At 43.4% G+C, this 103,090-nt stretch overlaps 1 protein-coding gene across 3 annotated transcripts; it reads left to right on the top strand.

Annotated features, from left to right (window-relative positions):
* Positions 1–1,955: 1,955 nt before the first annotated feature.
* Positions 1,956–72,654, top strand: Alg14 (ALG14 UDP-N-acetylglucosaminyltransferase subunit). 3 transcript variants are annotated; one of them, XM_060392813.1, is made up of 4 exons: positions 1,956–2,220; positions 7,865–8,032; positions 29,189–29,317; positions 46,534–46,936. In XM_060392813.1, the coding sequence occupies exons 1-4, from the start codon at positions 2,085–2,087 to the stop codon at positions 46,623–46,625; spliced, it is 525 nt and encodes a 174-aa protein (XP_060248796.1). In that variant the 5' UTR covers positions 1,956–2,084; the 3' UTR covers positions 46,626–46,936. The 3 variants fall into 3 exon arrangements, with proteins under 3 accessions (XP_060248796.1, XP_060248797.1, XP_021500121.1); XM_021644446.2 differs by lacking the exon at positions 46,534–46,936 and adding an exon at positions 72,219–72,654 and having other exon boundaries at positions 1,964–2,220; positions 7,865–8,016; XM_060392814.1 differs by lacking the exons at positions 29,189–29,317; positions 46,534–46,936 and adding an exon at positions 72,219–72,654 and having other exon boundaries at positions 1,960–2,220; positions 7,865–8,016.
* Positions 72,655–103,090: the final 30,436 nt, after the last annotated feature.

Raw genomic sequence — 103,090 nt, 5'->3', positions numbered from 1 at the left:
CCATCTTCTGCACATGTGTCAGCTTACAAACACATATCTTCACAGCCATCCAAACAGCACAACTGCCTATGAAAACAACCCCCTCTCCTTTAGCTTCTCTCTGTACCTACCCTCCATACAATGACCACATACCTGTATCAGAATTTTATGTCTCCCTCCATTCCTGTCTCCACCGGCTTAAGGATCTGTTTCCTTTTGTGTACGGGTGATATAAATGCAGCTTAAGTGAGTGAAAGAAAGTCTCCCATGAGGGATTTGGAAAAGATGTGTTTCCCTTGACACAGACCTGAGGACAACATAACTGAGGTATACAACTCCATGTCTTCCCACTCATATCCTCTTTTAAGCATGAAGCCATTTTGAAGAATGGCAGAGAAGGCGGTGGAAGAAAACAACACCTTGAAACACTCCTGAGCCACTCTTTTCATTTGTGGGTATTCACGTGTGTATGTAATCAGGAGTGCACATGTGAGCATGTGAGGAGGTCAGAGGTCAACATTGTCTTCAATTGCTTCTCTGCCTTTTATTTTTAAGGGTTTGTTTTGTTTTTATGAGCATTTTGCCTGAATTATTCCTGGGCACCACGTGTGTGCCTGCAGAGGTTGGAAGGAGGGTATCAGATCCCCTAGAACCGGAGTGGCAGGGGGTTGTAAGCTACCACGTGGGTGCTAGGAGTTGAAGCTGGGACCTCTGGAACCAGCACCTGAGCCATTTGATATAAGTCTAAATCTATGGCATTCTTATTGCATCCAAAGTTGACAGACACTGACCTCTAAGTTGACAATGATGGGTTTTCATCACAGAGGTAACCATAGGCAAATTAACTTTTGTGTGATCTATTTCTCTATTTGTAATGCAAAGAATAACATCTATTTAGGACCCGATTGTAAAGAATGAGGTTAAAAGGGATTGATGAAAGAGCCCACAGGCAAAGTGTTGTGACCTTGACAAGATAAAGATACAGTCAGGAAATCTCCCAAGCCTGCCTGCTGACTCAGGAAACAACATACCTGGTTTTATAAGATCATAGGGAGCCTTCCTGAAACTTCTGATTCACTTCCAAAAGCATCCTAGACTCCAGGTAAATATGATAATCAATCAAAATTTAATTTAACAAAGGAATATATGCTGTAGCATTCTTAGGCAGCAGGAATTAGGATTTCTGGTTTTTAATTCTAGACCTGACACTATTTCAAGCTTTCTGGACTTGCCTACTGACCTATCTAACCTGAAGGAAAATAAAATATGGTGTCAAGAGGTTTTATTTTGCTGTAACTTCCTTAAGCTAGGTAAACACAACGCATGCACAACTAGGGTTGGAGAGGGCATTAGCAGCCCATCATTTCAGTGGACAGCGGGAAGAGTAACCAGGAATACTTTATATAAACTTAACTATTAGCTGCAGGACTATGACTTCCTCTCTTGCTACCTGAAGCCAAGGAGCTTCCGCCTCTTTCAGGAATATGACATAGTTTTAAGGATCTGGTCATAGTTTAAGAGCTGTGAAATTATCTAGAAAAGTAAAAACATGAAATGTTGGGAAAGGGCTAATTTGAATGGTTTTCCTTTAAGGGCATGCTTCTGACTGGTTGAAGAAAATTCAGTTCTGTGTGTTTTGTAGGAGGAAAAAAGGAAGTGATCCCTTGAGCCTCAATCAAAAGCTTGCAGGGCTGGGGCAGTTACTAATGCGGGGCTTCACCGTGTACATAGCCTGACCTCGTCACTGGCGGAAATCAAACTTCTCCAGCACTTAACTTTCCAATTTCAGTTTAGGCCAACACAACTGCGGCACAAAACCTGGTAAGGACAGTCATAACCTTTCCACGCCGCCAGGCTTCAGGCAACTGCAACTAGCTCCGCCCACCACAAACAAGCTCCGCCCACCGAGACACTGAGACACGTCGCTTTGCGTTTCCCAATCGGAGCCACACTTTTGAACTTTGACCGCCCAATTCCAAGCTCCGCCCAGCGCAGACAAGCTCCTCCCACAGAGAGGGGCAAGCCTTCGCGTTTGCTGTTTAGCTGCCAGCTCGTAAACTTTGACCGCTGGCTCCGGAAATACTACGCATGCACCGCCCCTTTGAATGGTGAGCATTCTGATTCTAGCTGCGGCGGCGGTATCCGTGGCGATATTGCTGGTGGTACGACTATGGCAAGTGCTTCGACCCCTTCACGTCACTCCCCGAGAGTCTCTCAGAGTCTTGATAGTTGCCGGATCCGGTAAGTATTCGGACGGAGGCCGACGGGCTGTGTCCGGGACTGCAAACCCCAGAGTGCACCGCGACTCTCTGTGGCTTTCTTAGCGCCTTTAGGAGCGGTGCACGCTGAGATTTGTAGTTTCCCTGCGTTTCCGGAACTGGTCACCCCAGCCAGGGAAAAATGCTGGTTAGCTGACGCCACCCAGCCGCCTGTCATAAAGACAAGTTAAGTCCTTACTACTTGTCTGTAATTAAGCCTCTCTGTAGTGTACAGCTTTCTAACAAATAATTAGCGACGGAGTACGCTGAAGCCTTTTGATGTCGATATACAGTTGCCCTCTTTGCTGCCGTGCGTTATTAATCTAGGCCTTTTGTGTTTAAGAAACGTGAACGAGACAGAGCTGTTGCACTTATAAATCTGTGAAGTCCTTGAAGATAAAAAGAAGTGGACACTCTGTAGAACAGTCCCTTCAGAGTGACGGGGTGCGAGCAGTAAACTGTCTAACTAGCTGTGTAAAAAGTAGAACTTAAAATTTTAAATGAACAGTTTTAACCAGTGTATAGTCAAGCACTACTCGACTTTACTTACACAACCAAGGTGACAGCCGATCCTATACATCAGTGCTATCTGGAATACCTATGGTATAGCCTGTTGCTCCAGGGGCAGAAAAACAAAAATAAATCAAACCTAACAGGACGTGATGCAGCCAAGAGACACAGTAAATTCTTTTAAGGCTGCCTCTGCAACAGGACAGACAGTTTTACAGTAAACTTTTAAAAATAGAACACGCTAATAAAAAATACATAAACCAGTAATGTAGTTGTATATTATCATTATCAGGTGTTATGTACTGTATATAATAGTGTATGTTGTACTTTTCTATAAGATAGGCAGCACAATAAATTTGTTTAGAAAGCGCTACAAACAGAATACCTTGGGCTATGTTATGATGGTAGTCGTGTCACTAGACAATAAGGATTGTTCAGTTCCCATTTAATCTCTTGTCACCAGTCAAGTATACTATCATTGACTAAAATATTATGTGAAATGACTATATACACACACACACAAATAATATTTATGATATAAGCAAAAATGCCAAACTTACATGCAATTATAATTCCTCCCTTCCTTCCTTCCTTATATTTTGAAAGGCCGGACACTACCTTGAGCTCTGGAACAAACAGAAACTGAAAATAGAAAAAAACAAAACAAGTATCACTTGCCACAGAAGCACTAGGAAAAGGGCAGAGATACTGTGGTTCACGAAATAGGAAAGCTAACAGGAGATGAAACAAATGAGTAGTTGCCACACAGAGAAGGACTAAAATCTCATATTAATTATAGAAGAAGTACCAAGTTTTTTTCAAGTGTGATGCAAAGTCACTGGGGACTTTTTGAACAGAAGTAAAATATTTATCAGTTATTTTTAGAAGGAACACACTGGATGTAGCGTTGAAAATAGCTTCAAGAAGAAAAGGGAGAGGAAGTGGGGATGTGATCTATATAAAGCTGTATTCATAATTGATGTGAGAGAGTGGCTTGGAGCAAGATGGCAGGAGAGAAGTGATTGGATGGCAGGAGAGATAGCTCAGCATTGAATAGTCTTTGTTCTTGCAGAGGACCAGGGTTTGCGTTCCAGCACCCATATGGTGGTTCACAGGTGTCTATAATTCCCAGGGATCCTGTAGGGACTGAGTGGAGTCCTGAGTGGATGAATATTGTCCATACAGTCATGCCCTGAAAAAGACTGCTCCCCTCCAGAGACTGCTCCTACAGAGCTAAGCTTGCCTCCTTGTCCAACTGTATATAACAACCCTGTTTCCTTGTGATATCCCTGCTTTCCTGTTCAGCCGTATAGAGTAAACACTCTGAGCTTCTAGGGTCCTGCGGTTTCTTCATCAGAGAGCCCAGACCACCCAATCCCAGCCATTCTGTATATGTGTCTGCATGTCTGTCTTTTCTTTATTCCCTCACTACCCAGTTAGGTCAGGAGCTGTGCAGAGCATGGCAGGATCCTCCATCCTCTTCTAAGTTCTTGGTCTCCAGGCACACAAATGGTACACAGGTATAAATGCAAACAAAACCTTCATACACAATAAATACACATTTAAACATTAAAAAAAAATAAAGAAGTTATTGGATGCCGGCGTGTTTTAAGGTCTATGGAATTGTATTTTATCAGTTAATAATGATCTCCAGTATGTTTCTCTTTTAAAGATTTGTTTTTTATTTGAGTATATCTGCATGTTCGTATAGATACCCATCTACTAAAATGACTTTATCCCTCTTATTTTAAAAAAGATATTTTTTTATTTATGTACACGTGTGTTTGAGTGATATATATGTGCATGCGTGCATGTGTGCCTACAGAGGCCAGAAAAGGTAATCAGATTCCCTGGAACTTCAGTTACATGTAGTTTTGAGTAGCTTAATGTAGGTACTGGGAATGAAACTGAGGTTCTCTGGAGGAGCAGTTAAGTGCTCCTTACCACTGCCCTCCCCTAAGATAATAAAAGAGTGAAATGGAACCTCAGGGACAGAGTCCATCATTTAATGACTTTATTTAGTTACCGGGTAAATCATTTTAGTGACTTTACTTAGTAGCCAGGTTAAATTTTCAGTGAGTGTGTTCAGTGAGTGTTCCCTTTAAAAAATGGAAGGGAGGCTGGGCATGGTGGGCCTTTAATCCCAGCACTTTAGGGAGGCAGAGGCAGGGGGATCTCTGTGAGTTTGAGGCCAGCCTGGTATACAAAACAAGTCCATGACAGCCAAGGCTACACCGAGAAACCATTAAAAACCAACCAACCAAACAAACAAAACACAAGAACTATTACAGCAAGTTTTGTGAAGCTCCCATTTCATTGTGGATACTAGGTTTTATCATTAATTGTTCCATTTGTGGGGACAGGGGTGGGAAACTACTTGGTCCAATACTTTTTCAAGGCCCAAGACAAAAATACTAAAACGAGTATAAAGCAGATGCATCAATCAGGTGCCCCAGGCAAGAAGAAGGGTTGCAAGTTATAAAGTAAACATTTGATTCTACTTCCTGAAGTTCACTCTGCAGCTACGCCCCCATCCTCCCTAATTCACTCTGGAACCTGGGAAAACAGTCTTTCTCTCATTAGAATATCTGATGAGGAAAACCCCACATACTTTGTATAATTGTCTTTCTGTGTGTTCATGTGTGAGTAAAACCACATTTTTGGAACAAAAGGAGATGGTCTGAAGGAGCTTTCTAGGTAAGAAAGGCAGCATAACCAGAGGCAAGGAGGATGTAACAAACAGGACGACTGAAGCAGACAGTGAAGGGATTGGCCTGGCTGACCCCAGGAGCTTGTGAAATAAAATGGAAACACAACTGATAAGGAGTTTGGTTGAGTAGCTCAGATGTTAGGGGTAGATAGTCTTTCCTTGTAGTCATGATCGTTCTCCTGAAAGAAACTACAGGGGAGGGGCAGTTGGCCTCTTTCCTAGAAGTGGGTTTTGCATCTTCAGATCCAAAACACTTGAGAAAGAATGCATTTGTAATGAAGATACACAGATTTTTCAACACTATAGTACTCCTTCAATACTATGGTATACTAATTGTTTAACTAGCATTTATAGTATATTAAATAAGCAAGAAAATGTGTAGGAGGAAATGTGTAGGTTATTTATAGAAATGACACCATTTATTTGTAAAGAACTTGAGCACTTGGAGATTTTGGATTCAGTGGGGAACCCAGAACCCTGTATCCCACAGGTACTAAAGGGATAACTGTAATTGACTTTTTGTTTTGTTTTGTTTTGTTTTGTTTTGTTTTGTTTTGAGACAGGGTTTCTCTGGGTAGCTTTGGCTTTCCTGGACTCACTTTGTAGATTAGGCTGGCCTCGAACTCAGAGATCCGCCTGCCTCTGCCTGCCTCTGCCTCCCGGAGTGCTGGGATTAAAGGTGTGCACCACCATGCCCAGCTGTAATTGATTTTTAAATAATAGATTTCTTTTTCTTTCTTTTTATTAATGTGTATGTGTGTGTGGAGGGTGGCGTGGGAGGTTACAAGAGGTGTCATATCTCCTGGAGTTGTAGGCCGTTGTGAGTTACCCCATGTTAATGCTGGGAGCTGAACTCCAGTCCTCTGCAAGAGCAGGGAGAACTCTCAACTGCTGAACCATCATCTCTCCAGCCCCGACGTAATTGTTTTGTTTTTTTTTGAGACTGGGTTTCTCTGTGTAGCCCTGGCTGTCCTGGAATTCACTCTGTAGACCAGGCTGGCCTCGAATTTGCAGAGATTCACCTACGTTTGCCTCCTGAGTGCTGATTAAAGGCATGTGCCACCACACCTGGCTGTAATTGCTTTTTAAAGTCATGATTTTGAGAAGAAAGCGTTAACGTTGTTTTTTGTTTTTTTGTTTTTTTTTTTTTTTGATTGCAAAATTTAAGAAACTGAACATAGACTCCGTTGGTAGAACTGGTAGCAGTTGAAGACCTCTTGTGTTGAGACCTCTGTTAGAACCTGAGGCAGTAGCTAACACTTTTCCTTCAGCAAGCTCACACCCTAATGTCAGAGCTCATTAAATGGCTTCTCCACACAGAAAGCGCCTTGTCTGGTCTTCGTCCTGCTTGCCTGACCTCACTTCACCCAGTGTTTCCTTTGCCCCACGAAAACAACCCGCATCTCACTGTCCCATGCTCTTAATGATCCTGCCTCTGACTAAAGGTCTTCTCAGCTGTTATTTTTATATTTCGTCTTCTTAGCTTTTCTAGGGTCATTCTTATTTTGAGGGCATTGCTTTTTCATAGCCCTTTGTCATCCCATTTTAGTGGCTTTCCCCCTCCCCGGACTTGCATTCTCTTTATAAGTGTGTGTGTATCTTGCCCTTTCCTCTCCAGCTTTCTTGATTTCCTAAAATCAAAGTGTCTTATACGTCCATGTACCATCTCATTTTTTTAGTGATAATGCTGTTTTTAATGCATTTATTATCATCTATATAAAAGCAGTACTTATATAAAGGAATAGGTTGTGTGTTTTGTGTCTTTGTTTGTTTGTTATTTATATATTTATTTGTGGGGTTTTTTTTGTTTTTTTTGTTTTTTTTTTTTTTTCCTGAGACAGGTTCTCTGTGTAACCTTGGCTGTCCTAGAACTCTCTTTGTAGACCTGGCTGGCCTCAAACTCAGAAATCTGCCTGTCTCTACCTTCCGAGTGCTGGGGATTGAGGGTATGTGCCACCATCACCCAGCTAATATTTTGATTTTAGTTATGTTTATAGTGTGTGGGGGGAGTGTTAGCATGTGTGTGCCAGTGACCGTAGAAGCATCAGATTTCCTGAAGCTGAGTTGCCCAGTGCAGGTGCCAAGGACTGAATTTGGGTCCTCTACACGAGAAGTACACCATCTTTAGGCATTGAGCCATCTTTCCAGTCCTCATTGCGTTTCCTCTCCCTTCTTTTCTTAGATTTTTTTATGTGTATGAGTGACTTGCTTGTGTGTATGTATGTGTACCACGTGGATGCCTGCTGTCTGTGGAGGGCAAAAGAAAGGTCAGGTTCCCTAGAACTGGGGTAACTGAAAATGGGTGTGAGACACAAGAACAGGAAGAGCCCTTGGCCACTAAGCTTCCTCTCCAATGGCTCCTCCCCATTGCGTTATTAATCCCTGGCCATATTGTGTTTGTTTCTAGGTGGACATACCACTGAGATCTTGAGGCTGGTTGGAAGCTTGTCCCGTGCTTACTCACCCAGGTATTATGTCATTGCTGAGTCTGATGAGATGAGTGCCAAGAAAATTCATTCTTTTGAACGTGCTCGGGCCGAGAGAGACTCTACTAACGAGGTGTGTGATCATTTCTGTAAGTTGCAAGTTGTACATCAAATATATCATCTCTGAAAATAATTCCATGGTATTTCAGTACCCTGCCCACAATAGGCAATAAAATGTATACCGGAAGAGAAATAAGTATCCTTTACCAGCAGAAGACAAGAATTTCTTTAAAATAAATCTTCAAATTAGAAGTGGCTCTATTCTCATATTATTGTTTTAGAGAAAACAATTTTTCATTGAATTTCAATTGTGAAAATTGTTTTGATTTGTAGTTACATATTTAAAACATTCAGTAATATACTTCTTGGATCTCCATTGAGGTTCTCTATTAATGTGTTATATTTAACTTATTCATAATCTGTTATCACTTCTTCAAATCACATTTGTATTCACCTTTATAATTATTTCTGTATCTGCCATTTATGACTTTATTTTAGCTTTTTGTAGTTTTTTTTCCTTTTTCTTTTTGAGACAGGTTTTCTCTGTGTAGCCCTGGCCTGGAATTCACTCTGTAGATCAGGCTGGCCTCAAACTCAGAGATCTACCTGTCTCTGTTTCCTAAGTGCTGGGATCAAAGGCTTGTGCCACTACGGCCTAGCCTATTTTAGCATTTTAAGCAAAATTTAGTGATGTGAAAAAGATGAAGTCACTTCTTTATGGAAGAAGAGTTGCTCCTTGTGTGACCTTCCATCTTTTTCTGTGGAAATTATCCAGCCATAGGGCTGTATCAGGGAGCTCAACAGAGGAGAACAGATAAAATTCAGGCCATCAGAGTTTGGGATTTTTGCACTTGTAGACCCAGAGAATAAAATCCATCTCTTTTTGGGGCAAGCTCTCTGCACAGGAGAAAATTGGGGGAGCCAGTGGCTTGTCTTCTCAATAGTTGATAAAAGTCACTTTTTAGTCAAAAGACTATCAAACAGTAGTAAAATGAGTAAGTAGGTAGTGAGTGTGGTCTTCGTGGCTCTGGGACGCCGCTGTATCCTGTTGGCTCAGGTTGGGTGGGTCTTCTCTTGGTTGGAAATTAGGATCCAGTAATGGAGCTCTTCCCCTACCCCCTTGAGTCTCTACCTCCACCACAGACTCCCACATACACTAGCTTTTTAAAAAGGTTGTTGTACCTTATAACCACGCCCCCAAGCTAAGATGCTGTTAAAGTGTACTCTTGCAAAATCTACCTCAGATGAGACCAGGATATGAATCTGTACGCTTTCATTCAGCCATAGGACAAAGTGTGGTACTTTTCCTGTGTGTGAGAACAGCTGCCGCGGCCATTTCTGTTTTAGGGAGCAATACTGTGCTCACTGACTTTCCAGAACTGCTATCACAGTAGTTAGTAAGGCGCCGTAAACCAGGCAGCACGAACTCAAGGATTTTCTCACAGTTCCAGAAGTCTGAAGTCAAAGTGTCACAGCATCATGTCTCCTCAGAAGCCTCTAGGAAAGGTGCCCTTCTTGCGGGTTCCTGGCTTCCGGTGTTTGCCAGCAGCCCTAACCCCTTACCCACGGCGGGCGTTGGTTGAAGCTGCATCTCTCCAGTCTCTGCTGCTGTAGCCACATGGCCTTTCTGTCTTTATCTGCCTGTCCTATGAGGACACCAGTTGTTGAATTTTGAGCTGTTTTTAAATGCCCTTATCATTTTAGCCATCAAAGTGGACCACAGCAAGGAACAAGTATATCTACTTGACACCTTTGTCACTTAATTTCCTGCTGGGGCACTGCAACCACTGTTAGGAACAATGATGTCTCATTCTGAGAGAATCTCTACTCTTGAATCCAGGGCGGGAAAAAGATGCAGGAAAGAGTTGCCCTTTGTGGGTTGGTCCTGGGTACCATTCTCTTGCATACCTCCCCGACCCTCCATCTCTCCTTATGTCTGTGTGCTGGTGCCTGTAGGGCAATGTAGAGGGTGAGAGAGCCAAGTACAGACAGATACCTTCCTATCAAGGCTTGCTGAAGGGAAGTTTCAACCCACTGGCCTTATCCCACACTACAGTTTAGGCGTTACTACACAGCTGTCTCCCCAACAGCCATCTTTTTTTCTCTCCCTTGGAGCTCAATAGACAGGAGAAGGAAGGATCTGGCTAAAGAGTGCGGTGGCGACCACACATTTGCTGCAAGAGCCCATCATGAACACAGAAGAATCAGAACTAGACTGTACAGTACAGTAGCCATCTGCCACATGTGGCTTTTCATATCTCTGTTTAAATTGATTAAAAGAAATGGAATTGTCAAGTTGGTCCTGCAGTTGCACTAGCCACATTTCTTTTTTTGTTTGTTTGTTTGTTTTGTTTTTGTTTTTGTTTTTGTTTGAGACAGGGTTTCTCTGTGTAGCCTTGGTTGTCCTGAACTTACTTCGTAGACCAAGCTGGCCTCAAACACACAGGGATCCACCTGCCTCTGCCCCCCCTGAGTGCTGGGATTATGGGAGTGCACCACCAAGTCTAGCCACATTTCTGATACTCATTAGGTACCTGAGGCTGGCAGCCCAGGAGAAAAGAGAACATATCCCTTGTCGCAGAAAGTCATTACATGATGCCAATTTAGACTTCTGGTTATAATTATAAGCTGAAAATGAGACATGGTCAGACATTATGAACAGAATCATAATTCAAAGCAGAGACTTCTACCAAAAGTTAATATAAAAGGACAGCATGGTTTTTTTACTTCACGTTATCATTAAAATTTAGGGGAAAGTCTGTTAATTAAACAGGGATAGTTTGCTTTGCAAAAGAAGCAATCTCAAAACAACAAAGATTTTCTGGAAGAGTTAACCAAAAGATTACAACAATTAAACTCTCCAAGTTAATACTTATTAAGTTAATATCACTGAAAACGCTCATGGATAAGTAGTTGAACTTAATGGAATCCTCTGGGGAAAGTACAAACAGCTAGGGGGAGATTTATGAAATGTTGAATATGGGAAGAAAGGAAGAAAAAAAGAGTCCACAGTAGATCTTCCAGGGCGAGCACTCTGTATATCTAATGACCTTTGTTTTAATGTAACTAAACCTCACAGTGAGCTGGGAATCTAGGTGAGCGATGGAGTGCCTCACACGCTCAGGTCCTTGTGTTCAGTCCTCAGTGCTGGAGGAGAAAAAGCGGCCCTCGATAGCAGCAGCTGTGTACATCTGGCCCACTGCTGTACCTCGTATACTGCCCTTCGCTCTGGTCCAGGTATTTCCATCAGTGTGTGTTTTAGGAAGGGTAATGTACCCTCAGGGTCTTTCCAAGTCTGAGAATCTCTGTTGTGACATTATACTCCAAGTGTTCTTTGGCTTGGCATATAATTCTAATTCTTTTGTCACTTTTTCTCACAGAAGTCTGTAAATACAATTTTACTCTCTTCAAGAAGTTAGAATTCCAGAAAATAGGTTTCATGTCCATTTGATTTTGTTCCATAAGATTTCTAAATTTAACTAGTTAGTTATTATATGCCTGTTTTCTTTGTTTTTTTTTTTAATTCATTTATTTATTTATTTATTTTTATTTAGTGAACTCTTAATCATCTTTCTTTGGTGTAAGTCTATTTTCTTGTAATTTATTTTCATTTAGCTGTTGTTGTTGCTTAGTTGGTTGGTTGGTTGTTAGTTTAGAGTCAGGGTTTCTGTATTCCAGGCTGGCCTTGAACTGGTCATATAGCTGAAGATGACCTTGAACTTCTGATCCTCCTTGCCTATATCTTCCCAGTGCTAGAAATACAATTGCAAACCACCATGTCCAGTTTTATAGAATTCTGGGGATCAAACAGTTGAGGCAGGCACTCTGTCAACTGGAGTACATTCCCAGCCAACATTTTCCCATTGTGAATGAAATCTTTTTTCATATATCATACATATATAGGTGCATATATGTAAATAAAAAAGATTCTAAGTCTGTTTCTTTCTGCTTATTCTTTACCTGTTTTATGATGGACAAAAGGTTTAGATTTTAATGTTTATGTTTTTTTCCCTCCAAGATTATAGTTTTCCATAGGATTTAGTCAGAGTTGTACTCAAATGATATTTTCTTTAGTTCATTGTTTCGTTTTTACTCCATTTTTCGTAGTTTGAATGAGAATGGTCCCCAAAAGCTCATATGTTTGAATGATTGGTTCCCAGTTAGTGGAACTGTTTGTAAAGGATTAGGAGGTGTGTCCTTGTTAGAGGAGGTGTGTCCCTGAAACCGGCTTCAAGGCTTTCAAAAGCCTAGACCAGGCCCAGGGATATCTTTGTGAGTTCAAGGCCAGCCTGGTTTATATAGTGAATTCCAGGACAGCCAGAGCTACATCAACGAGACACCATGTCTCAAACAAAGCAAAGCAAAACAAAACTATAAAGTATGGCTTATAGCTCTCTATTTACCGATTCGTTTGTTCTAAGCCAGTACTAAATCCCGTTAGTTATTTTTTTTTCAGAACTGTTGAGTTTTTCTTCCTTTCTTACATATCATCATCATCAACATCATCATCATCATCATCCTCTTTGACATGATTATCAAGCCTGTGTTGGCAATTTTATTTGAATTAAATTACATGTATCAGTTTAAGACGTATTTGACATGGTTGGATTGGTGAGTGTGATCTGGAGTGTAAATTTCGGAGTCATCTTTGTATAGACTACTGCAGTGACAACAAGAAACTGCACTTGATTATCCAGAGAGGACTCAGAACTGGGCCCCAGGTCCTGTATGTATGGGGGCTCATTGTGGAAGTGGCGGCCGTCAGTTTACTGGTCCTCTGCCAGCATCTCTGCCAGGACCTTTGGTGTGCTGCAGCCCCTGCTCTAGGCTCCTGGTGTGCCTGTGCCTTCCCCAAACCTTAGCATCATAGATTCCTTTTCTTTCCTTCTTGTTGGGAGCAAGGAGATACCCCTTTTTCTTCCTCCTCAGTTAGAGTATATTATTATTGTTGTTGTTGGCCTTCCTGGTACTTGGGTGGAAGGATATCCTGAGAAGGGTAACCCGCAACTCTGAGACCTGGGAAGGTATCCCAGCTCTGAGGTGGGACAGTGTCCCATAGGAAGAGCATGCTGAGAAACGGGAGCTCAGGAACCACACAGCTCTGAGAGGAGGCTTCCTCAGGGGAGACATTGCAGCTCCCAGAGGATTACCCCAACCCCTGAGGAGCTGAGGAGTTTAGGAGCCCAAGTTTATTCCTTCTTTGCTTCTTCTTTCTTCCCTTTGTTGCTTCTTCTGATGAGAGAGTCACACCAGGCAGTAAATCTCTTAAAAGTGGTTTATTGGAGGGATGAATCCAGGAGAGGAGAAACAAGTCCAGGAGTAGCTTCCTCTGTTCCCAGGAGAAGACAGCAGGGAACTGAGCAGACACAGCCTTTGTATAGGATTTATTAGGGAGTGGAGCTTTCTAGAGTATGTTTTCCTGTTCAGGGATTGATGGGTTTTAGTGGGAAGCTCAGGGATTGGTTAGTTCTGCTCAGAGAGATTGGTGGGGTTTTGTCCAGATTTTTCACCTCAAATTGGCATAATCTGGGATGAGTCCTACTGGGGGGCTGGAGATTACAGAGGTCTGGGGAGGAGCTGGGCTGCTGGAGCATCCACAGATGGGTCTGGCCACTTTTATGCCTTGAGAGATTATAAAGTTTACAAACTTCACAAAGCGTTTATGGCAGGAAAGCCTTTCCATGCAGGATGAATAGCTGACAGACTAAAGAGAAGGCCCTGCCATTGTGGGCAGCTCCTGTGAAGGCAGTAGGCTGAGGCAGGAGAGGTTGTCATCATCATGGACAGCTCTCCTGGAGGCAGTAGGCATTCTGAGGCAGTAACTGCCCTGTGTGACTGTGCTGTCTTACTCCTTCCTCTGCAAGCACTTCAGTGATGGTAATCAATGTGCATTCACAGTTGGTGCTGGTGAGAAGTCCAAACCCACATCTATCATGCAGGCTTGCTCTTGCAAAAGTCAAGAATTTCCCAGAGACCCAAAGACGCAACACCCATTTTAATTCCTTAGAGTAAACAGAGTTACATGGGAATGTTCTCTTTGGTTATGACTTATTCTTGTACAGAATTTTTATGGTGCCTGACATGGTGGGTCATATCTGTAATCCTATCACTTGGGAAACTGAGGCAGGTGAATTGCCGTGAGTTCAAGGGTAGCCTGGTCTGTGTAGAGAGTTCAAGCCAACATGGATCTAACTCAAAACAGGAGAACAAGAAGAAGAAGAAAAAGAGGAAGAAGAAAAAAAACAAAATAAATAAAATTTTAGCAAAATTCAATGGATTTTTAAATGTTTTTACCACTTTGTAGAAAAGTATCTTTGCCAACCTATTTATGATAGATGCAACATATTTTGAGTTTTAAAATTTGAAAATATAACTTTATTATTTAAGTAATAGAGGAAACCTTCTTCCAACTTCTTTATTTCTTTTATTTAGATTGTAAGAAATAATTACTTTGTGTGTGTGTGTGTGTGTGTGTGTGTGTGTGTGTGTGTGTGTGAATGGGCATGTGTATGTGCTATAGTTGTTCAGTGCTGGGGACTGAATCTGGCTCTGGACGAGCAGAAAGACCGCTTAACCATCTCTTCAGCCCTAGAAATTTTTCTTTTCTTTTTTTTTTTTTTAGTATTAAGTTTTAGATGCTTAGTTCGCTGTGTTTATAACACAGAAGCAAAGAGAGATGAGTATTATCAGTTTATTATCTGACTCTGTATTAGTCAACTTCTGCTTCTTTGATTCATTTCACTACCTTTATGAGAAACGCCCCTTGACAGTAGCCTAGACTACAGAACTGAGAAGCAGTGAGCTTAGACCCCCTCCTCACCCCCAAGTAAGGACCATTTACTTGTGAAATCGAGTGTGTGAAATATCCTGAAAATTCTAAAGAACAAGTAGTCTCCGTTGGGATTAGTTCTAAATGAAGAGGAATGGAAGAGATGCCTTCAGCCACCATGCTTAGTGACCATTCTGGGAAGCCCATTCCTAGAGCTGCATGGAGCTGAACAGTGATTCCCACCAGAGCTTTCTCCTGGAAACCAGCTTTCAGAGGTGGGCTTCAGCAAGGCAGCTGACCCCCCTACACACACACTACCCTCCCTACCCTGCCACCCCTAACCCCAGCCAGCCCTGGAAGGAAAGAAGGCCCAGGGCTTTGCACTCTGGGATTTGGTTCATCCTTTTATTTACTTCTGAATGGGAGCCTTTGTTTTCCTAAGAGCCTCCCTTGACAACCAGCGTTACTCCTAGTAACTTCTGTCAGATCATGAGTTGGTCCCTTCGGATCATATGACTAAAGGGCTAAAGGAAAGGCACTGTGACACTGGAACAAATTCTTTCTAAACTGCATTTCAAGTCGTAGAATGAGAAATTCACACATAAAACAGTCAAAGTCCTTGAAAACAGATTTGAAAGGTTAAAAAGTGGCTCCAACCTTTATTTCTTTGAGTTTTCCCACGGTCTGTAACTGGCCTTTGGGGTTCTCCCTGAAAGGGTGATTGTTGATTCATTTTGAAAACTTGAGTGTTGATTCTAGACAAAATACTGTGATAAGGATCCTCAAAGCGATTTTTCGTTGCATAGACTCCAGAACCAACTCCAACACTGGTTAGTTTTCTTTCTTTCCTTTCTTCTGTTCTTTGCACCTTTTATTCCCTTTTGTTTGTTTCTTAGGAAAGTTTAAACAGTACAGATTAAGCGTAAATCCATGGGCATCTGTCATCACAATCCCCGCCTACCGCCTGCAGGTAACTGCAGGGATTGGCTGGAGTGGGGTCCCGCCAGTGCTGGTTTCTTCCTGTCCATGTGTGCGTATGTACGACCAAGGGTATAAATGCTGTAGTATAACTGGCTTGCAGGCAGTTATGCTGGCCTTCCCTCAGGTTCCTAGCAGTTGTTCATGTCATCACTTGCTGTCACAGACAGGTGTGACAGGTGTGTGCAGCCAGATAGAAGAACTGCCTGCTGCCCCCAATCTCTCTGTTCCTGTGGTTCCTCTCTCCAATCCCCTACTTTCCTCTCTTCCCCTCCTCCCCCCATCTCCTCTCCCTCTCTGTTCCTATTTCTCTGCCCTCATGGCTCACTCACTGTCACTACCCCTTCTTCAGGTCCTTACTCCTCTGTTTTTCCCCCCACAAACCTCCTTATATCAGATCTGTTGCATGACGTAATTTCTCAGAGAGCACACCTTGGCATGAGCCTGCCCTCTCCCCAGTTATATTTCCTAACAATAAATATGTGGGGCAGAGACCAAGGTAGCGGATATCCCAAACTCATATTGATCTGTTCTTCGTGAAACCCAGGCCTCTGTTCATGACTGTAGATAAGTCTGCTTAAGCCAAGACTCAGAGAAAACTTTCTTCTTCCTTCCTTCCTTCCCTCCCTCCCTCCCTCCCTCCCTCCCTCCCTCCCTCCCTCCTTCCTTCCTTCCTTCCTTCCTTCCTTCCTTCCTTATGTTTGTTTAACTTCATTTATGTAGTGTATGAGTTCTCTGTCTGTATGTACACCTGCATGCCAGAAGAGGGCATCAGATCCCTTTATAGAGGTCATGAGCCACCACCATGTAGTTACTGGGAATTGAACTCAGGACCTTTGTAAGAGCAACCAGCCAGTGCTCTTAACCGCTGAGCCATCTCAAAAACTTAGGTGCAAATCCCACACTTGCTGGACTCTAGTCAGCTTTGTATCACATTCATGTCCATATTTAGCTTCCTAAAACTCTTCATTGCCCCAATTATTCAATATCCTAATGCTTTCAGTGATTTCCTTAATATAAAAAAGTATAGTTGAAACCAAAAGCCAATGTCCATTAGAGGCACTGTTTAAAAGCAAAAGCAGAATAAAAATATCTGCCATTAATCATACCACTATTTGTTTTTATTCTTTTATCTAAAATGAAATAATAAGTATAAATACTGAGACAGGACAAATCAAACCTTGTATTATATTATGTAAGTAATTATATCTAGCAACAACAACAAAAAAATGCTGAAAGCTTCATCAAGTAGTGCAAGTTTTAGGCACAATCTGGGTAATATAAGGCCTCTTTGGCTGTTTCCCATGCTAGCATTAACTTGGAGAAAATAACTAGGCACCGTATTAAACACTGGTGATGGACTTTAAGAAGAAGAAATAATGTGGGCATAAGAGTGAAATCTTACCAAGAGATATTAAATGCGATATAAATAAATGTTAAGGTATATGCTTGCTGTTTAAATTGATATATTTACATACACAACACACCCATTTAACATAATAGCAATCAAAATTCTTTTGGGTTTTTTTTGTTTGTTTTGAGACAGGCTCTCTTTATTATGTAACTCTGGCTGTCCTAGATTTCCCTGTGTAGACCAGGCTAACCTTGAACTCACAGAGGTCCACCTTCCTCTGCCTCCTTAAATTAAAGGCAAGCACTGCCACAGCACTTGGCAAAACTCTTGTATTTTAGAATACTTTATTCAGTTATAAACATTCGCTCCTTTTGACACATGTTGCTACGGTTAGTTTAGATCCATTAGTTAACTGAATCAACCCAAGCCCTCTCCTGCTGTCATGGACCATGCTCAACTGCCATTGAGAAGACACTAACTAATACAGGACACAGTGGCTGAGATGACTGGGAAGCTCGTCAAAAGTTAGGTCTCCATGGAGATTACATGGGGATGAGCAGGAAAACGAACTCAATTGCTCCCTGGGCCTGGAGAAGATGAGAACACTGAGAGGGGTGTTTCAGGTACAAGGCACATCACAAAAGCCACAGTGTGATATTCCTAGATGGTGGTGGAGTGGGCAGAGTCCAGCTCCCGGGAACAGAGCGAGGGGAAGATGGGTAAGAATCAGGCATGACTTGGGAGCTTCTAATCTGGGCAGTTAGGTGGGGTGCCACACACCTGTAATCCCAGCACTTGGGGAGGCAGTGGCAGGCGGATCTCTGTAGGTTCAAGGCCAGCCTGATCTACAAAGCGAGTCCAGGACAGCCAAGGCTACACAGGGAAACCTTGTCCTTAAAAAAAAAAAACAAAAAACAAGACAAACAAAAAAGAATACTGTTGCTAGCCTGGACAGATGGCTCAGTGGCTAAGAGCACTTGCTGCTCTTGCAGAGGACTCAGGTTCAGTTCCCAGTATCCACTTGGTGTCTTATAACTGTAACTCCCAATTTCAGAGGCTAGAACCCTGGCTTCTGAACCCATAGGCACCAAGTGTGAACATGGCTCACACTCACACCACAGAACACTGATACACATAAAACAAAGTAAGTTTTTAAGAAGAAGAAAAAAACCGTGTATGTGTGTGCATGCGTGTGTGTAAAGAATACTGTCGCTTTGCCGTCACACTCTGGGGAGTCTGGGAGAGGAACAGGAACATTTCTGTCTCTAAGTGTTGTTACAGTGTCTCATATCACCCAGACCTAGCCAGCAGTCTCCACCATTTGATGGTGAAGCTTGTCCTTAGATCTACCCCCCACCCCCACATACACACACACACAAGCACACACACACGATAACAAGAGCACCACTGAACAGTGTTAGTGACTAAAAGACAGCACAGGCATCGGTTGTCTCTGTCGCATGTGCTGCTGGTGTTTTGCGGATGCTTCTTGCATTCAGGCAAAGCTTTCCTGAGCCCTACCCATTCACTTGCTCTCTCCTTACTCCCCTGGCCACTGCTCATCTTTTAAATCCTTTGTTCTCTTCCATCAACCCATTCATTCCTTTTGTTTTCCTCCCTGAAAAGGACCCACAGGCTTGGAAAATGTTCCCAGGGAGTCCCTCCAGTGTGTTGGTGAAGAATTTCTATTGTACTTTCCTCTGCACTCTAGACAGCCACGTTTGGTGCCATTTCCTCATCCTGCCACCAGGTGGAAGCACACTACAGAACATTGAGCTGTTGACTCTACGCTAACTCGAGACTTTCAGAATGGCCCATGGTTACTAGTGTGTATTACAGACTGATCTTGCCAGAGCTAGACAGGAGACTCTCCACTTCCTGATCCTCCTTTTCCTCTTCCTCCTCTTGGTCCTCTTTGTCCTCCTCTTCTTTCTTTCTGATTAACATCGTGCATCTCTGTTAGGTATTGCCTTTTCTTCTTTTTAAAATTGCCCTTTCTTGAGTTAGGAAACCCTTTCCATAGCTCCGGAGTCACCTCTCCACCTGCAGGAAGTTTGTATTCTGCACGTTCTTCACAGGGCTGGGAGCATTCGTAGTTTAGTGGCACAAGGACTTACATTCGGGCCCCAGCATGACAGAAAAACAAGTCTTTCACGCAGGCCACTTGCTGCAGTGCCATTATATTTATGTCAGTTTATTTCTGATTTTTTTTTTTTTGAGGTAGTAGAGCAGGTCTACTTGAAGCTTTGCCTTCTCCCACTCAAATCTCTCTTGTGTGTGTCTAGGGGATGTGCATGCGAGTTCCAGGCTAGCAGCCAGCAAGCCCAAGCTATCCCCGTCTCCACCCTGCCCCCAGTACCATTGGGAGGCAGGTACATGTGAGGTCACAACCAGCAGCTGCTAATTGAGAAGTTTCGCATTCAAATTTGTCGCTGACTTTTGTGAGGAATATAAGGAAATACAAGCTCTGCCTCGAGGAGCTTTTCATTCAGCTGGAGAGGAAAGCATGATAATAGAAACCTTAAGAGGCAGCTGATGATGATGATGATGTGTGTGTGTGTGTGTGTGTGTGTGTGTGTGCGCGCACGCGCGTGTGTAAAGTGCCTGCTTTGTAAGCGTAAGGACCTGAGTTTGGATCCCCAGCACCCACATAAAAAGCTGGGCAGTGCAGCACACGCCTGTGATCTGTGCTGGCTGTGCAGAGATGAGTGGCTCCTTAGAGCTCACTGGTCAGCCAGCCAGGTTCAGTGAGAGGCCCTGTCTCAGTGATAAGGTAGAATATTTGAGGAAGACACCCCATGTTGTCCTTAGATCTACACACACACACACACGATAACAAGAGCACCACTGAACAGACAGTGTTAGTAACTAAAGGACAGCATAGGCATCAGTTGTGTCTGACGCCTGTGCTTCCCCACAGCCGGGTGAAGCCTTCATAGGGAGCAGCTGTGCTCTCAGACTCTCCGCTTTAGACAGGTAGAAGAGCAGAGCTGTAACCCCTGAGGTGTGATGGTGAAATAGTCCCTAGAAAATGGGCTTCAGAAGAACAGATCCCTTCCCTGTCCCCTAATCTGTACCATGCTGCTCTTCTTTCCACATCGCTTCCTTGAATGCCCTGTTTATATCTTCCAGGCACGGAGTCAAAGATTAATTTTGAAGACAGTAGTTTGCCTAACAGAACAAAACTACAGTACCTAACACATAGGTCCTGTTTGTTTTTTTACCCTTCATTACCTTCATACCCTACCACTTCATTCATGAACATGAACTAGGCATGTCCTGGCTGTTGACATAGGGGCCTCATAAATCTTTGCCATGGGAGAATGTTCTGTGTATTACATAGTGCTTAGCAGCCACCCTGGTCCTTTCCACCAGATGCCAACGAATGATACCTCCCACCCGTGCACACCCACCAGCCATGAGAGCACTGAGTGGCTCTAGTCCTTGCTGAGTGGTCCAGTGGTCAAGGGGGGAGACTTCCCTCTCCTCTGCTTGAAAATCACTGGTTTGAGCTGATAGCCACTGACTGTCAGACCCACAAGGAATGCCTGTCACATAATAACCCAAACCAGCAATCAGCAAAAGGAATTTTGAAGAAAAGGGAGGGGTTCGGGAAGTTTAAAAGAAAACAGTTATTTTCAGAGAAATGAGGCTATCACGTCCTCAGGAAGAAGATGTGATTTTTTTTTTTTTTAAAAACTCTGAGGTTTTTTTTTTTTTTTTCATCGTTATTAATTTTTTTTATTGCAAGGATGAAAAAAATCCACAGAACACTGGACAGTCATGCTGAATATTCTGCTATAAACTATTTAAAAAATTGAAGAACAGAGGAATCACATTAGGTAATCAAACTGCAGATTGAAGGGTAACCCAGAAAAGGCACAGAAACAGGAGAAAAGTTCCACACAAAAGGATGGCCTAGAAAAAAAATCCCCAGACCTAGAAGGACATGACCTTCAAAGTAAAAGGACTGTAACCAGTCCAGTCATACTGTAGCCACAACAAGGTAAGCCATCTAAGGTTTCAAATTTAATGACAAAGAGAAGATACCAAAAACTTCCAGAAAAACAAAACAAGACCAAACAGGAAGAAAGCCAGCACAGATCCAGACAGTGTTCGGGACAGAGAAGTGCCAACGGAAGTAACTACTCATTCCCATGGAGTATTTATTTACTAAAATAATGCAAACTGTAACATACTTAGTGACATTTTAAAGAGAGAGAGGAGGGGGAGAGAGAGGGAGAACAAAGAAGTTTGGGTATTCTTGCTGTTTTGTTTTTCTTTGAAATTTTTGGCTTGACTAGAAGTTTGATGGTTCTAAGATACATCAAACGGCTCCTCTAAAACAAACACCACACACACACACACACCTTTTCACAAGGTGGGTTGCTATCTTCATAAATAACTAAGACTGCTCATCTTCCTGAGACTTTGACTTTAATGCATTTGGTGTCTACTGTCAACAGTATCCAAGCAGTTCTAGAAAAGAAGGCTGTAAACAACATGAATGCATATGGGGTTTCACTTCAGTGTAAACTTTACCTTACTACTGGTGGTTTATTGCAGTTCTGTTATGTTTGTTTGTTTTCTTGGGTTTTTTTGAGACAGCCCTGGCTCTTCCTGGAACTTGCTTTATACTGGCCTTGAACTCATTAAGATCCACTTTCCTCTGCCTCCAAAGTGCTAGGTCCAAAGGTATGCGCCACCAAGCCCAGCTGCAGTTCTGTTCTTATAGTGTAAGTAATGTGTGTGTGTGTGTGTGCACTTCTCATTCTAATAAACATTAATTACATCCAGCTCCATATAAAAATAAAATATTTCAACCCAGAAAAACTCAAATACCTCAATTCAGAATGAAGTCAGATGAAATGAGCAACCTATCTGGGCTAGAAAAATTTGTATTTATTATCAAATATTATTTACCACCATACCCAGCCTTACAATTTCTTTTTTTTTTTTTTTTCTTTTTTGCTATAAATCAATGTGCAGCTTACTGGGGGACTTCCTCTCTCCTTCCTTTGAACACTTAGATGCTCTTTCCATAGCTATTAGGCCCAGGAAGTACTTCTGAAGCCTGGTAGTCATAGTCACACGAGGGATTGCATAATTCTCATATCTCCAAGTAGCAAGGCTCCGAGGTTATTCACTTCTGGTTTAGGCAGGAAGGGCTGGGGATTGGTATACGTCTGCCGGGAAGTGAACAGGAAACAGCAAGCACAGAGAGTGTTCACACATCCTGCAGGTGCCTTCATGCTAGCTGACTGAGGGAGGAGAGCTACTCATTTCAGATTGGGTCCTGCTGATGACGAGTTCTGTCTTCTTGGGCAAATCAACCTCTCTAGGCCTCTGTCTTCTTCATGAAGCGAGGAGGTCTGGCTAGGGTCAGGGATCCTCAGCTAGTCAAAATCGCACAGCTGCCTCTAGGCTGACGCATCAGCAATAAGTGAGGCTGCCTCTCTGGGCCGTGCCGCTCCAAGGTGGCCAGTGTGTGTGCCCAGAGCCCAGGTTCTGAATCTTGGCTTCCAGCATCACCAGTGCTTGGTATACCCACCTGCTAGGTCAGCCGTTGCCCTTGTTCCAGAAACAGAGCCTCGTCCTGCTCCATTTCCACCTGAGAAGTGTGTGCTTCTATATTTATTTTGTTTTGTGGGTGTATAGATATGTGAATGGACACGTGTGTAGAGGTCAGAGGACAACTTGCAGGAAATGTGTGGGTCCTGGGGATTGAGCTTGACATACAGTGCCTTTACCATCCCATTTTATCCTCCGAGCCATCTTGGCAACCCCCAAAATAGATGTTTTCTAACACTGACAGAATTTGTATCTGGAGAATTTCACTGATTCACAGAATCAAAACCACACTGCAGCTGGTCCTCATGGCAAGGGCCTATAATCCCAGCTACCTGGGAAGCTGAGGTAGGACAAGCTATCTGCACTGTGGAGCAAGTTCAAGGCCATCCTGAGTTGCCCTTGAGATCCTGTCTCCAAAAAAAGCAAAAACGGCTGAGAAGATTGCTCAGTGGGCAAGGGTTCTTGCTCTATGGTCATAGGACCTGAGCTCAAATCCCCAGCACCTGTGTGAAAAGCTGCCATGCCTCTGCATGCTTGTAATGCCAGCACTGGGGAGCAAAGGCAGGTAGATCCTGAAAGCTCGCTGTCCAACCAGCCTAGTGAAAACTGTGAGCATCTGACTCAGTGAGAGACTGTTTTAGGCAATAACACGGAGAGTGGTAGGTGAAGACACCATCCTACTCTGGCTTCAGAGTATGCACATGTACACACATACACACACACTTTAGGAAAGTGCTGAAGATAAAACTTAATGGTGGGGTCTTTGCCTGGCATTCCTGAAGCTTTCCACAATGACTACAATAAAGTACTACTGTAAACAAACAAACAAACAAACAGGTAGACCACAGTGAGTACAGGATATGCCCTCAACTTCTTTTCCCTTTCTGCATTCTCTTCTTAGGGTATGGCAATACCATTGCTCCAGCTGAGAACTGGAAAGCTCCCTACCACTAAGCCCCTCCTCCCATAGTTTACTCTCTTCATTCCTCCACCTTAACTGACAGCATCATTACCCAGAGATATGCATGCATCCCAGCTTTCCCTCCTCTTGTCCTTCCCACATCTGCTTTTCCTCCTGCTTGTCAGCTTGGTATTTCCTGAATGCAGATCTGATCACAGATACCCTTTTAACAGCAGTCAGTATCTCATTCCTTTAGATTCAAGTATGTAGCCTTTAGCCTGCCTTTAAAACGTCTTCTCTCTGGCCCCAAGTCTCCTGCTTTCTGTCTTGTTACCTCTGTGTCAAAATATAGCTCCCCACATACTCCCTGTTCTCTTAGACCTCTGATGTGAGCGTGTCACCTCCTCTGCCTCAGGACCCTTCATAAATTTTATTTCCATCGTGAGCCAGATCATACATTCCCTGCAGAAAACCTGAGTTATGAAGATATAGTTAATTGTTTATTACTTGCTGACTAACATGATAATTATATCTCATACTGTACTTGTCTTTTGATTTGCAATTGTTTCCATGAATTTCCCTTCAGGACTATAGTAAGTTCCCTCTCAGTGTCTTTTCCATCCTCAGTTCTTGCCCTCTGTTAAGTACTTATTACTCGTTTGATGGATGATGAGTGAATGAATCTACACTCCTAATAATAAGTACAGGTCATAAACAGTTGTTTATACAACAAAGAGAATAAGAGAAACTTGGCAACTTAAAAAAGAGGGGAAAAAATCTTGCTTCTGGCAAGACTCACTGCAGCTGCCCGGGGAAATCACTGTGATGGACAGTGAAGTCTCCTGGCTCTGTCTTCTGCAGTTGCATGTGACTCCTCACAGCGCTGCTGGAAGTCTTGCTGTTAAGGGAGCAAACACGAGCTTCAGAGTTTGTACTGATTGTTTGAGGAGAGGGTAAGTCTCTTACAGTTTATGGATAGAGACAGGAAGCCTCAGTTTCCCAAAAGCCATAGCAAACATCTGCCTCAGGGCCTCCTGTTGAGTTACATTCTCATCTCTTGTAGCCCACCATGGGAGCCAGGAGTGGCCACTTTTTTATATGAGGAAATTATGGTCATTTTGGTTTCAGAATGAGTGGTTAAACCATCCAACATATATTAGAAATAAATACTCTGTGTGGTTGAGGATAATTGAGATTGGATATTGTCAAAAGAAGGAGCCAAAAAGTTGCAGGGTTGACAGCCGCTCACCATAGAAGGCTTCAGAGTCATAATTCAATAACTGTTTCTGAAAGAACAAACAAAAATACTTTCTTTTCCTAGGCAAGAAGGAGCTTCTCAAGGAAAGATGGACTCCTAACTAGTCAGGCTGGAGAAGCTGGGTATGGGGGAGCCCATGAGTCCAGTGCTTGGGACACTTAGACAGGAAAGTCACCTCAAGTTCAAGGCTCTCTTTGGCTGCACAGCAAGTGCCAGGCCAGCCAGGACTGCACCTGGTAGGGAGGTCGTGGAACCCGGCTGAAGAGCTGAGACAGTTTCAGTGTGCATTAGAGAAAGGCTCCAGCTGCTTTGCTAGAGGTGGCTGCTAGGTGGCAGCAGGCGCGCTCCACCACAGCTCTCTCATTCACACCACTCCACGACACCTCGGTTCCCACGAGATAAACATCTACCAAGCATTTGAAGAACAAGTATGTGGAAATTGTTTTCCGACAAATTGTGATTATCTTAACTTTAAAATAATTGGTTCAACCATCTTGTATATTTATATATACATTCATTTATATACATGAAGAGAGAGGACATTATGTCTAAAAATTATGAAAGAAAGCTGGAAGCATGCTTAGTTGAATGGAATTTGGACATTTCAGCAATCATCTTGTTTCTAGGGTTTTGCAATAGTGTGGCATCCATTAAATAGCAAGCGTGTTGTACATTTCAGTGTGTGGTAACATGAAGAAATGACTTCATAGCCGCTCGGTCTGCTCTGATGTGGTTTATGATGCCATCTGGATTCTTTGGTGGAATTATTTTCCATCTAAATCACTGTAAACTTCTAGTTAGCTTTCACAAATCTGAAGCCAGATCTGTTTGTGGTTTTTGGCAGTGATGTAATTCTGGAACATACTGTGACTGTTAAAAGTAGTCATATACCATTAGTATATAACTCTGTGTTTCCCATCATTTCAGACAAACTAGAAGCCTGAAAAAAATCCATTCTCCACTTGAAGATTTTACCCTTCAGCGTTTCCTGTCTGCCTTGCCACTCACATTTGATCATATGGTAGTTGAGATGGGTGGAGAGCAATGTGAGGCTCCGGAGAGTGCTGCCCCTTGGTTAGGAGGCTCGGGTACAATGTTTTGTTGACGTATACTTTGTTCCTGTACAGTAGAGAAAGAGAACAAGCCTCACTTCCTTGGCTGACAGTGTAGAAGTGAGTGGATTATATTTCAAAGCATATCCATATTTGGGATGTACACAGCCAACTGCATGGAAAGAAATGAAACAACTAAGTTCTTCCTCTCTCAGATCCCTATAGCCCAGCTGTCCACCAGCCTAGAGCAATACCAAAATTGCAGCACTTTCTTGAAGAAACTGGGAACCTGAAAGTCAACAAAGTCTGAAGATTTTTCAAGGTCCTTTGTTCTTTTGGTGGTGGTGGTGGTGGTGGTGGTTTTTATTCAAGACAGGGTTTCTCTGTGTAGCCTTGACTGTCTGAGGCTAGCTTTGTAGACCAGGCTGTCCTCAAACTCACAGACTCACAGAGATTACCAGCCTCTGCCTCCCCAAGTGCTGGGATTACAGGTGTGTGTCACAGCACCTAGTGGTCCTGGGTTCTTATCCTTCATCCCTCTCCCCCCGCCCAAGCCTTAGAGGTCTGAGGGTGGGACATGTCACTGGTAAACTCAACCTACAGTGTAGAACTGACACAGAGGACAGAGAAGGAATGTAGTTCTCACAGAGCCAGAGAGAGCAGGACTCGTGGGCTTTTGGCCATCAGTATATAAACATAAAGTGAGTTGAAAAACAAACGGTGCACACCTTTAGTCCCAGGACTCAGTAGGCTGAGGCAAGTGGATCTCTGAGTTTGAGTTTGAGGCCAGCCTGGTCTACATAGTCAGGACAGCGAGGCCTATTACACAAAGGAACCCTGTCTCAAAAACCAAAAAAAGAAAAAAAAAAAAAAAATAAGAGGAGTCAGAGGAGGAAAAATTTAAAACACACACACATAAACAAAAAGAAACTGGTCAGGCTGTACGCTGCTGGATCAAGAGGCAAAGAGTAACCTCCCTATGAAGGTGTCATAGTTTCTAAAGTATTAAGAAGGTGTTTTTTACGTCTCTTCAGCAAGGCACAGGGATCCGAGAAACACCCATACAAAGGGCTACTCCACATGTATAAGAACATGTGGAGAGCCTGGGTCTAGGCTCTGACACTGTCACCTTGAGAGAGTGTACATTCCTCAAATGTGAAGGGAGTTTTGATATGTTGGTCTCTCCAGCCCTGAGATCATGAAGAGCCAACATCATCAGCCTCATCATCTTAAGCATAGACCACAGACTGAACATCTAGAAACTATAATGATAGTTTTTCTGTGGGCACGGTAGAACGCTGTCCTCTGGACACAACATGGCCATTGTCCTCTTGAACTCTCAGCAGCTGTAATTATCCACAGGAGACCTGCACAAGATAGGGGCTATTAACGTTAGGTCTTAGAGGGGAGGAAAGGGCTCTTGAGGCAGCACACACTAGAAGTATGAGGCTCCCCCTCCTCTAAGGACATAGAAGAAGGTGGAGAGATTTTTCTTCAGATATGTTGCCCAGTGCTACTGTAGATAGCCTCTCACCTGGACTACTATAAGTGCCTCAGTTAAACTCATCAGTTCTCCAAACTAAACTTGGGTGGGATAATTTCTTCTATCTGTCATTGGCATTCTATCTGAGTTAGATGGTGTGTGTTTATGTTTCCCTAGAAAAAGGTCCTGCAATAACATGGCAAATGTTTGCCGAGATTAAAATATGAAAGACCCCAGACTGGCCCCTGGTATTACAGCGATGGAAAAATAAAATTCTCTGAAGTTGCATTCTGGCAAGAGAGGCAGAAAATCAAATACCTAACTCAACAAGTTCAGTTGGTACTGATAATTGCAAAGCAGAGCATTGGCGGAGGGACGCCGTCTGACCTCTAAACAGATAATGTTCAGTTGAGGACTGATCTGAAGGACAAAGCTGACTGGGAGACTGGGACAGGGCTGACAGGGTGAGATGGAGCAGAGGAGGTTGAGCTAGCAAGCAGGAATTAGAGACAGACTGGTACCAGATAATTTGGGAGCAACTACAAGGAGCTTGGACTTCATCCCATGTGCAGGAAAGTCTGTGGATGGTTTCAAGCAGGGAAACGAAAGGATCTGCTTTACATTATCAAAAAGATGAGTCTTGGTGATTCTATAAAGAATAAATTATAGCAGGATAAAAGAAGGGAAGAAAACAGTTAAGAGGCCGTTAGTAGCAGCAGCCAAGGTGAAAGATGGTGATGACTTGAGCCACGGAGTATCAGAGACATTTGGAATGAAGGAATTGCTATGGGAATATGGAATGAGGTTTCTAGAAAGACACAGGGGGGCTGCCCCGCCCTCCATGCGTTTCTGCCAGTTCTAACATAAATCTTCATTTCCATGCAGCAAACTCCTGATAGGTCCTACTGTTCATGCCTTTTGTTTCTGTCCAAGAGAAGGGATTTTGGCTCTGTTATTGCTAGACTTACTGTTTTTTTTTTTGTTTTTTTTTTTCCAGTTCAAAATTTCTGTGAGTGAGGCAAGTGTACAAGTTTACTTCTTAGTTCCTTGGTTACTGCTCCCTGTGCATGGGTTCTGCCTTCTGTGAGTGAGGACGCTCTTTCAGAACTGGGCACTCCTGGATTACACACCTCTGGCCTGCATTGTCACTGTTTAATACTGCAGCTTCACCCAACAGGCCCAACGACAGCTTAAGACATTACATTTTGATTTTAGTTTAGAGGTGTGTGTGTGCGCACTTGTACATGCAACGGTCAGAGGACAACTTTGCAGACAACTTTGTCTCTCTTATCTTTACATGAGTTCTGGGATTGGATTTAGATCCCCAGGCTCCATTAACCACTGTCCACTGCCCAAAAGCTGTACCTTGTGTATGCATACAGAGAATGTATGTATCTACTTCCCTATGTCCTGAGCAACACTGGCTGTCTGTAACTATGGTTCATTCAACACATGCTTGAAGAATTACTGTCTTTTCCTGTGCTTCATTGTTAACTAGCTCATGTTTGTTGGCTCTTTGTATTTCTTCTATTTGAAATTTTCTGTCCATCTTCTCTGACTATCTAGATGTAAGGTTGCTTTATATATTGATTTATTAGATCTCTTTGTATGTTATCAGCGTGTTTCACTCAGCCTGTAATATATTTTATGGAAAATGTCTTCCAACTTATTGCCAAAATGGACTTTGTTTTTAAAATTGCATTTAGGACCCTCTTCACCATAATCCAATGATGTAAGGTTACATGAAGTATGAAATAAGCTTTGCGACTCTTACTTTTAAAGTAGTTAAGATGCAAATTAAAAATGAATAAGAACACAGACATTAACTGTCTAAATTATTAGCTATTAGTTTATTTGCGTCTCTGCTGTTTCCTTCTAGTACCCACCCCACCTTTACCGAATTCCAAGAAGTCGGGAGGTCCATCAGTCCTGGCTTTCCTCAATCTTCACCACCTTGCAGTCCATGTGGTTCTCCTTCCCCCTGATTTACCGAAAAAGGCCGGATTTGGTATGTAAGCCTGTCTCTTAGGACCGGGAAAGTGACTTTCTTATGGCTGGTCCACTGATAATCAGTTCTGTTGTTTTAGTCAGTAGCTGCCATTCCTCAGTGAGCCAGGGCTTTTTAGAGGTTAGCTAAAATGTATAGCTTATATGGACATTGCTGAAAGAGGTGAGAAATTTGCCTTCCTAGCTATAGTTTGAACTCAGAGTTTGTTCTAGTCCTTTCTTAGAGTGATAAATACCAACAGTGTCTTTAACTAATGCTTGTGGCTGTTCATTGTGGTCCCTAACCAACACCATGTGGGAGTCAGCCAGCAAATAGTTGATTCTTTTTCAGTAGTCTTTTTGGTATTTGCTAAGACGTTTTACCAAATATGGTATGTGGCAGTCAGAATTTCATATATATTCAAGTTTTCATAGGAAAGGAGTACAGAAAATAGGAAGACAAATGCTAAATCCATGCTTGTATCACTACATTCTCCATGTCTGTAAAAGTCTTGCACTGTCCTGCTGTCTTTGTGGTAAAATTGCAATGTAAGTTGCAAATGTGCAGATCAGTGGCAGTATCACGGCGCTGTACCTGGCTCGTAAATTATGCCTCTTCCTGTAGACAGAATCCGCTAACCGCTATAGCCTGAAAGGAAACTCTTCACTTGATTCCTAGATATAGGACTCCTGGCAGGGTCTGTCTTATTATCATGAATAGTTGAGCCAAATGTGTTTAGCTACAGTGGTTTAGAAAGTTCTCTATTAGTTGCCCTTCATCAACTAGATTTTAGGTCAAACCCTCATTTTGGAGGGCAGTTTAAAACCCTTTGTTTTTTATGTGAATAGTTCTCTATGAGTTTTTTAAAATAGTGTTTACATACCATAAAATGTACAACTCTTAATTGTATAATTTGACCACATCCCTAATAAGACAGAGAAACTTTCCTTGATGTCAGTGTTTTCTCTGGCCTCTTCCAGTCACCCCAAAGTCCCCCAAGAAGTCACTATTGTTTTCTGATTTATACCACCATAGATTAATTTTATACATATTTCTGTTCCAGAAAATTTTATTTTGATTTTATGTGTATGGGTGTTTTGCCCATGTGTGTATCTGTATACCATGTACATGTCTGGTGCCACATACGCCAGAAGATATGTCGGATCCCCTGGGACTGAAGTTACAGAGGGTCATTAGCTACCATGTGGATGCTGGGAACTGATCAGATCCTCTGCAAGAGCAGCCAGTGCCCTTAACCACTGAGCCATCTCCCCAACCCACTCAAATTTTGTCAAAATAAGTCTTACAAATGATCAACAACTACATTGTTTAGGATGTAGTAGTCAAATATGTTTCTAAAAGATTACTGTTGGATTTTAATACTTAGTTTATTTTAAATTCATATGACAAGTGGAAGGGGAAAAGGATCATTTTATTTTATTTATTTTGAGTATTACTTACTTGACATTATACCTAAGCCACACTGCAGTGCTTTTTAGTAGGTTAGAAGCAACATCATTAGGTAACAGGGAACCCTGATTCAACTGGCTTGGTCAAGAACAGTCTAGACACCTGCTTCCTTGTCTTTAACCATTGCCTACAACAGGCTGATGCGTAGAATTGAGTCTTGCTTTGTTCTGACAATGAAGAGGATTTTTTTCCCAGCATGAAAACATACTCAAAAACCAATTACGGAAATCTAAGTGTAAAGCCATTCTTTACTGGAGCTGGAGAGATGGTTCAGTGGTTAGAGCTCTTACTGCTTTCCAGAGAACCTGAGGTTGATTCCCTGCACGCACATAGTGGCTCACACCACCTGAACTCCAGATCCAGGGGATCTGATGCGCTCTTTGGGCCTCTTCGGACACCAGGCATGCACAGGGTGCACAGACATAGGTGCAGGCAAAACACCCATACACAGAAAAGTAAGTTGAGTTTAATTGAAAGAACACCATTCTTTAGTAGATTTCAGGTGTCATTCCTCATCTTTGTGAAAAATTGGCAATGCTGATTAAGTCCAATCATATCTTCTGAAAAAATAATTAATCAATGAATTTCTGTGTGTGGGTGTTTTGTCTGCACACCAGAAGAGGGCATCAGGCGGTTGTGAGCCCCCATGTGGATCCTGGAAACTGGACTCAGAACATCTCCAAGGGCAGCTGGGCTTTTACCTTAAAAGGGAGAAACAGTGATAAGGTTTACTAAACTGAAATTGCTGTTTAAAAAGAAAAAAAGTGCTGGGCTGGGCACAGTAGAGCACATCTTCAGATTCCAGCACTTAGAAAGCAGAGGCAGGAGGGTCTCCGGGAGTCCAAGGCAAGCTGGCCTACATATCAAGTTCCAGGACAGCCAGACATCGTGAAAGACCCTGTCTCAAACAACAAACAAACAAAAGGTCAGATTCACTTTACTATAATCTAATTTTTATTTAAATCAGGACTGATTGGCCAGCAAGAATTTTCTGTTACCTTTCATACTCTAGATTCCGGTTCAAGAGTTAAATCCTGGTACATATTAAAAGCCACAAGGAATTTGCACTAATAAACAGAACATTGCTGTTACTGCTGAGCAGCCTTTCTTAGCCCTAGCAAAGATGATTTTTGTTCCACAGATGTCCTTTTCTGGATTCTCCAAGTATGTCATTGTACCCTCCCTCCAAGTGATGCCTGTGTTGTTATTGCCATTTGTGTGAGAGACTTCTGATGTGTCTGTCTTTCTCCCAAACAGGTCTCCATGATTTGCTCTAGTCTTTTGCTTGCCACCATTTTCACAGTGTGGCATTGAGTGCACTTTGGAACAAAAATCTCTCTGCTCTTCTCAGCATTACCCATGTATAATTCACTCTTCTATTACTCAGCCAGCTTGAGTGCAGCAGCTTCAGAACTCAGAAGGAAATGATAAAGTGATGGGTAATGTCTGTTGTGGATGCAAAAGAGCCTAGGGACTCCCTGGCCTGGGCTTTGTTTGCTATTGCAGTGCTGGGGATTGAGCCCAGCTCCTCAGGAATGCTAGGCATTTGTTGTGTGATTTAGCTCCAAGTTTCTGATGCTCTGGTGGTATGCCTTGTGGGTGGTGGGACACTTGGTCCCAGGCTCAATTTGCCTCTTACTTTATTTCATTCAGTTCCCTTCCAGGCCTTATTCACCTTAAAACAGAAAGGATTGTGTTAGCTAGCCTCTCCATTTCCTTCTTAATTACTCCAAAGTTTCATAAATGCTACAAAATTGCTTGTAAAAAGCTGGCTTATAGGAAAATCTTAATTTTATGTTATTTAATACCTGTAATTTGCAAGTTTTTCGATATAATGTGGTGCCAGACTCTAAAGTTAACTGCAAAGCAGATGATCTTTTCTTGCTTGGTGTAGGAATCAGAATTCACTCCTATACTATGTGTACGCAATGCTGATGAACTGGACGTTTTTACAAATGGAGAAATAAACATATATGCCATTTCATGGCTGATTTCACTTTATCCTTTGGATTTGACTTTTTAAATTATAACAAAGATAATATGTTTGCTGCTATAATTTAAGAACTTCATTTAAAATCAGATTTGGAAGATTCCTAGATAAATGTTTTGGAATAGTCTGAACAGCAGCCAGGTGGTCACCAAGTAAACAGGATGGCTTAACAGGTTGGAGAGACAGCTCGGCAGGTGAGAGAGAGCATTGGTTTCTCTTCCTGAGGCTCCGTTCCCAGCGCCCACATGATGGTGGGTGCTCTCTACTTATTTTTTTTCTTTGAGATAGTGTCTTTCCTTGGCCTATAGCTCACTAAATAGGCGAGTCCAGCTGCTAGTGACTGGCAGAGACCTCCTAGCTCTGCCCCTCCAGGACTAGAATTATTGACGCACCCCGATTTCTAAAAAAAGGGTTCTGAGAATCAGACATGCCTCCTGCTTGTGGTGTGGGCACTGTACTGACTGAGCTGTCTCTCCAGCTCGGTAAGTTACTTTCCGTTTAAACGTCCCACCTCTCCAAAATAAATAGAGTGAGCCATCTCATCTTATGTTATAACCCAGGTAAGTGTCTGCTTTCAAAGTAGAGTTAACTTTGCCCCAATGAAATAATAGTACAGAATTTGAAATTAGCTGTCAGATATATTTGTTAAAATATAAGTTTAAGAATGGACATAAATTGAAAAGCTTAAGGAGCCAGGCACAGTAACACATACTGCCTCGCTCCTCAGGAGACCGAGGTGGGAGGACCACTTGACTCCAGTTCAGGGCTAGTCCAGGCAATGTGAGAAAGTAAAATAAATCTCAATAAAATAAAACAGATCATTAATGGGGGTGGGTGGGAAGACAGCTTAATCAGTAAACGGCTTGTTCCACGATCATTAAGACCGCAGTTCAGATCCCTGCGCCCATGTAAAAGCCAGGGATGGTGGCATGTGTCTGTAAGCCCACATGGTGCTGAGACAGAAAGGGGCAGACCCCTAGAGCTCATTGGCTAGCCAGTTTTGCAGTATCAGGGAGCTTCTGGTTCCGCTTCATCAAAACTAAGATGATGGGGCTAGGAAAGGGCCTGCTGCACCAGGGTGAGAACCTGAGTTTGGAGTCCCAGCACTCACAGAAGAGCCAGGTACACATGTCTAAACTCCAGCACTGCACCAGGGGTAGGTGGGGAGGCAGAGTGCGGCAGGTTGCATTGACCTGTGACCTCCACATATATACACTCAAATGCATGCACACACACACACACGAAAGAATTTTTAAGGAAGGATAGTTAGAGAATTTTACAAATTGTCTTGGAAAATTAAACAAGTTGAAAATTTCCAGTTTGTAATGACAAAAACAGTTCTGAGATGTATGTTCCAGTTCTCTTCTTTAGAAAACATTTTTGCATTAACTTACAAAGTAACGAGTTTCGCTGTTACATCTGCATCACGTCTGTATTAGTCTTCCCTGTTCACAATCCTTTGCTATTCTCACGCAACCTTCCTCCCCATCGTGATCCGCTTTGTTCGTTCATGTTGTATGTGTGTTTTTAAATTCTGCATGAGAGTTTTTCCCCATTTTTTTTTCTCCCCTCCCACTCCCTTTAGGCCCTTTCGCTCCTCCCGCAGTATCCCTTCTACTTTCATGCCATACATGTATACACACGCATCTGTATGCACGTAAGGATTTAATATATAGTCCACATACTTGCAGTATTTGTCTTTCTGTAGTGCTTATTTTGCTTAGCATGATAATGACAATTTCTCTCCTTTTCTTGAAAATGACATAACTTTTTTTTTTTCCTAAGATGAGTTGTAAGATGGACTGTAGCACAGGCCAGCCTCAAACCTTCTATGTAGTGGAAAATGACCTTGAACTTCTGATCCTCCTGCTTCTGCCTCCTAAATATTGACATGACAGGCATGCCCCTCTGTGCCTCGATTTAATTCACCACAGAATAAAACTCAATTGTGTCTCTATCTATTACATTTTCTTTATCCATTTATCTGGTGAAGTATACAATTGTCTATCATGTGAATCATGCAGCAATGAACACAATGTGCGTGTATTTCTATGGCATCCTGACATACATTCCTTCGCATAGATCCCCGGGATGATCTGGATCTTGCAGTAGATCTATTTTAGTATTTGAGAACCCTCCATATTGACTTTTATAGTATCTGTTTCATTGTACATCATTTTTGCCATGATCTTTCTGCCTGCTGTCCTTCTGATGTCTAGCTCCACTCCATCATGGTCAGGGAATTGCTCTGTTTTTAAATTTTTAAGGTTTGCTATAGGATATAAAATAGAATTGCATGGCTAGTCCATGGATTCTTGAAAAGGACATGTGTTCTGTCCTGTTGATATATGGAATTGCTGTGTTGGCTGGCGACACCATTGAGTTGTTCTGTGTTTGCTGGTTTTCTAATGGTTCTGTGCTGAAAGGAGCACCCATACTTTATGACCCTTTTAAACATCCCTGTAGAGCCTACTTAGCCTTTTCTAATCACCTCTGTTCTCTTCTCCTAGTGTGATGTACATATTGATCCCATATTAAAATCCCCGTGAGTTCACCGTTTTGTATCTCAAAGCCCAAATATTCCTTTCATTATTTCATCTTTAGTTTTTCCTAAAAGTAGGAACATTTGAGTCATATTCTCTGGGAAATAATACTCTCAAAGAGAATTGGTTTGTTTCAAACACAGGAGTGGAAAAGTTCAATGCTCAAGGTTGCTGGTCATTAAAAGACTGCTTGTGTTAGAGAGGGGCCAGGATCTGTGCAGTTCTTGAGGGAAAAGGGCAAGTGCACTTGAGTTTCCCATGGTCTCTTCCTAGCAAAATGCTTTCATACTTGTGGGGTGACTTCAGATGAATGAAGGTTGGATGATGTGAGTCAGACCCAAAACAAAGACACCCGCTCCCGCTGGTGCGTCTCAGGCCTGCCATGGCTGGCTGTGTTTGAGGACTGGCTGGCTTCACTCCAGCCTGGCCACTGTCAAATGAAGGCCTCAAGGAAAGAATTTTACATACAAATATAAAACATAATTTCACTTTTAATCAAGTGAGAAACGTTTTACGTTTTCAGTATATGACAAATTGGAAAGAAATAGATCATCTGAGCCTAATGTTCTACTTCTTTGCCTGGGATTTGATTTACTATGACAAACTTAGATGCATTGATTACCCGACATTCATGTTTTAAATGAAAGAAGGCCATTATTTCACTTAGACATTCAAATCTAAATCTGTGGCCATAACAAGTTGCTGACGTGCACAGAGGGTTATTGTGCACAAGAAGAACGCTATGATTTTTTTTTTTTTTAATTAGGTGTTTTCTGGGAAGAGCTACAAGCTCAGGGGCACCAAGATTATCACTGTTTGGGTAGCATATAAAAATATTATTGCCCTACTAATTAACATGTGTTTAAAACATTCTGAGGAATCAACTTTTTGTCAAGATGCCAGAACTCATGGGCAAGCATTGCTTCTCGCCTGGTTGATATGATTCTACTTGTTTAATGACCTTCATCTTTTATTATGTTTTAGTGATCAAAAACCCCTTAACATATTCAAAGGAATCTTACTAGACCAGAAAAAGGTCAGCTTTCTCAGTGTTAGCAGTGGTCAGCATGTAGACACACTATCTCTGGGTTCTTGGCCTCTTATCCAAAGAATCAAAAATGAGGAAAACTTTATTCAGAAGCAAATCAGTAAAACAGATTAGAATGGAGCTAACTATCACAATTGGCAGGGCCTGCTGAGTGAAGGTACTCAAGGGCCCCAGGAACTGCTGGAGGCTTTCTCTTCAAAAGAAGTAGGAGTTTGCTTGCTAAGGGGAGAATGAGAATGGTTCTCTCTTCTGATTGGCAGATTAGGTCTTATCATCTTCTCTTCTCATAATGCATCTGATTTTAAGCATTTGTACACCCAATTAGGCATAAGCATAAAATGGCAAATAGGGGAGTCCCCTTAAAAGTCACGTGAGGATGCAGTTATGCCTTGCTGTTCATGCACCTGCAACCTGTTTGAACTGGGTAGACTTTCCATTCTTTTGTACTGGATGCACTGGAAATATATTTGAATGGAAACTAATCACTGTTAGCGAAGGAAGTTATCTCATTGGCCAAAGAGGAGCATGTGGGTATCCTGATGGAGGTGGGTGTCGTGGTTTGCAAGGTGCCTTGTTTAGACAGGAGTATGTGTGCGTAGTATGTTCAGGTAAAGGTTATAGAGTGCATCATTAGAAGGAGGGTGTTCTTAACCAAAACAAAGTAGAGTCCAAATTACTTAGCTCCTCCCCTCTGAGTGTCTGCCTTAGCCGGTTGTCTGTCTAGAATGAAGCTAACTAAGAAGATTTGGGGGCTGGAGAGATGGCTCAGAGGTTAAAAGTACTGGCTGTTCTTCCAAAGGAGCCAAGTTCAATTCCCAGCACCCACACGGCAGCTCACAACTGTGTGTAACTCCAGTTCCAGGGAGTTCCAGTTCCAACACCCTCATACAGACATACATGCAGGCAAAACACCAATGTACATGAAAATAAAAATAAATAAAAATCTTTAAAAAGAGTACAATTTTCCAAGCCAATCCAAACAGAAACAATTCAATCACGCTGTCTACTGCTTTGTGTACAAGATGAATGAGATCATATTTGAGAACTGTTTGTTTAGTTTTCTTTAGTTCCTTTTCCTCTTCTGCCCAGTCCTCTGTAATGCATTAAGATGACAACAGGATTTCTCTCTCCCTGCTTGCTCTCCCTCACATATGCAGCCTAAGTTCCACAACCTTCCTACAGACACTCATATGTTTCTAACAAGAGTCCACTGAGAGAAGTGATTGGGGATGTAGATCCTTTCAAATATATGGATCCTTAGAACTAACAGATCCATATGCATCACCGGTTATGCAACTGGCACACTGGCCGGGTGACAGTCTGTAACTGCTTCTACCCATACATGAAGTATTTAATTTAAACATACAGCTTCTGTCTCACATTGTGAGAGGGCTCAGAACAAAATCTGGGTCCAAGTTAGGTGCCCATTAGAGATTGCTCTGGACTTCTCATACTCTCCCTATTCAAGAACTGTGAAGTTTGAAAATAATTTTTCTTTCCAAGTTGATCTTTTTCCCCTTGGCAAGCACTGCATCTTTCCTCTGCAGAATCCAGCATGCTATCTACCATTTTTGCTCCCTCTGGCTTTTCCTGCATCACTTTCTGAGCTCTTGCTCTTCTAGCCCACCAGGCACATATTAGAGGTGGGCCGGGCAGTGTGGGCCGGGCAGTGCCTCTTACTTTTAAGGGGAAAGCTAGTGTATTTTCTTATGGGTGGTGGGATGGCTATAGTAGAAATGCAAAGTCAAAGTGAAAGAAAAATAAACCTAGGTAAAAGGATAAGACAAAGGGAAGTGTAAGGCTGGAGAGACGGCTGCTTTTCCGGAGGGCCTGGCTTGGGTTCCCAGTGCCCTTATCAGACAGCTCACAACCACCTGAAACTGCTCTTCCATGGGATTTGTCTTAGAGTTTCATTGCTATGACGATATACCACAATGGCAACTCGTATAAAGGAAAACATTTAATTGGGGCTGGCTTACAGTTTCAGAGGTTTAGTCCGTTACCATCACGGCAGGAAGCATGGCAGAGTGCAGGCAGACGTGGTGCTGGAGAAGTAGCTAAGAGTTCTACATCTTGACCGCAAGCAGCGGAAGGAGACTGTGTGCCTCGCTGGGCACAGCTTGAGCGCAGGAGACCTCAAAGCCCACAGTGATACACTTTCTCCCACATGGCATCACCACCTAATAGTGCTACTCTCTATGGCCACGGCCTCAAACACATAAGTCTAAGGGGCCATTCCTATTCCAATCACCATAGGATCTGACGCCCTCTTCTGGCCTCCAGCACCTGCTTACACAGAGTCACATAAACTCCAGCTGGTGTTGGTGTAGCAGTGCACGTACACACAAATTTTAAAACATTAAAAAGAAAGTGTGGTGGAGGTGAAACTGCTTTCAAAGAAGGAACCGATGTGTGCTCAGAGACAGGAGCTTGGGAGAGAACTGGCCTTGTGGACAGGGAGGGAAGTACTAGTGGCTACTTGAGAGCAGAGTGTGGTAAAGAGGAAGTTTATGGCCTCAAATGCACAAGTGTTTGTTAGAAGCAGTTCATCTTTGCAGCTTCTCACCTGAAAGGTCCCTGTGAGCCATCAGCTCTGTTTATATGTAGTTTAAATTCAGGAAAGTCATTCTTTTCCTAGAAGTTTAAGCATCTTCCTTTGCTCGTAGTTAAAGAGAAAGGAGAGAGCAGGAGTGCATAACTGTGGCAGATGCAGCGGAGCTTCTGGAGTGTGTGTGTTCGTGTGTGGTGGTGTTTGTGTGGGTGTGCACGTGTGCTGTTGCCAGAGCCACTATGGAAACAGGGGGGAACTTGTTCAAATCTGAGTGTAGACCATGTAAGGAAAGGTAAAGCCAGCAGGTATCTGACCTGAGAAGCCATTGCAGTGCTCAGAGCATGTTGGAGCTCAGCTAGTGCCAGAGGTGAGTCTTTGGCTAGAAGGGGGCTAGGGAGGAGAAATCACGTGTATCTGCTGCAGCTGAGTAGTGGTGTACACAGCTAGGGGGGTAAAACAGACGAAATAGTGGGGGTACATAACCGCAAGCTTCTGCTCCCTCAAAATTAGTCCCTGGAGTTCCTCTAAAGATTCCTTCCTTCCTTCCTTCCTTCCTTCCTTCCTTCCTTCCTTCCTTCCTTCCCTCCCTCTTCCTTCCTTTCCTTCTTTCTTTCCCTTTTTTTTTTTTTTTAATAATAATTTCTGATGTGTTGGATATTCTGTCAGAGCAATTTAAAGAAAAAGACAAGCTAAGTGTTGTGGCACTCAACTTTTTATACTGATCATGCTAGAGACTGAAGCAGGAAGGTCATGAATTCTGGGCCAGCCTAGGCTACATAGTAAAGTTCCGTCTTAAAAAAATTTTTAAAAAAGATTGAAAATCAGACAGTGTTTTCCAACAGCCTCTGGGTATCAAAGACCCTTTTCTTCTCAGCCTTTGTAATTTCCTGTCTCACTGAGTAGAAGAATGGTTCTCATCTGAAAGGTCCATTGAGCATTAGCTCTGTTCATATGTGCTTAAAATCAAAAAAAGTTGAAGATGAAAGCAGTTGGAAGAAAACCCTTTTTAGATTAGCATCCACAGCTTGATAGCTTGCTATTTGGTGATTCTCTCTCTCTTTCTTTTTTTTTTTTTTTTTTTTTTTTTTTTTTTTTTTTGGTTTTTCGAGATGAGTGTCTCTATGTGGCCTTGGCTATCCTGGACTTGATTTGTAGATTTGTAGACCAGGCTGGCCTTGAACTCACAGAGGTCCGCTTGCCTTTGCCTCCCTGAGTGCTGGGATTACAGGTGTGTGCTACTGTGCCCATCTTGGCTTCTCTCTCTCTTTTTCTGTCTCTTTCTGGACTTTCAATGTGATTTGTGTCATTTGTAGTGTGAATACAGTGGTGTCTCATGGTGATGGATATATATATATGTTATAGTTATATTATTATGTATATAGTATATTTTATAAAGCATATATGTGCTATAAAACATGTGAAATTCAATCAGTTGTGAAAGCTTACCGCTCTCAGTTTGGATGCAGTTTGAGACTCTACTTGCACCAGGACAGCATTTTATTGGAGTTGTGAGGCGAGTTGTTTCTTCTTTTTGTTATTATTTGGTTTTAGGTTTATTTTATGTATATGGATGTACACCTCACAAGTGTCTGGGAGTTTCGGATGGTTGTGAGCTACCAAAGGTGCCAAGGAATTGAACCCTCTGCAAGAACAAGTATTTTTAACCACTGGGCAAGCTCTCCAGCCCTGCCAAGCTGTTTCTTACTTCTGTGTTGACTTTCCTACATGGTCCAAGGAATAATTTGCTGTTCCCTAAGACACATGGCCATTAATTACAGCACATCTCTTCGCTGGGTCTTGCAGTTAGAACTGAGGAATGTGTGCTTACCATAGCTTTGCTCAGAGGGTTAGGTACTCTCATGCCTGAAACATCCTGGCTCATATAGAAAGATGTGTAAGCCATTATTGGTTAAGGTGTTGAGAGTTCAGTGAGGACAGTGTCAGTGGACTGTAGCTGAGTTTGCACAGCTTGGTAACAGAAAAAAATGCTCCCTGGGGATAGAATCTTTGAATTGTGTAAGAACATATTCTGGCTGATCACTTTTTGAGAAATGTGAGCATACATGATTTATAAGCTTCATATGTTTAGAGTGTCAGCATTTCCATATTCTGTCATGAAAAATGAAGTCCTGCGGTGGAATTGTCTGTAAATTGTAAAGAACAACAAGTTTCATTTGTTAACACATGACCATTCTTGCCTCCTTGGTCTTCCTAAAATTTACATTTAAGCCATTTACACAAGTCTTTGACACAAGCAGTTCTTTAAAATATGTTTCCAGCTTATAGTTGTGAGAAGAGGTTTAGTTTTGCTTTTGTGGGCTAAATAATCACTTTTCTGTAAGGACAGGTGGCTATGTCGTGCTTTAATCAGTTTTGTACACACATTCAAAGCTCCAGGTGCTGTTTTCACCAAAATTGCTTACACTATGCAGTGTTTTATACGAAGCTTGGGGCAGGAGAGCAGGTGAGGGGTTAGGGCTAGCGGGAGCCTGGTCTGTTGCTGCTGATGGGGTGGTATTTCCCGCTCCATGGGGAACCAAGGGGGATTTATGTGAGACAGACCTCCAGACCTAGAATTCCTTTTCATAGGTTTCATTGATGATTCTCCCTTACCTTTTCCTTTTAAGTCAGTCTTCCTTCCTCTAGTTTGTACTCATTAGAGGTGGAAAATGCCATCCTAAGGCTGAGGAGGTTTGTTGGGAATTATTATGTAGGAACTCGGGGCTGTCTGACCTTTGTTTGTTTGTTCTTGTTTTTGGGGCACAGGGTTTCTCTGTGTAGTTCTGGCTGTCCTGAAACTCACTCTGTACACTGGCTGGCTCTGCCTGCCTCTGCCTCCCCAGTGCTAGGGTTAAAGATGTGTGCCACCATCTCTGACCTGCTCTAACCTTAGCTTTTCCTCAGATGGAAACAGGTTACAAAAGGAGCACAGATGGCAGATGCACTTGCTTTGAAGCCACCTCACTCCTGCCAAAGTGACTCACTGTTCCTCACAGCTCTTCTACCTCCTCATTGCTTAGACATTGTAGATAACAAAAAAGATTTGCTTAAATGATGGCTAGGCTCATTCTGGGCTTCTTCCCACTTTGCTCAAAGAGCACGCTTGAAGACATGATTGTTTTCCTGCCCTGCTCTACACGTTCTTGGTGGGCCTCTCTGCTGTCTCTTCATATTGTACTATATTAATTGTCTCCTCGTGTCTTCCATTTCCTTCCCGTATCATCTTCTTCTTTCCTCACTTACACCTTCCCCTCGGAATGCATGTTGCAGCGCCCATGTTCATCCTCTCCCATCTTGTTTCTTTATAAAGACCCTGTGCTCTGGGCTGTTTGTATCTATTGCTTTTCATCTGCGTCTATTACAGGAACTCTTTTTTTTTCCCCCCACTTAGGACTTCTGGGAAGTCAACTTTTTTCTTTCTTTCTTCCTTTTTTTCCACAACCACCCCTTTTCTTAATTTAAGACAGGGCCCTGCTATATAGTCCTGGCAGGCCTGAAACTTGTTATTTTAGACTGCTGTAGTCTCAAGCTCACAGAGATCCACCTGCCTCTGCTGGGCTTAAAGGTGTGCACCATCAAGCATGGGTTAACTTTAATTCTCATCAGTTCTCTTCCTTTTTGCCCTTCCTAACACACCAGATCTTTCTGAGTTTTGTTTTGTTTTTATTATTTTCTTCTCCATCAGATCCTCAGGTTCATAATATTGGATAACAATGTTCTAAGGCTTTCTAGCTATTGACTGGGGGAAGCATATAGATGCTGATTTTAAAATAAAACTGTCCATGTCATAGGTATTAGATAAGAGCCTGGTTCATTATGAGGTAGACAGTGCCATTGTTTGTTACAGCAAGTCCCTTTTCATTTCCAAAACCAGCGCTCATTCAAGGCTTCTTTCTCTTTTCTCAGCCACAGGGCACAGGCATCTTCTCTCTGTTTCGTATAGTTAATGCCTGAACTCTAGGTACTTCTCACCAGGAATGAGCCCCTATTTCTGGCTCCCACTGACAAATTTGAGGAACTAAAAACTGCAGGACACAGATCAGCCAGAGTAGCTGAGTACCTGCGATAGTCTAATATTCCTTCCTTCCCTCCCTCCCTGGCAACTACCCTCCCTCCCTGGCTTCCATCCATCCCTCCCTGGCATTATTTTCCTGGTGTGTTTTACCTCGGGTTGTCTCACTTTGTTGATTCCCTTGCTGAAATGGGGCAGAATCCATTCCTGAAGCCCCTTTGTGAAGGCCTTAAAGACAATACCAATACAGAGGAGTGCTTGGGAGCCTGGTAGATGTTAGAGGGGACTAAATGCCAATTAGTAAAGCCTGGGGGCTTATTATGCAGTTGCCAGACAGACCTTTCATCACAGAACCCTTCTTAAAAGGCTTATGGCTGTTACTGCCGTTGGGAAGAATTAATATACATTGGGTTGCTTATATCTTGTTCAGTTTCTAGATATGAAACTCGGCATGTGTCCTCATATTTCCATTCAGTCATAAGTTAATCCCTATGTGGAATCCACTTGTACAGCTGGACTCATAAACATGTACAAATGGCACCTTAGTGGTACTCTAAACCCATCCTTTTCTTAACCAGTAAATAGGAGGTGCCTTGCCCAGAGTCTTAGAGCTAAAAGCAAATCAGAGATTAAAAATCAGTTATCTCTCCAGCTGCAGGCTCAGCCCTAGACCTCATCCGAATGAGTGATTGTTGGTCTCTGCCCTCTGCAAGGGCATATATCAAATATATGTTCTCTATATGGAATAGAGAGGAAATGGGCTGGGGCCATATGCATACTAAGGTTCAAACTGTAGGTACGTCCACCATTCTAATATTTAAACAACCTTAGGTGAGCTAGTTCATATCCACAGACTTATTTTCTCTTGTTGATAGAATAGGAACCATAATTCCATTTTCTAGTCTTTTATGATTATAACTATACATTGATTAGAAGCCTCTGTGGTAGTTCCTGGGTCCCCTTCTACCTTTTGGTCTTTGTCATTAGTTAGAAATCAAATAAATATTTCTAAATTCTTACCAAGGAATGTGTGCACAGTGCCCAGAAGTGATTTTCATGGTACAGTGAGCCCCTTAGGCATGATAACAAACAAGAATTATTTGCTTCTCTTCTTTCTTTCTGGGCCTTCTGGTTGTGTTTTCATCACAGATTCCAACCCTTCCAAACACATTGGGTCAGGATTTACCCATGAACCTCAGCTCTCTCCTCCTGGGCAACCATTCAAGACTGGCCTTCCACACCTGCTCTTCTCGGACTCATCAGCCTGTGCTTAACCCACAGACTTTTAGATCCCATCTAGGTTCTTGTTTTCTTGCTTTTTCTGAAATGTGACATCCCAGCTTTTCCTTTTGTGAGCACTTGACCTTACAGCTTTGTAGTTAATTGTTCTCTGACTCCGCTATGTGGGCATGCTGTGGTACTTTGGATTTACTGTTCTCCCTTTCCCCTCCCCCCACTATCATGGAGGTCAACACTGCACTGGGCACTTAGAGAGTTCTTTCACTGTGAGCATTTTCTTGGCTGAATCTCTTGTCTTCTGCCCAAATGGAAATTCTAGATAGACAAGGAAAAAGTCTTTAGTGCTGGTCTGTGGCTCTCATTTTCCTCAGTGCTTGGTCAGAGGCAGCAGCAGGTGGGAGCAACATCTCATGGTGCTCTCTAGTGTTACGATATTCTCGGGCCTCCATTATCAGAGCCATTAGCATCTTGAGTGTCCAGTTCAGTGTGGTCCTAGGAAATAGTTTTGAGCCTTTAATAGCACTAAGTGTTACAGCTCTTGGCTCACGGTCTGAGACCCTTGGCTTTGAAGATGCTGACAGCTCTCTAACTCTTCCAGTAACTGGGACCTTCGTTTCTCTTCTCTGACTTTTTTATGGTCTTCTATCTTTCTTCAATCTCAGATCTTCACATTCTCTTGCTGTCTCCTCACATTCGACACTCATCTTCCTTCACCAGCCACATTTTGAACTGTCCAGCTGCTTTTTCAGACAGCTGATTTGTAAAAGTACACTTTATTCACCAGGTATAGTTGTTGTCTTGGAGGCTGAATATCTCACCCTTCCTACCTCTTTCTGAACTCTGCCTGGCTGGTTCAACTTAGCTGTTCTGACTCAAACTCCTCTCCAAGCTGGCTGATTCAATCTGGCTTCTCTCTGTTTCTCACCGAATTGCTCTGCTTGGCCTCAAACTTATTCTGGCAATTTGTTTTAATCTTTTGGCTCCTTCTCATTCTCTGGCTTCAACTGCCTCTGCTGACCTACACTGCATGAGCTCAGTTGAACTCATGAGCTCAACTGAACTCAACTGCACTGCACCAACTATACTAACTGAACTGATTCAACTCTCCCTCCTCTCCTCTCTCTACCCATCCATCCATCCATCCATCCATCTACCTACCTGCCTTCCTAGTTACTGAAATACCCAGATCACGAGTCCCCAAATGACCCACAGGCTTTGAGTCTGATGTAAAACACATGAAGGTTCTTTATTACAAACTCAAGCTGGGTGTCTGCCCTTACAAGAACAAAGGGGCAAGCGACCCCCAACTCCGGGGGAACAGGGTTTTTAAGGGGTCAAAACGCAAGCAGGGAAGTGTAGGTCTTGGCATTGCAGGATTGGGTGAAAGGGTCTCTAGGGGAGCTGACCTTTTAAATGATTGGTTTGTTTTTAGGTGCCAAAACTGCAAACGGTCAGGTCTGGCTACCTGGGGGACACCCGACCACCCCACCCCACCCCCCCGTACGTGCAGGTTAGGCTGTAGCAAGGGGGTGGGGGAGTTAACACATTCCATGGGCTTTCCTAGGGCCTACATGACCCTAGTCACACTCTAAGGTTAATCTGGGTAGGGGACTGCTGCTGGACCTCTGCTCTGAAAGGACTGTGATTTTGCCCCAGTCCCAGGAATTAACTCTAAGTTTTCAAACCTCTCCACTACCAGTCTACCTATTTTGTTAAAAAAAAAAAAAAAAAAACAAAAAAAAAAAACAGGGTTTCTCTGTGTAACAGCCCTGGCTGTCCTGGACTTGCTTTGTAGACCAGACTGACCTCGAACTCAGAGATCCACCTGCCTCTGCGTCCTTGAGTGCTGGGATTACAGGCATTCGCCACGGTGCCCACCCTGTGCTACACTTACTCTGTTTTAAGTCACCTCTCTTTCTGTTCTCTTGAGAGTTGGGCATATCCTATTCTGTCAAATCTTTCTATGATTCATCACTTTGCCTCTCATTTAGACATCACTTTCAAACATCCAACTCCCTTTTATCAACTAGCCTTACTTTCATTGTTTGGGAGTAAAGGTGTATACTAAAAGTATGTTTGCATTCCAGCCAGAGCGATTAAAGGTGTGCTGGATTCAAATTCCTCTACCCTAGTTGCCGTGTTCCACAGTTCCACCTGTTGACACCAAACTTCAAACGACAAAAAATTAAGGGGCTGGAGAGATGGCTTAGAGGTTAAGAGCACTGGCTGTTCTTCCCAAGGGCCTGAGTTTAATTCCCAGCAACAACATGGTGGCTCACAGCCATCTCTGAGCTCTGGTGCCCTCTTCTGGTGTGCGGGCAGACTGCTGTATAAATAATAAATAAAATTGTATTTCAAAACAAACTTCTTTTGTTTGTCCACAGCCTCTACTGTCATCTACTGCCTTTCCTTTCTCCCTACCAGCTATGGTGGTTTGAATGAAAATGGTCCCCATAGGCTCATAGAGAGTAAGTAGCATTATTGGAGGTATGGCCTTGTTGGAGTAGGTGTTGCCTTCTTGGAGGAAGCACACCAAGTGGCTCATTGGATCCAGACATAGAACTCTCAGCTACTTCTTCAGCAGCACCTCATTAGCCTGCATAAGGCCATGCTTTCTGCCGTGATGATCATGGACTAAACCTCTGAACCGTAAGCCAGCCCCCGTGAAATGTTTTCCTTTATAAGTGTTGCAATGATCTGGATGTGAGAGTGGTCCAGCTACGACATCTGTCACCTCACTGATTGCAGGCCTGATTCCGCTGATCTGCTTGACTCGGTGAGTGTCCCCACCACTCCATGTGCGTCCCTCCCCAAGCTGCACACTCAGTTGAAGAGGTTGACCTTCCTGGAGTGGAGGAGGACCCACCTTCAGTCAAGGGTGCAAGAGGAGCTGCACTTCCTGCTAGGGCCTCCAAACAAGCGCTCAAGAGTTGCCGTGATCATGGTGTCTCTTCACTGCAGTAGAAACCCTAACTGAGACCCCAGCCCTGCCTGCACTCTTAAAGTGGTTCGGCAGGGAGCACTGGCCTCTTTTATTGGGACTGATGGCGCAGCACTAGCAGGAGCAGCACGGGAGGGTGTGTCCCAGTTGGCTCACTAAGTAATCTTGTGCAGCCCAAGAAACAGCCCAAGAAAGAGGTGTTTGGTCCAGTCGTAAGCATTTATTCAAGCCAGTCACTGTCTTGCCTCTTAGTACCAGTCACAGGCATTGAGGCTTGTCAGAGCAAAAAGCCAGCTACGAACCGTTTCCACGAACCGTTTCCACGAACCGTTTCCAACAGCCCCGGCTGAGGCCCTGCAATCAGGAGCTGAAATGCTCAGCTGTGGTTGTCATGGAGTTTCCCCAGGGTATCCTAGCGTATAGCAGGTGACTGGGGCCTGCATAAGGACAGTCCAGTCAGCTATTTGATTGGCAGCTCTTTTTCTTGAAGTGGCAGGGCAGCAAGAGAGTCCCACAGCAGACAGCTAAGAAATCTCTAGCTTCTTCATTCCCCATCATAATCTGTTCATGGCCTTAGTTGCTCTTTCCGGAGCTGTGATAAAACACCCTGACAAAAGCAGCTTGAAAAGGAAGGGTGAATTTGGCTCACAGTTGGAGGTACGGGGATGGTCTATTATGGTGGTGCAAGACAGCAGGAGGCATCTGTAGTCAGGAGGAAGAGTGGAAAACAGAGTTCTGTGATGTAGATATGCCTTTTACTGCTCATTTTACATAGAGGTACACCAAGGTTTAGAATAATTGAGAATCTTAAATCTCACACCTTTAGTCAAATTGAGGCAAGTGTCCCCATGCTGCCCACACCTTTGCTGTAGGCAGGAACTGTCAGAATCTAAGCTCACTTTCTCTTTTTTTTACTTCAGTTCAGTGTACAGTCCAAGGAGTGGTGATTCCTACCCATGGTGGGTGTCAGCGATTAACCTAGGAAGATCTTTCCCAGGTCACCTCTCGCAGATGACTTTAGATCTTAGATAACAATTGAGATGAAGCATCATACCTGTTTACAGGACAGTGAATGTCAGAAGGACCTAAAGAATTCATCCTGACACAGTTGAGATTTAACAGTGCATTGAGGAGGAGCTGCTTAGTGTCCTGGGAGGAGATGGGCCCCTTCTCATCTGGCTTAGAACCAGACTCCTCAGTGACTGGTAACCAAGCGCCCACCCGCCTCACCCCGTCCCTCCTGGCTCACAAGAGGCTTTCAGGGGACCTGTGGTCTGCTTCCTGGATGGTTTCCTCTGTTCCCACTAGATCAGCAATTCTCAACCTGTGGGTCACAACCCCATTTGTGAAACCAAATGACCCTTTCACAAGGGTCACATATCAGATATCCTGCATATCATATATTTATAGTACACCTCATAACAGCAAAATTACAGCTACAAAGTAGCAACAGAAATAATTTTATGATTGGGGATTGCCACAGCATGAGGAACTGTAGTTAAGGGTAGCCAAATTAGGAAGGTTGAGAACCACTTCTCTAGATGGATGTGCATGGCCTTGTTAGCCAGGCGCTCATGGCTCTACTCAGTGTCACGCAAACTTAAAACCATGTGATGCACTCTTCAGATTGAAGAGAACTAGGAAGTATAGTCAAGCCTTCAGTCTCCCTGTGCCACCAGAATGCCTGCTTAATTGTAAAATGCTAGCCATTGAATCATTTCCACTTCTTCAGATATCCTGAAACTATCAAGTGGAATTGCTTTCTAATCATAAAACCTATATATTAGAACTATCTTTTTTTTCCTTCATTTTTTTTATTATTTTTTCTTACACTTTATTCACTTTGTATCCCCCCATAAGCCCATCCTTCCTCCCCTCCCGATCCCACCCTCCTTCCCCCAAGTCCACTGATAGGGGAGGTTCTCCTCTCCTTTCTGATCTTAGTCCATCAGTTCACATCAAAAGTGGCTGCATTGTCCTCTACTATGGCCTGGTAAGGCTGCTCTCCCCTCAGGGGGAGGTGATCAAAGAGCAGACCTATCAGATTGTGTCAGAGGCAGTCCCTCTTCCCATTACTTATGTAACTCACTTAGACACTAAACTGCCATGGATTACTATCTTTTAAAGTTATTTATTTCTAAATTATTTGTAAATTTAAGCACATCACAAAAAATAAATGATTTTCAAATTCGTTTTTATTTTGTATTGAGTAACTGCTGTGAGCTTATGTAAAGCTGGCTACTGTGAAAGATGGAGATAACGTACAGTTAGATTAAGAAGCATTTGTAATCTAGCATGCAGGCGTGAACCCAAGTCTAAAGCTCAGAAAGAGGAGTAATTTGGGTTGAAAATGGGCTGTACTGCTCTGAAGTATCAGTGTGATTCTTTGGTGTGCTTTCAGGCTCAGCTCCTAGAGGTGAGAGCGAGTTAATGGGCTGCCATCCCATCATCCCAGGCTGAAGGAGTTAGGCTGTAAATACTATGACTGAAACTTCAGAATGTTGGATAGAATAGTCCCGAAGACACGGGGAGCAAATGCACTTTGAAGCCCTGAAACAAATAGCTCTTTAGGTCACTTTAGAAACAGCCCAGGAACCAGAAGAGGAAGCCTGTTTCATAGCCAAGCAATGGACAGACAGACCTCCCAAATACCTGCAGTCGCTGGGGGAATAATTAGAACTTGTTCCACAATCATCTGCTTTGTATTTCTGAGAACGATCTGACTACAGAACAGTAAAGGTAAACTGAAGACCCTTTCGTCAGAATGAAGCGCCGAAAGTCCAGTGAGAATTGTAAATTTGGAAATTTTGGAAAGGAAGTGATTTAAAGACAGTGCTAATAAAATAAAAATAACCCATAACTAAAAATACATGCTAAAACATTTCATCTCACTGGAAACCTGAGAACAGTAAAATATCTGAGTTGGAGTCTCCTTTTTACCAGACCAATAAATCAGCTTGGGGACTCTGAAATCATAATTGGCTTCCTTTGTCTTCAGAGCCAGGGCAGATGCCGGGTGTTGTTTTAGTTGCTGGCAAAACACTATAAATATCCAGATTCTGGCAATTTTATTTTGAATACCAGGTAATTTTTTTTAATGGAGGCTTGGGATAAATTGTGGATAAACAATAGCTTTTGGTTGGGTTTAAATATGGCTTGTTATCTAACTGTCATGGAAAATCAAGACAGTTCTATGTTTAGACATATATAGTAATTCTAATATTTTTAAAAAACAAGAACATTCTTGTGGATTTCTTTTTTTCCTTAGTAACAGAGTAAATACAAGCAAGGCAATCCAACCTTTGATCTTTAAGGCCCTTTCAAACTTTACAAGTATTTGGTGTACTGATTCCAAAGTAATACACTAGAAAATTCTACCGAAGGAGGGTTATTTAGAGCAGACCCCTTTGATCCTGGGGCATGCATGTTCTCAGGATAAGGCTCCCAAATATGAAAACAGAGTATGAGACTGTTGTAGAGTTTTATTACTGTAAAGAGACACCATGACCAAACAACTCTTATTTCACTGAAGCTCGCTTACAGTTTCAGAGATATGTTATCATCATGGCAAGAAGCATGGCAGTGTCCAGGCAGACGTGGTGCTAGAGGAGGAGTTGTGAATTCTCTGTCTTGATCCAAAGGCAGCAGGAGATTGTGTGTGTCACACTAGGCTTAGCCAGCCTCCATAGTGACATACTTCCTCCAACAAAGCCACACCTCCTGATAGTGCCACCCCCCAAGGGCCAAGCATTCAAACACATGAGTCTATGGGGTCATTCCTATTCAAACCACCACAGTGACTAACCTCAGTGTTGCCTGATTAAGGCCTACAGCCAAACCTGTCTTAATGCTGACTCGGTCTTTGTGCCTATCAAAAGAGGCATTTTTATTTCTGAGGAACAAATATGAAAAACTAATTGGTACTTAATAAGCAACAAAAGTCTTGCTAGTTCCACTATAATACCACTGTAGTAGTAAAATAAAATGACTATAAGGGAATTCTAGAAAGTTAGTTCCCAACTCTATTTCTGACAGCTGGATGCTATAATTTTCCCAAATGAGACTTCAGGTTACTGTGACATTCATCCCAAGATCCAAATTAAAGTTCATGTGTTTTTGTTTTGTGATGATGGGGACCAAACCTAGGGCCTTATTAATGACTAGACAAGTGGCCTGGTGAATATTAAAATACCAACAAATTTAGTTAATGATATAAGAAATAAGAAGGACCTTAATCCCATTTTATATGGAAAGGCCTATGTCTCTTCAGGCTACTCTAGGAAATGTCATAAACTGGCTGCTTAACAAAAGAAATGTGTTCCCCAAAGCTCTAGAGGCTAGGAGGCCCAAAGTCACAGCCACGGCCAGCTTGCTGTCTGTTGCTACTTCCTTCTTAGAGACAGTTCTGTCTTAGAGTGGAAGGAGAGTTGGGCATTTCTGGGACCTCTTTCATACAGGCATTAGCCTTATTGGGGAGAGTGCTGCCCTGGATGAAGTCACTCCCTGAAGGCTCTGACATGGGGGACTTGAGCTGGTGGAATCTGTCCACTGCAGGTTTCCTTACTAAGCTACTCTGTCCCTCACTCTCTTTTCTCACTGCAGTGTGACTAGGTCAGCACACTTGATAGAGTCATGGTCGGGACAGTTCCTTCTGTCCTTATTCAGGCGCTTGTTTACATAGGGAGGAGCTTTGGTTGATTATTTCTGCTAGGCACTGTTGGAATTCAATATTTGGCTTCCAAATTTCTGAAACTTTTTACTAAATATGGAGTGATATTCTGATACATTTTTGTCTTTCCAGTCAAGAATTCTCTCTCTTTTTGTAGAATTTAAGAATGACAAAAAGAATTAAGTCATTCCTGTGGTATTTTCCATAATCACAAGCAGCAATCACATAGCTAATAGGAAGACCAGATACAGTAGCTTCTTCTCTTTAAGTCATGTAAAAAGGACTTTTAGCCATTGTAGATGCCCTGAATTCACTAGTAGACAATTCCTATAATCTCTTTTTTTGCATTTTTGAGCCAAAATGCAGCTTTATCATGATTATCATTTGGTGTCTGTGACTCAGTAATAAAGGTAACTAAACTTCAGCTTTACACCATAGAGAGGTTGTGAAATTCATGCCAAGATTCTGCAAGGTGATTAAGTTCCAGTCTGAGCTGAGTTCTGGGCCTGACTTGAACAAAGAGTCTAGGAGGCTGTCCCTGGATGGGTGGTGTCTCTCTATCAGTTAGACTGACATAGAACTTGGTCAGGACAGAGTCTATGAAGAGAAAAACATTTCAGTGGGAAATTGACATCAGATACTAGCAGGTAAATGCTATCAGAAAATAACAGGAGTGGTGAGAGAACTCTGGGTAAAAGTACTCGTTGCACATCCCAGTGAAGCCTGATGGCCTAAGTTCAGTTCCCAGAACTGTGATGGGAGAGAACCAACTCCTGCAGGTTGTTCTGTGACCGCCACACTGTAGAGTCATGGCAGGCAGGCACACCCAACACAGAAACAGGAATGAATGAATGAATGAGGAAAAATTGTTATTTTTTAGCCAGACCAACCCTTAAAACAAAAATAAGGGAAAAGATTCTTTGAGATCAGCCATCTAGTCCTAAGTATTAGGAATTAAAATGGAGGGCCTGAAAAACAGCTCTGCAGGTTAAGGCATTTGCCACCAAGCCTGACAACCTGACTTCAGTGTCCAGGAAAGAAAGAGCTAGGTCCTGCAGGTTGTCCTTTGACCACCGTATGTACACTGCAGCCTATGCCCACACCACTCACCCCCAACACACACCGCACAAACACACTAAATAAATAAATGTAATTAAAATTTTAACTCAGCTAGGTGATGGTGGTGTGCACAACTTTGGTTCCAGCACTTGGGAGGCAAAGCCAGGTGGATCTCTGAGTTAGAGGCCAGCCAGGCTTACAGATTTCTGGGACAGCCAGGGCTATCCAAAGAAACCCTGTCTCCAAAAAATAAAACAAAACAAAATTCAAATTCAAGTGGGATTTTTTTTTTTTAATAAAAAGAAATCTTTCAATACTGAGATGCAGTGATTAAATAGCTTTTCCCTTCCTTCGCCTCCTTTCCCTTTTCCTCCTCTCCCTCCTCCCTCTCCTCTTTCATCCTGCCCCATGGAGGAGGAACATTTTGCTCCTCGGAGCACTAGGAAATACAGTTATGTATTTCTGCTCTGGAAACCACATTTGGTTCTGGCACCACACTTTTAAAGGACCATTGACAAAGTGGAACTTGTTCAGTAAATGACCCAGATGGTGAAGGAATATGAAGCCAAGTTATATGAAAAACAGTTGGAGGAAGTAAGGAGATTTAGCCCGAAGAGAGAAGACTGACTAAACACCTCCAGCTGGGGTGAATCATGTTCTGTCCTTTGGGGTCCCCTGAACAAGGGCTATGGCGAGGGAAATGCCAAGATGACCCTCGTGCTAAGCTGTGGTCTGGAGTTAGCTGACAGAGGCCATCAGTTGGCTCCTGCTCTTGGCATATTTCCATGGGCCTTCCAAGCTCTCCCATGACCACTAACCTTTCTTCCTGATTAGCCTTCTTAAGGTTTATGACATTCGCTTTACATTGATGCAAAAGAAATTGTGATTTTGGACTGTGGATTTCAGATTATTGTAAATAAGATCAAACATATCTTTATAACATAGGAACCATTATAATCAACTCCCTCTACCCACTTTTTTGGAAGGCAGGGTCTTTCTGTGTAGCCTTGGCTGGCCAGGAATGGTCATGATGTAGACCAGGCTGGCCTCAAACTTGCAGAGCTATCTATCAGCCTCTGCCTACTAAGAAGGTATGCCCCACCATGCCCAGCCTCACAGTTTTTATTCTCAGCAGATGTAGATTTGCCGACCTCACCACGTCTACCAGGTCACCAGACCACCTCATTTATGCTTAGGAACCCTCCCTGATTCTGGCCTCATTTCCCTGCCATTTCACCTTCACTGGGCTGGCTTTGCGTCCATATAGCTCAGTTTCCAGTCTGTTTCTTACGCACAGCAAATGTTGACCGTTCAGGGATGTGGCAAACACTCAATGATACACACAGTTTCCCGTGACTGGGGAAATGAAGTGCTGCCTTCTCACACCAGAGAGACTCCCCTCTGTCATCAAGACTCACTGAGGCCCGCCTGGACCTGAGTTAGTCAGTGTATCTGCTCATGTCCTTGTCTGGGCACTTCGTTTCTTCATTTGCCTGTGATCTCAGTTAGACTTTGAATTTCTGAACTAAGGGTTAACCACTAGGGCTCTGGAGTCAGTGGCTGGAGCTTGGATCCCACTTGATTTAAGACCCACCAGTCCTGTGGTCTTAGGTAAAGTCTTTAATCTCCTCTGGAGCCCCAGCCTTCTTATCTGCAAAATGGGAATAATATTAACCAGCTCATAAAGATATTGAGGATTAAATACAAAACTTCAAAGGTTTTAAAGCAATGGCTTGAAACGTTATCCAGGGTCAGTAGCTGAGTATGTGCCCATGCCCACAGCAAGCAAAATAGACGCGGTGCTTACTGGATGCTTAGGAACCAAGGGCTGACTGCTGATACTGTCTGGTTTTGAGATATTCTCTCTCTTTCTCTCTTTCCCTACCCCCAACACAAAATGGATGTTATATTTAGAAACTCTAACCACTTATGTCATAAGTAAATACATCCATGGGAAAAATATGCTTGAGGGACAGTGGCGATCCATTTTTCTTCTCTAACTTTGGTTGGACATTAAAAAGTACTCATTCTAAAAGAATAATAAAAAACAAACAAACAAAGACCGTTGAAGTTCATGCCCAGTATGGAAAATTCTGTGCCTTGAAGCATCTGTGTTTTGGGTGTTGACTGACACCTTGCTAAGTGTACAGGGTGGGGAAAGTCACCTCCTCCAGTTGTGATGGTAAAGGACCGAGGACACCACCCGTGTCACTGGTGCACTTGAGGAACAATGAGGAACAATCTATATGTCCCCACCCGTGTCACTGGTGCACTTGAGGAACAATGAGGAACAATCTATATGTCCCTCCCGACTCTGGGTCAGTTACTTCCCTGCTTTTAAAGTCTTTCTTTTTGGTTTCTGAAGTGCTGTTTACAATAGAAAACTGAATCCTCCATTTTTTTAAAAAACTTCCATAGTTAATGCTCAGCTAAACATTGAAATCCTGACATTTAATCTCCGTGAACTGGACCGCTCTGATTTCACTGTTTTCAGCTAGTAAATGTCACTCCCAACATTGTTGCTTTCACTCACACTTAAGCGCTTTCATCTGCGGTGGGTGCAGTATGTCAGAGAATTCTTTGTTCACCACTTGGGGTTGGGGGAAGGCAGGCAGCTGAGCTGGGCCTTTAAACGGGGCAGAAAAACTGCTTGTAAGGCAAAGACAACCCTGTTTTTACATAATATTTGTGAATACACAGTCCTGAGTTCTACCAGCTAGTCTTTCAAAGAAACTGCATTAGCTCAGTGAGTTTGAGTCCTGCTGAGTTCACAGCCAAACAGGCCCTTCTCTGCAGGCCAGGCAGGGTGCTAGTGGAGGAGGTACCTTCAATGCTCTAACTTACAGTTTTGCCTGTGAAAAGAATCTTGCCTGTTGCCTCCTCTGTTTTCAACTGGTATGTTGTTATCCAGCCCATCTAGAACTCTTCATCTTTTTGTGTATTTGTTTAGTTTTAGTTTTCCTTTGCTTTGCTTTTTGAGACAAGATCCCCCTGTGTAGCCCAGGCTAGTCTAGAACTTAATGATGCCTCTGCTCAGCCTCCTGAATGCTGGGATTCCAAACCACAACATCTGACACATTTTTGGGTTGAGGAGAAAGGTCACTGTCATCACTTTGACATGAAAGAGACAATCGTTTTGTGGCTATTTTCCTTGCAAGCAGTTGACTACTATTCTTGTATCTGGTTGTGTGTGTGTGTGTGTGTGTGTGTGTGTGTGTGTGTGTGTGTGCGCGCGCGCGCTCCCTCTTTTGCCTTTTGTCTTCGTCTTCTAGGATTTTTATGTTTCTTCTTCCTTCTGTTGCCTCCTCCTCACACCCCCACCCTCCTGGGCCTCTGCCTCCCCTCTAGTGCTCAGTCCCTCGCCTCACCCGTTTTGCTCATCTGTCTTCATGCTCTGCTGCATGCCTTTCTTCTCACATACTGCTGCTGGGTCATTTAACTGCTTATTCACAGCTTCTGGTACCACTTGTGTTCGTGCAGAGGGAAGGCTGTGTTGGCACAAAGTTGCCAACAGCAAAGAGACATGTTGACCTCATCCTTCTCCACTGTCATGGGTATAGATCAGCAGCAAAGGTCTTCCGCACGTGCATGTTTTCAAGGTAGTTAATGCCTGGGTCCACCAGTGTTTCCAGTTTCCTGGCAGCCAATTTGAAGCCCAGAAATAGAACTCATACAAAAACCACTGAAGTGGAATTTTAGAAAATCAGGAACTTTTCCATCACACATGGATTCAAGTCCCTACATTTGTTACTTATTAACCACGTGACCTTGGACAAGTTTATTTTTTCATTTAACAAATACTTAGTGAATATGTATATTTGCGTCTTGCACTTAGCTCTCTAAGGAGGCTGTTAGCCCTCTGACTTCCGCCCCTGTGTTCACAGTGAATTCAGAAATAAGATAAAAGAGTGGAAATGCTGCTCAAGTAGTAGGGAGCATACATGACACACGCAAGGTCCTGGGCTTGATCACCAGCACTGGGGGGGAAAAGAATTACAGAAATAGGATGCAGAAATCCAATTATTAGCTGTATCAGCTGACACATAGAGCCAGAATGGAGGATACAGCTTTCATGTATAGCTAGCTACTGCAGGCCCATTCCTAAATTAGATGGTAGAGCTATCTGTTCTCTCTTCACACTCTGGTCAAGGGTAGAGGGTGGATGTGTGTTAAAGACAGACAGACAAGCTCAATGTAAAATAAGTAAATAAAAATTAGCCAGGTACGATGGTGCAAACCTGTAATCCCAGCACTCACGGAGGCAGAGGCAGGCGGATCTCTGTCAGTTCGAGGCCAGCCTGGTCTATAAATCGAGCCCAGGACAGCCAAGGCTACCCAGAGAAACCCTGTATTGAAAAACAGTAATAATAATAATAGAAATAAGATGAACACACTCTATGGGCTGGCTAACCTGAGCAGCCTCAGTGTGCTCTAAACTCACTCATCAGGGCGGCTCCCCCATCCGCCCACCCCAGTGTGGGCAAGACTAAGAAGTGGTGCTGTTCATACCGTCCCCTCCTTAGATCTGGGAACCCTTTTTGCTCTACTGAAACAGGGGCTGAGCTTTGTACTTGACACTGGTTGCCATAGTCAACAATTCCAGCCCCTTCACCTGGGAAATACAGTGCACAGCCCTCCAACAATCAAAGTGAGGTACTGTTATAAAGAGCACTTCTTACAGTGTTGGAGAGGTGTCCTTGGTTCGGAAACCATCTGAGCTAGAATTGCCACTCACTAGGCATAGTGTATATCTTTACTCTTTCCTCCTCGGTTTCTAATTTGGTCGCTTTTCTCCTTCTCCTGTTTTTGTTTTGTTTCTTTAATCTGGGAGTCCTGGAACTAAAGCTTTTGATTTCCAATATGTACAGCTTGAATTAACTCATCCTGGCTAAATTGTTGCTAATCCAGTCTGTGTGCTTCAGACTCACTACTTTGGACAAAGAAGGCACTGGGAGATACTGTCGAATTATGAAACTGGTTGTGCCTGAGTAGCGAGTAGTTACCATCTATCTGAGTGCCCACAAGCAGGCTTCACTTACAGCGGCATGGATCTGTTTATTTCTCACATTTAGCATCATTACATTACCTGGAACAAAACTTGTGTGGTTTCTCTATTAAGAGAAAATAATCCAGGTGAGCCTTGAAACTGCAGCCATGTAGAGCAGTAGGGTACATGAGTTTTAGGAAAGGACTTTTCATCCAGGTCATTTGGACAGCCAGAAGCCACTGAACATAAATGATGACATGAGCATATTTGCATTTGAGAGAAATGAAAAATGAACATGATGGAGAGATGGGAAGATGGTGGGAGGCCTGTTTGAATTGGGTGAGAGGAGAGACAAGCTGAGCCATATTAGGCTGGGCCATTAGAAATCAGGAGCGACGCCAGATTGGACAGACTTTCAGAGTAGAATCAGGAGGGTTTGGGTGTAAAAGGGAAAGGAAAAAATGATTTTAGGTAGGACAGCTATTAACATATGACTTCAAATGACTTGGCTGCCAGGGCCCCTGTTCTCGCAGGCTTAGTGTCACCACCGCAGAGGGTCCAACCCAGGAGGGACTATTGCAGCTGAGGAGAGGGGCCTGGCCAGAAGACAAACCACAGAGACTCCTGGGCAGGGTGAAGCTGCCCACATGCCCCACATCCATTTGCCAGTGGAGAAGCAGAAGGGGGGGGATATAATTAAAACAAGTCAGTGGGGGGACACTTGGGAGCCACATGCTTTCAAGAATACCAGCATATAACAAACTGCTGTTTCCTTCATAATTATAGCTAAATATTCAAGTAAAGTACTTGAAGTCTCATTTTACTTTAAAAAAAAAATTGTAACAAAACCACATACCTCATCGGATGCTAAGCCAAACATGTTTTATTTTGTGAACTGATGTCGATTTTGCTTGTTCTGTTTTAACTGTCTTCTTTTGCTTTAAAAGTTGCCTAGGATGGAAGGAATTGAGTCTCTGGGATGGGTTGTCTTGTGGTTTAATTTGATAGGATGTTATTAGAAAAAGCAGTGATCAAGGAAAGGATAGTGGGTGCTGTTTCCTAGGGCATAAAAAGGGGTCAGCTGATTTTGTGGCTTTAGAAGGGTCAGTACCATTTCTCTAAGCTCTTTCCTGTCTCCGTGCTTAAAAGATCGGTATTGCTCATTCCTCTTAAATCCTTCCTTCTAGTGTTTAAAAGGGTTTCTGTTCCAGGCCTGGCCTGTGGGCTCCAGCGAGCCTCTCCTCTCCGACCCCCATTCCCAATGCTAAATTGCAGGTATGCACTGCTGCACATAGTGGTTACTGTGGGTCCTGAGGAAACTAATTCAGGTCCTCAAGCTCGTGAGGCAAGCACTTCACCAACTGAGCCATCTCCCCAGCCCCCATTTCACAGTTTTTAAACACTGTCAGGAATGGGGCATAGACTGGTTAGCTAATGGCTTGTTACAGAAGCTTTCTGTTCACATTCGTGAAGACGCTCACTATACAAAGCCTTTGCTTTTGCTGAGGTCTTGTGATGTAAGGCCAGTACCTCCAGAGTGAGCTGTTTCTCCACAACATCCCTTGAAACTTTGGTGACCTATTTTGTGCAAAGAAGCACGTGTCTAGGTTGAGTTCCCTGAGGGCTGACTCACCATCCCAGGCCCTAGTGCCAATAAACCTGCCAGATACCACTATGATACTGAACACATTTTAATTCATGCAGTCTTCACCACAATTCCACGAGCTACTTTCCTGCCATTCTTAACCCCGTCTTATAAATAAGAAAGGTGTAGCATGGAAAGAAACTTAACTTAGCCCAAAGTTTGATGGCTAGGTAGTAGAGACAAAATACAAACTCAAGTAGTCCAGTGGTTCAGCCATGCTGACCTTCTGCTCCTGCAAAAATTCCATAACAAGATGTAGAAGTGAAACAGTGAAAGTGATGGGCTGGTGATAGTTCGAGTTACAGTGTTTAACACACTGACTAGAGTTAACGTTGAATTTAACGTTTGTGTCTGTTGCACATCTGAGTGCCTCGCTTCTGTTCCCTTTCACGCCTTCCCACTGCCGTCGCTTCCTGCACTCAGAGGGAGCCTGTTTCTGTTTCCAGACCCAGCTCTCAGTTTCAAAACCTCACACCATGGTGGGCTGCCAGGAAGGCTGAATGGGGTTGGACAGCAGTGGAGGCTGGAGTCTTGAAAAACAATGGGTAAATGGACCGAAGGCTGCATGGCACTGACTCTCCCTGGAAACACTCTGTCACACTCAGAAAGTGTGATTTAATCCTGGTTAAGATCATTCCATTTTACACCCTAGTGGGCTGTCTAAAACTCATAGTGGACTTTTGAGTCCTACCCCGAGAAGCCTTACCAGTAAGTAGCAGGGTGTACATTAGTGGCCCTCTTAGCTGAACCACACAAAACAGGGGTTCTTTTTTCATTATCATTATCTCCACCTCCTTTTTTCCTTACAAGCTGCTTAAAGAGAACCTGAGAAGCCACTGCCCAGCGGAAGACGCCTGGACTGCGGCCCAGCAGTGCCCTCGGCTGGCCTGCAGGGAGGAGGGAACATTCATTCAATCAAAAAAGGCACTGTAGAGCTGGAGAGAGCAGCTGTGTGCAGGCTTCTCTTCCACAGGATTGCAGGCCCATCTTTTGGTAGCTGTGAGGCAGCTGCAAACAAAGCAACTAATGGCACAGACTGTGTGCGTGGGACTGGCAGCCTTGAAAGCTTTCAGGCTTTTCCCAGTTCATCTTCACAGTGTCCCAACAAGAGAGGCGCTGCTTGACTCAACATCTTACATGTGAGAGAGCAGGTAGAGAGAAGTGAAATAACTGCCCCACACCACACAGGTGGGAAGTGGCCGAGCCAGGCACAAGGCATTTGGCTCCAATGTGTTCCCACCCCTTTGTTCCCTAGCATCTCAACACTCTAGATGCACACCAAGCAGAAATGTTTCAAGAGACGCTGTATTTGAATTAGGAACCCTAGAGGTTTCTCACAGTGCCTGGGAATCCCTTTTTAAAGAAACTTTGGCTTTTGGTCAGGCAAATTCTTTCCCAAATTGCTTGTTTGATTCATTTAAATCTGCTGCCCATACCCTTAAAATCTGTTCCGACAGGGCCTCGTTCTGTTCTCCTGATAGACTGAGTGCCCCGACTCAGTGAGGCCCTGCCCACATAGCCATCACATCCCCAAAGTCCAGGGCTGTGGTGCCAAGCGTGGGCAGCAAACCACTCCCTCATGCTGTTAGAAGAGATGGACACCAGGAACTATGCTGAGCTGTTTGGGGAGGCTTAGGGGGTGTTGCTTTGCAAGAGTAAATATGTCCTTGGAGGCAGGTTTTGAGTCCTTACAGACTTAGGTCATTTGAGTTAGCTCTTCTGCTTCCCATTTGTGGCTCAGGATGTAAGCACTCAGCTGTTTCTACTACCATATCTGCCACCTGCTGCCATGATTGCCTGCCATGATGGACTCTACCCTCTGGGTAAACCCTTTCTTCTGTAAGTTGCCTTGGTCACAGCAATAGGAAAGTGATTAACTCACCACCTTTCCTTCTCTTGTTACTTTCCCTTTAGCACACACAGACCCTCTTACAAAAGTGAATGTAGGCTTCAGTGCCACACCTGACACAACTGCCTACCTGCAGTGTCTCTTGTAGTAGAGTAGAAATTTCCAAGTGCTAATGTACACCAAATCCATCTCAGAGTTGGCTGAACACGCGTATTCCTGGCCTCAGACTCGGGGCTTCCAATTTAGAGAGAGTCCACATTTTAAATTAGACTCAGGGATTATAATTTAGAGAGACACTACATTTAAATAAGAATCCCTGGATTAGTATAGTTTGGAGACCTCAGAACCACTCGCAGCATAGAATTCCATTTGTTTGTTTATTTGTTTGTTTCTCTAGGTAGCCCTGGCTGTCCTGGAACTCACTCTGTAGACCAGACTGGCCTTGAACTCAGAGATCTGCTTGCTTCTGCCTCCCCAGTGCTGGGATCAAAGGTCTGTGCCACGACCACCCAGCTAGATTTGTTTTTCTATTTGGTGGTTTCAGTGGAGTAGGGCAGAGATCAACTCATTGAGTCCCTCCTAATTTAAATCTGCAGCAGGAAGAAGTCATTAGTGTGGCTGGGCAAACAGCATCATTCAGATAAGTGTGAAGTCAGTAACAAAGAGAAACTGCTAAGCTCTTGTTGCATCAGTGCACCATGGCTTGGGTGCTGGAAAATTCATGGGCAACTTGAGAAGAAAGCAGTTTGGAGAACATGAACACACAGAGAGTAAAGCACATGTTCTTTACAAGATTGTAGCAATTCAGTCAAGATGAAATCTAAACTTTGCTCCAAAGTTCTGGGTGGTAGAGGCAGGTGGATCTCTGAGTTCAAGGCCAGTCTGGTCCACAGAGTGAATTCCAGGACAGCCAGGGCTACATAGAGAAACAAAGTTGTCTGAGTCAGAACAGCACAGCTACTGATGTAGCTCAATCTGTCAAATTCCATTTTGTCTGTTTCTTCATCTTCAACTATCTCTCTTTCTCTCACTCGCTCTCTCAAACAGAGTGTCACTGGTTTTCTTATGTATCCTTTTGTCTTAGAATTAAGGAATCTGATATTCATCTATAAAAATTCTCAAGCTTATTTTTAAGTACAGAATTAGTTTTCACATAAAATATTTAAAGAAAACCGTAGGCTGATTTTTCATCCCATCAAGATTTAAATTTAATGCATAGGAATTAAAGAAAAATAGAGCAAGCATCATGGGGAAGAGATCATGTACCCGCTTCTAAAAGGACCTCAACAGAAGCCAGGAGTTGTATAATCATTTTGAATTCAAGCCAGTTATTCTTGTTGAGAAAGGTTATTCCCTTTTCTTTTTAAAAAATGGTAACCATTCGGGGATGGAGAGATGGCTCAGCTGTTAAGAGCACTGAATGTTCTTCTAGGGGACCTGGGTTCAATTCCCAATACCTACATGGCAGCTCACAACTATCTGTAACTCCTTCACACAGACATATATATGTGAAGCAAGCAAAACACGAATGCATGTACAAATGTTAACCGTTTCGTTATTCTATCTGCAGAAGGCTTTACTGCTTGTTGTGGTTGATTTGACTGTCTGCTGGCTTGGATTGGGAGATACCCGGGGGCCTGCCAGTGTATACCTCTGTATTTGTCTGTGAGAGGAGTGTCTGCTCCAACCCCTACTTGTTCCCTTTTTCTCTGCTGCTAGGCAGTGCTCTACTTTGGAATATCTTTCCTGCCTGATGGAGTGGATCCTTTGGAACCCTGAGGAAAATAAATCCTTCCTCCCTTCAGTTGTTGTGCAAGTAGTTTGTTACAACTGTGTGAAAGTAGCCAGTCAACCAGTCCATCTCACTCCGGTAGTGTTTTCCAGTCTACCACCCATTTCCCTAGCCAAACTCTAACACTTTCCTAACAGTTGTGAGATTTTCACCTTTAGTTAAACCTTTGTTCCTAGCTAACTTGGGATTTCATTGACAGGCCTAAGGCAGGCCACTGTGAGGGGGAGACAAGCCCAGACCTCACCTCCATGTCTTGGTTGTGAGTCTTGCCTAACTCACCGAAAAGCTGTGTGGTTGTGTACTTGTCCTTGAATTTCTCAGTCAACATGAAAATAACCTCACAGAGCATGGTAAGATTTAAATGAGATTCAGTAGCACCCCTTCATCCAAGGTCTTACTTTTTGCAGTTTCAATTGCTCACGGTAAGCTGCAGTCTGAAAATATTAAATGGAAAATTCTCAAAGTACAGGATTTGTCTGGTCTTTTCTTCTCTGTCCTCCTAGGACATGAATCTTTCCCTTGTCCAGCATACATACCCACTCTATGGATCCTGCACCTACATTAGTCACCAGAAGCCTTCTTTGCTATCAGAGTGACAGTTACAGGGTCACTGTGCGCGTGTTTATGTGACCCTTATTTTATTCAAGAGTGAATGACCTTAAAGCTCAAGAGTAGCAATGTTGGCAATTGGAATATGCCAAAGAAACACCATGAAGTTCTTCCTGTAAGTGAAAGGGTAAACGTTCTTGATTTAAAGAAGGGAAAAAAATAATATGCTGAGGTTGCTAAAATCTGCAGTATTTCTTTATAGTTTTTTTATTAATGTATTTATTTTTTGTTCACTCTGCATCCTGGTTGTAGCTCCATCCCTCCTCCCCTCCCAGTCCCACCCTCTCTCCTTTCCCACTCCTCCCTTGCCTGTCCCTCAGAAAAGGCGAGCTCCCTTTCCTATCTGTCTTTATAGTTATTCTATTTTATCATTGGTTACTGGTAATCCCATATTATGCCTTGCTTATAAATTAAGCTTCCTCATGGATATGTACAGGAAAACATAGTCTCTGTAAGGTTTGGTATACTCATGGCATGAAATATCAGCTCAGGATAGATCATATTCCACAGGTAAAGAAGAACTACTATTATTTTGCAAGATGCATAATTATATTAGAATGCATAATTATGTTAGGCTCTACCTAGCAGAGTGGGTGCTCTGTATGGCCACCTCCAGCTCTGGCTGGCTATGCATCAAAAAGTCCTACCTAATACAAAGTGTGAGGGAAACGTAGGGGCAAACACTGGCTCCATAGGTTTTAAAGAACTTGTTGAAAATGTTTCAGTGTGTTGAAAGTGCAATGAAAACTAAGAAGACTGAGAAGGAAGGAAGCTGTCCCTTTGGTTGGTCCATTTGTGCAGAAAATAGGAAAACAACAAGATTGTGTTTCCTTAACTGATAGCAGAAGCAGGAAGCCCAGAGGCTGTGCTCATCACCGGCTGATGGTGTAGCTCGGCATGTTTATTCTAAGTCCATTTCATTCTTGTACTTGGCTCAGCAATTGCAGGAAATTAAAAACTAACTTAGTGTGGGCACTGACAGGCTCTCAGCTCCTTTGCCTACTTTGAACTTACAGGTGAAAAAACAGCCTTCAGCAAGTATGAGATGTCCAAACAGGATAGCCTTAGATCTAGTGATGTTGTCATCATGCTTATGACCTTCGTCCCACGTGTGTATCTTTTTACTTCTTGTCTACCTGTGAGAACAGGACTTTGGTTCACTGACATGCGCATCCTGAATACCAGGGAACCTGTCGTGTTGCCTTTGCTTAGTAAACTATCACTTGAATGGGAGAATCTGTCAATGGAGAAATCGAGACACGGGATAGGTAAAGATATTGTCCCAGGTCACATTGCCATTCAGCAGCCAGTCCAGCTCAGCGTAATTGCAAACCCTAGCCTTGTAAGCATGATATTATTCAACATCCTCTTGAAACAATTAGATATATGATATTTTTACTCCTTCACATAGTATAACATTGTAACTTGATATACAGTGTGTAATGACTATTATAATTATCGTATGCTGGAAAATGAGAAATCATACTCTCCTGTAGTTATTTTGAAGTATATAATTGTTATCGCCTGTTGTTATTCTTTTGTGCTGTTTTCCCTCAGAACGGCCTTCCCCCATAAAGCTGTGTTTTGTTACACATTGCCCACTCTCTGCCTGCTCTCTCCCAGTCCCTAGTGACCTCCGCTTCCATGTGATCAACTTTCTTAGCTTCCACACCTGACTGAGAATATGCAGTATTTGTCTTTCTGTACCTGGTTTATATCATTTATCATAACATCCTCCAGTTCCATCCATGTTGCCACAAATTAGAGGATTTCCTCCTTTTTTATGGCTGTCATTCAGCCCCTTAATGGACTAAGTGAATACACAGTGAGTAGGGAATTCTCTCTGAGCAGGAGTAATCAGCGATGGGTTATCAGTTTTAGAACGTAACAATTGGACAAGATCCCACAGGCCTGACGTTTCTTGTTTTTCCCAGTAACCTGGTAAAATTGTGAACGGTGCTTTTGAATTTCCTATTAAAACATGCATGTGATCAGCTGAGGAGCCAATACCTTCGAAGCATTGGTACAGCCCCTTAGATAAAGTTTGTGACTTGCTTCCCTTTTGACATGGTTTAAAAGGACGTAGATATTATGTCTGTGTGAAGAGAAATAGAAAATTGACCAAGAGGCAACAGTTAGGACATTTGGTTGGCTTTAACTTAAAACCACTGCTTCCTTTCTCCTTTGTCGGTTCAATTCCACTTTTAGAGATCAACAAATATGAATTACAAAACAGAAATAAAAGTAGTCGGATGGGCTGCAGTGGAGCAACAGATGTCAAGTGCAGAAGCAGGTGGGGAGATTACTTCTGCACAGATAGAGAGTTTAGTGAACACAGTGACGATGGACAGTCTGTTAGCAGCAAACCTGGAAGAGACGTTGAGGTTAATAAACTGATTCAAGTATTTAGGATTCATTTGGTTATTTCACATTGGTCCTGATATTTAGGTATTTCTGTCTAACTGTTATCACTCAGGTGACTAAATGTAAAAGAGAGGAAATACAACCTACCATAATGTAAGCCAAATCCATATGTCACCCCGTCTGCTACACATCCCTTTCCTGCCTGCTTGTCTGTATCACTGATGGTGCATACTCAGCTACCCTTCCAGTCTCCTCCCCAGCCTTCCCGGCCGCTCACTTGTCCAGACCTGCTGCCCTACAGCGATATCTTTTTTCCTCCCTGACTGTACAAAAAGAATTTCGGGAAATGCTACTGAGAACTCTAAAACTGTCAGGAACTTAGTGAAATAGCCACAGAAAACAGAGGGGTGAAGCTGGAGCTGAGCAGGTAGGGCCATGCCCCAAGCCCCATGGTCACTGGGCTGCTTGCTGAGGACACTTCCTGCCACTGCTGCTGGACAGTAGATGCTATGGCTGGTACCACTGACAATGAGTGCTGGCCTCTGCCAGTGGCACCTTTGCCACTAGAACAGATTCTCCTCCAGCCTTGTTCCTTTGTACTTCTGAATCCTGGTCAGATGGAAGCAGACTTCAGGCCAACTTACTGGCCTATATAGTAATGGTAAAAGGGGCCTAGAAAGGGGTCATCTCCTGTGGTGTGAGAAATGAAGTTGGCCTGCAACCAGAATCAGATTTTAGAAACAAGATACAACTTTATTTATCAGTTGGTTGGTTGGTTGGTTGGTTGGTTGGTTGAAACAGGGCCTCACTATATAGCCCTGGCTGTCCTGGAACTTGCTATGTAGGCTAGGCTGGCTTTGAGAAACAGGGGTACGCTATGCCTGCCTCTGCCTGAGCCACCACACCTGGCCCCTGCAGCCATTCTTAACATGGTGACCAATGTCGCTTCCTGTTACGCTGTAGTTGAGCTTCTTCCTGTGTCTACTGATTTCAGAATCCACATAAGCATGTCTGCCCTCCACCTCCCTGCCCAGCTTTCTGCATAGTGGAACAGAATTTGACAGAGCCTGTTACCTCCAATTGCCTCCTGCCTGCGATAGCTCAAGTTTTGACAAAGGGCTCCAGTTCTCTGGCTCTATCCTTGCCTCTAGGAATGCAATAGAATCTTCCCCTGCAACTGTGTCCCCACAGCTTTTGACATCTCTCTATTATCCTCCTTTACCAGCAAGAGACTTTTGGGTTTGAAGAGATGGCTCAGTGGTTAAGAGCACTAGCTCTTAACCCTGAGGACCCAGGTTCAATTCCCAGCACCCACATGGCAGTTCATAACTGTACCTCCAGTTCCAGGGGATCTGACACCCTCATTCTGATATACATGAAGGCAAAACTCCAACACACATAAAATAAAATGAAGTAAATTCTGAAAGTGAGTGTGAGGCAATCCTCACAGGTTCTGCTTCGCTGTCCCATCTTCCAAGAGTGAAGCCTTTGCAGTCTCTCAGTCTCACCTTCACATGCCCTGTCCTGGATTAGCCTCAACTGCATATTGCGGGCCTGTGACCAACACAGCACCCCAAAACTCCAGGTTCAGTGTTGAGAGGGGATTCCTGCTGGGCTGGGAGTTAAGGTCAAATTGATGAGCTTAAGACACCTACGATGTCTTTTCGTACATGTAGGTGTTATGTTTCAGCCAGCGAGACTTGACCTGTATGACCCAAATGTACAGATCAACACGCCTGTTACGATTGCTCTTGGTCTTTAACTGGTGCATCTACCGTCATGGCTGTGTATATAGTGGGCTGGCCTCTTTCTGTTTTCTAGACCTATGGCGTGTGTTACTTTTTGTGCATCCCTCATACTTTCTGCTTTCACGGCGTATTAACATGGTAATACATCCAACAGTTACACATGGAACACCTACAGACTGGCACTGCCAAATAGTCAGAGGCTAGTTAGAAAGTTAGACAAAATAAAGGATTATGCCAATTAGATTTTTTTTTAATTGCCAGTGACAGGAATTTTGATTGAAACTGGCTTAAGCAAAGGTAGAATGTATCCCCTCACATTCCTAGCAAGTCTAGGGAAAGATCAGGTTCCCTCCAGGCACAGCTGGATTCATGGATCTTTTTCTCCCCCTGCCCCCGCCCCGTTTTTTGTTTTTCCAGACAGAGTTTCTCTGCGTAGCCTTTGCTGTCCTGGACTTTGTAGACCAGGGTGGCCTTGAACTCACAAGAGATCTGCCTGCCTCAGTCTCTCTGAGTGCTGGGATTATAGCTATGCCCCACCGCACCATGCTGGATTCATGGATCTTAACCTTTGTTTTCAAAAGGATTATGGCCTGTCTTTATCTCTCAGCTCTGCTTGCCTTTGCAGTGATTTTATTCTCAAGTTCCCAACATGACAGCAAGCTAGATGTCAAATCCCAAGTTCACCCCAACGTGGCTTCCAGAACAGTAAAGAAAGCACTGACTATTCCAACCAGGCATGGTGGAGCTCACCTATAACAGCAGCACAGAGCCAGGACAGTAACCCATGGGTTTGAGGCTACCCCGGGCTTCAAAATAAGTTGTATATAACAACACCCTATCTCAAAAAAAAAAAAAAAAAAAAAAAAAAAAGGAAGGGAAGAGGGAAGGAAAAGGAAGGGGGAAGAGAAGGGAAAGGAAGGGAAGGGAAGAAGGGAAAAGAAAAGGAAAGGAAAGGAAAAAGGCACACTCAGTCATCAGGCCCCTCAGATGCCCCAGTCTCACGGATTCTGCCTGGCAGTGCTCTTGAACCAGAAGGATTTGGCAGAAGAATTCAGTGCTCTGGTCAGACTGCATTCACATGTCCCTTCCTTATAGCCGGATGGAGAGTCATTCAAATACTTAACTTTGATTGCAGAGGATAGACTGGGTAGCAGATGCAGGCTGTTGGCCAACATAAAATGAACACAATGGTATTTTTGTAAAATTTTTGCTTTGTTTTGGCTTTTTTGTTTGTTGTTTGTTTTGAGATTTTAATTTTTGTGGGAAGTTTTTGTTTCTGGTTTTTGTTTTTGTTTTTTAAAGAGAGAGAAAGAACAAAGTTAGGTGAGTAGGGAGAGTGTCTGGGAGGTCTTAGGGGAAGGGATGACCATGATCAAAATATATTGTGTGAAAGAAAATGAAAAGCCTATGGTGACAGCTGTTAGCCAAGCACATGAAGGTTAGGCATGCGCAGTCAAGCTCAGGTGGACAGTCCAGAGGGGAGCAGAGAAAAGTCACTTTCTTTCCTTAGCCCTTGCTCCTGCCTCCTCTTCCTTGTGGGCAGCTCTGTTCAGTTGCAGACTGTAGATTGCCTCTGAAGTAAGCCAAGAGACAGCCAGGCCAGGGTTCCAGCACACACTGAGAATTTGTGTTTTCAGTCATTGCATTAAACTTGTTTAACACAAAGCTTCTTGCTGGCTTTTTTTTTTTTTTTTTTCTTCAATGTGTGGAATAAGTCTCTCTGGAATGCTTCTTAGAATAATAAAGTCATAATCCACATTGTAAAAAAAAAAAAAAGATTCTAGGCTGATGCTAGAATTAAAATCAGTTTAATTAAAAGTGATTTTTCTGGAGACTAGTGTGCCTTCTCCTCCCCCTAATTTCCCTTTACCCTCTTTACCCCGAGCTGGATGTCAAAGCCAGGGCCTTTCACAGGCTGTGTCAAAAGCTCTATCCTGGGGCTCTATCATGCTTCCCTCCAACTTGTTGATTCATGATTTTGTAGTTTTGCTGTACCTGTGCCTTTTATGGTAAGGCGCTTTAGCGTACGGCAATACAGACTATCGAGAAACAAACAAAATACTCTGGTTTCCACTTTCACCAGCCTCTCATTCCCGTCTATGGCAGCTTGTTTAGTCATCTCTCACCAGTATCTGCTCATTTACATTTGTATATCGCTTATATAAAGAGTCAGCCAGATGTTGAAGTGAACACATGTGGCTATGTCTTTTTTTAAAAAAATGTTTTGTGCCACTCAAATTCCAGCAAGCTGTAACTTTAGTTTTAAGATTGAGGAAAACAATCCAAGGATTAGATATATTTTAATACAGAAGCTGTTACCTAGACAGCCGTGGCAGTGCTGGGGTCCTTCTTGGCTCTCTTGACTGCAGGAATCTTGTGGGCGGAGGCCAAGGATCCAGCTAGCCACCCTGTGATGCCCAGGGCTGGCCCCACAACTGGGAGGTGGGCACTCCAACGCTGGGAAAGGAGTCAGAATGAGTTTATAGGTATCAAACAACAGTAGAGGAAAACTGGGGTCGTGGGGCCCGCAAATCACTTAGCCTCGTTTCGTGTTTTTAAGTTAGGAAGATAAATGAAGTAAACCATAGCCTGAAGCCATTTAACCTCTCTACTCCCTAACCCTGAGATCAAGCGAACTGACTCCTTATCTACAAGAAAGGATAGTTAAACTCCCCTCATATTACACTATGAGTAATATTTAAAGCATTCTACATGCATTAAACTTCCATGTATATAACTTTAAATGTTCCATGTGGTCTGTGGCCATGGTGAGTTGTTATTAGTGGCGATGAGATCCACTGCAGTTGTCTTGATCTGCCTGCGGCCTGTGTGTCTCTTCCACCCCAGCTCAGGCCTGTGTTGTTTGTACTGTATTGTTTTGAGGGTGTGTTAAGCTAATGGAGATGAAAGGCTGGACTCTGGTGCCGCTTAGTCACTGCAAGGACAGAACCATTTAAGTTATAGGAAGAACACTTCAGAAAGCTACGAAAAAGATGGATCCCACCTGAGAATAGGCAGAGCAGAGCTCTGTGTGTACCTGGGGCGAATTGTTTGACAAATGGCAACCCTGAGTCTTGAGATTGATATTTACTATACCATCTTCATACTTGCAGGAAGGATGGAGCTAGGCAAGATGACTTTTATCTAACTCTTGCAATCTTTGCCATGTTTGCCCAGAGGCAGGCTGCCCATCTGTGTGAGAGTCCCTCATGCAAGGAAGCTCAACCCTGTGTCTGAAGACCCATTCCACTGGAAGAGTCTGATGTTCCGTGGATTTGGGTTTGGAAGGATCACGTGCATACTGCTAGGCATGTGTAGACAACTACAAGCCTCCTGTTTTGTAGTTGTGGAGTAAAATGATTTATTGGGTTTTACTAATTCAGTCAATATGAGCATATGAGAAAAATACTTCATATAACACTTTCCCTCTTAAATAGTAATAAATTATCTTACTAATAAGTCAGTGAAATAAGATTCTTCCCATTTCTTCAAAGACCACTAAAACTGGTGGCTTTCTGCAGATAGTAGCAGAATCCCAGTAATACTAAAGTTCTCCTGTGTTACAAGCACAAATTCAGTTATGTTAAGGGGAAAAAACCAAAACCAAACAAACAAAAACCCCTTTATTCACGTGGTCTCTTTGTCCTGTTTGTCAGGCTGGAGCCCCAAGAGACACTACATCATGGTCATTGGAAGAGTTCTTTCTACTTATATAAGTAGAAGAAAGAAAACTGATGGATCTTAGGATTTGCTTTTGTTTTATCTGTAGTGTGAGACACTGACGGTTCGTAAGGTTTGGAGAAGGGTGAAAATCCCCCATACAATGAGAACTGAGTAATCACTAACCACTGTGCTAGAAGGTGTAGCCGGAGAGATGGCTTAGTAGGTAAGTGCCTGCTCCACAGCATGAAGACCTGAGTTTGGGTCCGCAGTACCTACATAGAAGCCACAGGGATCTGCAGCCCTGCATTTCTGAGTGGAACAAGACAGATACAGGACTCCAGGGCGAGCCAGCCACTTAACCAAAGTGATGAGCCCTAGATTTTAAAAAAAAATCCTGTCTCAAAAAATAAAGTGGAGAGCAATAAAAGGAGACTCCCAATGTCAGCCTCTAGCCTGTGGCCTCTACATGCACACCTTTAAGTGAGCATAACCCCCACAGACAGACAGAGACAGAGAAGACTGGGGTGGGAGGGGGGTGATTCGCCCAAGTCACACAGCTGGAAAACAAGAGCGCCAAGACATCAAAGCTGCACATGACTTGTGGGTACATTGCCTTCAGTACACACTGTCACATCTGTGTTCTTAACAAGAAAGGCTTGACTGGATTAATAAATCTCCCTCTAAGAATGGTCCACTAAAGACACTAGCCTGTATTTTAATTTGGCCTTTTTTTTTTTTTTAAGGTGCTGTGTAATGGACCAGGAACATGTGTTCCCATCTGCGTGTCTGCCCTGCTCCTTGGGATACTTGGAATAAAGAAAGTGATCATTGTCTACGTTGAGAGCATCTGCAGAGTGGAAACTTTATCCCTGTCTGGAAAGATTCTGTTTCATCTCTCCGATTACTTTATTGTTCAGTGGCCAGCTCTGAAGGAGAAGTACCCCAAGTCTGTGTACCTGGGGCGAATTGTTTGACAAATGGCAACCCTGAGTCTTGAGATTGATATTTACTATACCATCTTCATTGTAGTTTTTCAAAAGCCTAACGAATTACTAGTGGTGAAGAATTTAAAGTATGCAAATAATTCAATGAAAAAAGACAAACATAGCACATGGTGCCAACCAAATAGCTATGTCTGGACACCAAAAATATTTTTCTAAATAAAAATATATAACACTACTCGCAGCTTTTCTTTAGACTCTTGTAACCGTGGGTTTTTGTTTCTTTTGTTTTTGGTTGTTTTTGTTTTTTTTTTTCCCTCAACCTAAATATAGAGTGTGTATGTTTAGTAACACTTCCTGCTTTACAGCTTTAAATAAAACAAGTGTTCTACATTATAAAAAGAAAAGAACAGGATAAGCCAGGTTTGGGGGAAGTATTGTCGTTCTAGCATATATCCCACACCCAGGAAGTAGAGGGAGGAGGATCAGGAGTTTACAGGTATCCTTGGCTACCTAGAAAGTTTGAGGCCAGCCTGGACTACATAAGGAGCTAGGGACAGGGAAGTGAGGAAAGAGGGGGAGATAAAGAACAAGGCATTCCTTTGGTTGTGTTCAGCCGTGTCAGGCTTTAGTCCTTCCGTGGAAGCAAGGATGTCCCCAGTGAACTATCTCAGCATAAAGGGAGCAGTTTGGTAAACTACACAGACTTCCAGATCACTGACCATAAAAGGTGTCTTTCTTCAGTCTTCAGTCTTGCTTATTGTGTTGTTGGCCTGTATCCAGGATATATTTTAAAATTTGTTCAGTTAAAATATATTAAAAGGTGACCAGTGTCGTAGTATTAAAAGCATGATTCTATCCGTTTGGAATCTAAATTCTCAAACATTAAAACAAACAAACAAAAAAAAGTTGGAAATAAATTTATTTCCAATGGCTGTAATTGTTTCTACCTTTTTGAAATTCTTTTTTTTTCTTTAAAGATTTATTTATTATGTATACAATGTTTTATTTATTATGTATACAATGCATACAGGTGTTTTGTATACACCTGCACTCCAGAAGAGGGTAGCAGATCTCATTATAGATGGTTGTGAGCCACCATGTGGTTGCTGGGAATTGAACTCAGGCCCTCTGAAAGAGGAGTCAGTGCTCTTAACCTCTGAGCCATCTCTCCCGCCCCCTTTTTGAAATTTTTATGCCTGCTTAGTAGAAAATGTATTCATAAACATTTAGGTGCTGCTTGCTGTATACCAGGTATTTTAAGCACTTTTCAGATAATACCTAATTCAACCTGGAAGGATTCCATGAGGTAGAGACTCTTACTGTCCCTGTCTTGTAGATGACTTGTCCAGGATCGCATGACTAGGAAATGACAAAGACAGATCCAAACCTGAGTAGGCCTGCTTGAGGGTGAGACTGATTTCATGAGTATGTGGCCTCTGCCGTACTTGGGAGGGTTTCCACATTCTGCCTTCAAGCTCTAATTTTTTGTGTGTTATTTTTATTTCTATTATTATTTGTTTTTATTGTTGCTGCTGCTGTTGCTACTTTCTGGTGCTAGAAATTAAACCAAGGATCTCCCACCTTGTTAGAATGCTTGCCTCAGCTCCACCTTCAAGCATCTTGCTCAATTTAAACAGGAACTTACACTTTAGACTTCACAAATTATATAGCTAGTGCTGCTTCAGTCTGTGTCCCTAACAGATCATTGTCTGTGATGAAGTTTATCAACGGCCAGGAATGTTGGTCTCCTGACTCTTAGTGCTGCTCCCTTAGCAAAGCCACAAAAAAATGCAAAGGCATTTATGTTTATTACTTGAATTTATAGTTGTTTTTTTAATCAATTACAGTTTATTCACTTTGTATCCCCCTGTAGGCCCTCCCTCCTCCCCTCCAAACCCCATCCTCCTTTCTCCTTCTTCACCCAAGTCCCTCGCCAAGTGCCAAGTCCATTGATAGGGGAGTTCCTCTTCTCATTCCTTCTCTTCCTAGTAGATCAGGTCTTATCAGGAGTGGCTACATTGTCTTCCTCTGTGGCCTGGTAAGGCTGCTCCCCCCTCAGGGGGAGGTGATCAAAGAGCAGGCCAATCAGTTCATGTCAGAGACAGTCCCTGTTCTCATTACTATAGAACCCACTTGGACACTGAACTGCCATGGGCTACATCTGTGCAGAGGTTCTAGCTTATCTCCATGAGTGGTCCTTGGTTGAAATATCAGTCTCAGAAAAGACCCCTGTGCCCAGAATTCTTGGTTCTGTTGCTCTCCTTGTGGAGCTTCTGTCCTCTCCAGGTCTTACTATCTCCCCATTCTTTCATGAGTTTCCCTGCACTCCACCCAGAGTTTGGCTATAAGTCTCAGCTTCTGCTCTGATACCCTGCAGGGTAGAGCCATTCAGAGGCCCTCTGAGGTAGGCTCCTGTCCTGTTCCCTGTTTTCTCCCTCTTCTGATGTACATCCTCTTTGCCTTTCGGAATGGGGATTGAGCAATTTAGCCAGAGTCCTCCTTTTGGATTAGTTTCTTTAGGTGTACAGATTTTAGTATGTTTATCTTATATATCTAATATCCACTTATGAGTGAGTGTATACCCTGTGTTGTCTTTCTGCTTCTGGGATAACTCAGTTAGGATGATCTTTTCCAGTTCCCACCATTTACCTGCAAATTTCGTGATTTCCTTGTTTTTTTATTGCTGAGTAATATTTCACTGTGTAGATGTACCACAATTTCTGTATCATTCCTCAACTGAGGGGCATCTGAGTTGTTTCCAGCTTCTGGCTATTACAAATAAAGCTGCTGCAAACATGGTTGAGCAAATGTCCTTGTGTACTTGAGCAATTTTTGGATATATGCCTAGGAGTGGTATAACTGGATCTTGAGGTCTTAATATTCTGTTGTATTAGTATGATATAAATTTGATAAAGAAATAGGAATGGCCAACAAGATGCCTGAGCAGGTGCCTGCCACTATATTAACTACAAGTTAAGTTCAATCCCCAAGACCCATGTGGTAAAAGGAGAGAACTGATTTTTTTGAGTTGTCTCCTGACCTCCATACATACACCATAGGACTTGCAATCCATGTACAAGCAAATTAGGAAATGGAAACCTCCCCCCAAGAGAAATGGAAACTGTTAATAAAGATACTGGGTTGTATTAAAAACAGGTGTGATGGCTACCCAGGATGGTGTAAAATTGGTGATGTAAGGCTGACCAGACCTGTTGGTGAAAGCCTGTAATGGAAGCTATTCAGGAAGCTGAGGCAGGAAGATGACAAGTTCCAGGCCTACCTTGACTAGAGAGTAAATTCAAGGCTAGCCTAGGAAACTTAGAAAATTCTTTTATCAAAATAAAGAAGATATCTCTTCATGATAGAGTTTACCTGGCATGGGTGAGATCCTAAGCAGTCCCCATTACTGGAAAAAAAAAAAAAAACCTGCAATGCTGAGGCTGATGTGGGCTTTCCTATTCTCCCAGCAGGCTCCTTCCCTGAATTGAATGGTATAGGCACAGCTGTCACTAGTATCTTTTCTTTGGCTTGGGCTCAAGCATACTTGCTGGAAGCCACCTTGGACAGTGAGTAACCTTTTTGTCTACCATTGGTGGCCTTGGGGCAGCCAACCAATGGCTTACTTGCTTTGAGTTTAGTCTTTGAATGTCAGGCGCTAGCTTTGCTTTTCACACTGCCCTCTTGACCCAGAATATCGAGCACTGGGTAACTGTAGCTTAACTAGGGTCAGAGATGAAATGAGCTTCCACTGTGCTAGAGTGAAAATGATACTCTTCAGTGACAGCAGTGTGCACATTTTCATATTAGAATCCTTCTCTCTGGGTACTTGGTTTCTAAGTGGCTTTGGGTAAGGTGGCTGCATTCAGTCTCGTGGATCAATACTGTACAGCAGCTTCCCTCAGCCCACAGATTCCTATTGCAAGGGGTTTCAGACCAGGGAGAAGTCTACAAAAGGCATTGTATTCCCCCTCCCCTGCAGAAAGGTATGTATGTCCCAGATGTTTGCAGCAAATGAATGCAGTGCCTGCTAGTGACTCACCTGCTGGGTCAGGGAAAGAGTCTGTGCTGTGTGGTGTATCACTGAAAGCTAAGAAATTCTTCCCCACATTCAGTGTGCTGGGCACACTCAGAGCCAAGGTAAGATGCTTGTTAGCATGTCTCCCTGCTTGTTCTAGATCATTCGGTAAACAAGTGCATGCCCTACGTATGTTCCTCTTACAGATGCCGGTTGCACTGGCAAAGGTGGCTGATTTGGGGTTATAGTAAGGGACACGGTTTCCCTGCTGGGCCTTGTTATACCGTTGAGGAAGAATGTTCTAGTTTCAACTTGAAATGAAGATGAATAGGTAGCTTGTTCTTTTGTGTTTCTCTTGGAACACTCCGGAATGAACCTTTTTAGTCTAAGACACCGTGTATGCCAAATGAACTGAACCAACCTTCAGATGAGAGGCAGGGAAACCACACATCCTGCCCACACCTACTTCCCTGGAGATTTTTATCTACTGTTCAACTATCCCGAAAGGTCTCAGCAGCCTTCCAGGTCAGAAGGTCTGTTTCAAAAAGGATGTCCAGAAATCATGGCAGGAAGCTCACTCCTGTTCGGAGGGCACTGTGAGCCATGTCAACAACAAGACATCGTAGATTTTACACTGAATCGCAAGAGGTCCCTCTGCGAAGACCAAGCTTCCTTTTACAAAAGCAACTTAAACATACTACTTTCTGAAGTGACTCGGCAGGTTAAAATTGGGAAGCCTGTCTCCTTACTATGTGTTCTGTGTCTTAGAGTGGGCCAGCACATTTCTTTTCTCTAAAGCCCTGACAGGTAAGAGAATGGGAGTGGGAGGGGGGATCCCAATGGGTACCAGAGGTTGCCAGGGGGTTTCTTCCTCAGGGCTCCACCTTTTTCTTTGGGGGCAGGGTCTGTCACTGACTATGAAAGAAATTAGTGCTGCCAGGACCTCCCCTTATCCTTTCTTCGTCTTTCTCTGGCATTGCTTTCACTGTTTCTCTTTCACTCAATTCATCTGTTGATTCTGCCATTGACATAGTCCCTACTTTATTCCTTCTCTGTCCCAGGGTCTCCACACCCACTCCCAGGTACTGGGTAAGTGCTCTGCCACTGAGCTAACTCCCGGCCCCCCATGGCCACAACTTAAATGCAGCTCAACATAAATTCCCGATTCGATTGACACATTTTATTAAGGAAATGGAGCACAGAGAACCTAAATAAATCACTAATTGTTACATAGCCAGACATGATTTGCGCCTATATCCCCAGCACTTAGCAGTCTGAAACAGCAAGGGTAGCCTGGGCTACATAACTTATCTCAAAAATACCAAACAAAACATTATGTAATTAGAAAGTAACAGAGCCTGAATTTCCCAACTTTCTGTAGCATCTGCCAGACACCTTTTTGCTTTTCTTTTTAATCAGCGCTGAGGTTTGAATCCAGGGCTATATGGCTATCTTCCCAATCCCAGACTTACCTTAACACAGTAATAGAAAGGAAATAAGCAGGGTGCTAGGAAGGAGTGGATTGTGGCCTCACTGCTCTGGAAAGCTTCAAAAAAGATATTTTAGCTGAGATTTGAAAGGCTGTGTTGACACACCTGTCTCTCTTAGTCAGGGTTCTCTAGAGACACAGAACATATGGAATGAATGTGTGTGTGTGTGTGTGTATTCACTCAACACTAGGTAGGAGAGAAAGAACAACAGAGGCGAAAGGGAGCATCATTATCATTAAACTACTTCCTGCTGGTTAGGGGCACTGAGTTTCTTGGGGCAAGTTTGAAATTTGCATCAGGATATTCAAGTTCTTCTTGTGTCTTTGCATACAACCACTTGACAAACTGCAACAACAGCAACCAGCAACATCACACACTGCAGCTGGCAAAAGCATGCCCCTGCTAGAGCAGAAGCCAAATCATAGTCACCTTCTGTGAAACAGCCTCTTATCCCCACACCCGGGATTAAAGCAAAAATCCATTCCTATAACATTTCTATGTTTTTTAGGGAAATCAAAATTACAAAATTCTCACTGCACACACACACACACACACACATATAAAAGAGAGAATGTATTGGAATGACTTTATAGGCTACACTCCAACTAATCCAACAGTGGCTGACTGTGAATGGAAAGTTTAAGAATCCAGCAGTTGCTCAGTCCCACAAGGGTCAGGGTCCCAGCTAGTCATCTCAAAGAATCAGGCTGCCAGTGAAGGAATGGATGTGCTGGCAAGGTGAGGACAGGCAGACAAGGAAGACCCAAAACCTTCCTTATCCTCTTATAGGCTTCCAGCAGAAAGATTAAAGGTGCCCAGATTAGTGTGCCTTACTGACTCAAGATCTGTATGAAAGATGTGTGTCATTCCATCTCAAGATCCAAACCAAAAGCCCGAGTCTTCCCAGCTCACAATCCAGGTCACAGCTGTGCCCTCCATTTCTGGATTGAAGCTCATTCCAGATATCGGCAAGTTGACATCCAACAATAGCCAACACATTTTCCTTCTCTTTCAAGCTTAGATTTCACCTTCATAGTCATCCATGTCTCCTAGAGCCCAGTTTGAGTTGCTTCTCCAGAGAACCTTATGACGCAGCCTCTACAAATGATATTACTGCTCTGTTTCCTGCCTTTTGATCGTGGGTGGGCCATGTGCTCAAAAACACCCATGGAAGGATCAGATGAACAACTTCATACATAGTATTTTGCTTCAGAGATGATATGACATTCTAATTTGGTCTCCTTGTTCTGCACTTGGCAATACTTATACCATAGTTCTGAACAAAATATTGACATTAATTAAACATATAAGTTCCTATACATCCAGGCCTGGTTCAGGCCTGCTCTGGTTATAGTCTGTCCAGACCAGAGGCTCTGGAGCTTTTTGGTCTCACTCATTACCTTTAGAATTGTCAAAATCCAGCCGACTGTGGTGGAGCCACCTTTAATCCCAGCACTCAGGGAGGCAGAGGCATGCAGATCACGGTTCAAGTTCTAGGCCAGGCTGGTCTAAAAAGTCCAGGACATCCAAGGCTACACCAAGAAACCAAAATTGTCAAACCTCCCAGTGAGGTTCTATGTGTGTTTCACTTGTCAGTGTTCATCAGATGTCATCATGTGTGGTGGTATCTGGAAACTCCTATGCAATAGTAAGAATGGGGAGAGGGAAGAGGCAAGATTTCTGTGAAGACAGTTTTGACCTCATGGGTCCCTGATGTCACAACCTCAAGAGCCTCTGAGCCACAGCTTGAGAACTGCTGCTCTAAATGATGTCTAAATGAGGTTCTCCTCTACTAGCCTTTAGTCGCCAGCTGATTTGTGGATTCACTTAATTCACTTAATGCTACCTAGAACATTGCCATAAAATAAGTGGCCTGAGAAACCTATTTGGTGTCTGCTCCAGTTACTATTCTATTGCTGTGAGAGAACACCTTGACTAAGGCAAATTCTAAAAGAAAGCATTTAATTGGGCTTACAGTTTCAAAGGGCTAGAGTCCATGATGGCAGAGCAAAGGCATGTGGCAGGAACCTCTGAGAGCTCACGTCTTGGTCCACAAAAAGCAAGCAGAGAAAGAATACCTGCTCAGGTCCTTTAAAGTCTCCAAGTCCACCCTCAGTGACACACCTCCTAATCCTTTCCAAATAGTTCCATCAATGGGAACCAAGTATTCAAATATGTGAGCTTATGGGGGCATTCTCATTCAAACCACCACAGGGGCGCACTGGTATAGTGCTTAATTGTTAATTGCTCAGAGTCTCACAAGGCTGACAGCTGCTGTGGAGCCCTGGCTCCTTCTTTAAGCTCATGCAGGTAATTGCTGGCAGAATTCAGTTTCTGTAGTTATAGTTAACCTGCTTCTCCCCCTCCCTTCTCCCCCCCCCCTTTTTTTTTTTAAGAATTTTGCTTTGAAAAAAATATGTTGTCAGCTTCTCAAGTCAGACCAGGCAGTGTTTGCCTATGGTGCCAACACCTGGGAAATGAAGGTGGAAAATGGAGAGGGGTTTTCAAATTGAAGCCCATGCTTGGACAGGGATCTAATCCTAGAGGAGATGACAGTCCCAGACCTCAGATGCAACTTTTTAGGGGGGAAAAATGTGTCCCCAACAGAAGATCACTAACAACAAGGAGAGTGGGCACTCCCGTTTTTACCCACACAGGCCAGGTCCTCAGACCCGGGAGTTCATATGACCGCAGCAGCAGTGGCAGCATCATTATACCTGTTTTGGTTTGAACGAGATGTCCCCCGTAAGTCTCACACACGTGAATATTTCGTCCACAGCTGGTGGCTGCTTGAGGTGGGCTGGGAGGTATGGCCTTGCTGGAGGAAGTATGTCCCAGAGGGTGGGCTTGGAGGTCACTCATGACCCATGCTATTTTCAATTCGCTCTCTCTGTTTCCTGCTTGTTTCCTGCTGGAGCTCTGTGAGCTCTCAGCTGTTACTTCAGCTGCCATGCTTCCCTGCTGTGATGGTGACAAGACACTTAGCCCTCTTGGAACCATACACCCAAAATAAACCCTTTCTTCTTGGTCATGGTGTTTTATCACAGCCATAGAAAAGCATCTAATACACAAATTCCTACCTGAGTGTACAAGTTCTTTTTTTTAACATTTATTTATTTATGTTGCTTGTATAAGCACTTTGCCCATTGTGTCAATCCTGCATTTCAGACTTAAAATTGTTTAATGATTTATTCATTTTTAAAATTGTACGTGTACGAATGTTTTACACAGTCATACCCATGTAATCTTACACAATGTCTTCCACACATATAGATGGGTGTATGGGCACACATACATGCCTGGTACACTCAAAAGAGGGCACGGAACCTCCTGGAGCTGGCGTTACGGGTGGTTGTGAGTCACCATTTGGGTGCTGAGCCCTGGGGCTGGGTCCTCTGTAAGATCAGCAGGTACTCTTAAATGCAGAGCCATTTCTCCCTGCTTTTAGAATGTTTAATTGTGGAAAGACGCATAGTATGAAGATGCAAGAAATCATGACATATTCTCTTTCTGGAGCAATTCCCCACTTACTTACTGCCTACCCCATTGCCACAGGATGGGCCATAGCTAATGCTGTGTCATCTAAGTGTTCTCTTTCCTTCCCCACTCTGGTGACAGACCTGGGATTCAGAACTTTCACCGTTTCTCCCACAGATACCTGGGTTTCAGTAAGAGTACAATCTTAAGAGGAGAACAGTTTAGGCTTTCTCTCCCTCTGGCTTCTGTTTGCTCAGTTTGTTTGCTTGGGCTGTCAGTGGACCATGGCACAGGCCCTTTCACATGTTCTACATGCTTTTAGGTCCGGATAATTCAGAGAAAATCAGTTTGAGAACTGAACCTGCTTTAATCTGCCTACTAGGATGGAACTGGATAAGGAACAGTTTGGGCCTTTGATTCCTCACTGTCTCCCTGCCAACTCCGTATATGGTATTTCCATAGACGTCTTGATTTTCTTCCCTTCTTGAATAATGAAGCTCCCTCTCCCTTCTTTTTAAGAAGAGACAATAGTCTGTCATTCCAGACGCTTCTTTCCCTCCTGCTGTTGCTTGGCTTTTCTTCAGTTTTATTCTAGTCATAGTTTGTACATTGTGAGTGGGTTCAGCCATGTGGGGTCCCAGAAATGGGGAGAGCAGCCCTTCTGAAATGTCATAGAAGATGACCCCGTTTCAGTCACGGGAGCCAGGCTGAAAACTTGTTAAAGTTCTCTTTATAAAGTCATTAAACATAGAATCAATATTTTAAAAGACTAAGGCAGGGTGGGGGTGGCGAGTAGAGGATTCCAAGTGAGACAGAGAAGCTTAGTTCATACTTCCCTGCCAGAAACATTGTTCTTGCTTTCTGGCAAATGGCTTGGGTATTAATTAAGTCCTCACACTTCCCAGCTATCTCCTTTTTCACATTCTCGCTGCTAATCGTCATGTAGGAGACACATGACTTCTGTTTCAAAGACTCAAGTTTATTAGAGTGGAAAAAAAATCTCAACTCTGCAGGAAAGGAAAAGAGATTAGGATTCAAGTCCAACCATTTGCTTATTCATCTGCATATGGTTAAAAGATTTCCAAGTATCCACTGGTTTTTCTTTCACTGTGACATGAGGCCAGCGTGAGGAGGGGAAAAGAAAAATCCTGTTCCTATTCTGGTGTAGGAATACATCTTCCTTTTGCCTTGGGGGCAAGAAATTGCTTCCTCTTTTAATAGTAAGCCAAAGTAACCAAACTTGGGAGAAACTGGCTTCTTCTGAAAGTTATTTTTCCAATTAGCTTTTTTATTTTATTTGCAGTGCCAAGCTTGAAACCATGGCCTTGCACACACAAATGCCTTAGCTATACTTCCAGTCCTAATTGCCTGTTGCTTTATATCGATTTACCCCACAAATTAGTAGTGGAAAACAAGTATCATTTAATGACGCCCACAGACTATGTGGATCAGCACAGATACAGAAGGGAAGGTTTCTCTCTGCTCTGTGGTGTCTCAGCTTCAGCAGGAAAAGAATGAAAAGGCTCAGAGTGACTCAACAGGCTCAGCTGGAAGATCCAAGGCCTGGAGCACTATGACTCAAGTCTGTACTAAGACCTGTCAACACAGTGTCTACCCGCAGCCTGCCCATCCTTGTGCCTTGAATTCCTCTACAGTGTGACTGGGTTCATTCTTCCAGAGAGCGAGCATGTCAGAACGTTGAGTCCAAATGTCACTTCATCTGTCTTATAGTAGCTAAGGACTTCAGACTCAGGAAAAGACAGTTCAGAGGGAAGGGAGAAACTGAGATGCAAAAGTCCAATTTGAAAATGATAACGCCAAACATGGTGCACACCTTTAACTGCGGCTCTTGGGAGGCAGAGGCATGGGGTCTTTGTGAGTTTGAGGCCAGCCTGTTTGTCCTATATAGTGAGTTCCAGGACTCTACATAGCCTGGGCTATGTAGTGAGATCCTTTCTCAAAAAAAGAAAGAAAACTAGAAAACAACTTCAATCACACTGGTCCAAGGGGACAGAAGGGACTATGCTGGTATGATAAAATGAGGTCAATTTATTGAGATGTGGGAGCAAGTTATTTCATGCTGGCCATCGTGGTTTTTACTGAGATATAATTCATGTACCACAAAATCCACCCAGATGCAATTCAGTGGATTTTAGTACACTCACAGTTGTACGACCATCGCTACACATTCCAGACCTTCTCATCACACGTGTTAGGAGTTACCTTCCGTTTCATTCTTCCACTGTTCCTGGATGATACTAACCCACTTTCTACCTATGAATTGGTTATTTATAAGGAGACTCATTTGGAAGTTATTGGTCTTTTGTAACTAGCTTCTTTCACTTAGCATAGTGTTTTCAAGCTTCGCTGATGTCATACAGCGTGTGTGTGTGTGTGTGTGTGTGTGTGCGTGTGTGTGCGTGTGTGTGCGTGTGTGTGTGTGTGCGTGTGTGTGTGTGTGTGTGTGTGTGTGGTGTTTTATTGTGCAGGGTATGCACATACTCACATGTACGTGTGAATATAGATTTTGAAGTTTATTATTTTTCTCATTCACCTTCCACCTTATTTTTTGTTTGGTTTTTTGAGACAAGGTTTCTCTGTGTGGCTTTGGCTGTCCTGAACTCACTTTGTAGACCAGGCTGGCCTCAAACGTACAGAAATCTGCCTGCCTTTACCTCCCCAAGTGCTAGGATTACAGGTGTGCACTATCATGCTGGGCAACAACATGTTTCTTGAGACAGGATTTTTTTTTTTTTTTTTTTACTGAATTGGGAGCTCATTGATTCGGCTAGCCTGGCTGGCCAATGAGCGCTACAGATCAGCCTTTCTCTGCTGCCCCAGTTCTGAACTGTATCAAAAGAACATGCTGCCATGCCTGATTTATCACATGGGTGCTGGGAGACAGATCTCTGGTCCTGACTCTTGCCTGGCAAGCAGATTTAATTGAGCCATCTCCCGAGCCCCTATTTCATTCCTTTCATCAGCTGGATAATATTCCATTGTATGTCTCTACCTGGGGCATTTTGTTTCTCCGTTTAATAGCTGATGGGTAATTTCTGGTTTTGGACTATTATATGTAATGATGCTGTGCATACTTGTGGGTTTTTCATGAAATATGTTTGCAGTGCTCTGTAGAAACATGGCCGTAGGTGTGGGGTGCTGATGATGAATGACCAAACTGCAGCACTGGGGAGGTGGCTCAGTGGAGAAGTCACAGGTCATGCAAGCATGAGGGAGGACCGGAGTTCAGATCTGCAGGACATAGGTGAAACAGCTAGGCAGGTATGCCTGCAATCCCAGCAGTTGGGAGGTGAAGACAGGGACACCAGTGAACTCTGGCTTCAGAGAGAGACTCAGTCCTGATGAGTGGGGAATGATTGAGGAAGACATCTGATCCCAACGTCTGGCTGTCCTTGCACAGCCATACACATGGACCCGCAGGATCAAGTGTGTTTATGCATAAATGAATACCCTTCCATCTGACCCTAGCCTATCAGGTCTCATCAAGACTGGCTTTCATAGTCTTCCTCTGTGGCCTGGGGCGAGTGCCCATAAATACAGATGCCAGACACCCACACACTGCCCCCCCTGACCTGCACGCACATGAGTATATGTCACAGAAGAAATCTTCAGATCCTTCCAAACCAAAAGTACATGTTGATTGTAGACAAAATAAAAAATAAAGCTGGGTTTTAAAATGAGAGCAAGAAAGGCCATGTAAGCATCACGTTTATTTCATGTTTAAAAGTTCCAGCCTGCAAACCTGATCTGGTTTTCTAACGTGATATTCTTAGCCAGCAGACTGCTACTAACCACAAAATGTCCCCACGTTCCCTATCGCGCCTGAGGCCGGTACCTCTCATTGCTCGGTAAATATTTGAGGCATTCCAGAGTCAGCTTGACCAGATGTTTACTGGAGGCTTTTAACTCTCACTGTAGGCTCCCTCTTCTCTAAAGACACGCTCTCTAAACTGGAGCAAAACTTGGTAATAACTCAGGTCACCTCTAGGAGCCGGGAACACTGTAGTTCAGGTTGACCTCGAAGTATCCCTTCTGCTGCTGCCCCAGCAACTGCATTGTGGACCAGAGAAGGCAGCTGGCCAGTGGGGCCCTGTGTGCACGTGCCGACTTTACCACCTACCTAGATTTAACCATGGCTAGTTTACACTTCCCAGTGCCTGGGTTTCCTTACCATTAAAATAACGATAATAATAAATTGAGATAGGATGGTAGTGACATACACCTTGAATCCCAGCGCTCCAGAGGCAGAGTCGGGTAGATCTCGGTTGTGTTTAAGGCTGCCCAAGTTTATAGAGTGAGTTCTAGGACAGCCAGGGCTATACAGAGAAACCCTGTTTCGAAAAACCAAAGGAAAAGGAATGTTTTGAATGGTATCGATCGTCTTTGAGATCCTTGCAACCATTCATTGCCACCCTTCATCCCTGAGTACTAGCAACAGGCCAGGTACCACGATACACTGGATATGCTCTGACTCATTTACTCCTCACAGCCAGGCGACTGAGGACACATACTTCAGAGGTCCCCAGTCATCTCCCCATGGGGGCATAGAATATGGCCACCACTCTTGTTGAAGCTGAACTGCTTCTCTGGGACCCTAGAATCCTGTCTTGTGTCCCAGCCTACCTCAAAGGACTTACATGGGTCTCTTGTCCACAGAATGGATACAAGTGAGCCGTGCCTGGGTCGCAGAGAGGGCAGAGTTGCTCACAGTGGGGAAATGTGGATGATGTTGACCTTGTGAGTTAAGCAATGGAGACTGCACAAGCAAATTCTCACCGTAGGGAATGGGGTCAGGCAGAAAGAGAAGGGAGGTGGCTGGGAACGAGAACATTTGTTCAACCCCTGCCTGGATCGTGTAAATGTCACCAGTGGGCTAAATAAGGTATTATGGTTTATTTTTTTGCCATTTTGTTTTTGACACAGTCTCATGCAACACAGGCCAGCCTTACATCCACTGTGTAGCTAAGGCTAGCCCTTGAATTCCTGATCCTCGTACTCCATCTCTGAAATGATGAGATTATAGGCATGAGCTACTATGCTTGGCCACCTCTTTTTGAAAAAAAAATATAACAGGAATCTAAAGGACAAAGCAAAACAGAAGTTTTTTTAAATTGTATTTTTTTATTAATTACAGTTTATTCACTTTGTATCCCAGCTGTAGCCCCCCTCTCCCATCCCCTCCCAATCCCACCCTCCCTTCTTCTTCTATGCCCCTCCCCTAGTCCAATGATAGGGGAGGTCCTTCTCCCCTTCTATCTGACCCTAGTCTATCAGGTCTCATCAGGAGGGGCTGCATTATCTTCCTCTGTGGCCCAGCAAGGCTGCTCCCCCCTCAGGGGAAGGTGATCAAAGAGCCAGCCCATGAGTTCATGGTCCCTATTCCTATTATTGGGGAACCCTCTTGGACACTGAACTGCCATGGGCTACTCCTGTGCAGGGGTTCTAGGTTATCTCCATGAATGGTCCTTAAAACAGAAGTTTTTAACTTTGTAAAAGAAGAACTTGGGTCATTTGCTTTGGGTACACAGCTCGTTATCGGCACAGCCAGAGCTTAGACAGTTCTCAGGATTCCACACTCTTTCCCAGTGTGCTGCCAAACGAGAAAACCACACTCCCCACAGACCTCTGGTACTCCCAGGAGACCCTCCCGAAAAGCAGCTTCTACCTGGTAAATTGCTTTTCTGCTGCATCCTCTCTTGGTGCCAGCTCAGAATGTGGTAGACAGACAACAGTGGTGGCAAAGCCCCTAGGAAAAATTGCCGTGGGAAGTTGACTCAACAGAGAAATATTTGGTTTGAGAGTATGACAGTTAATCCTGGGATTTCACTCTCTGTTCTGAACTTCTGACCTGCAGCTGCTGGTCCAACCGCCGGCTCTCAAGAAGGTGACTTAGCTAGATGGCAACCCTGGTGAATGTCCAACCAAACAAAGGAGCAGGCCTTTGTTTCATTTAAACCCTACCACCTGGAAATAACTTCTGATATGCAGAGAGTCCTCACCTTTCCTCCAAGGACAGCCTGAGGCAAAGAGATAACATCTAATCAAGCAGGAGTTCAATCCTTATTCGTAGTGAAACATCCAGAAAATTATGGGTAATTTGGAAAAGCAAATTTCTGGGGAAAAAATGCCACACAAAATATTACAATATTTTTAGAGGGCACCATTTAATATGCTTAATAGGCAAGTAGTCAGTGTAATTTTGTTTTGGATACTAACCCCAAATACCTGAAGTTAGAAATAATAATCACAGCAAATGAATTTGACTGTTTACATGCCAGGCACAGTTTTTGGTCTTTCACAGACACCAGATCTACTGGATTCTCTCAATACCCTTAGGAATAGCATTGGTACTTCTTATTTGCAGTGGGAAAGTCAGATGCAGAGAGATCAGCAGTTTGGAAGTAAGATAGCACACTAAAGCATTTCTCTAAATGTCCGATATAATAAAGAATGGGAAACAACCCCCAAAATGGAAATATGTAATAAATTATTGCACGCAATGTAATAATTACGCCACCACTAACAAAATTACATTATGATGGCTCTATTGACAAAGCGCTTGTTACGTAAGCATGAGGCTCTGAATTTGGATCTCCAGAGCCTATGTAAAAGCCGAGCGTGGCAGTGCCTGCCTGTATCCCCGACACTGGGGAGGCAGAGACAGGAGGACCCTGGGAGCACATCAGCCAGCCATCCTAGCCAAACCGACAAGTTCCTGGTTCAGGGAGAGACCTTGTCTCAAAAAGTAAAATGGCATCAGGCATGCTGGTACACAATTTTAAGCCAACCAGGGCTACATAAGAAGACCTTGTCTCTAATTAATTAATTAATTAATTAATTAAAAAATAAAGCTAAAGTGTCAAGTAATTGAAGAAATCTGCAAGAGTGTTGTATGTGCATGTGTACTTACATTCACTCACATTCACTCTTTCTCTCTCTGTCTCTCTCTCTCTCTCTCACACACACACACACACACACACAATCCCAGCCATGAGGCAGAAAGACTGAATTTAAATTTAAGGGCAGCCTGAGCCACATAATGAGTCTCTTTCTAAAAGAGAGAGAGAGAGAGAGAGAGGATGTTCTTAGGGCTTCGGGCATAGTTCCATGGTGGAGTGCTTGCTTAGACTGTGCGAGGTCCTGGCTTCAACTCCCAGTACCACAGAAGACATTTTCTTAAATGGATGCTACGCTGCACAGCTACGTCTCCATCACCCCTTAAACAGTAGCATTACTTGAGCCCAAGAGCTGAAGACAAGCCTGAGCAACATGAGATTCCATCTCAAAAACAAAACCATCAGGCACACATCCCGGTGGCACACATGTTTAATCCCAGCATTTGGGAGACAGAGGCAGATGGATCTCAGTAAGTTCAAGGCCAGCCTGGTCTACCAAGTGAGTTCCAGGATGGCTAGGGCTATGTAGAGAGACCTTATCTGAAACCAACCAAGCAACAAACAAACAAACAAAAATCACTTTACTGAAGAATATTGATGGCCACAGAAAAACTCTTAAGATTTTACACTAAGAAAGTTGATATGGGGGCTGGAGGGATGGCTCAACAATGAAGAGTGCCTGCTGCTCTTCCAGAGGACCTTTGTTCCAATTGCCCGTGTCCAGCAGCTCACAACTGTCCGTGATTCCAGATGCATAGGATCCAGCCCTCTCTGGCCTCCAGGGCATCACACACATCACACATCCTCCTACTCGTACACACACATATTTTTATAAAAAAAAAAAAGAAAAATAATAAAGAAGCTGGTTTGATGGTATAATTCAGATGCTCAGGATACTGAGGCAGGAGAATTGAAGTTCGAGACCATTCTGGCCAATTTTAGCAAGATCCTGCCTTGAAGCGAGCTTTATGAAGGTCTAGTGATTCAGTTAATTGGCAGAGTTCTTGCCTCAGTGCAGGGCCCTGGCTTCCACCCCAAGTACTACCAAATGTGAAGGGCTGATTTTTATTGTTATCATTAAAATTGTTAAGTACCTCTTGACTCTCCATAAGGGTGACGAGTATGGAAAAGACCAAGAATGCCTTCATGCCTGTGAAATCAGAGTTGGGAGAACTGAACCCCTGTGTTGGTGCTCTTGAACTAAGTCTGTGGACTAATCCTTTGACTTCCCTGAGCTCTTGTTTGTTCATCTGGATACAACACAAATACAATTGGGCTGCTGGAGCCCAGTGCCTGACCTGGAGGTCAGTGGCCTTCATGGTCACATGCCAAAATCCACTGTGATTCCAAATGCTCTGAATAACAATGCTGATGTTTTACTGAGGATTTTTGTTGGAGAGTGGACTGTATTACCAGCAAATGTCCACAAAGGCTTTAGTAAAACACTTCTCTTTCTTCTGTCTCTACCATCTGACCCAACCCTCCCCCTTTTGTGCGTTTGTGAGTTTGCAAATGAGTTCGCAATCCCTAGGGATTGAACACAAGGCCTGGCACACACTAGGGAAGCCACACCTCCCAGCTCAGCTTCTTACATTTGAACCCAGACAAAGGCAGGTCAGGGAAGCAGACAAGGACTCAAAGTACCAATGATTTCTTCTTTGAAACAAGCTCTCATGTGTCAGAGGTGGGCCCCAGTTTACCCTACAGCCAAAGATGATCTGTAGGTAAAGATACTCTTGCCACTGAACCCTGAGTGGAGGGATTACAAGGATCACCACCATGCCTTGGTGCCGAGGGTCCAAACAAAGGCCCCCTGTGCCAAGAAAGCACTCTACCAAACAAACTAGATCCCCAGATTGTTGTTGTTATTGTTGTTTTCATTTTTTGAGATAGGGTCTTACTGTATAAGCATTGCTGGCCTGGAACTTGCAATGTAGGACTAAATAGCCTTTAGTCTCAAGCCTGTGGCAGTGATCCTGAGGACTGATTACAGGCACGAGCTACCATGCCTGGCACTGATGGTGTTTTGAATGTTACTCATGAAATGGGAAGTAAGCCTTCCCGCTCACACAAAACCTCATGGGTATTATTTTTAATAATCCTGTGATTTTATAAAATTAAATCCATAACAGTACCTCCTTCAAAATATTGATAGTAGTTATCGCCAGCGTATGTTGACTCCATGGTGCCCCATAACACTGTGCTGACTGCTTTGTATTCAGCTCCCCTAAGATAGTGAGGCAGGCACTATTTCTGTCTCCTTCTTCAATGGAGAACCTAGATAACTTGGCGTGTCTAAAGCTAGACAGCCACTGGGCTGCCAGGAAAGGCACAACCCCAGATGTCCCTGCCTTTAGAAACTCTGCCTTTTAGGTTGTTTTTTAAGTGTGCTATATGCTGTCCCCATGTATCCCATCATGCTGTGCATCGCCCACACACTATATGGTCCCTGTGGCCATTAATACAGTAGGACACTCTGTTTTCCCACTCTCGCAATTCTTGCCCTCTGCCAGAGCATCATCAGATTTAGCTTGAACGACTCATCCATCACTTGAGCTTCTGCAGCGCCTGTGGACTGGTCATGTGCCAGGCCCGAGAGCAATGCTTGTGGGTTCATGATAAATAGCCATATGGTTTTTATGTCAAAATTCTTCTTTTTATTTAGATTTTATTCATAATCATAAACTTAGCTGCGATCCAGCTAGACTTGGAGGGGAGTGAGGAAAATACGGAATCCAAAGAAGTTCAGTGAGAGTGGAGATTACAGGATACTGTGAGCAGATGGGGAAGGGGTGAGCTGCAGAAGGAATGGTCTGGTGGCTAAGATGCCCACAAGGCAAAAGAATTAGAGTTGTCCACAACGGACGATGGTGATCTTCTTGCTGGTCTTGCCATTCCTGGATCTAAAATGCTCTATGGCTTCCACCATGCTCATGCCTTCTTTCACCTTCCTAAAGACCACATGCTTGCCATCCAGCTGCTCACTCTTGGCAGTGCACATTAAAAAAAAAAAAAAAAAAAAGCTGGGAACAGTTTGTTTGATCTAGCATTTGCCATGGACAAGATGCCAGGAACTGTATGCTTCAGGATGAAATTCTCATCCTGAACTTTATCCCCATAAATGGACCAGTGCCATTATGGTGTATGAAGTCACCACCCTGGCACATGAATCCTGGAATAATTCTGCGAAGGGAGAAACCCTTCTTCCCAAATCCTTTCTCCCCAGCGCTCAGAGCACAGAAGTTTTCTGCTGTCCTTGGAACTTTGTCTACAAACAGCTCTAAAGAGATGCAGCCCAAAGGTTTGACATCAGCTGTGATGTTGAGGGGTATGGTGGGGCTGAGCATGGCTGCAGAGAAGTGGCAACGGAGGACAGCAGCATCTGCAAAGCCAGTTCTGTGTCACACAGTGTCTATGTCAAAATTCTTCAGGGTCATATGATGGAAACACAACCGAAAGTAATTTAAATTCCTATCAACAAAGCCTAGGAGTCCATCCAGTTCAAAGCCAGGTAGGTTCAGGTCAGAGGCTCAGATCTCAATTGCTTCTGCTCCTTCGGGTAACTTCATTCTGCGTCACCAGAAGCTTCAGGTCCACAGCTCCCTGATTTAATAACTCCAAAAGAAAAAATGCCCTCACTCTCTTGCCCCTTCTCTCCTTTCCTTCATCCCTCTTTTCCTGACCCCTTCCCTCCTTCCGTTTGCTGATCCCATGAGCCAAGCATTATGGAGTGTGATTTATAACCTCATCGATGTAGTAAGGAGTAGGGAAGGAAGTGCCCACAGGAGTCAAAGGAAGAAAATGGGAATGTGCATAAAACAGTCCAAGACACTGCTGTGATAGTCCACCATTGTATCGCTGACAATAGAGTGATTTCGTGAGTGGATGGAGCAGAGGAGGAAGAGATCATACAGAGAAGCATACACTTACTCACTGACTGGTATCCAGGAAAGAGGAATCTTGAGTTGAAGATTGGAACCAAGGAATCAGAAATTTAAAAAAAAAAAAAAAGGGGGACCTACCTTATTGCCTCTGTAGGCCTCCCAGTTCTCTCTCCCTCCCCTCACCAGTTTCCTGTTGGCTTTCCCTAACATCAGTCCAACTGGTGCTGGTGGGAACAGGAGGAGGCTTCTGGACAAACAATGGACAGTTATAGAGACTGTTATAGAAAACCACAACTGGACAAATGCAGAGAAAAGCTTTCGGATTTCCCAGACACCTGCAAACAACTCCTGCACCTGTGGCTCCGGGAACATTGAAGAAGAGGCAGTGGAAGGATGTCAGAACCAGAGCGCCGGGAAGTCTGCTGTGAGACTGTGACTTTAGGGAATGACCAGAGGCTTTACATGGCATCCCAGCAAGATGGCTGCCTAAACAAGACCTGAACAAGGATATCAACAGACATGCTAGTGGAAGGGAAAACTCAAGGGGCCCCCACCGCTAACCAAAGAACCACAGGCAACTGAGAGTTGCTGAGAGTGGGATAGTCCCTCGTGGAGGAGCCCCCTAATTGGTTATCCAGTATCAAGTAGTGAACCCTGAAATCATGTACATGCAACACTGAACAGTCAGCAGATTTTATATAAATATATGTACATATATAAACACACACTATATGTATATTTACTATATACTATAATGTGTGTGTATATACATATAAATATAGTGTGTGTGTGTGTGTGTGTGTGTGTGTGCGCTTAACAATAACAATTGAGGAGAAAGCCAGGAGTTTTTTGTTTTAGTTTGTTTTGGTTTGGTTTTTTTTAGTTGGAGGGCAGGAGGGCTGGAGTTGAAGGAAGGAAAAAGAACAAAGGGAAATGATAGAGTTATATTTTAATTTTACAAAGTTAATAAAAAAATAAAACAGGTTAATTGATTTTTTTTTTTTTTTTAGGAAAGCAAGGCAGAGTCCCAGTCCCATGGCAGAAATGCCCTTTTCATCAAATCAAGCAGGAGAAACAGGAACTGACCGTTTAGCAAAGCGTGTTGTGTGAGACTTAGGAGGGAAATAAGAATGAACCAAGAGAAAGAAAACAAGAAAATAGCTTTAAAGGGAACTCTTCTATCCATGTTTTGCTGACTGTGTTGAGTAATAACACCATCTTTCTTCAATGGAGAAAGAGCCCCATTCACGATCTGGTTAGAGAAGGAACCTGGGCCTCTTAACATGCGGTAGAGTCCTGGGCTTGGTAGTGTCTTAACGTGGTGCCTCTTAGCCGTCTGAGCTCTCTCTGCGCTTCACGTTATTTCTGCAGCGCCCTGTCTGTTAGAATAGGTGTAAACAAATCTTCCTTTAAGACTGCCTTTGGCGAGAACGCCTGGAGGAATTCTTGAAGAACCAGAATAGGTTTTATATTTCTCCCCGGAAAAACAATCAGATAAGAGGCCACAGGTCTTTCGTGAGCTGCCAGCACATTCCACCTACCAACAAGGCCAGGGTGACGCTGTTTGAGCCACAGAATATACTGAATTCTTCCCAGCATCAGTGATTGTGTGTGAACGACCTGACTTGATGCCAGTGGAAACAATTCCCATTAATTTGTCTCTTCTGTTGCCTAACGTTTTGTAGATAAATGCTCACATAATTAAAGGGTCTGAGGGCTGTTGCATGAATCTGGGCTGCATAAGATCTGGAGGATATAGGTGCGAAAGTAAAGTAGCATTACTCAGCAACTTCCGGCAGTGGAAAGGAAATAAGCCCGTTTTACAACGGAAGGATTTCCTTGCTTTCCTCCTCCTGTTCTGGAGACAGGTACAATGGCCTGAAGTCAATGTTTATTTAACTAAACGTGTTGACTTTTTTAAGGTGAGCGTACTATGCTATAAATATGAATCATTTCACTGCACACACAGATTTCGCTTCAAGTGTTTGGAAGTCAGTTGTATCACATGGTCAGCAAGTGTGTGGTAAGCGTGTTAAGCCCTTCTTGTTGGCATTGAAGACAAAGAATCTTGTTTTGTTCTGTTTTGTTTTTTGAGACAGGGTTTCTCTGTGTAGCCTCGGCTGTCCTGCAACTTGCTCTATAGACCAGGCTAGCCTCTAACTCACAGAGATCTGCCTGTGTCTGCCTCCCGAGTGCTGGGGTTAAAGGCGTGTGCCACCATAACTGGGTGAAGACAAAGACTCTTAACATGGAATCCACAGAGATATCTACAGCTTTGGGGACTTAATGTATATCTATGAATTTTCCAGAAAGACATTCATTAGATTCTCTGTAAACCTTTCCTCACACCCTCACCCAAGACAGAAAAGATAAAAAAATAATTTTTAAGAGAATGTTTATTTATTTTTAAATCTTTTTTTCCTCAGGCTGGAGAGATGGCTCAGCAGTTAAGAACATTGGTTAGTGTTTCAGAGGTCCTGAGTTCGATTCCCAGCAACCACATGGTGGCTCACAACCACTTGTAATGGAATCAGATTCCCTCTTCTGGTGTGTGGGAAACCAGAGCACGCTTATACAAAAATAAATAAACAAATCTTTTTTTTTTTTTCAATCTTTTTTTCCTTGCTCCACCCAACACTGGGGCTTGAAAGAAAAAGAAAACCTTATCCCTTTCCCTGTATCTACTCAATCATCCCTTTTCCAAAACTGCAGAGTGAATGAAGGGTTGGGGTGTAGGGGGGAGGGCATGTTCTCAATACTGTCAGATGGAGATGGTCCAAGAAAAAAAAAAAAAGCAATAGAAAAAAAAATAGTAACGATTTTTAAAGAAACTATTTAAAACAAACAAACAAACAAACAACAAGAAAAACCCAGAATCAAAACAGCTGTCTGGGGCTGGAGAGATGGCCCAGTGCTGTGCTTGCTGCTCTTACGGAGGCTCCAGGTTTGGTTCCCAGCGCCCCACGGTATCCCACAGCTCTCTGTAACTTCAGTTCCAGGGATCCCACACCCTCTCTGGCCTCCTCTGGCCACATGCATGTAGTACATATAAACTCATGCAAGCACATACAGAAATAATAAATGAATCTTTAAAAAAAAAAAATCAGCCGGGTGCTGTGGCACACGCCTTTGATCCCAGCACTTAGGAAGGCAGAGGCAGGCAGATCTTTGTGAGTTTGAGGCCAGCCTGGCCTACAATGTTAGTCCAGGACAGCCAAGGCTATCCAGAGAAACACTGTTCCAAAACAAAACTAAACAAAACTCAAAAAAACAAAAACAAACCAAAACAACCCCCTCCCTAAAATAAACATATCTACCTTGAAGTCCCATAGCCTTTCTCTGCTCCCCTCCCCTTCTCTCTTCTCCCTCCCCTCCCCTCCCCTCCTCTCCTCTCCTCTCTTCTTCCTCCTCTCTTGGCTATTGTTTGTTGTTATTTATTGTTCTTCACTGTGATTTTTTCTTTTTTCTTTTTTTTCTTTTCTTTTTTTTCTGTTTTCTTTTTTTTTTTTTCTTGCGGGCAGCTGTAAATTACTAGATTTCTTCTAACTCGAGGAGCCAGCACAGCAAATTCATGTTCTGTTGTAAATTAAGCGATGTGATGACATAGGCCTAGTGGTTAGACTGACACACAAAATAAATCAGATGTAATCACGGCAATAGAAGTTTGAGATATAAAATAAACAATTTGGGGGTTGAAACAAAAGACAGGCCCATAGAAGCAGTGGTTTGCCAAAACACAAAGAAGCTAATTCTGTTCAGAGTCGGCGAGAGAAAAATAATTTCAATTGGATATTTTTCTGTTCTCAAAAGGAGCGCCATGAACAGATGTAACTCAGATCTGAAAACATGGAATTCCAATCATGTCCAAATTCCTCACAATCACAGGTGAGGACAGAGGACCAAAGGCACAACAGAACACAAAGTTTCTTATCACCAAAACCCCAAAGCCCTGATTCAAATGTTTTGACTCGTAGGCTCCCTTCCCACCCTCTTATCCAAAGCAGCGGCAAGAACAGTTGCCTTGCAGATTAAAATACAATGCCATTAAAGAATGCGCTGTTAAAACACGTTCACCATCCCTGCAATGCAGATAACCCAGCAAACAAACAACAACAACAAACCTGCCTAACAATGAATGAATGGAAACAAGAACAGAATTGGCTGAGCTTAAACTTGGCCTTGGCCTTTTGGTTCTCAGCCAAAGGCCACCCCCTTACCCCCATTGTGTGTGTGTGTGTGTTTGTATTCATGTTTGCATGTCTATGGGTACATGTGTGTACTGCTGCACATGTGTGTAAAGAGCAGAGGTTCTCAACTTGACCACTATTCACTGAACCCTCTCACCCTTCCCCCCAAGTTCAGCTTAGTCTGGCTAGCTAGCTTGCCCTGGCTGTTCCCAGTCTCTGCCTCCCCAGCACTGAGCACTGGGATTACAAGCATGCACACATACTCATCCTGCTTTTACATGGGTTCTGGGATCCAAACTTTCTGTCTCATACTTGTATTACAAATGTTTGATCTACTGAGCTACCTCCCCAAACCCAGAGCCAATTAAAAAATATGTATTTTTAGCTGGGCATTGTGGTGCACACTTTTAACCATAGTACTCAGGAGACAGAGGCAGGTGGATCTCTGTGAGTTCAAGACCAGCCTGGACTACAAATTGAATCTCAGTTTAGCCAGGGCTGTTACACAGAGAAACACACTAAGAAAGAAAGAAAGAAAGAAAGAAAGAAAGAAAGAAAGAAAGAAAGAAAGAAAGAAAGAAAGAGTTGGTTTTATTTTGCATGTATGAATGCTTGCCTGCATGTACTTGCCTGGTACCCTTGGAGGTCAAATGGGGGTATCAGATCTCCTACGAGTGCCAGATGGTTATGAGCCACCATGTGGTTGCTGGGAATTCAATTCGGGTCCTCTGCAAGACCAGCAAGTGCTCTTAACCACTGAGCATCTCTCCAGCTCCCAGAGCCAGTTCCTAAAATTGACTTCATTAAGTCATTTTCTTCATTTTAAGCAGTGAGTCCCAACCTTCCGAACGCTGTGGCCCCTTAATACAGTTCCTCGTGTTGTGCTGACCCCAACCATAAGTTTATTTTTGTTGCTACTTCTTAACTGTAATTTTGCAACTGTTATGAACCTTAATGTAAATATCTGATATGCAGGATATCAGATATGCAACCCCAAAAGGGTTTATAACCCACAGATTGAGAACTGCTGATTTAAAGTTACACTTATCTTATAGAAGAAAAATAATTAGAAATGTGAAGAATTGTAGCTTTTTAAGAGGACAGATTTTTTTGTGTTTCCATTTCCTCCCTTGGTCAGACAATCATTTGTTTCTTTTTTATGTAATTCAAAATTTTTAAATTTTATCACTGCATTTATTTATTTATTTGTGTGTGTCTGTGCGCGCGCGTGCATGCTATGGTATACAGAGGAGCTCAGAGAACAATTCATAGGGCTCAGTTATTTTCTTCTGCCATATGGGCTCCCCAGGATTGAACTCAGGTCGTCGGCTTGGTGATGAGCCATCTTGTGGGCCCGTGATTCTAATTTTAAGGAAATCCCACACCCTGTGTTTTTGTTTGATACCTGTTGGTTCTTGTCTGCGTGCAGATGACTGGTTTCTGTGCTTAACCAATCAGTGGAATCCAAAAGGAAAGAAAAATGACCTCATCTTATTTGTGGGAAAACCCAGTTTCTTTTTCCGTCTGTACCTCCCTCCCTTATGGAAGAACAGAGACCAGAAGGCTGATTAAAGTAAGACTTATAACTGGAAACCCACAACTTAATATACCGGAGGAAGCAGCTGAGCTGTGTAAGGTTCAGGGACTTAAGGGCTACTACTGCTAAAAGCAGCAGCATGGCTTCTGTAGGGCTCAGTCCTTCCGTTCAGTCCAGCAACCCACAGACTGGAGCATTTCTGGACATGGCTCATCCTATTGGCTTTCTGGGGCCGCACTGGAAATAAGTGCTCACTCATGTGTTTTGTCTCTGTCTCATCTCCCTCCAGACATCTTTACCGTGTGCCACAATGTTTTCAGCACCCTAGTGGACACCCTCGAAGAGGGCTGTCCCTACCCCCTATTTTTTGTGTAAGAAAACCTATACAGAAAAGTTAGGACATTTGTACAAACCCATAGCTGTTTGTCACACAGACGAAAGTGTGACAGGAGGACGTGATTAGAAAGCTCAGCGGAAGGCTGGGGCAACAGCTCAGTCAGTAAACCTGAATCCGTGTTAAAGAAAAACAAAGTGAACAGAAAAAAAAAAAAAAAAAAAGGCAGCATGATGGTAACACAATTCTAATCACAGCTCTAGGGAGATGAACAAAAGCAAGTCCCTTGAGCTTACTGCCCTTCCAGCCAGGACAAATCGGTGGACCTCAGATCAAGATAGACTCTGCCTCAAAAATCAAAACAAAAAACAACCCAAAAAACTCACGTTGGATGGACCCTGAGTAGCGCTACCTAAGACTCACCTATAGTCTGTGTGTGTGTGTGTGTGTGTGTGTGTGTGTGTGTGTGTGTTGAGGGTATTACTGGAGGGATAAAAGTTGGGGGGTCTTCTTAGTGGAAGCACCATCAGATAGAATTGTTTTATTCACCTCTCTTTTCCAGCTAGATGATGACAGGTTGCTGTACATACAGTCTGCGTCTTAAAAGAGTGAATGCGCGATGGATTTAGTAAGAACAAAGCATACAACGTGTTCAAAATGTTGTCAGCATTTTAGATACCTTTCGCTCAGCTCTTGGGGATGCAGGAGCATGGGAGGAAAACACCCTCGACACAGCCTACCATCCTACAAGCCAGAGATAATCAAGTCCTCTCCAAGGCGACACGGCAGACTGAGTTATTGAACATTTGTGCCCTGGTGCCAGGCTGGCGAGGCTTTAAAACCTGCCTCGCATATACCCTGGCCAAGCTACTGAGCTGCTCCCCTGCCTCAGTTGTTTCATTTGGAAGGTGGGGATTATGGCTATAACTTCTTTACAGGGTTGTTTTGTTGAAGATGAAGAGAGTTAATAGACACGAAGCGTATAGTCACATAGTAAACACTCAATAAAAAGCTTTATTAACTTAAATGCATTTCATCACAGTCCTTGTTAAATCCTTGCCTCCTTTATTTATTTATTTATTTAGTTGGCCAGGAAGGATTTTTAAAATGGACTCCCATTGCCCAGCTCTTCTGGAGAATCCTGAGCTCAGGCTGAGTTGACAGGCGTTATTAATACGCCCTGTGCAGCCTGCACTACAGCTGAAGGCTTTGCATACAGTCTCGGGGCCTTGGATGATTGCACAGCAGATGTGAGAGCAGGAACTGAAATGACAGAAAGGAAAAGGAAAAAAAGAGCCAGCCAGGAAAGTCTTAGTTTTTTCCCACTTTGCTGCGTATAAAAAAAGATGACTAAGGTCATCTGAAAACCTGCGAAGGCCAGCATGCACGTCGGGGCTGTCTTGATTTTCTGAATATAGGTTTCATTTACAAATATTCATTCAGCAAGCATCTATTGAATATTTAGTATGGGGCTGCTCTGGCACCTTCAATGTATCAAGTGGCCATCTACTCTGGATTTTCTAGAGCAATCCTCACTGTAAATATCTTCAGTGTCTTTTTGTGTGGATAAATTATCCAAGCAAGGAGAAGAAGACCTTCCCAGACCTGTGGCCAGAGCTTTGCTCTGTGTTTACTGTCAGCCTGCCCTGAGGTTATGAGCCGCCCACTAAAAAAATCTCTCCCGGTCCTGAAGGGAGGCCGAAACCCAGATGGATTACAAGCCGGTCCTTCCTCTTGCCTTTGCATGAAGAATGGAAAGTGTAAAAATTTTTACCCATAATTGTGGTTGTTTCTGTGAGGCTGGCAATACTGGACAATGGTTATATATTCTCATAATTTTTGTTCATTTCACTTTACAGTGAGCTTGTATCATAGTGATGAGAGGAAACGAAAATACTTTTCTTTATCATGGCTTACTGCCACTAATAAAATAGACGGCTCTCTAAGCAAGAGTCATAAAGAATGGATGAAAATGGCACACCGGATGAGGCTTCTTTCCTCGCTGGGATCCCAGAAGCACACTCAAGAAATACCTATCAAAGGCATGAAGAAGGGCCTCTTTAATTTGCCCTGAAACACTTTTACTTTCCCAAATGAAAATAGTGTAACTCTTGTTAAGCATGCTAACAACTAGGTCTGTGTGGGTGTGTATAAAACCTGAACTTATATACAAACTATGTTTCACTTGATGAAGGATTTGCCAGGTTCCCTTGCAGCACACATCTCCAGAGGTTTAAAGGAGGTTTGATTTCCTTCACTTTTCCTTATGAGGTGCTGAGGTAAAGCCCAGGATGTAACCCTGCCTCCTCTGCTTCCTGTGGAGTCTGTCGGTTAGAGTGTGTGTGTGTATATTTTAAAGCTGTGTCACAGTGTTCTCTGCAGTAGAAGTGGAGCAATCCCATCTAATTACAGACACTCACCGAGGCCCCTGATAAAGTGCCAGGAGCACAAACAGAAAGGTGAGCTGCTATTATTGTTGTTTACTAGCGAGAGCCTTTGGGAAATCTCGCGCATGAATTGGTGTAGTTACGGTGATAAACCCAAGTCCCGAAACACCCGCACCGGGCAGCTCAGACCCAGTGGGCAAGAAAAAGCAAGCTTTTCACACGTCACCCCAGCCAAGCGATTTAAACGCTTAGCCTTCATGCTCAGAGTCTTTGGAGCACAGAGGCCTCCTTTACCTCCTTGTTTATGTAACAGGAATGGAAATCCCATCCTCCCCCAGCCGAGCCTTTGAGGTTCTGCCAGTGAGGGGGAGAATGTCAAATTTGAGAGCAAGGAAGGCTAAGTTTGGAGGTTGGGGTTGCAGCTTAGCCAGAGGAGGGTTTTTTTTTAACCCAACAAAAAAGGACTTTAGACTTCAGTACAAACTTCCCAGTGTGATAAGGAGAACGAGAGCTACATCATACACTGAGGGCAAGAAGTCTCCTTCTAGGCTTCTTTGAGGTGGGACAGATGTTGAGGGGCGGGTGGGCTATAGGCTCAACATTGTTGGCAATGGTTCGGACCAAGCAAGCCAGCTAGCTTCAGGAATATTGGGGCGCTAGAGCACTACAAACAGCTGTTTTCCCCCTCGGGGATCTGTCTCCAGAAGAAGGTCTAGCTACAGCACACCAACCAAGTGGGTGGGGGATGGGGAGAGGGAGGGAGCGCTGCCCTGTAGACAGGGAATGTACGAGCTCTAGCTGAGATTCTTGGCTAAGTCAGCAAGGCAATAGGCTTGCTGCCTAAGCCACCTCCTCCAGTCAGGGAGAGATGCTCAGGAACTGGACAAGGGACACAGACCACTGAGCTGTTGGACATGCCCATCCCAACAGCACAAATGAGTTTTCAATCCTTGCATGTTTCTGTCACAGGTAATTATATAATCATATTACAACTTAAAGGTGGGTTGTGTTTTTTGATTGTTTTGCTTTTTAAGGCTTAGAGGCCTGGTGGCCTTCAAGATTGAAGATCCTGCCTGGTAGGGTATAATCTCAGCACTTCAGATGCAGAGGCAGGGGGGTTGCTACAAGTTAAGGCCTGTCTGATCGATGCAGTGGGTACCTAGACCGTCAAGGGATACATAACAAGACCTTGAAATGGGTGGGCTTCACCTAATCGGTTGAAAATCTGAAAATAACAGAAGTCTTCCCAAACCCTGGACTATGGGGAATTCTCCCAGCAGAAGCCTTTTCGGTTTGAACACAGCATCAATTCTTCATGGGTTTCTGAAACAGCTTTTGCTACAGGAGAAAGGCTTCAATAGCTCACACAGTCTTTTTTTTTTTCCTTTTTTTAAATTTTATTTTTCTTTATTAATTATACTTTACTCACTTTGTATTCCTCCCCCTCCCCCCCAGTGGTTCTCTCCCTCCTCCCGTCCCAATCCCTCCCTTCCTCTACCCTCTGCATGCATGCCTCTCCCCAAGTCCACTGATAGGGGAGGACTTCTTTTCCTTCCTTCTGATCCTAGTCAATTAGGTCTCATCAGGAGTCACAGTCTTCTTAAATATTTACTTTCGTGTATGTGTATGTGTTTCAGGAGTCTTACTCCATTGGCCTCTAATTCCTTTTTGTAGGTGCTAGGAATCCTGTGTCCTCTAGAAGAACAAACAGTGCTCTTAACCACCTAGCCATCTCTCCAGCCCTGAGGCTTGGGTCTTAGATGATGAAGTATTAGATGGTGTGGGGGTCTGGTGGGCTTTTGTCGTGATTGCAGAGCAGGTTGGTGATCATTTGGGCCCCCTCTTCCCTTCTGCTGTCTTTCAGTCACTATTGTGACAGGGCAGGAAGACTTCATTAACTCATCTGCCCTCTCAAGTATCAACACCATGCAGGAAGACCCGCCACAAGTGTCAGTACCACAGTCTGGCCCGTCAGGTCTCCAGACCTATGAGTAAACAAATTCCTTTTCTTTTCGTTTCTGTGATACTGAGCTCAAGCCCAGAGCCTTGTGCATCTTGTCAAGTGTTCTGCCACTGAGCCTTGCACTCCTGCTTTATTTTAGTGATAGCGGTCTCACTAAACTTCCCAGGCTAGCCTTCGGCTTGTGATCCACCTGCCTCAGCGTCCTGAGCAGCCAAGATGATAGGCACCCACCACCACACCCAACTAAATTTGTGTTGTCTGTAAGTTACCTAGCCTGGGGTATTGCTATTAGCAATATGAGGTGCAATGCAGTGTTATAGCAGCGCAAACAGACTAAGGCCTTGAGTGGCTTCAGGCCATTAAATCTTTCAGAGGCGTAAGTTGTGGCAAGGAAAACAAAGTTAACACAGAAAGCTAAGTAAGTAGAGAAGCTGACATGTTTTGTTTGTTGGTTTGTTTTGTTTTCCCTCAGACAGGGTT

Source organism: Meriones unguiculatus, chromosome 10, assembly GCF_030254825.1.
Source record: "Meriones unguiculatus strain TT.TT164.6M chromosome 10, Bangor_MerUng_6.1, whole genome shotgun sequence".
NCBI classification, from domain to species: Eukaryota; Metazoa; Chordata; class Mammalia; order Rodentia; family Muridae; genus Meriones; species Meriones unguiculatus.
This window is presented reverse-complemented; position numbering and strand designations above follow the sequence as displayed.

What these genes read in the sequence shown, in the direction of transcription:
- Alg14 (XM_021644446.2), top strand. Translation starts at nt 2,085, where the DNA reads ATGGTGAGCATTCTGATTCTAGCTGCGGCGGCGGTATCCGTGGCGATA. An exon ending in CTTGATAGTTGCCGGATCCG is followed by an intron (nt 2,221 to 7,864) that starts GTAAGTATTCGG and finishes GTTTGTTTCTAG; the next exon opens with GTGGACATACCACTGAGATC. An exon ending in ACCGAAAAAGGCCGGATTTG is followed by an intron (nt 29,318 to 72,218) that starts GTATGTAAGCCT and finishes TTTTTTTTTAAG; the next exon opens with GTGCTGTGTAATGGACCAGG.